Source organism: Anguilla rostrata, chromosome 6 (genome assembly GCF_018555375.3).
Source record: "Anguilla rostrata isolate EN2019 chromosome 6, ASM1855537v3, whole genome shotgun sequence".
Taxonomy (NCBI): Eukaryota; Metazoa; Chordata; class Actinopteri; order Anguilliformes; family Anguillidae; genus Anguilla; species Anguilla rostrata.
Window position 1 is genome coordinate 23732871 of NC_057938.1, and position 140800 is coordinate 23873670.

At 38.5% G+C, this 140800-nt stretch overlaps 3 protein-coding genes and 1 pseudogene across 4 annotated transcripts; 3 read left to right on the forward strand and 1 right to left on the reverse strand.

The window, feature by feature from the left end:
• Window positions 1-347: 347 nt before the first annotated feature.
• On the forward strand, window positions 348-41533 carry LOC135256869 (ubiquitin carboxyl-terminal hydrolase 13-like). Of its 2 annotated transcripts, XM_064339106.1 has the most exons (21): window positions 348-531; window positions 6192-6317; window positions 11531-11591; window positions 15298-15413; window positions 16989-17131; window positions 17522-17706; window positions 18046-18140; window positions 19635-19822; window positions 20625-20696; window positions 21182-21287; window positions 23591-23716; window positions 27097-27250; window positions 28339-28513; window positions 28974-29062; window positions 30302-30424; window positions 32014-32040; window positions 32242-32385; window positions 34594-34754; window positions 36201-36393; window positions 36515-36599; window positions 39220-41533. In XM_064339106.1, the coding sequence occupies exons 1-21, from the start codon at window positions 412-414 to the stop codon at window positions 39314-39316; spliced, it is 2586 nt and encodes an 861-aa protein (XP_064195176.1). In that variant the 5' UTR covers window positions 348-411; the 3' UTR covers window positions 39317-41533. The 2 variants fall into 2 exon arrangements, with proteins under 2 accessions (XP_064195176.1, XP_064195177.1); XM_064339107.1 differs by lacking the exon at window positions 32014-32040.
• Window positions 41534-45225: 3692 nt separating this feature from the next.
• LOC135256870 (PEX5-related protein-like) lies at window positions 45226-101148 on the reverse strand. The gene is made up of 14 exons (XM_064339108.1): window positions 100658-101148; window positions 85031-85135; window positions 78783-78894; window positions 75209-75415; window positions 74287-74410; window positions 73219-73306; window positions 69914-70009; window positions 59531-59650; window positions 59125-59268; window positions 56541-56611; window positions 54257-54466; window positions 53285-53450; window positions 51807-51964; window positions 45226-50998 (listed from the first exon to the last, which is right to left on the reverse strand). Exons 1-14 carry the CDS (start codon window positions 100676-100678, stop codon window positions 50809-50811), a joined length of 1812 nt encoding a protein of 603 aa, XP_064195178.1. The 5' UTR covers window positions 100679-101148; the 3' UTR covers window positions 45226-50808.
• Window positions 100677-105350, forward strand: LOC135257959 (uncharacterized; annotated as a pseudogene).
• A 4286-nt stretch (window positions 105351-109636) lies between these two features.
• On the forward strand, window positions 109637-112301 carry LOC135256871 (potassium voltage-gated channel subfamily F member 1-like). The gene has a single exon (XM_064339109.1). The coding sequence runs from the start codon at window positions 110227-110229 to the stop codon at window positions 111688-111690; it is 1464 nt and encodes a 487-aa protein (XP_064195179.1). The 5' UTR covers window positions 109637-110226; the 3' UTR covers window positions 111691-112301.
• The last annotated feature ends 28499 nt before the right edge of the window (window positions 112302-140800 follow it).

Sequence of the window (140800 nt, forward strand, 5' to 3'; positions counted from 1 at the left end):
GATTAACTTATGCTGTTTCATAGATGTTTTTGTTTCTGCTAGTTTGTTTGTTTAAAGCAAATAGCCCATAAGTTAGTTTGCATCGATAAAGGAGTTCGTTTAAGGCTTTTGGGCAACGAAATGTTGGGAAGTAAGCTCCCACGTTTCAAAAACAACAGCTGTTAGACGGGAAACGGCAAAATAAGATTCCTCTGCTCATCTAATATGGTATTCTAGCAATAATACCAACGGGTACTTCATGAAACATAATGTAAATTGCCCTTCTCAGTGTTGTTTTCAAGGCCCTCTTTCCTGGGGTCCAGTTGGAATGTCTGGGAAGTATGATTTATAAATAGCATCATATGCTTTACTTTCCGCTCCAACAGTCCATGTTGCGCACTGTGGCTGTAGCAGTGTGGGGCTGGAAGTAGGATGGCGAAGATGGCTGCAGACCTAGGAGAGCTGCTGGTCCCTTACATGCCCACCATCAGAGTTCCCAGATCGGGAGACAGGGTTTTCAAGAGTGAATGTGCCTTTTCCTACGATTCTCCTGTAAGTCCTTTGCCGCGCGAGTCTCATGCCCATCAGTGACCTAACACGCATGATATAACAACCTTGAATAAATTTGAACTGAGGTATAAAACCGTTTTTATTGAATAATTTTAGGTTAATGGGCTGACTCAACTTTAATGTGTAAGCGCATGCTTATATCAACTTCTGAACTTCGGAAACGGACGTCGTCGTGGAATCTTACTTTGAAGTTGTCTTGCTTTTACTTCATGATCTATTTTATCAAAAAACATACAGTAGGGTGCCTAGTGTTAATGACAATATTTAACACGACGTGCTTGCAGAGGGATAGCTGTGTAATTCCATGACGAAAAAGCAAACGATGCACATGTAGCTCGGTCTATTTACACCTGCACTCAGTGTCAGTCGTAGGTGAAGTGTGCAATTCATTCGTGCTATTTGAATTTAAATTCGTACTAACAGTGCAGACTTATCTTTCAATTAATAGGGTAGGTCCTTTCATCATTCACTTCAATTGTAAAACGGACCGAAATGTATCTTTAATCAATTTGAAACAAATATAAAAGTGACTCAGCTATGTTAAACTCGTGTCAGACTGAGGACTGGCTATTTTTATCCCCTTGCTGGTAGGCTACAGCTCGTGTGTCGAACTAGCCTACTTGTTGGTTCCCAGATTTGATGACGGCTGCACCAAATCATGTTGAGGTGTTATTTTCTTTTCGTAATTGTGTTGAATGACTGCATCTGGGCATATGTGGATGGCCTTTAGGCTACTACACTTTATGTCGGCATATCTGCTACGTTGATACTGTTTCGTTGTTATGGGGTGTATTTTGTTCAGACACTAAAGAAACTAGGCTGTATGCTAACTCTTAAAAGTACACCTATTGGCATATTCATAACATAACATAATGACGAAAACAGGCCATTCAGCCCAACAATGCTCGCCATTTTCCTGACTGAATTGGTGCTGTGATTAGGCTACCTACAGACTACATTAGTCCAAAGATGTTTTCCAGATGAACTAATTTGAAACTTATTTTGGATAGCTATCCCTCTGTCTAGGGCAATTTTAAAATGAGTAGGCTACATTAAAATACTTAAAATACAATTATCTGTTCAAAAGGATCCTTTTGAGGCACAGCGAGTTCAAAATCTCGAGCAAAATAATGCATATGCATGCTTGATTAATGTCAAAGATTAAGTAGGTCTACGCGTTGAAAAGGTACCTTAGCATAGTTATAAAACGCAATTAAAATTTGTTTTATTTGTATTCTATTTTACAAAACGTTCATTTATGCAGAATAATTACATCGTTATTCAAGTTATAGCGACGTAATTTTACCCGTGTTAACCCTCATCTGCAGCAAAGGTGTAGCAGCCACGTGCTAACGACACTAGAGTGGTTTGGCCAAACAGGGTTTGGGTAAAATAATGGAAACTCGATGTGGAAAAGTACTTTCAATTTGAAGTAAACAGGCTAGTTGCAACAGTTTACTAAATCACAATTACAAAGGGAGCTTCACATGTGAGTAGCTGTCCATTAACTGTTTGTGTCAGCTTTAAAACAGGCCTGAAAATCGGCACTTCCAAAACAAAATGAGGGAACTGAATGAATTACAACGAGGCTAAATAGTCTATGTCCAAACTGAATGTGTATCAGTCGCAATAAATAAATACAATAAACATTTAAACAATCACTGTGACAAGGGGAACAGTGTTGAAAATTCAGTTGCAATGCAGCGGATGGAACATACTTTAATAAAACTGCTGCCTAAAAATGATCCCAGAATTGAATCAAGACCTGTGTCCCAGTCTCAGCAAACACTGCACATTATGAGCTTCATAAAGGTGGCATTTAAGCTCAGGCCACCATTTGGAAACCACTTGTAGCTAATGCTCAAAGGTACAATCTGGTGTTATCAGCACAAAACCTGGAGTCATGGGCAATGGATAAAAGTGATATGATTTTCTCAGATTGTGAGGACAGCAACTCCCAAGAACATTCTTGTGGTAAAAAAATGGTATTTGGATTATTATCATTTTTTTTGGCAAGCACTCCTATCCCAAGGAAAGCCAGATTGTTTGTGTCAGCATATCACTAATAAAGAAGTAATATGGGTTACATGACTTGATTTTTCCTACATTAGAATGAGTTTATGTTTGGAGAAAGCCGTAGGAAGCTTTGTCTTGAAAACTGTTAAACGTGGTGGACCTGTAATGGTATGGGTAGCTATCTCCTGGGAGTACTTTGATCATTATTCAACCATGCATGGGTATTCTGCAAATACAAAGTCAATTTAAAGTACCAGGTGACTTCTCAGGTGCAAACACTGTTCTCTCATGATGTCCCCATATTCCAAGATTATAACGCCCCATTGACATTGCTAAACAATTTTATGACTATCTTCATGAACACCAGGATAACATCAAACTACCATGGCCTCCACAATCAGCATATCTAAACATTATTGAACCTTTATGGGAAGATCTGGTAGAAGAATAGCCCCCCCCAACACCCCATTACATGCAGCTTATAACTTGTATGATAGAATTCCAAGAAGGATTGAAGCTGTTCTGAAGGTGAAGCGTAGCCTTACTCCTTATTAGTTACTTTATATTATGATATTGTTAAGTGTTTAAATTTTTTGTCCATCTCCTATATATTTAAATTTTGGTGCCAGGATGTGATTGGCAGGAGCATTTCTCTCTCCTCCTGATATCTGGTGTCTGTCCATTCAGTGCCTCAGGTGTTTCAGTGGCCTAGGAGAGGTGTAGGAACCTGGCCAGCATCAGCCCCACTCACAGACAAGGTAGCAGCTTTGCCTCTTTGCTAATAAGATCAGCTGATACCAGTTGCCTAATTGTTGGTTTCTATAAAAGGCCTAGAGCTCAGGTCTGGAGAGAGACCTTTTGCCCTACACAATGACAAGCCTTCTGGAATTTTTTATATCTGCTTCCTGATGCTGGTACCTTTTTTGTTTCGATGATCTTATTTTAGTGATTTAATTATTTTATTTAAAATAAATAGTGAATTGAAAGCAGTCACCCAGCTCTCTGCTTCTATCACTGTGACACAGTGACTACCCCCAGCCGTGTTCTACATGTAGTGGAGAATGCGGACATAATGTCCCCTGGAAAACAGAAAATATTTTTTATCTTACACTTTTTTGAGTATTTTCTATGTGTATTTTATTTTCTGTGAGAAGGACCATGTGTAAGCATTGTAACAAGTTAAAGGAAGGAGGAGGGCCATGACCCCAGCCATGGGTCCTCAGAGATTAACAAGCCTAGATTGAGTTAAAGTCCTTCTTATGGTGTGGGGAATATAGCCACCCCTGGCGCAGTGCCTATATCCCTCAGCATTGCCCTGCACCAGTTCCTGCTGAGGATGACTGAGGATGGAAGGCATGTGCGTGGACCAGGCTGTGTATCATTACCCACAAAGGCTCCCCACCCACAGCCATCTCATCTAGGCCCCTAGCATTCTCCAGCCCAAGTTCCCCAGGTCCTCAGCTCCTTACTGCCCAAAACCATGGGTTTTCCAGAGGGCCCACCACTGTGGGCCTGCCAGAGAGCCCTTTCTCTCGGATTACTGCAGGCTTCCCAGAGGGTCCTCCTCTACCCACCCATTAGGCCTTTCACAGGGTCCCATGCTGCCTGCTGCTGTGAATTTTCCAAATGGTCTCCTGCTGCCTTATTCCATTAGGCCAGCCCCAATGTCACAATTCCAACTGCCACTATGGGGCTTACTGAGGCTGGTGCCACCATATGCCCTCCAGAGGTGGCACTGCCCTATCCTGAGGGATGGCTAGTCGCTGCCATTCCACCACCCCCTCCCAAGGACCTGACAGAGGGTGCCACTCTTCCACCCATTCCCGGGGCCCTGCTGGAGGTCATCTCTCCAATCCCCTGTCCCTGGGCCCTAACAGAGGGTTCCTTGCTGCTGCAGACCTTCCGGAGGCTCCCTTGTTGCCTTCCATGGCAGACGTTCCGTAGGGCCCCTTGCTGTTTACCTCCATGGACCTTCTAGCAGTGGGCCCCTACCCCTGCCACTACAGGGCTCCTTCGGGTTGGTGTTCTTGCCTCCCATGAGGGTTTCTACTTGCCTGGCCTGGAGGGCCCTCCAAAGGGAACTGCTGTACACCAAAAGGATGATCCTTTAACACTGTGCCCAGGGGGTCTTACCAAGTCCACATCTGTACCTGCAACAGGGGTTAAACCCCTCAACGTCACACCCTAATGTGTTTCCAAAAGGGAGATCTGGCCTACCCACCATTTCCACCTAGCTCCGGGTTACAAGGGCTATTGGCGGTGTTTGATCCTGTGAGCTGTGGACTCCCTGGCTCTCCTCTTCATCACTTCCTCCCCTGGCTTGAAGCTAAGGGGCAGCTGTGTGGCACTAGGAAGGGTGTGGCAGGATCAGCTCTCTGCTTCCTGTGTATGGTGCGCTGGCCCTTCAGCACTTCAGGTGTTTTGGAGAGCTGTAGGACTCCTGGCAATATCAGCCACACTCACATGATAGCAGCCTTGGCTCATTGTTAAGCAGAGCAGCTGACACCAATTCCCAACTTGTTGGGCTCCATAAAAAGTCTAGCTTGAGACACCTTTTTCCCTATGTGGCAGCTGCAAGAGTTTTCTGCTTTGTTCATCTGGACCCTTTCCATTCTACTTTGTGATACTGGTGCCTTTTTGTTTCTGATATTATTTTTGCCTTTGCTTATTTGTATTTTATTTTAAATAGTGAGTAAATACCACTCTGCTAACTGATCCTGGTCAAAATCGGAATCCATCATTTTTATATCCACAATTATTGACACCCCTGTTTTTAATACTTTATGCACCCTCCCTTTATCAAGATAACATCTCCTAGTGTTTGAGGTGGGGGAACACACACACAGCAAGGTAGCTGAGAACGTTTCTCCATGCAGAATCTCCAGATTTTTCGAAGTCCTTGGACTTGGTGTGTAAACTCTCCTCTTCAGCCCACCCCGCACGTTTTCAGTGGGGTTCAGGCAAGGTGCCCAGGATGGCCATTGCAAAAGTTTGATTCTGTGGTCAGTTAGCTTTTTATTTATTTACTTACTTTTTGTGGATTTGGAGGAATGCTTTGGATCATTGCCCTTCTGGAACATCCAGCCATGACCCAGTTTAGCCTTCTGTCAGAAGCAGGTATATTTTGGTTTTGGTCTAACATTTAGTACCTGTTACGTGACTGAATACAATCTTAACAGGGTTCCCGGGGCCTTTGAAATTAAAATGCATAAAATACATTAGTAAATTTATAAATATATATATATATATTTGGGCTTTTTCAGCTTTATTGGACAGTACAGTGTAGAGAGACAGGAAGAACAGGGGAAGAGAGAGGGAGAGACGTGCGACAAAGGTCGCGCGGTCGGACTCGAGAAACTGACATCACGGCTCGTAATGAGCATGTTGACAGTGTTCTACAGGCTACGCCACGAGACACCCCAATAATAAATCTTAAAAGCAAGAATTTAATATACAAAAAAAAAATGTATATCTTCAAATACTTATATGAAAAACACATAATTCTGGACCCTACTCTGTATTTGATTTATATGTTCCATCAGATTTCATCTTTCCTTCAGAGGCTTCCAAAACACAAATCACTATGCATGCTTGTGTGATCATTTCCATTTTCTTTCTTTTCCCAGGAGTCTGAGGGTGGCCTGTATGTGTGTATGAGCACGTTCCTTGGCTTTGGAAGGGAACATGTGGAGAGACATTTCCGCAAAACTGGACAGAGTGTGTACATGCACTTGAAACGTACAGTTAAAGAGGTAGGGGCCCCACATTTTATTTTTCATTTTCTCTCTATTCTGGGCTTCTCAACTTTGAAAAACGTATAAAACTTGTTTTATGAACAGCTGACCAGCATGACCTTTCAAGTAATTGATTGCTGTGCTCAGTCTTGTCTATTGTCTTGGAAAAAATATAACCAGCATCTTCAAACTGGTATGTCTTGTTAAGGCAGTTGTTCATTCTTTGGCAATGTGCCCTAGGAAAGTCTCACAGAGTGACACATAATTGACCTAAGCATATCCTGAGGAGGGGTGATTTCACTTGGTGGGGTATTTTTAGAAGAGACCAGGATTATGTCTATAGTGAAAAATTTTCAAGAATAGTAACCATTTTATTTTGGGTATGCCATTTTCAGGCTTGTGTTAAAAAGGGGGCAATACAGAAGGGTTTAAAACGTTACTTTTAAAATGTTTTTCGCAATAAATTTTATGTAGGCTAGTAATGAATAAGAGGGCAAGAAATTCAGATATTTCAGGTGGGAATTTCAGATTGATATTTCTGAGTAAAAGCTTTATTTGCTAGATATACAGCAAATATATTGGGACAATGGCACAATTTATGTTTTGGCTCTATACTCTAGAACATTTAGATTTGAAATAAAACAATGAATATGCGGTTAAAGTACAGACTGCCAGCTTTAATCTGTGGGTATTTACATCCATATGAGATGATCTGTGTATGAATTATAACCCTTTTAAATGTAGTCACCCCATTTTAGGTGAAAAATCATGGGACAATTGACTGCTTAGTTGTTTTCTGGCCAACTGTACGTCATTGCCTTTTCATCGTTAGCTCATGCCAAGAAAACTAACAAAAGGTATTCATTCTAAGTGTGTAATTTGCATTTCAAGTCTGTTGCTGCTGCCTCTCAAAATGAGGACCAAAAAGTGTCAATGCCAGTAAAGCAGGCATTGACCTGAAAAAGTAGCATTGGCTAATTCGGCACTCATTGTTTAAGTAAATTCATGGAGCCTATGAATCTCTAGTGAGAATATTGGTTGAGACAATGAACCTACGTTCCTATTAAAGTTTATGTCTGTGTGCAATAGGCCTAATAGTAAGTTAGCTAACATGTATTGAACGAGTTTCCAATTAGTTATATTGTATTTTAGCTGTTTCATTCGGAAGTATAATCCGTTTTGTCAGTCAGATGTTATCGATCGGGAGACGGGCAGGGGGCGGGGGCGGGGGTTTAGGGTTAGGGTTAGATGGGGCAAGATGGTGACAGGGCAAAAGGACTAGTTTTCTGAAATACTGTAATGTTGCTCTGGTGGGTTCACAGAGACAGTACAGGAGGATGTTGTCAGAGAAGAAGGAACAAGTGAGGAAGGAAGGAAGGAGGATGGAATAGTCATGTAAAATTTCATGATTATTTCTTACCATGAAAGACCAAAATAAACTGAAATGTGTGCTATAGACAGTCAAAACGGTAAACAAATTTGCCCTGCTTCTTACAACAAATGTTATCCTTGAATTGCATGGTCAAACAATCTAAATTGGGTATAACATCATTTCACTGAGTCTGATTTTAAAAGGCAACACAGCCAAGGGAGTTACAGAGTCCCTTAGTTATTTTGACAAGTCACAATGATTTTTAATCAGTTTTTCTTTAAATACTGTATAATGTACTGACATTTAATTAAATTAATAATTGAACCATTGGACTCAATATCTAGACTAGCCTTCATATTAAAATACATAGATTTCTCAGGTTAATATGGTCGGAATGTTCCTTTATTGCAGGATAGATAGTACAGAGCGGGCTCATAATTACCAGTAGGCTACCTATATTCTTGTTAATTCTATACTTAGTGTACTATTATTGAACCACTAATTGCTAAGGCTACCATCATATAGTTAACAGCTGAATGTTTTTAAATCTGAAAAAAAAGCTTGGCAATAAAGTATATATACAAATTAGTAGAAGTCCTGAAATAAGTATTTTTATAGATTTACTGTGGACATAAAATCAAATTAAGTAGCAGCAAAATTTTGGTCATTTGACCTTCCACCAGCTGCATAAGATAAGGACTGATATTCTCAATGTTATAAACAGTAGTTAGACTGCCTGACACATGAGTAGTTCTTAAGTAGCAATTTATGTGTCAACCTGAAAAAAATTCAGGATCAATGAGTAACATGTTTTGTATTTCTAAACTTAAGTAGATAATAACATAATTGACAAATGACAGTTATTGTTTAAATCTCTGACATCTGCAACAATAGAAAAGGAAAAGGTAAAATAGATCCAGATGAATCATCTAGAATATTCCAAAATGACATGAAACTTAATTGAACCAATTACATAATTATTAGCTCCATTCTTTCATCTTTCATCAAAATAGCAACTCAAATCATTATCCTCATTGAGACCATTATGGCCTTACAAATTTAATGCATGTATTCAAAACATCTCCCCCAATAAGAGCGAAGTTTGTCGGTCACCACCCCTTGCTGAGCTGTGAACTTCTTCAGTTACCATACATCTCAATATGGCAACAGTATGATTAGCTTGAAGAAAATGTTTGGCTATTGGTTATGTAATATCTGTCCATCTTATAGGATTCTTATGTTCTGAGATTTGTGTTTTGATTTGTCTAGTGGTTTCTCAAATATGAATTAATCATTTTATCATGTTATTACAGTGTACACATTTTACACAAATCCTCTTATCCCCAATTAATCTTGTCAGTTAATCAAATAATTTTGCTTTCACGTTTAGTTCAGAAGGAGGAAGTATATCACCAAGATTTTTACTTTGCATTGACGCTGCAATTCAAGAGTAACCTTTTTACAATTTTCATTCACGATTTTACAATTTGCAAATTGTACCCTGTCTATATTATTTAAAAGTCTGTTCACAATTGATGGGGCAAATATACAGTAAGTTTCCAGCTATGGGTAGTAAATATGACATGTGGAAGTTGTAATCTATATAATTTAACTTCTGTGTCTAACAAGGTATAGAAAATTGTTAGGTGGTATAAGTCCAGTAGATCCCAGTGTTTTTAGAAGTTAGCATATTTCTATTACTGTGGCAAGTCTAATGGATTGTACCCCACTCTTGACCACCGTAAGAAATGACTGATACAAAGAAATGGGATAATTACAACAATATTCAGTCAACCTGCTGCAATAAGAAAAAGCAAGGTTGAAGTCAATTCAATTTATATTCATTGGATAATTCCAGTTCAAATCTTGAGAATCATGGAATTCATAAATTTGAATGAGAATGAGTCTTGTAATTCCACTTGTTCAATTGAAATTCATTCATGTCTGGTGCCCACATACTGTACTTTTGGCCTTGTAGTGTATCTCAGAATTGAGGATAATAAATTCTGAAAATAAGGAAGTGTGGATTAGGGCCATTTAATTCTGTCAAATGAGGTAATAAACTGAAATACAATTAAGAAATTAAAAAATGACCATCACGTTCTAATATTATTATTATTTTTTAAATTAATTCAACTTCATTTCCTGAATTTACTGTATTTAAATGGAATTGACACCACCTCTGAAGTTAATTAAGGCAATATGAGTTGATTTAAGAAAATAATTGAATTGAAGGAATTTGTGTAGGAAGAATATTGAATTTTGAATTGATCTGAGATTAATTGAATTGAGAATGAATTCAGTGAATTGTTTTGGGAAATGAATTGATATCATTTGAAGGGATAAGTGTTTGAACTGGAATTGAATTACTAGAATTCACCCTAATAAATACTGTGTTGCAATGAATATATCCACTGCTCAGTTTTGAGAACTAGCTTGTGCTGTAAATGCACAAGCCGAATCTGAGAAAAATACTGCTGTATGTGAAATGGAGGACCACCTGGGAAGAGCTACCATGGAGAGATGCGTCAATCAAGAGCCGTGTAGAGCAGCTAAATAAGAAGTATCCCCAGAAGGAGCTCTCGAGCCTTGCACTGCTTTGATGGAATGATGCAGTACAGTTTTGATTTTGCTCAGCAACTGAATTTTCCCTCTGATCCCCTAAGGTCTGGTCCCATTTATTTTAAATGTTCTCAGAAATGTACACTCTTGTGGATAGCATGCGAGACTTTCCCAAAACAGATACATTTTCTTACTGATGAGATCTGTCAAACAGAGAAAGAAGCAAATGTGTTTTTGTTTTGTGTTATCCAAGCTTCACCTTTTTTTCACCGTAGCATTTGTATTTACATTAACACTTATGAGAACTTTGCTTGATGTGGCTCTTCATAAGGTGAATTGGGATTGAATGGTACATGCATCACAATGTTCATATGCCTGACTCATTATACTAAGCTCAGCTGTGATTGGTGCCTTGGCCTGGTAAAAAGACTATTTTGAAAAACTAGGATAAACTGTAGGCCTATCAATCATTAACATTGCTGATTTAGTTGTCTTATGTTATTGTAGATCAAATGCAAAGAGAGAGAGAAAATGGAGAGTTTGTTGTTCCAACTTTTGTCTGGTTGAATTTTCTCAGCGCCAAATGGGGAACCTGATGGAAAATTGCCATTTTGAATTGAAGAAGGGAGTAAAGGGAAAACCTAAAGGATTTGAAGGAATTTGAATAATTCTGTATGGAGGAATGTTCAAAGATCCGCCAATATGTCCTCCAATCTTAAATCCAAATCCTAAAAAGCTTAAATAAACTTCAATAGTGTTATCCTTGTGGATATCCATGTGAATGTAGGGTGCACATAGTACTGAAGATGAGTGTTTGAGTATTTGTGACAGACATTTATTTTGGAAATAAATGCAGAGTTTTAGTGTCATTTTTGGTTTCAGTTGACTCATAAAATCAATTAAAGAATAGCTTGGTACTATTATTTGTACTATTAGCACTATTTGTGCTATTTTTTGTCTTTCATTTATCTTTGGGGTGAATAGCTTTGGTGGGCTCTCTTATGTTTCATATGGCTGGGTTATATTTTTTTGCTGAATTTTGATGACTGAAAATGAAGGATGTTTGAAACAGGTGTGCTATTTGTTAGGAAGCAGGATATATAATCTGCAGGCATCTATGTTGCAATCACTGAAAGGACAAATGTATTTTTGTCCTCCAGCAAGGCTCTAGTCTTACAGTGAAATATCCCCCATTGTATATACAATGAAACTCCAGAAACTTTGTGCTGTGTATTGCACTGTTGTTCTCAACTTCTCATCATCTCCTCTCGTGTTCGCTGTTTGTGTTTTATCACAGAAAGCAACGGGAGCTGCAGGGGGTGCTGTGGCCAGGAGAAGAAATGGGAAGGTTTTCTTAGGTAAGATCATATCAAGAATTATGCCTTCAAGTTTTCCTTTTTCTGTGATTACAGGGGACAGTAAAAAGGTATGCTGGGATGCATTTGTGCAGTTTCTGATAATAATAATTTCATTGGAACGGTCCTTGGTGCCTGTTATGTTTCTTTATAGCCCAAACAAGGTCTCTATCTAACACAACCCCTATCAGCTTACACAGCATTCGTTCAGTGGTAACAAAATTTAGTGAAAATTGCAAAAGACACAAAATGCTGATGCATATATTCCACGTTTTCTTTTCTTTTTTACATTTTATGGGATCATGGAAGGGAGATTTAGAGGCGTGTTGTCCACCCCCTTTAATACTTTGATTGTAAATCTTAATTTGAATAAAAAAAGAACATTTGCTTTTATTTCAAGTAGTTTAGTACAGAAGCAATTCTAGTTCTATTTAAGAGACCAAGGGCCTCATTTATAGAATGCTCTTACGATCAAATTGTGTCTTAAATAGTGGCTTACGCAGATAACCATGACTAAATAGTTATTTATAAAATCCTAGTTTGACATGGATATGATCGTGAAGTTTATATTTGACATATTTTAAGCACCTGCTGGTTTTGTGGACGTACTGCACGTTTGATGGCTGCTTGCAAATCCCTGTGGTGGACAGTGTTCGTGCTCGTGAAGAGTGCAAGAAATGTTGAAATGTAACCTTTAGAGGAAAATGGCTGTTATCGTCTGCATTCACAAGATGGAGTAATTGAGTTCAAATTGTTCAAGTTCATTTTAGATTTATAAATCACAGGTGCGTAAGGCTCTTTAAACCAACGTAAACAACTTATTTTCGGTCTAAGTTATTTTTATAAATCCAGCTTAAGTACAACTTTGCAAAATGACCTTAAGATAACATTAAAGTTTAAACCCCAGAACATTTGTATATTTGAAGTCCCAGAAGTTCAGCATGTTGCACCCATTGTTTATTCCTCTTTCTGTGGGATCTGTTGGCTCATTGCCACCCACCCTCACCTGGAAATAGGCTGATGTTCTTAGACAACAGCAATCTTGGTGTCACAGCACTGTTTGTACACAACAGGTGGACACTGGTCACATGGTAACCGCACTCTGTGGCCTGGCTCCCTGTTGCCATAGCGGTTTCCCAGGCCGAGTGGTCACCGTCCTGCCCCTGCCCTGCTAAATTTAGCCCATTTATTTGTATATTGAGTTCTAAATCCAAAGTACCACATGCTCCAGCCATGCTTTCTCCTCTACCGCCCCGGGTTAGCTTACAGTTGGTTAGCCTGTCGCCTCACTTCTGTCAGCTGCCCTGTTCAATCAACAGCCCCACCCCTCCCCCCTCCCCCAGACTGACACACATCTGCTGCTGGTGGGATGACATGTGAGGGCAGACCAGATGGAATTCACCTTTGCTGATGGCGGCTTGCTTGCTATCCCACCCCAGTAAACTAGGAGAAGTGGGGCTTCAGTATCAAGGCAGCTTGCATGCCACTCCATCACACACGTCTGGCCAATGACTTTGCCAGCCCAATGGAGACGGTAACGCAGCACTAAGCCATCAGGACTTGTTGATCCTAGAGGGTCTCTCATGATGGCAGCACCCTCTGCACACAATTCCATGGCTCAGTTCCCACCCGTTTATTATGTTGGTGGCGTCCAAGGCTGAATGCTTCTGACAACTTAACATTTTGGCCAGGGTATAACGTTCCTTTGGTGTCATGGAAATGTTGAGCTTCATTTTGTTTTACTAAACAAATATGTGCACCATTAGGGTAAAAGCATTAAAAAATGTGATCAGATTATTTGCCTGAATTCCCGCTTTTTTTGAGGTCCTTGAAGCTCATTAAAATAGTTTTGCAATTGACAGGTTTTCTTCTACTGTTATTTAATACTTGTTTTGAGTGTCACTCCTGGCACATTACTGGTCAGTAATTTAATTGTGATGTGACTTCTGTTTGTAAGTGGTTTTATTTACATTTTTAAATGGTGTGAAATTCAAAGACCAAATTAAAGACTAATTAATAACAGGTATGACTAGAAGTGAAAAATTAATTAAAATCATGTTATCCCTGCTCGTGTTGTTTTTTTGGCAGTTAAAATTGTAGAGAGAGAGAGAGAGAGAGAGAGAGAGAGAGAGCGCATATATAGGAAGATGGTGACAGGGCAAAAGGAGCAGGTATCAGGGAGTGTGTGTGTGTTTGTGTGTAGAAAGGTAATATGAAAAAATATATATGACAGTAAACTAGGGCTGTCAAAAAATATTCGAGGTTCGAAAACCTTTCCCAATTTTTTTTTTTTTTTTAAAGTTCGAACCTAAATTTGAGCATTCGAATATTAGTTAGATCCCGCGTTTCTGATTCCGCGTTTTGTAATTAACATAAATATACAGGCTTTAATTTCATGCTGCGAATCATGTTCATGCAGGCAAAGTTCATTTCCTGTGCTAACGTTACTGGTCAGCTAACAATTTAGGCTAAATAATGTTCCCATGGCAGGCTGTTGTCTTTCTGTTCTGAAGATTTTGATAAAATTGGATGATAAAAGAAGCTAAACAAACTAAACCGAGTAAGTAACTTATGTTGTTTTAGGCTACAGGTATTAGCCGTTTGAATAGTTTTTGTGTTAAACAGGGATTTCCTATAAACAATCATTTCCCTATTATTGTGAATAATAAATGCCGAGTTGTGGCAAATTACATCCACGAGAAAGTGCTTCATTTGCACATTCATTTGCGCATTAGGCTATAGAAACTGCAGGGGGCTCATCATGCGTGCATACGTCAAGTGAAGTCCTGACGTAGAGTCACATCCATTTCCACGGTCAAATCGAGTCATGTTGAAATTTTATAAATCACTACTTTGACGTGATTTTCTACGTACGCGCCACACAGTTGATCTAAAATACGTTTTATAAATGAGGCCCCAGATGTAGTAACCTAGTTTGACATTTCACCGATATCCTCTATTCTACTGCCCGCAGGTGGAAAATAATGCGAAGGCCAGTTTAGAGGGAGCGTCACGTGCATATTGCGCCCGACTATAAGCAGCTTATTTTTGTTAATTATAGGCAAATGATATTCCAATATATTTGAACGCTAACTAATTACAAAAGCTAATATTCAAACGCAATTTCATGGCAGTTTTGACAGCCTTACAGTAAACTTGCAAATGTTGATATCATGAACCAGAGCTGGGTCAAATACGTATTTGTTTTGGATTCAAATACTTTTCTACGCTTTACTGATCTTGTCTGATGTATTGGAACCAATTAAATACTCTCAAAAAGTGCCAACCCTGCCTTCTGGTCATATTGGCAGGCTCAGTTACACCAGGAAAGATCAGTAGAACACAGAAAGGTATTTGAATCCAAAACAAATACGTATTTGACCCAGGTCTGTTATGGACATATTGCTTTCTTACATTCACAATTTTTTTTTTCAAATTGTTCTGCACATACTGTTTATATTTACAAGTTTGATTTACCTGTACACATTGTTACTTGTGCATAAATTCTGAATTTGCTCTGTATGCATCATGTACAGTGCATTTAAAGGTTCAGCACCAGGGACTGCCTCCCTCAGAAGGTTTGAAATACACCCATGACCAAGTAATTGGTACTGAACCATATTTCCCAAGCCCCTGTTTGATTTCTGTATTGGAGCCTGTAACAGTGTTTTAGTAATGAAATGTCTGCCTTCTTCTTTTGAATATGTAGAGCTTAACCGTGATTTTAACGGAGATGATTATGAATGTGAAGATGAGGCCAAACTTGTCATATTCCCAGAGCACCATGAGATCCCCTTACCAAATATTGAGGAGTTGCCTGCACTGGTCAGTGAGTGTGCTGATGTTTCACGTTCATCATGCATGCTGCTCATTTGTTTGTGGGAATGTCTGTCTTGTGCAGTGCGGCATAGAAGCAGTAGTTACTTAAAAAATAATTTTTCTGTGATTGTTGCAGTGATTGACTTTTACATTTGCTGATACAGTGACACCTGTTTATAAGAGTAGCATCCATTCTGGAACACTAGTATATTCATAGAGGTGGACTGAATTCAGATGGATGGAAAGAGACTGAGCCAGCGCCAACTGCAAGAGCCAGCAGCTGCAAGTTGGAAAATATTTGGCTATAATATTACCTGGGGAGGGGTCTCTGTCAGCAGGATGTCCACGTCTCATTACAGAGTGATCACCGGAGTACTCATCACATACTCTGTGGAGCCCACTGTGTGCCTGTACAGGTCTCACACGAAGTGTCCTCCAGCTGTCTGTTATGTTTCTCTTAAGTGTGAGGGCTTAACTCAGTGGTGTCAAACTCGTTGCCACGGAGGGCCGTGTGTATGCAGGTTTTCATTCCAACCAATTAATGCTGCCTTAATTGAGTCCAATTACTCATTCAGCCATATGCGTTTAACTGCATTGAAGCACAGAATATAAGAAAATTTTTATTTAGACAATGCGGGTCACCATAGACATCGGGTCACCATTGTGCACAAACCTGCATCCCTAATTCAGCAAATAATTTAACTAATTATATAATCAAGGCTGGAATGAAAACCTGCATACACACGGCCCTCCATGGCAACGAGTTTGACACCACTGGCTTAACTGGTCGGCTGCATGTGTAAAAAAGCAGTGCCTTGACATCATGTGTTTTGGACATGATCTGTCTGAATTCTGTCAAATTGACCGAGGAGGTTGGAGTGATGAGCAAATTCGACATTCCATATTAGGGGTAATAGGGATAAAAATGTGCATATAAAGCATAGATAGCATTGCCCATTAGAAAGTACTTCTATATGTTTACAGTGTAGCATAAAATTACAAAATTCAAACTACAGCTTATATCAAATATGATGCATAAAAAGAATGTACCGGATTTGTAACCCTACTTCACAGAATTTACGCACTTGTTACATAGAAACTAACAAACTAAAACTGTTCCAGTTATCTTACAAAACCATTGTAGGTAGTGTTTGTGTTGTGTGTTGTGAGGAAATAAATATTTTCAGTTTTATTTTTATAGTATCCAGTATCCCAGTTTTAGTGTCTCATTTAGTAGACCCACTGACATTGTTATGGACATACCGAAAAGGCCATAGCAGTGAAAATTTAAATTATTGTAACTGCACCAACTGCATAAAGGACTCATTGAGTTCACTGAAGCTGAAGCTGCACAGACTGTGGTACTCGCTAACTTTGATTAACTAGAAGTGGGCTTGCCAGTTGGCAGAAAGAGCTTGTTTTCCAACCATCACGAGTGCCCTGTTTATGCCCTGTTTGGCCTCTGTATGTGTTATCAGAAGTACTGCACTTGGTCTGTCAGACAACCAAGCGTGCTAGAAACAGGGTAGGTGACAGAAAGACCGTTCTAACATGTTTCTTGTCACCCCCTGCCCCCCTCAGGTGACAATAGCATGTGATGCCGTGCTCAATGCAGCATCTCCGTACAAAAAACAGGAGACCCTTGCCTGGGAAGACGAGATTCAGGTGTCACGACATGCCAGGAGTCTCCGACAGGAGGGTAATGGGGTGCAGATCCCTCCCAGGTAAAACAAATTGGTGCAGCTCACTCATAGTGCATATTTGTAGATCTGGAAATATAGATCCCTTCTATGTAATGCCAAATAGATGTAATGTAACCCAACATTTGCTCATCATTGCAATGGAAATTTATACCCTACTAAGCTATAGATCTAGTTTTAGACATATTTAATATAAATGAAACATAAAATTCTAGTGTTTTAATCTGAAAGGGTACCAAAAGCGTGAAAATAATTGACATCACAGCAGCGCCTGTGTCCAGGGAAGCACTGGGCATGACGGTTGTTTCACTGAAGAGTAAACTCGAAAGCTCATCCTGTCATAATGTAGAATGTTGATTGGCTGTTCTATAGTGTTGCAAAGTAAGATTTTGTTTCGATGCTCACACTGCTCAGTGGCTGGAAGTGTTCCAAATGTGAGATGAGAGAGAACCTGTGGTTGAACCTGACGGACGGTGAAGTGCATTGTGGGAAGTGGTTCTGTGATGGTACTGGAGGCAATGGGCATGCACTGGAGCACTACCGGGAAACAAACTTCCCACTGGCAGTCAGACTGGACTCCATCACTGCAGATGGGGCTGGTCAGTATTCCGATTCACACAGTTGTAACAATTAAAGCTATAATAAGTGGTTAACACAGAAATACTTCAGTGTTAACCACTTATTAAAGACAATGACTTTATTTGTGTACTACATAAAAATGCACCTATATGTAGAAATGATACTATATATATATATATATATATATATATATATTCCATTCCTAAACCTTTGTCTATACTTTTCATCCTCAAAATATTTCATGTTTTCCACAAACCGGTACTTCTTTCTGCTCCACGTTGCACAGATTCCTGTATTATTGTTCCAGTTGCTCAGTGCTTTAGTCTCAAGTAACATAATTCTTGTACTTCTCTTTTCAGATGTATATTCATTTGATGAAGAGGAAGCAGTGTTGGACCCATATTTAGCAAATCACTTAGCACACTTTGGAATAGATATATTGCAGGTTCAAAAGGTGAATTTTATTTAAATCTTTCATAAAGACTGCGCTATGGTAAAATAACCCAGAGAAAGCCTTAACAAAATCTTTTCAAGAATTGAGAATTCAAAAGCAGATTGTGTCTTACTTTCTACAATATCTTTGCTTTGGAAATCCACCTTGATTGCCTTGGATCGCAAAAATACCAGCAGGCTTCTGATAATAATTGTCATAATTACATGTACGTTAATAATCCAGGGCCACATTTTGAAATGAAGACCTATTTCTTGTGGTTTTACATTGGTATTTCAGCTATGAGACAAAATATACAAAATATACATTTCATATACAAAACAAAATGAAAACGTTGCTATTCTGGTTTGTCAATGACACACGTAGGTTCACTAAATTAGCTAAAGGATGGCTACAGAGCCAAAGCCTCTTAGTATATTTCATTTATTATCCTTCAGGGGTTGCTATAGGTACTCGCAAGGCACAGTCAAGTAACAAATTGTACAGATGAGCGGATATTGTGGCCTTTCTAAAAGCAATTAGTTGAGCCAACATAAAGTAAAAGCAGGAAAGTGAACATGGTTGGAACATCAAACGCACACACTACGAAAAGCATGTCTTTTATTAACAATAAAGCATGCATAGGATATAACGATTGACTGCCAATTAAAAACAATCATGAATTAAGGTCTACACTTAGAGGGGGAATCATCTGTCAACGGGAAAACACTGCCTTCAGCAGAACTGATAATTGCATTTTATTCAGATTTCTTTTCCTTTCTGATGTTGACCAATAATATTCAGACATTTTTTCATTCATTGTCCTGGAAATCTGGTGTTACCAATGAAAATTACATTGCTGCTGAGCCTCACACACATGCACGCACACACAGGCACACACGTACACATGCACACACACAAACACACAAATTAGATGTTGATAAAACATGTTGAATCCAATTAAAGGTAGGTCTTCTGTCTGCATCAGAGGTTAGCAATGGGTTATTAAGATTGTTGTTATCATATCTTCAGTTTAGAAACAATTGTGTTTTATTTGAACTATTGTAAAGGTATTTTTCTGGGAATTATTTTTGTTGCTCAAAGCTATTCATTTGAAATTGCCAGTAAAATTATAGTTGTGTCATATATAATGGCTAATCATTTAGAACATCAGGGTTAGTACTATTTGTAAAACACAGCTTTAAAAATAGATCATTTATTATGATATTTCAGCATTCATGATATGTCAGTGTTAAATCACAAGTTTGATGCTTTGAAAGCACGGCCATTGCCCTGCCAATGTACATTTTCTCCAACATCCTGCCTAAACCATGCCCACTTCAATTTTTTTTTACCCCAATACATATCGATGCATTTTGTTGGTTACAGTTGCATACACCGACTGATACAGGAACAGGTCCTCCATTTCAAATTCGTAGTGAAATCCACACAAATTCTATAAATGAGCCCCTGGTGAGGAAATGTTGTATTTTGTAAATGAGAGGCATGTTGGTACAGATGCAGAATGGGCACACGGACAAAGAGATGCGACTGCGCGCCAGGGAGTGGGAGGTGATCCAGGAGTCCGGCCACAAGCTGAAGCCCGTGTATGGCTCCGGCTACACCGGCGTTAAGAACCTGGGAAACAGCTGCTACCTGGGAACCATCATGCAGGTCCTCTTCAGTATCCCACAATTCCAGAGGACGTGAGTATGCGCGTGTCCATGTGCCCTCTGATCGCACTAAAGCACGAAGCGGCGATTTAACTGGCCCAAACTCTGCTCTGTGTATCCTGAATCCAGTCACTGGGCTCTGTTATGAGCATATATGCAAAATTGTTTTGAACTTTTAATTACAATTGCAAGTGTAGGTTTATCCCTTGTCCTCAATGACCCCTGTGCATGCACCCTGAAACGCTTTCAGCCAGCTGCTGTTTTTTTCCCACAATCCATCAGAGGACAACACTGCTGAGTGCTGACACAGCATGTGCAGGCAGACTGTAGGTACTTGATCATCAGAGGATTCTTTCAGAATAAAGACAGGGAATACCCTAGCAACCATTGTGCATTGTGCAGTGGCTTTCCTCCTATTTTATTTCAATTTCTAAGCCCTATGTAGTCTGTGTGCTTTTAATGTAGCTAACCGCATTTTCCCATGCATGTTATGCTCATTTGTTGCTCTAGTGATATCATATGTGTCGAAAAATATAAACATTAAACAGAACATGTGAACTGGGATGGAATGAAAGAAGTCCCCGTATAGAAGTTTATGCATGAAATATATGGAAATACATATTAAATATGTAGGAATACATTGATATAAAAATATTTTAAAACTGTCGGGGGGATTCCAGGTGTTTTCATTTTGTGCTCATACATTTATGCCAAATGGATGAACAAGCACACATTCATATATGCATTTAATCTTAAATGTTTTTTTTTTTTTCTAGGCTCAAAGCCCTTTTTAACTTGCTTCTGTGAATTTGCTATTTTATTCCTTTGTTCACAGCTATGTGGGGAATCTTCAGAGGATTTTTGATTACTCGCCCCTTGATCCCACAAAGGACTTTAGCACACAGATGTAAGTTCTTGCAAACCTGATAACCAAGGTGATAGAACATCCATATTAACAACCTGCTCCAAATTACTTTGATAAATACATTTTTATAGTGTATATGACCACTTACCAATGCCTCATATACAATTGCACCTACAAATTTACATAAAATTCACTACTGTGGAATAATTATTCCGCAAATGGCTCATTTGTTATCTGGGATCTTGAATTTTTTGTTTACGAAACCTGTGAAAAAAGAGTAAATGTTTTGGCTGTTTATGTAATGAATAACTGGAGCTGAAGCAAGGGATCAGTGCATAATTTGATGTTTCAGGATTCGAGTCTGGCTTGTTTATCTCATGGAAAATATCACATAAATCAGAGGCTGTATACAGCAAGAGAGAAAGTATTATATGGTGCAAGTGTATAGGGAAGGGATTTCAGACTGTGTTTACTCAATTTTGGAAGGCTTATGGTTGTTTTTTTGTTGTTTGCTTGGTTCATTGTAGGGCAAAGCTTGGCCACGCATTACTCTCAGGCCAGCATTCCAAACCGCCAGTGAAATCCGAGCTCATAGAACAGGTGATGAAAGAAGAACGCAAAGTATTAGACTGGGTATGTCTAGCGTGAATGCCTGCGTATGTGCATGAAAACACTGGCTTCAAAGCTGACACTTTAACTACATTTACATTACATTTATTTGGCAGATGCTTTTATCCAAAGCGATGTACAAAAGTGCATTTCATGGTCATGGACAACTACAAAACACAGGTTCAGTAAGATACAATACTTATTTCATACAGCTATTTCTAGCCAAGAACACAGTGTTCACAGTTCACACAGTGAACACTATTCTGACCTAACCTCTGCCAAGCCAACTAGGCAGAAAAACAAGCTACAATATTAGGACAAATACAAATTACCAAAAAGTGCTGGAATGGGGGTAACGAGTGTAATGAAAGGGGGGGACTAAACTCTTTTATCTTCAGTTAGGTTCATTTGTCTTCACTACACAGTTTGATATGCCCTTTCTGATTTAATGATGCTGCTCATTTTGAAGTTTTACATTTTTATTCTGAACCCAAAAAAGAGGGTGTATGTATGTTTAATATGTGTGCTACATCCAACTATTTTTCATAAATAATGTCAATTTTTTGTTTGCCTACTGCTAGTATTACATACATTTTTAATATAGAAATATTAAGAAACCTAAAATAAACAAATTCACAAAAAATACTGGAACTAGAACTTACTACAGAAAAAAATTTAAATGTGGGGAATGTAGATTGTTCAAAACATGGAAATGTTTGTGACTGTTTGTAAAGTGAAGTTAAAATAGACCCATTTAATTTCAGTCATTTATTTGAATGGTTAATTTATTCAATTATACAGGCTACTTTCCTTTTGTAACCTTAATATGTTGGTTTTCTGAATGATAGTCTGCATTTCCTTTTTAGGAGATGTGATATAGTTAACATACACACTTAACAATGGAATAATCTGCGTGTTGACAAACAGATACAAACAAAAAGAACAGTTGAAATGTCCATTACAGAAAAATTATCTTACGGAGAAATTTGATGACCAAGAAAAACATTAGGTAGAAGGATTCTCAGGCCAGATTGTGAGTTCAAAGCAAGCTTGAGATAATTCTTGCAATGTTGCTTAGACACAGCATCAGTGAGGGAACATTGAAGGGAGGGCAGCTTTTGTTTACTTAGCTCAACTTAAATGGCCTCTAGTTTTGTCTATGAATTATTAGACATGTCAGTATGTAAAATGATGCATTTAAAATGCCATGTTTTATTGCACACAACAAAATACTGTCTTGTTTATTTTATGCTGCTACTTCATAAATGTTCTATCCTTGAAACCAATTTGGGTTTTATGGAGGTTTGATGCGCAGCTTATGCAGTGGAAGATTTCTAGTTTTTTATCAATGGAAAGTGTGACTTTTTTCTATTTAATGCTCGCCTTTTTGCATCAGTGATAGTAGCAAAGTAGCAAAGTGAATTTGTGAATTGGTGCTTTAAAGGTGTTTAAAGTTCTACTGTATGTTTTGTTGTATTTGTTTGAGGTTGCAGACATAGTTATACTAACAGGGTTTTTTTCATTTATTATTTCAGAAATGCCTGTATGATGTCTAGCTGCATACATTTATAACAGTATGTCTGAATGTTGATCATGTATAAATTAGAAATCTGTCAGTGAAATATCATTTAAATGCCTCCCAATCATCATTATTACATTTTTGGCTAGCTGCACCTGCTGCAAGCATGCAGACATTCTCAGTTTCTGATTGCATGGGAATGGTTCATTGGAAAGTTTTTCATTCATTATGCAGAATGCCTCTATGCTTGGTGGTGTATGTAAAGCATATTAAAGATTCTTTGGACCGCATGCACCAAACCATATTTTAGATTGAGAAGATGGGCATGTAAGACATTCGAAAATAAATGTTTTTTCAATTGTTGATCTGTGAAAGTAGTTGTAATTGAGGATACCATTTGCTAGTGTTACTGAGAAAATACTGGCAAAAGTGACTCATAACAGCTGCTGTTGGTCTAGCTGTGTGTCCTAGACATAAAGGTCCTTTTTTGCCAGAATGGGCTATTTATTTTTGACTGACTGTCTTGCCCAGAGCAACATACAAGGTCATCATGGCAAGTACTGAAAATGCATTTCACAGGTCAACAATAACAACAAGGACATAAGGTAGAACAGCCAGTAGAACAGTCGTTGGTCATGAAGCTGAAAATGTAATTATAGTCGTGCTGAAGTAATTATAGAAAGTGCTAAACAATTGTGCTTGACAGCAACACAGAAGTGACACAAGCATTATTGCCTCCTACAGTGGTGCCTTTAATTATGTCTGTGTTTATGTGTTCAGAGTGTCTGATGCCTTCTTGTCATTCCAGCAACAACAGAGAGGGGTCTCCCCCAGGATGCTCAAGGCCTTGATTAGTAAAGACCACCCCGAGTTCTCCTCTATCAGACAACAGGATGCACACGAGTTCTTCCTACACTTACTGAACTTTGTTGAGGTTTGTACACTCATATATGAGAAGTTGTTCAACATTATTCAAGTAAATGACCCTCGTTTGAACTTGGAGAACAATGCAATGCCTTGCAATGTTTGTTTTTAAATTAAGGTCAAAGAAATTGGTGAAAATACAAAATCACACTTTCCAAATTATATATGTGAAAGAAATGCTTACTTATAAGGCAAACTTAAGGACAGATGTTGATTACATATATGAGGTTTTGCAGAAGCACTACAGGAGGGACTTTTTAGCAATCAAAGAACTGCAGGTACTCAAGCCATATTTTTTCTCCCCTTTTCCCTTAGATAACTTTTGACTGGTCTGTGCCATTGTTTACCAAACTTTATTGGCTTGTTTGGATGGCTGGACTCTTTCCTCGGTTAAAATACGACACAGATTTGGCACCTATATTGGCACTATACTGCACATTACAGTCATTTGACACATGAGTCCAACCAGGGTGCAGACCCTGTTTCACAGAGAGTTACACATTTTGGTTCATAGGACCTTCTCCTGAGGGGAAGAATTTCAAACTGAGAGTTGGGGGATGGGAAAAATCACCAATGATAGCATATACCCCATGACAGATGCAAATTTTAAACGGGTTAAGGAGATGGCTTGTTGTCTGCATATGAACTTTCCGGCAGTTAAAACAGGGCATTCTGCCAATTATATCTGCCGGAACTACTTTCCGGTGGTTATATCAGGTTATAACAGGTTATATCAGGTACCCAGTGTACCCACACAGCACCTACCACTTTATTTATCATGAGTAGGTCTCCACAAAATAGTGGATTAACTTCAGCATTACCTGACTTACAAATAATGGCTCTGGTTGGGTCCCATCAAGTGCTGGAGAGTTTGAAGTGTGAATGGAAAGTCTGTTCTGCCTGTCCATTATGAAAGAAAACAATTTTATTGGATTTAGGAATGCATTGTTTAATCAGTATCTGAGTTTTTATTTGTTTTTGACAATTCAAATAATTTTTTTTAAAGACTTATTCGTTGTTACAGGCCACTGTATGATGTCTTTAGTTAGATGATTCCTGAAGAAAATCAGATTTGTAGGAACATTTCTGCACACTGCACCATGAGGTAGCTATAAATATATTGTGTGCACCATGACCCCTGGAATTTTAAAAAAGTTTTAAAAGTGAATGTGGTCTGAGGCGAAAGTGAACATGGTCTGAATCTGAAGCAGGTTCTCTGAAGCAGCTTTTCCCCATGGGTTAAATTTAGCACCGCCTATCTGTTACCCATGGCACTTAATGTTTCATCGTCACCCTGTCCTCTAAAACATGTCCAGACTGGAAACTGCTGTTGCCTTTGCTGATTGCCCCTGGAATGAGCTAGCACTGCATACGCATAATTGCAGTTTAAATTGGTTTCTTTTGTATGATGGCTTTAATCCTATAAACAACATATTTGATTTCAGGCTCATGTATCCCTCAAGACTATGTGCCCTTGGTTTTGGCCAGCTCATTACTTGCTTTTACAATCAGAATCAAGACAGTGCATAACAGTTCTCCAGAATTTTGTGTGGTCAGTTTGTGAATGCAGAGAAACAATATCTAAATTAACTGGGATGGGTGAAGGCATGAGGTTACCTTGAAGGAATAAAAGCTTAACTGGATTAAACCTATACTTTTAATTTCTTACTGGTCCAATACGTCAATTTAATCAAAGTTGGCAGCGCCATATTCTTATCTGCATTCATTCAACTTACTTGTGTAACTCACATTCTTATTACTGGTATTATCAGTTCACTCACTGCTTTTCAGTTTATGTGTCGGAGGGGAAGGGGAGGGGTGGAAGTGTGGGAACGGGTGTAATAATTTCGATTTGGTACCATAGAAGTGTGATGCTCCTGTAGTGGAAACGTACCAACATGACGAGGCCCCGGAGAGCCTGCCTGCAGGAAGTCTGTATGGTGGGCTCTAGGCAGAGGTGGTCTGTGTGTCTATGGTTCCTCCTTGGTCTTTGCCAGTTGATTGTTGAATCTTGCTCATGAGTTTGAGTTGATTTTACTCTGTTACTGATGTCATCTTTTTGCTCTAAAGGTCAGGAATGGTAAAACAGCTTAAGATATTAAACATAGGTGCCTGGGAGCAAGATTCCCGGCACAATTTTTTCACTCCTCTTAGGGGATCTTTAGACTGTGATAAATATGGCTAAAGGCACATCCCGCAGAAGATTTTTATGATCTACCCAGGGTCCTCATTCTTCAAATGAGCGATCTGGGACTCTTACACGCAGGCGGTGTTTGACAGTAACGTAACAAAAAATCTCTCTTGAAATCTGGCTTCTTGTCATCTGATCTGATGCGGTAGGAGGTTGCATGGGTGTTCCTGACAGCTGGCATTGCTAACATTCTGGTGTTTACTTTACATCACAATTTTGTGCGCCATTTTTTATATCTACAGATTATTTTCAACTTGTCTGAATCTAAAAGTTTATAACTTTTGAACTTGGCTACTCTTCAGTACCTGTGATGAAATTCAAAGCACAGTGTGCTAGCGCTGTTATACCATCAACCTCATCTACTGCCAGCAATACTTGATGTAAAAACATCCTCCCATACTAGGGAACAATAGTATTTCTATTGAAAGCTCTCTGTCATGGAAAAAATTATGCAAAGGCAATTCATTTCTTTTTTAATTCCTTGCCCTGTAAAGTAAATATTTTCCAAATTGTAATCTGCCCAGTCCTGATAGTCTATCTGAGCAGAAAACCACATTCCCAGATGGATCCACCAATTGACAATTGGCCCACAATGTCTAGACACCAGATTATTTATTTTTTCTCCAAAAAATGGTTGCCTGGTGACAATTTTCATCAGGGGGATAGTAAATGTTATGGGACAAACAGTAAAGATTAACAAATGTATTTGTAAATCACAGGGATGGTGAATAGTGGGAAATGCAAGATTTGATTCTGCATAAACATAGAGAAGTACATCTTTCATATTCCTTAAATCCTAAAATATTCATTAAATTCCTAAAATAGAGAAACGCAGTACTTCATGCTGCAAAGTCAAGAGGCAGTAGGGTTCGCGTGGGCACAGGGTACAGAGTGGAATATCGAGAGCAAACAGTGGTTGGAGGGAAGTCATAGCTGTTTACACCTTGGACTATTATAGCTTCTCAAATTGTATCTTAATCAAAAATAATTGCATCTTTTTTGAACCCATAACAATCCATCAATGGGATACATTTCTGAATTTTTTTAGTTTGAGATATTGTTTGGTTTGAGATAATGTAGTGGCTTTTCCAGAGTGCACTGTCTTTGTAAATTCACAGCTGTAGAAGGGAAAACCCACATGCATGGCAGACCACCGTGTGTAGCCAATTCCATCCTGACAGACTTGTGTATGTCTACAGAGGAGCAGCCCGGGATCAGAGAATCCTAGCGACGTGTTCCGCTTCCTGGTGGAGGAGAGGGTCCAATGTTGCCAGTCCCGGAAGGTGCGCTACAGTCAGAGATTGGACTACTGCATGCGGCTTCCAGCCCCCATAGAGGCTGCCACAAACAAAGGTGAATGAAGCTTAGGGGAACAGTTAGAGTGAACTCTCTGATTTCTGCCCAGTATTCAGGTATAAAAGGCATGTGCATTATTATATCATGGCCCTTATTAGTTCAGTTATTAAATGTGACTAAATGATGTGATTTTAGAGGTGGTGAAAGTGCTTTGGGAATTGAGGTCGTCTGGTACTCTGACATGTTCATAACGTAAAAAGTAACTGAAAAATACTCTAATCGTTCTTGCATATATTCTGCTACTTTAGTCTTTTTATATAGGCTACTCACATATTCAGCTATTAAAACAGTTTATTTTAATAATGAGTGATAAAACCAATGGTAATTATGATCTCAATAGATCATAATTTTTTCCACTTCAACTCTTCAAATGACACACCTCTTTTCCACTCTGCATTGCTTTGTATCTTCCATTGACCTGGTGGCTTTTGTACCCATAATTGTTTATATTGTTTTGACCCTTCTTTGTCAAGTACAGTTCTACGTTGTATTATTTAGCAATAATTTCATTTTTCATATCCTGTTCTGTTCACATGTCTTTAGATCACTCTGAGGTTCTGTGGCATTGATACATCAAATTATATAGGTAACATTGCACACAACAATTTTAGCTGACTTATGCATACTTTCCACAACTTAATATTCAAAATCATTAAAAAAAGTTCAATGTTAATGCAATTTTGTAAAATGTACAAAACACCTTAGTCTTTTTTCAAAATTCATAGGCTAACCATTCTGTGTTCTGTTGATAAATTCTGAAATAAATTGTTAAAACTGAAAATATTTTGTTTTTTACGAGATGTATAAAGTAGAATATATCTGTTTGATCACAAACAAACCAAAAATGTCCATAGAGGCTGGATTTATAAATTCCTGGAAATGTCCAGTTAGGTTTTGCTTGTTCCCTAGACCATATATAAACAAACACATTTCCTAGTATTATAACACATAACACCCACTTACACTTGTCCTCTTTTTTGACATCCAGTATATGGTCACCCCAGTATAACGGAATGAACTGAACACAAATTATTGATCAGGAATACACAATGCTGGGATGCTGAAGTCTTGTGTTTTGATTGCAGAGGAGTTGATAGCCTATGAAACCCAGAGAAGGGAGGCAGAGGAGAACTTGACACCACCGCCGGTGCCAGTGAGGGCGAGAATCCCCTTCACCGCCTGTTTACAGGCCTTCACCGAACCTGATAATGTGCCTGACTTCTGGAGCTCTGAGCTGCAGGCCAAGTCAGCCGGAGTCAAGTAAGTAAGACCCTGCTCTGAGGTCTGCAAAGGGACTTGGGTTAGTGAAGGAGTATTGTGGCATCGAGTACTTTTCTCTAGCTAAATGTATATGTAAATGTCCTCCTACAGTGTGGCCATTTCAGTGTAGTACTCTCCCTGTCCAACATTTTTGTTACAGAAATTCTCCTCTCTCAGAAGGGGATATAATTTGTATTCTTCTGATTATCTCATCTTTCACACTAAGCCCAGTATTCACATTCAGATATCAAACAATTAAAATGTTGATTGATTGCTTGATTGCTGAATCATGTAATTATAACAGGAGTAGTAGCCTCTCAGATGAAATGTGGTTGTTTATTTTTCAATGATGCCTCCATCCTTGAATGTAAAAGAGTTTTTTGCTCAGAACAAGTGATGTACAACCCAACTGGGGGAAAAAAATGGAATAGTGATTTCATCATTTATCATTATTTCCCAGGACGTGTCGATTTGCTTCTTTTCCTGAGTATATGGTCGTGCAAATTAAGAAATTCACTTTTGGAATGGATTGGATCCCCAAGAAATTAGGTAAGTGCTATTAATCCATACATTACTTTAAGAATATATTATATATTTTTATAAATATTTATCTTCTGTAAATGTTTATGAAAATCTGTTTAAATCAGTAATTGTGGTAAATCCAAACTTATTATTTATTCATATAAAATTTCATCCAGACAGCACAATTTGACAAGCCAAAGGCTATCTAACAGGGCAACACTTCAGCTGAGATTCTGATAAGCACTATTTTTATACTATGTGTGCAATTTGCCTCAACTGAACAGATGCCAAAGTGGTGCCTTGATATAAAATAAGGAAAGTTCATTCTTGAGAGTGGGTAAAGTGATGAAAGTTTCAAAATTTGGATTGGTTTGCCTTTTAATCTCTTAAAGGGTAGTTAAAAGGTAGCTTTTCAACAACAAAAAATAAAGTTATACCATACAACATTTGGGCAGCACAGAGCTGCCCCTTATTGCTATAGTGTTGCCTAGGGAGAACATGCCTTTGTACAAATAAATGCTCAATAGAAAAGTTAAACTAGTTAAAAACGTATTTTCTTTGCTTACGTTTGACAGTGTATTTCATATGATCAGGTAAATGCCTGCTTTAATGTTTACTGGTGCATCATAGCTACTGCACTCCATGAGAGGGTGCTGATTCTGCCTAATTAATTTGTGTATTTGTCAAACAACATAAGATAACGTGAAGCCTGCTTAACGGCTTTAGCGAATCATCGCAATCTAGTCTTTTGGTGCTTTTCATCAAAAGATCTGTACCATTATTGAAATGTTGGCTGTAATAAAATATAAACAGAACAAAGAAATATTAGCATTAGAAAGTTTCCCTTTGGTAAATGGATAAGTAGCTGATATGTCCCTTCAAAAAGAGACTTACTGATGATGACTGTAATAAGAAGAAAAATCTTACGGTTTTCTGTCTGGCTGCTTTGAACACTTTATCCATACTATGCTTCATTGATAAAGCTTTAAATTCTGTTAATTTGATTATGCTTTCTGTGATTAATTGCCTGTTAATTGCAGAAATTTTGTCCTTTCATTTAGCTTTTAGGTATTAAAAACGTGGCCACTGTCAGCAGTTTAACTAGTAATTATCAAATATTTTTTATTAATAAACATGAAATCAGTTAGGGTTGCGAAAAGCATGGATTTATATCGCTGAAAAGGTTTATGTGCCCCTGTTTTAGACATCGGGTTCTGTTTCCAGAGGCCTTTCTTTCAGTTGATGGCTGTTTATTTTTATCTGCAGATGTCTCCATAGACATGCCAGACTTTCTGGATCTTTCTCGGCTGAGAGCCACAGGGCTGCAGGCGGGAGAGATGGAGCTGCCTGACCTCACGCCACCCATTGTCATTCCTGAGAACAGCAGAGGTACGATTCTGTTCTGGCTCCACCATCGCAGTCTCAGCTGCAGTACACCTGTCCCACTCAATTATGCATTATGTTAACTAGACCTAGACCTAGAGTGGGGCCTCTTTCTCAGCCTATCTCTGGCAAACTGCTGTCCTCAATGAAGAAAATGAGGCTGATAATGGACTTATTCAAGTATTAGAGGAATACGAAAATGCAGAATTCCTCATCTACCCTGGACATGGCTGTTATAATACATATGTTTGGAATAACGATGACTCAGCGTTGTTGTTATTTGTTATCAGAGGCTGCCAAAGACTGCTTAGACCATTACCCTTATGAGGAGTAATGGTATAAGCAGTGATGGTCGAATAGTCTAATTTCTGAGGCAGTATATTGCTCAATAAAATGTGATAAAAAGCTTGAATTCTTAAAAAAAATAATGAATTAGTTCATAGGTACACCATTAAAAAAAATCTACAGTATCTACAATTCAATACAATCTAGATTCACTTGTCTTTTCTGTCAGGTTTTGCTTTTGATTAATTATAAAGCTGCTTTCTATTTTACCCACATCATATTTATTTAGGATTATAGTCATAAATAAAAAACATAATTAACTTATTCAAATTCCTATTAAGCAAGTTAAACTATCCTTTTACTGAACATAATTGATATGTAGCAGTGAAGGCACTCGATCATTTCTGCACCATTAACTCATATTTTTTCCTGGAACTTACAGAGAGTTTGGTGCACTGTGTTAAAACTGATGACGTGTACCCTTTCAGGTCCCTATTATAGACCGCTGCGGTCAGGGTGTGCAGGGAAGATGCATTCTTTTGTAACATGACCACCGAAACAGTACCTGACTGACCCTTGGCCCATTTCATTGCTAGCACACACAATTTCACCCATTATCATGCACTGTTAGTGCTGCTTGAATATAATAATAATATATTGTTAGAATGAATTATTTTTTCGAAACAAGTGGGCGCTTGCTCGTTTTTCCGTCCCTTTCCCTCGCGTGTCGTGCAAGGCGGTGCACCGGTGATTGATCGCCCTGTCGAGGAGATCACTGTCAAAGTGACACAGTGCACTGGAAACCAAGTAAACAGAGAAAGCAAGGGGCCAGATGCCACTTAAAATCAGGACTGTTTAATTCTGTAAACAGATGGCAAATGATTTATGCATAAGTTTTGTACTCTTTTTTGTGATGTCTGAAAATATAGTGCTAATATCATTAGTTTTGTCTTGTCAGAAAAGAGGGTGCATACAGTAAATATACTTTGCTAGCCATTGCAGATGTGGTAATCCTTTGCCAAACAAATGAAAATGCTTTTTGCGCTGTAAGTTATTATTCTTTTGCTACAGATGTGTTTAACGACATGCATTTTGTACACTTTTACAACATTCTCAGTTATCAATATCATGATATTCTGTAACTATTAAAAAGAAATGCTTGATTTGAATGTGTTCATTAACAATTGCTTAAATGTATTATTTAAATGGACATTGAGTGAAATGCTTTTCAAAGCAGTTACTGAAGATAATAATCAAGGCCCTACAGTATGTGTAGGTTTAATCTCTTTCCATGTATGTTTTGTTCACAGGTAACTTGCTGAATAGCTTTCTGGATTGTAAGTAAAATATTTTTATTTTGTAATTCTGCACCAAGTCACTTTTAGAGAAATCTTTCTATTGAGTTAGCAGGAGAGAGAAAACCTCCATTATGCACAACACATGTGGACTAATTGAATGTAGTATCATGTCTTTGTGTAGTTCTTGGGTCACATGCCTGAGCCTCACGTGCTCCGTTTGTGCTTTGCCATACCTTTCAGCTTCAGATATAGATGAGTCCTCAGTGCTGCAGCTGGCAGAGATGGGCTTCCCCATGGAGGCCTGTCGGAAGGCAGTATACTACACAGGAAATATGGGGGCAGAGATGGCTTTCAGCTGGATTATAGCCCACATGGAGGAGCCTGGTAAGATGGCAGTAAAACTTTATGTGACTGTACAAAGCACAGCAAGTTCAGCCCTCCTTCAGGAAAGACTGAGATGACTGTGTGTGTGTGTGTGTGGGGCGGGGGGGGGGGAGGCAGGGGGGTTGGGGCTCAAGCCAATTGCACAGAATTTTCTTGAATTATAAATATGGGTGAAAAATATTATTTTGTCATATACAAACCAAGGTCCAAATGTCATAAATTATTTTGAAGAAATTAGGAAAGTGCCATTGATTTCTCCCATAGGCTGTCTATTTTTTTGATCCGGAAGTCTCGAAAATGTTAACAAATCTGAAAGGAATGAAAACACGACGTCTGAGGGAAATACGATCTAAAGAATCCTAGTTTTCTCTATGATGAAACTGAGAAAAACATTTTCTTTACAATCTGGTGATTTAGCTTGTTAGCTTTATTCAGACTTGGTAGTTAGCTCGCTTGATTACTTTTTCCTTTGTTCTGCAGGTATTTGTACAGGTCACAGCCTTGCAGGCACTGCATGTGTCTGTACAGAATTTGTTCAGCCAGCTGATTTAAGCCTGCGTGAGGGAAATAACAACATGAAAAGCTAAAGGCACCTCCCAATGTGCTGACAGCCTGCACTCATGCAGGGTCTGACATCACTAACACATCAACATATCGATGTGAAGGTTGCTTTCTCCAGTTTGAAAGATTTTCTGACTGCTAATATTCACAAATTGCCCACTCCCCCCACCCCCCCAAAGAAAGAAATTATTTAAAAATGTTGATAACTCTACTGTAATGAAATTTGGACTGTAAAGGTCAGCTTTGACACTAAATTGACACTTTTGAAGTTTAAATGTCAGCTGTATCATCATCTTGGCCTCATGGTCTTTGGGTTGACGTCTGACCATAGAGATGCTAGGGAATGAGACCAGGTTGCGCTCTTGTACTCCAGTGTGGTCAGCTACCATAACATAAACAGGATGGTTGTGTGCCTGTTTGTTCGCTGCAGTCAGTTACATTGGCACGGCTCCTAACAGGACAGTGTAATAAGGAGTCACATTGGCTTGAGGAACCAAGGAATTGGCCTTGCAAACACTGGCTTTTCCCATTAGGAAGGAGCCACTCTCGGGTGCCTCAGACTGCTGTAGTATCCCTCTGTTTGACCTTCTTCATGCATGGCAAGAGTCTCATTTCAGACTCCTGCTACTCTGGGTTTGTGGTCTCATCAATATCTCTCTTACAACTGTCATTTTAAGCTCTACATATAAGAAAGGCAGCCTAGCTTCCTTATATGCCAGGCTGAGGAGCTTATATAACATTATCATGGAAATATAAGATACAATTTACCCCTGAAATTGGTTTTTGTTTGTTGCTCTGACAATAATGTGGTGCCATGTGATGGGAGAATATAAGGTTTCAGCCTTTACTGAATAAAGGTGTTAGTTTAACACCTACTGGACTAAGGCTGAAGTGAGAATTGTCATTGGCAATTTAGACAATACCAGATTTCTCCAGGTTTACTGGTAGTTCTGCATTCATGTTAAGAACTGTTATCAAGGTAAATATCTAAATATATTTGTAATAAAACTAGAAAAATAGAAAATGTATGGGATCAATGTGTAATAGCATGGTAAAGCTGTGGAAACAAGTTGTAACGACCCTGTGCATGTAAAATATATTTTCTAAAATAAGGGGCCCCACTAAACATGAGCATCTACAAATATGTTTTAGATGTGTTTTTATAATTGTAACTAAATGGAGTTTAATAGTTTTATTCTTTGGTTTAAAAAAAGCCAAAAGTATGGGGCTGCGGCTAGAATCACCCCTGACCTTTGGTAGTGATCTTCAGAGAAATTTGGTAACCCATTAGCCTATGCTACTGGGCCATTCACATTTCACCCGCAGCCACTGGTCAAATTGTTGATGACTGAGCAATAAATGAATGGTTAAAATCAATATAAGTAAAACCACAGGGTTCTAACACCTATGATGTGAGGCACCCTAAATATAGCTAGATATAGCTAGAAGTTTCTTCATGCCATGATCTCTTGCACCCCCTATTGACAAAGATTTGTTTGACAGGGTCTTCTTGTCCAACCTTAAAATCCTTCCCTCCCAGCCTGTCTGTATTGGCCCCGTTTGCAGCAAAAAACAATTTTAGCAATACCATTAAGAGTTATGCTATGCTATGTGCTTCTAATGTGCAGTTTTACTCTCTTTCCCCAGACTTTGCGGAGCCCCTGGCAGTGCATTCCTTTGCCGAGGCTGGTCCTTCCTTTCCAACCTTGTCATCCTTCATGGGCAGCCAGCCACCGGAGGAGAGTGTGGCTATCCTCACCTCGATGGGTTTCCCCAGACACCAGTCCATCCATGCTCTTAAAGTCTCAGTGAGTTTTCAGAATCCCATAGGGCTGCACCATAATGGGCAAAATGTGTGACAAGTGATGATATGAAATGCGATGAGACACATATTTAAGTATACCATTTCAATGTGCCACAAATATAAACTCTGATAATATAACTCAAATATTCATAAGTCTGATATCGCAGCCCTTTGCGATGTGTTTATTGTGGAATTCACATTGCAATGAAAATGCAAAAACGTTACATTGTGGACCCCTACCTACCTACTCTCAGTGCTGCGTAGTGGGTCTGGGTGGTCCGGGTGCTATGTAAACCAACAACTATTTTAAACTATAATGCAGCATGTTTAGTCCCACGTAGACCAAATTGTCGATAAAAATTATTAATTTAACACTATTACTGTGTTTGACTGTTCTTCTGCTCTGTTAATGTACTTGCACTTGCAAAAGGTGACATCACAAGGATTGAGCTTGGCAGCAGCCAGCCACTGCCTGCTGAATGGTTATTTATGTTATTTACCTTTGTTTCCTCCATAGCAAACAGAAAGGGTTAGCCCTGGTTCCGCTTGCACCTTGTTGATTACCTTGGGGATATGAGTGGGTTCTTTACATGTATCTTATAAATTACTGTAATACCTACTGCATCCTCTTTTCATAGACTTTCTGTCATTTGTTTTACTCTGGACAATAGTGTCTGTGAGCGAAGTCGGAGTCCTCACCAATGACTGTGTGTGTAATATAAAATCTCACGTGCTGCGCTGGCTGTCTGTAGTCATGCTTCAGTGTTCAACCCACCTGTACTATAAATAGCTTGGTTGACCTATAGGTATGCCTGATTTACTGCTGTGTGGATAGTCCCTCCATACATTTCAGTGGCTAGAAACTGTTGTTTACTTTTGGCTTAGATGAACATTATTTGATATTACTCAGCATCTTACGTGCGTTCACCCCAGTGGCAATAGATGCAAATTGCTTCTACATCCAAATGAGAAACAGAACTGATGTTTTGAAAAAAACGCACACAGAGCAGGTCCTGGTAGAGAAACTGAGTAATAGCAGCACAGTAACCTCACAGCCTGCATCTTGTACATGACAAGATTAGGTGCTGAATGTTATCCACCAAATCTCATTTTCCAATAGATTTACTGATTTTATCATGGTTATTTAGCTATATTTAATTGACCTTTAAGGACATGTTGGTCCAATGCAGTCATGAATTGTTCCTTTACAGTAATTTGAAAACTAAATTATTTCTCTACCGCATTCTCAGAAAAAAAGGTTATTTGGCTTGTCTCAATAGGAAACCCTCTTTAGTTCTTTATGGTAACTAACTGGTATGGATTGGTAGGTGTGAAAGTGTGGAAGCTTCCAGATTGAACCATTTTGCCCGACAAGGAACCCTTGAACATGACTAGGTTCCCAGCAGGGAAACTTGAAAGAAATCAATGTTCATTCTGGACTGTCTTTCAGAACAACAATCTTGAGCATGCTCTGGACTGGATATTTACCCACCCAGACTACGAGGAAGAGAGTGAGGCTGCGTCTGACACGGCCGACGAAGAGGTTGACGAGGGCGCCCTCTCCGGCGCCAACGGACACGGCGACGCATCTCCGCCCCCAAACCAGGAGCGCTTGAGCCCCATGGTCAGAGATGGCCCAGGCCGTGAGTGTCCCGGTCGTGCATTTTAAGAATCAGACGTGTGCATGTCAAGATAGCGGTTGCTACAATCAAAGAGATCATTAAAAGAGATATCATTTCATTAAATGTTCTTGTCTTTGTTCAGGATACGAGCTCTTTGCCTTTATCAGCCACATGGGGTCATCGGTAAAGTCCGGCCACTACGTATGTCACGTTAAAAAGGAGGGAAGGTGGGTATTATATATTTATAATATTTTATATGTACATTGGCAAACTGTTTATTGCAGGAGTGGGCAAGGAGGGTCATGTCTGTTTTTATTACTGTTTATTACTGTTTTTGTGCCCGTATATGTTGTTTTACTGTAATATAATTTACAGGTGAATCAATGTGGGTTTATGGAGTTAGCTGGCCAAATAAGCCAGGGTTAGTGATAGAAACAAGAACCTGTGAAATTAGAACAAGAATGAAATGTAACTTTATTATTTGTATTTTTTACAATTGTAATGTGTAGTACTAAATCTTACTTACAGACTGTATTGTTTTTATTTATTTATTTATTTTATTTAACAGATTATTTCAGCAACATAATACATATTATACACTTAAATTATGTTTCATTAATGCACTTGTCATGCCTGACAGCAAACTGGTCCATCCCAGTCAACTGAACCTGTAAGAAACTTGAAATAGCATGTGCAGTTATGCAGTATCAAACTCTGACAAAAAAGCCCTAGCATTAAACTAAAACAAATCACTCTCTGTTGATAATAAATATAATTACTATGGAAATTTAATTAAAAAAAAAAAAAAACATAGTATCAACACTATTGCTAAAGAATACAATTTAGAACAATGAAGTGTTTGATTGGGAATATCTCAATTATTGAGTTGTAATGAACCGGATGATGCATTCAAAAAAGCCAGAAAGAAAGAAAATATGTGCTCAGAAAGAATATGTGAACATGGTTACACAACCTAATGCCGGCAACAGAAAAAAAAAACATGTATTTCTGCAGATTCTTATGAATACAAAAATAGAACAGAGGAAATGTGTTTTGACCATTGCAGGTTTTCTGGAGGGTGGGTCAGTTATGGTCAAAACTCTGTTTTACTGTATGTGATTGCATGTTTGATATTGGTTGATAAGGTTTATGGATACAAAGTGAAAGTAGTGTTACAAGTACATTAGACATTCACACACATACACACACCTATAATCTTTCCATTTCTTTCATGATTGGTTGCTGGCGTGAAGTGATGTGAACCAGGTGGTCCTGGGGGTGGGGCTATGCCCATGTGATTTTTTTATGAGCAGGGAAATGCACATGGACCTGTGGAAGACAGGTGTAATGGTGGGCCAATGCGAAAGGGTACTCAAAACTTGTGCAAGATCTGCTGGAAGTGTGAGTGAGGAATTTCGGAGACCAAACGCAACTGAGCAGGGATTCTTTAAGCTATCCACCTGGGCGGAATAACCACTAAGTCTCTTGAGAGACAAACGGATAGGGGAAAAATACACGAAAAGAAAAAACAATACTCCTAGGGGAGACTGTCCCAAAGAAAAAGCTTTAGTGACCCGAGTACAGGGTGAAGAAACTAAGGCTTAAGGAGTAGTGAGAAATGACAACCAAAACAAGTCTGCATAGTTTGGTGAACGTGAGAACTTTGAGAGAGCAGCCCTCGCACAGAGGATGGAAAAGAAATGGTGTAAGCACCCAAAACCATGACAGGAAGATGCAGTGTCGGTGGCGTTTTGTTGAGTTTGCCTCGTTTAGAGGATTCCCGGAGTCAAGCAGAGCACCGATGTGGGCTGAAGAGGGAAACGGCCGTTTTTGAGTCACAGTATCGTCATGCCCGTAACCACGCCACATAGCCTCCTGCCGAAACGCCTGCAGCCATCCGTGGGATTTTTTGGGATCTTTTGGATGTTGGGACTGACTTGGTCTTATAAAAATAAAAATAAAAAAGAGAAACAAAACCGAACTAATCCGTACCAGGTTTGACGCCAGCACCAGTTATTCATTTTCTTTCCAGCTAAAACCCTGCAGCATACTTCGTTTTACATTGCAACTGTTTCTCACACGTTAATCCTAGCATACATAATGGACCAGTGGGGAGATATAGTTTGTTTAACAAATAAGGCACAGCAATTTAAGAAACTATTCCAGTGATTCACATTGTAGAAAATGTGAAATTACCATAGAAACATTTCAGTTCTGAACAACATTCTCTCCCTTTGCTTATAGATTCTACTGTACATGCATACATTTATTCATCAAACACAATACGACCTGTATCGAAATGGTCTCTGTCAACACCCACCCCACAGTCTTGTGTGATGGGTTGTCTGCCCCATATATTCCGTTCATATGTTTGGATTGGTAAGCCACCAGTATACAGTAGCACAAATCATGTGAGTTCAAAGGTGGTCTCGGTGGTTTAAAATGCTAATAATATCTGCCATCAAATTTGCACACCGCCAGTGTTTTTCATTTACACATACTCTCAATTTCACCAGCCAACCCATGCTGATGCAGTCACCTTGCAAACCACAAAACTACCAAACCAGACGGAGGCTAAGGAGATGCTGTGTTTGCACACTACAAAATTAGGGCACAATATGTTTACTGTATATTATTATTATTGTCAAATCTTAATGTAGAAATTGTGGTCACACGTAAAGGTAAAAGGTCTATGAAGTGTTTGGCTTGAAAAATAAAACCTCAAATATTCTTCAGTGTTAATATTGTTAATTAAGACAAGTAACTTTGAGCAATGGATTTCATGGCCATTTTGTCTTTTATGTCCTGGCCTTCCCACCCTCCCCTCCCCACCCTCCCCCCCCCCAGATGGATTATCTACAATGACCACAAAGTCTGCCTGTCAGAGAAGCCTCCAAAGGACTGGGGCTACCTGTACTTTTACCATCGACTCTCTGGGAGCTAAGCTGAACCATCACATATGGACCTAGGGATACCACAGGGGTTGAACCGCGAAGAAAGCAGAGGTGTCAGTTTTAATACAAGTGCCCACACCAGACATGCTAATGGAGCCCGAAGTGGTGGAACAAGAAAGACACGAAAATAACAAAACCCCCCCCCCCCCCACACACACACACACACACAAAAGATAAGCATTGAAATACTGTTTAAACACTGGCGTGGCCAAGCAGATAGAAGTGTTTCTGCTCACTGCTTTGTTCAATTATTTTGATGTTTTTTTTTTTCCTCAGGGGAGGTGGGTCCTGAGCCTGGTAGCTTAACATCACATATCAAGTTTAGTCTCGATCACATACTTTGGTATTAGATAGTTTTCTTATGGGAAAGAGAAGAAAATGTCCAACAAGGCCAAATAGTAAAACCTTACCCAGCACATTATTTCACTTATTCTCTGAGTTTGACAATTAAATATATTCCTCAGACATACCACCAGGGGCAAAGTATTGTTTTTGAATGAGATATGATATTAGGGTGATGTTGAAACGTACACAGATGCAATCAGGGATGGTCAAGAATACACTGTCATGCCACATTTTACAAAATACAAAAACACCTCCCATAATACGTATTTAGAAATTGCAATCAAAAGCAGGGGCCTCATTTATTAAAATGTTCTTAGATTTATACTTTTTTTTCTTAAGATCATTTCCGACGGTGTGCTTACGTTCGATTCATAAAAGATACTGAGCAAAAAAAAATTTACTTACGCAGGTTCTAAGAAGCCCATTTGTAACTTATGCACCTGTGATTTATAAATCTCAAATTAACTTAAAATTTACAGCACCTGAACTGCCTTACAATCAGCGATTTCCCCTTATATAATGCTAGCACAAATGAGGGTTTAGTCAGGAATAACCATGGACCAAAAGAGAAAAGCAAATTTTTTGGAAGATCATCATGCGCAAAAAAGTCATTCCGGTCTCTGAAAACTCTCTCCCTTCTAAAAGCACGGTTTTCAATGTCTTCCAATTACGCAAGAACAGCCATGGTTACTTTTTTCTAATTTGACACATTATATATAGAACATCGCATCCTGTTTTTAATTCAAAACACATTGCGTCTGCCAATTAATTCCTCACACCTTTAATTGATAATTCCTATCAGATTGTTCATAAAGCTAATGCAAAGTTCACCACAGGCTTGGACGCATATGCGTCCCAAACTGCAATACCCCTACATAACCAGCAGGAAAATCACTTACATCAAGTCTAGACTTTGGGTAGAGATAAGATCATTTCCACGTCAAAGTAAGGTTTTATAAATAACTACTTATACGTGGTTTTCTGCGTAAGTCATACTTAAGATCAAAATTGATCATAAGTACGTTTTATAAATGAGGCCCCAGGTGAGCAACCCATATTACGCAAGAAATATATACTGAATCAAAGAGATGGGAATTTTCTGGACACTTAAATGGCTTGAATTTAAATATGAATTACATTGATCTTTGAGGGAAAACTTTAGAAATCGTTAGTTACGCAATATGTGACATCAACCAGTCTGATTTAAGGACTGAGGATTAAAGTTAGATTAATATTTTGAGATTAATGTCTCCTTGAAGCTATGATTCTGGTGTTTTCATTTTTAGACAAAAGCACTTTATAACAAGATCTTTGGTACGAGATAAAAATTGACAATGTATTTTGTTCTTGAAAGATATTTAGTAGCTTAAAGCCACAGCTTTTTCATTTGCCTGGATGGAAGTGTATAATTTCTATATGCATTGCATTACTGTTTATTTAAGCAATCTTTTTAATTCCCAGTTTGTAAGCAATTATTTACGCCCCTTTGTTACCTAAATCTTCATCTACAGTGACAAAGTGAAGTAGAATTACTTCTAGAACATATTCTCACATATTACAATGTGGCATTTTCATGTTTTTTTCTTTATTTTTCTTTTGCTGAAAGTGATATTGGAGATTTCAGAGTCATTGCTGCATATTTCATTATTTTACAGTTGACTGCAATAATGTACATCTCTTTCACTTTGTGTAACCTAGAGTCAGCAGGTAGCACAATGCTACTATGTGCAATTCTCCACATTTCTGGTAGACAGCCAAGGAATGTCAGAACACTGAAAACTTGAATACTTGCAGAAACAAAGTGGAAAATTTACATGAACATATCATTTATTTAGCACATTAAAAAAAAAACTTACAGCCTTTTCTGTGTTCACGGCTTTGTGTTGGTGAAAAACCACTTGCGTGCGTGTGTGGGGGTGCGTGTGTGAATCCCCCCAGTTACCCAAAGTAATTGAGCAGTTGGCTGATCAACTGTATCTTGGCCTACTGTGTGTTGTTACCTCATTAGTTCATGCACAAGAAAGCTAACAAGAAGTCTTGAGGTTGTGTGCATTTGCATTTGGAGACTGTTGCTGCCAGATCTCAACATAAGGATCCAATGTCCAATCCAAAGTGCCAATGCCACTGAGATCTGAGACATACCCGAAACACTGTGTGTGTGTGTGTGTGTGTGTGTGTGAGAAAATCAACTGTTTGATTCATTTTTAGGAAGCAAGAATGCACTGGTGAGCTCCCCAGTAGTAAACAACCTAGTAGACCACAGAAGACCATTGTAGTAGATGACAGAAGAATACTTTCAATTGTGAAAAAAAACTCCTTTTCAACTGTTGAACAGAGAAAGAACACTCTCCCGGATGTAGGAATGGAGGCGTCAAGGACTACTGCCAGGGAATGTTCAGCCATCTGATAACCGAACACAAGTTCATCAGCAGTTAAAACCCCTCATTTATCCAACACGTAAAACAAATTTAATTTGTAACATTTTGATAAAGGTTGCTCTGCCTATCAGTGAATTTTGCAATTAAATTATCAAAGATGTTAATTATTAATTAAATTGCAAAATTAATTGATAGGCGGAGCAACCTTTTTCAAAATGTACAACTCACAACCTGATTAAAATTAGGAGATTTCTTAAATTACAGTAATCAACGTCTAATCTAATGATGAAGGTCGAACTACCTTAAACAATGAATGTAACTGACATAAAAAAAATAAATTACTTAAAAAAACCACTCAGCTTGTCTCTCCGAAGATAAACCCAAGAATGTGCCAAGATCAAAGTTAAATTACCAAAAGACCAGAATATTCAGAAAAGACCAGGGATGAAAAGTAGTATGCCTGACCTACAAGAGATGCAAGATTCAGATGGAAACATCAAATTTAAAAACTATAAGAAAAGCCCTCATTTTTAAGGTTATAGGGAAATGAATCTCCTAGTGGCCATTATGATGGCATTTAATATGAGATATTAATATTTAATATTAAGATTTTCAGATCTTTTTGGGAACCTTTGGGAAAGGTTTTGCTGTTATGGAAATTTTTGTGAGCTACTGGAGAGAGACTAGATGAAGCAATAATTAAACTAAGTTGCCAAGTCAGCAGTAAAGCCTGATTTATACTTCACCACAAAGACAAGGCTAGACCAGCATAACCTCAGAGGGTTCACCACAAGATGCAAACTATGGTTAACATAAAGGCTAGAATGGCCAGATCAGAGATTGCTAAAAAAAAAAAAAAGTTAATTAAAAAAACTGTGGAGTTCTGGAATAAAAGTGATGGAAAGAGGAAAGTGTGGATAAAGAAAGATACTGCTCATGATCCAAAGCACCCCCTCTGATCTGTGAAACATGATGGAGGTAGTGTTATGGGTTGGGCATGTATGGCTGCCACTGAAACCATGAGAATTTGGTAAAATAGTTTGCCTAGCCATTTATTTGTACTGCTTGCACATGCACTGAAAGTCCACATTTGAATATTTAGAATGTACGATTAAACAGTATTTTTTTTTTCTAACAGAATTCAGAAGGGTAAATTCAATTGTTTTCATTGTCCTTGTCCCAAATTTTTACTTACATACCTTATTTTTTCTTCAGCAAATATTTACTGTTGACTTTTTTAGTAAGTTTTCTCCTGATATACCTGGTAAACGCAACTACTGCATGTACTTTCATATCCTAAGTGTGCTGTAATCTGCAGCCATTCCTGTATGCTTCTGTTCAATAAAATGGGAATACCTTGAAACATTCACGACACATATTGTATCCATTTGTACTGCTAACTATCATGTAGGTGGTTTAACAGTAAACCTTGTTGATATTTTATTGTTCAATTTCTGCGGTCCTGTCAGAATTCTGATCAGTGGATTTCATAGCTAGGAACTCATGCCTACAAATCTAATGAATGGAGAACTTCACAGAAGTTCACTCCACCAAAAATGATTAGTAATCTCAGGAAATCAGATCCCAGTATGTGTTATTCATTTTTAATGAAATAATTATTTGTAATATCAGTTCTGTGTTTATTCAGACAACATAATGTGCCAGCATCCTGACTACCAATTTGTCAATCCCCCTGAATACTGTTCTTCTTGACTTTTTAACACATAGCTTTGAACAAACATTTTGTATTCCTTGACAGTACTTACTGCTGCTACAAATAATACTTTCAATATTTCTAAAGTACTTACTACATTTACTGTAAGTAGTTATATGCTAGTTTTATGTATACCACTTCAGCAAGCAGAATTTCCTGAAACTCAGTATCCAGGTTCTTCTGTAGTCCACGTATATATTGAAAGTATAATGAAAGCATTTGATAGGCTTCAACTAAAATACTTAAATATTTAGTTGAAAATACTTAAATTACTTCAACTAAACATGTGTTATTATTTACCTCATGTATTATGTAGTTTCGCATATTACCACATGTACCTTATGTATTGTTTACCACAGAGAAAGCAACATTTAGTAGGGGAGAGCAGGGAAATATCTAATGATTTTTGTATTTGGCTCAATTCTGAAAATTGAGCCAAATTAACCATTTTAAATACAAACAACCTATATCCATTGGCTATAATTACACACCACAGTGAAATTTTGGGGACACACCTTTCACTAGCAATCTGACCAAAAGTACAGAGGGTGAAATGTTACCTGTAACCCTGAGGTTGGGGTAAAAAATATTGTGTACACCTAACAGTCTTAATAGCTTTAAAAGTTGACACAAAGTTAGGCAATTCAATACAATTCTATGTTATATGATAAAGTCTTTCATTTATTTTTTGATTACATGTATATGTTTTTCGTGGCCTACCTATATTGGTGAAAATATATCACAAGACTGTACATTATTCTCCGCTTCCTGTCTAATGTCTCCTTGATCCGAACAGTTGTATCAGTTGGTGTCACATGTCACCACGTAGCCTAAAGTTAAAGTTGAGTTAAATATATTTATGAAGATCCGGTCTGAGTTGAACAAATCCAATCAATTGGTTAATAAATAGTCTTTTGACAGCAGGCTAACAACCCCGTTTGCTTTAACCCCACAGGATGGGGTTTCTGTACTTTTGCCAGGCTAGCTATCCCACCAAGCTAGCATGCTATGTGCAAGTCGCTAAAGAGACTGTTTATGACTACATACATTTGGATTCCTTGACGTACACACACAATACAGTAGACAAAAACATTTCCAATTCACTTGAATATAGCCAAAACAGACTTTTGGCAATATCTCTTCAAATATTTATTGAACTCTCCCACCGTTCATTGGAGATGAAGAAAGGATAATGCGTGTTTAACCTGAAATATATTGTTCAAACTTGATGCATCTACCTAAAAAGTTTGTGTTACATTTTACCCCATGTTATATTTTGCCCCGCTCTCCCCTAAATACCATGTCAGCTATACCAGTTTTAATCTTCACACCCACTACCATGTGCAAATTCTTTTTCTGAATGATGGATTGAATTGCCAGTACAGAAGTTCATTGCAGTGCTAGGATGATCAATCAGGATACAAGAATAAACAAACTGAGACTGTCTGGATATATAACAACCTTTATTTTAAAATAATTATTTCATAGATGCCTGAAACCTTTATAAATTGATTCCACTTTGCAAATGGCCCATAACTGTATAATTACATTGCATTTACATTGGCACTGTGTAATGCCACAGATATACACATGCTTTCAGAATTACTACTAGGGCTCAATTGTTACATTATTTCCTGCTTTTCCAATAGAATTATGATTATTTAATAGTTCAAGAATATATGGTACTTTAAAGCTATGAGGATCTGTAATTAGTGTATTTACAGTGTACATTGTATGGGACTGCCTGTTTATGTAAAATGTGACTCTATTGTCAACAGTATGCATTTAATACAGTCTAAGTGTATGATATTGTTACGTAGTTACTACTGTATATTAAGACCAATCTATTATCCTCTAATTGTTTTCAAGTATAATATACTTTTATTTGTAAATAAAGGTCAGAAAGTACTATGAGATATGTTTGCTTAATTATATTTTTCTTGTATTCAAGTAGAAATTAAATAAAGTTAGCTTAGTAATCTTGTGCATACAAAATTACATCGACTTTCAAAAATAAATGTAAAGTTTGTGCATGCAGCATCACTTTCAGGTTATTATTTAAAAACATTAGGAAACATGCATTAAACTTATTCACCTGAGATGGTAAAAAAGTTTCTCCTAAAAAAATTTGACATCCCAGATCAACTCATTGCTTTGTATTCTACTCTACAATGTCCTGTACATTCTAACAGAATATATATGCAATTGGTTGAACATATAATCTTGTTTTATCTGCCTATTTTGATATTGACTAAGCTGTGGTTTCAGCTTGATACAGGGAAATGGAAACACATGATGTGGCACTGATCTTAACAGTGTAAACATCTACACGGTTTGACAACAAATTTACAGAAGGACTTAGTACAATGTAGCACATTATGAATTTTTGTCCTTGTATCTGGTGCCATGGCAGCTACTGATCAGAGCAAAGGATAGGCAGGTAACTGATTTTTACATTTATTCTGAACCTGATTTAGATTTTTTTTTTTTTTTCAGATATAGAAAAACACTCATTTAAATATGTGTTGAAAGAAACCTCTTTACTTGGCTGCATCTGTGATGGCATTACCTTGTTGCTGTTCACAATAAATTATTTTGGCTATGACATAAAAGTATAACCTGATTTAACCTATCATAAAATTATCTTATATAACACGATCCACTTCATTATATTTTTAACAGTTTCACGTGGTATATAAAGATATTTTTTATAATCCATTATGTTTTGTTACAAATAGCTTTATGATAGCCGATGCTAGAGCATCAGTCTGGCTTCCACTGGTCACATTCCAGTTGCTATACCCATAGTTCATAGCGATCTAACATCCCGTAGATCTGCACAGAAAGGCTGCAGTTTATAAACATTCTGCGTGCAGCTATTCGGAGGTGTCCTAAACACAAGTCAAGTGGAAACTTTTCAAGATGGCTGTTATTCAAGAGGAAGAAAAATCACCTTTTTGGTATCATTTTTTACATACATTTGACTTACAATATAAGTGGAATGCATACATATAAGTCACTGATTTGTAAATTAATCCACAAACCATATTCACACTTTCTGACCTCAGTGGCTGAATATGATTTAGGTTCCAGTATACAAACATTGTTGACCAGCGAGCACCACCAATATCCAAACCAATGCAGTCAGACATATGTGCTTTATTACACTGTTTTTAAACAGTATATGAATGAATATTAGGTGTGCTTTATTTTTGTTAATACATGAATAGGCTGATAAACTTGTAAGGGAGATTTTTTTTTTCATTTATACTGTTTAGAATAAATAAAAACAAATAATAATCACATATTTGCTACCGGCTAACACCTTTAGGTCCATGTCTTCATGAATGTAGTGTCTGTTATGAATTATTAAGTATTCAGGATCGGCCCCAGAGTACAAGAAACACTGAAGTCAAAGAATCATGACTTCTCTGGTGTTTAAAACCTAGTATAAGGGCTGCAGAAAATGTTTTTTTTTTTTTTTTTTTAACATAAATAAATAAATAAATTAATTAATTAATTAATAAATAAATTTATTAATTACTTAATAATAAAAACTGTGCTTTTGGTCTTTTGTCTAAAATAGGAAAAAAATAAAAGACATTTATTACATTTGACTAGAATAAACTAATTGCCAACATCATTTGTGCTAAAAAAGAAAAGTATGTGAATGTTGCATTGGTCATTTCATTGTAACAGCAGGGTGTCCCAGGGTGATTTCACACTGACTTTGTGCCAGAGCTCTTCCAGTGGCACTGTTTTACAGCAGTGAACTGTCACTGAGAACTGGGGAGTTTGTGTTAATTATATCCATATCCTCAGGGCTGTTGAGCCAATTTAAAGGTGTGCTAGTTCCTGTAAATAATTACTTTACGTTTTTAAGCATACAGAGAGGTATGTTCTACATCATTCATGAGGGTTGAATATTTAAAATGCTCACTGTTCACTCAACAGACTGCAGACGGTCTATGGTCTTTCACAGAATATATTTCACCTTTATGTTTTAAAACTGCCACTTTCTGAGTAACTTTCTTGGAATTTATTCCACATTGGTTGTGTGCTTTAAGTGAGCTTTGAAAAACACAGAATTAAGAGATTTATTTAACTGAACAAAAATAAACCAGTTATTGGTTAATAAACCAGAATTATTATTATTCTTTTTTTAAACAAATACCGAGGACTAGGTATTTATTGGGAGCCTCCAATGGATTATGAACTCAGTGAGAATTATTACATAAGCCAACACATCTAATGGAATGTTTACTACCAGCTTCATCTTTCTTTTAAAGAAAGAACTACTGATGCAGGGCACTACTTAGATATGCCCTTCATGTGATACAAATATGAATATGCTCATGCAAATCAGTGACTGTTAGCAATACAGCCCTAGATACAAAGAACCAAAGGAGAGATCCCAGAGTGAGACTAAGATTCCAAAGGGCATTTATTCACTGTATTTGTAAACAAAGATGTCAGCTTTTTAAAATGCAAATATCAAAAAGTTAGGTTTGATCTGGAAACCAAATTAAAGATATTCTTAATTACCTTGCATTTTAAGCTTGCTTTTTTCCCCAGTGGAGGTTCCCTTTACGGAAGTTTTTAAGTGCAATACTGCATATATTAAAGGCCAGTTTGTAGTCCAGCGACAGTGTTGCTGCGACCGACGACATATGATGGATGTCACTGGTTTTAGCAACATTTGGTTTATACTTTGGGCGACTGTCGCCCTTAGGTTGCTGCGAAGGTCACTGAGAATGTTGCCCAGACAGAAAACACATTGAACTCTGACCCCTTTGTTGCCTCTGGGGCTAGCTAGCACATTAGCTAACTAATACACTGGATGCTGACAGACTATTGTGAAAAAAATGTCTAAGAGCGGTCATGGGGTAGCCTACCCATGTGGTCTATATGCATAGCCTATGACTGCACTGTACACAAGGATTATTTTAAGAAAGAGAACGCCTGGTCACAGATTGTTATTGATTAAGCACGTCTTTACAAAGTAATGTTAGCTATTTTGAACATCTTGTTTGGGTAACAAGTTAGGGCAGGTGTTCATTATACGATTTTCTCACGGGTTACAACATTGTGAGATCAGATACCCTCTCACACTTAACAAGGTTCCGATTGTGACAACCGGTCAGATGATTGAATAGACTATACGAGCTCCCGACCAGATCAGATGACGTTACAGTTGGCAAAACAGAGTGGGCAAAACCTCATACACAGAGCAACCTCCTGATTGGTCAACAGGAATTGAAACACAGAATCGGCTCGCATGACCACTCACACCTGATGAATTCAAGCCGACTGTCCCCAAATTTTTTTGACATCTAAAAAAACAATGGGCCCGTAAACCAGTTGAATCCCAATTAGAAAAATCAGGAGCTCGCAACTTGTATAATGTAAGGCAGCCCCTTAGCAGACTATCAGGTTAGATAACTGTCCTGCCTAGCAAGCATGTGAATAGCATTACAAATCGGCACAATTTACAATTATTATTGATAACAATGTAATTTCAATGATTGCTTAGCTAGACTGTTGATAATGAGATGCTCGGCTACAATCCAACACAGGAAGCAGCTGCAGCCATGTTACAGTACAAATTACCAATGTTAATATTTGGTGTTGTGAATAGGCTAGTTACAATGACACATTTGTGGTGAGCAATCTAGATAGCAAGCGTTTACGTAGGCTACTCCTGTGAATGTACTGAAGTTATTTGCTTTAACAGCAACTTATGTTATTAACAAATCCAATGTTATTAACAGTAGCCTACGTACATTATCGTATAGGGTTAAGGTTAATCTTTCAGTGGGCGATATTGGCTTGTGAGTTAGCCTGTGTTGCAGATTTGTTACAACAAGTGACATAATCTGATCAAATAAGCTCAGTGGCATTCTGGTGAAATCCACATCTTTGAACCTCAAGCATTCTCTAACTAGAGAATTGTACTCCTCCGAATGCTCCCTTGTACTTAGGCTATATCACAAAAATATGCCTTCAGTGTATGCTTTCTCCTTTTGAGGAGCAACAGACATAATCACATGTATTAAAGCTGCTTCTTCCTCCATTATCCTCTCAGTGTCAGCTGTTGCTGGAATGTTGCTGTAGTGTGTTTATACTTTTTACCAACGACAACAGCCTCTGTCAATGTAGGGCGACGATAGAACATTCATGAATATTCCACTAATTAATTTGAGCGACACTGTTGCTAGACTATAAACTGGCCTTAAGTGGGTTACAGAGGGAGAGCAACCAAAATAAAAATAAATTCATAAATAAAAAACCTGAGTCATTATTGAACATTGAGAACACTCTTGTAGAGACTTACGTAGGAGCAGTCACGTGTAAAGGTGGACATGGCTTTCAGTATTAAATTAAATGTGCCAGAGGGGTCTCATGTTCAGTGTTTAGCGTAGCTTGTAAAAAAGGAAAATCTGAATGATTGGCATGCATTTTAAGTAAGGCTTTCTGCTTGTAGATCCCTGGAAGGTAGAATGAGATGATTCATTGAATTATCATTTGGAAATAGTTTCCATGCAGTCTATTTTCCTTCATAACTTATTGAAGAGAAACAGTAATATAAAGTCAATGAATACAATAATCTCCAAAGAAAATTCCCATGAATTGAAACAGGTAATCTGTTGCTGCACAGAAGCTGAGCTTTGCATTCAATCGATTCAGTGTCTGGACCACTCTGACCATCATGAAATATATGACCTGGGAAGCCCATGTGGGCCTTAGCGGCATTAGCCTCAGTTTTCTACATTCCACTGAATTTGTACACAACCATTTAGGTGGAACGCTGTAAGGCATACTTGTACTATCTTCATAAATCCTTATGCTCTTCAGGGAAGTCCCTAATCGCAGTGCAAAAACATTGCAATAGTGTCTTCAAGCACTCAACCTATGCTTGCAAATGTGCTTTTCAAAATGGCTACTTCTGTACCATGTAAAGGAAAGGGGAAAAGGCAGTTAGATTTCTTTGAATATGTACACAACTTTGGATTCCTGGCTTATTACATGTGACAGGCGCTCAAGGTCATATGTCCACATTGAAGGCCTTCATGAGTAGGTCCAAGTCCCCAATGTTGGCAGCCTGGAAGAGTTCCGGTCGGTCTATCATGGAGAGTGCAATCCTCAGGGCTGCCCAGATGTTGCTGGACATGACCTGGTGACTCCTGCTCCTTCTCTGTTGGTTCAGGGCTGTCAGGAAGTTGCTCACTGCCTCCCTGTCATGTTGTAAGAGATTATCAGTTATTCACACTTAATTCTTTCTTCAATAGATTCACACTTCAGCCCATAATCACAAAACTCACATTGTACAGCAAACTTCTGGGGCCTCATTTATAAAACTGTCCTTGGATTTAAACTTAAATGTAATATTGAGATTGTGCTTTTGCTTGATTTATAAAAATAACCAAAAAAAAAAAGGTTGCTTACGCTGGTTTAAAGTGACATATTATGCACCTGTGGAATATAAATGTCAAATAAACTTCAATTCGAACAATAATGTGACTGCACCAACAGGGTATTATATTTTTATCATGATATCTTTATCATGTAATACATTGTACCGTAAGACATTCTATCACATTTTAAATACAACTCATCTGGAGCCTCATTCATAAAATGGTCTTACACTCAATTTGTATCTTAAACTGTGCTGTAGGAGATGCCGTCTGTTAGATGAAATGATAAACTGAGGTCCTGATTCACTGTGATCACTAAAGTGGTGAGCATTCAAGCACAAAATGGTTGCCATGCATCACCCAGGTGGGGGCCACACATTGGTGGTAGCTGAGGAGAGTTCTCCCCTCATCACTGTAGAGTACTTTTAGTATACAAAAAGCACTGTATAAATGCAAGTCATTATTATTATTATTATCAGTGAATGTACCAGTGCTGTATACGGTAGGTTAGCACTCAAAGGGTACCCTTCAGAGCAACAGCATCGTGGGAATTAACACAAAGTGTAGTCACATTGGGAGACAGATGACAGGTGTCGGCCCTGCTGAGTCACAGTGCTTTGGCCCTGACCTGTGAGCGCCCAGGTTGATGCAGCTGATGCCCAGGTTGTAGCGGGACCTGATGAAGCCGGGCTGCAACTCCAGTGCCTTGGTGTAGGCCTCCACCGCCTCCTCGCTGCGATCCCCATTCGCCAGTGTCGCCCCGAGGCGGTTCCACAGCAGGTAGTCCTAGAGACAAAATCACAGCTCGAGATACAGCGTGTAGTAACCCAACGACTGGGTTAAAGGTATTGAGTAATTCTGTTGGGTTTTTGGTTTTTAACCCAACAGTGGGTAGTTCCACACATTTAGCCACTGAGTGAAATTAATAACTTTTCATCATGCTATATTGTCAGGGAAAATGAACTGAAAATTAAAAGATGGGAAGCATATTTTTAATTGATGTAACATGAATTCCATACAAAATATTTTTTTACAGTGTGTATTGGGCTGTTCCATTCGCAAAATGAGCTAATTATATCAGTATACTATACATTAGGCCAAATAAGACTGGAATATCTAAGACCACTGCTGCTTTAAATGGAACAAGGCTATACTTAAGTATATTATTGAATTCAGTGCTGTCCCATTATATAAGCTATCCTCACCCATATTGCAAAGTCTCTTCTGGATTTGACTTGGTAATTATTCCACCTGCTGGGGAGTGGAACACACAGTACTCACAGTACTTTTTGACCTTTTGATGACTACAGGTAATAATTCATCATTTGTAATTAGGTTGCATCTACTGCTTCTAAACAACCTTTTTAGGTTTTAAAATTTAAATACTCTATTCACCAAATGGGAAAAAAAGACATGACAACAATACATATTGCTGAAGTGTTACTGTCCATGATGATTAAATATGGATAAGGCAGCCATCATGCTACTGTAGTGGTTAAAAACACAGGAGGTCCACCAATCACATATCATGTTGGTAACACTACAAAGAAGAGTGTGGGCAGTGATTGGTAAATACTTTTTAGCAACATGTTTATACGCATAGTAGGGATTCTAGATGGTTGAATGTGCAACAAGTTGAAGGGTGTGACAGCCCACTCAGTTTTGTTCGATGAATTGATACCAACAGATGAAATTTTGTTGATTTTAGTTAATCTTGTCAGTTTATTTGTGCACTATCTGCACTGAAGGAAAAGGCACTAAGCTTCACTAATTACAGAGTGACCAAATCACGGTCCGGTAAAATTATATCAATAATTTATAGATATTATGTAATCTATAAGTCTATGTCTAAAAATACAACAGTCACTTTTCTATAAAACTGTTTTGTTGTCAAATTACTGGTTTCTTCTAATAAAACTCAGGGTGTGGCTATGTTGTACAGGTTTGTAGACACTACAGCATAGACTTCACACTAACATCCACTTTTCCAAAAGTTTTTAATTGTCATGATGAATAAAATTAACAATGTTCATTTTGTGCACTCAGTAGTACATTTAAAATGGATTTGCTGGGTGATGTGTGTGTCCATAGGCCTGAGTGTATTACCTCTGGTCGCACGGAAAGGGCTGCATTAAAGGCTTCCACAGCTTTGTTGAACTCAGAGCTGAGGTTGAAAAGCACACCAAGGCCTGTCTGCAGGTCAGGATCGATTACATCTGGGTTCAGCTGAGCAGCCTCTAGGAATACTTCTTTCACCTCCACCAAAAGGGAGCTGAGTCACAACAGGCAGAAACAGGACTCAGAACCATATTACTCCACATTATGACTCTCAGTCATCTTACTCCACATATGATGACCATCTCAACCATCTAACTCCTTATAATTCCTTATGGTGAGTGGTACTTGGGAGGCCATCAGGGGGTCCATATTAAAGAGGTCTACACCAGTCATGTGGCAAGGGGCTACTGTAGATCAATTAACAGTCCAGCTCAGGTGCAGTACCTCTTGACCATCAGTTCCCCACAGGTGATTGTGGTGAGATGAATGCCTAATCAGGAATCATGTGGCATGTGAGTAATTGAGCTTAGTTCTCCCACATTCAGTTTTTTGCCAAAATAATATAATGCAATTTAACATGTAAGTTTATAATTTTCTTCAGGGTAAAGCCTACCTTCTAAGAACAGCAGGGAGATGTGTAAGAACCTGAATTGTAAAAGCTGGACTGAGTAGTCTTTTTACAATCAAAAGTTTATTTAATTCTGTGAAGCACATTTCATCTGGGGTTTGGGACCTTTAAATAATACACAATATTATTTTTTTTCTGTTTCACAGGCTGATTTCCTCTATATTGAATGACATAGGGTGCTCAAATAACCAGATATAAGATGACTATGCTATGTCAGCAGTACACAAATAAAACTGGAGGAATGATTACAAAATGCTTCTCTGCAGTATTCATATTTTGGTTGTATTAAATGATCAGGAGCTCAGGAGATGAATCAGCACAATTCACATCTTAAATAAAATATCATTAAGAGAATTCTCTCATAAGAGAAGATAAGGAAGGGAGGGGCATACCTTCCCTGGGCAGAGGTATGGGGCATCCTTTGTTGGTTTGTGGGTGAGCTGCTTAGTTGGTTGTTGGTCTTGAGCAGGTGCTTGTAACAGGGGTTATGTTGGATCCAGGAATGCAGGGCTTCACAAGCGCTCTGCTGCATGCCTATATTGGTCAGGCTCACGGCCAGAGCCATTAGAGCCTGCAGGTTATTTGGATTGAGCTCCAGACACCTGCATGCGGAAAAAACGGAGAAGGAGGGAGAGAGGGAGGGAGGGACAGACAGTGAGAAATATCGCTATCCTGTCATTAGACAAAGCATCACAAGCAACTACTGTAGTTACCTGCTGCCGAGTACATGAGTGTGCATCGTTTTACTTCAAAAATATTACCTAGCATTACTCGTATTGTATTGGTTTCCATGGGAATGGCAAACCAATACAATCAAATACATACAAAAATGTGTACATTGTTTAAAGTGAAGATCATATCCAGAGTGACTTAGATTGGACAAAAACATAAATACACACATTGTGAGCTACCAATATTCCCAGACCAGTGAGTGAAAATGCATCATCACTAGAGCATGAATTCAAGTTAAATATGCCAAACAAGAACCAAAATTAGAGACAGCAAGAGTGAAGGAGAGGAATTGAGTGGGGGAGGGGAGGGAGGCAAGGGAAAGGGAGAAAGAGAGAGAAGGGAAAAGAGTGAGGAAGGACAGGGGAGAACAGAATGCGAGACAAATGGGGAGACATGTCTGTTCTGTAGGACCTATGAACTGCTGTTCCAGGTAATCTTCTATCTAATTCAATATTTTTATTCAATTAGATTACTATTTCAATATTACTTTTATTCACAGTTTTGATGGGTTTTTCCCCCAGCCACTTCTAAATTATAATACAGTCTCTATTTAAATTAGTATTTCCTGATGTCAACTGTTTCCTTCCATTCACAATTACAATAGCTAAGCCAATTCTCTGGAGAGGAGCAGACGCATTTTCAGAGTTAATAATGTTGGAGTGTTGGTCTTCTCTCTTGCTATATTCCACTCCAGAACTTCAGCTGTACATGAATAGCACATGCTTTGCTGGGCCAGCATGCAATGGTGGGTCACCATGGTGCTAAACAGACATATCTGCGTAGCCTGTTTTAAAATAGAGCTGGGCAAATATTTTCACAAATGACCAACATTGCATGTATTTGGTAAAAGTTGATAATGGAGGGGGAGATGGAGATGTGTGGGAGATCACAACAATCACAATTTTTCAGTCATAAATGTGAAGAAATTATGTTAGTAAACTACAATTTTTACACGAGAGAAAACTGTCACAGCACATCCTCATGTAAATTTCTCAAATACCCTTTAATTGCAAATCATGCATGACATCATCCCATCTCTATTCATGTAATAATTCATTCACATGTTTCCTTTGGGAATTCCAGCATGTGGCAGTGGCCAATCGGAAGCGCTATTTTCAGGGAGGTTTAAGTGCTTTTCATTTCGTTCAAATGTGTTAGCGACAACAAACCTGTGCTGCAAGTGGGACAGCAGCCTTGCTGCTTGTGGCAACAATACACCATGAGACATGGGACTGATTCCCAGCATTGGTAAAACTATGAGGGGAAAGCCGTTACAGCGCATCAATCTTCATGAAAATCACTCAAACACTGTTTCAGTGGCAAAAGCCTACTTTAGATGCTTGCAAGACAGCAAGCGCCACAGAATAAAATAAGGATCCTTGCAGGACAGTAACCTACTAGAAATCCATTGAGATTCAGTTTGGGTAGCCAAGCATTTTAACCCCCCTGCCCCTCAAGCAATCCAGTGCTTGAGTGATCTATTTGAAATTCCCCTGGATACTCGAGCACAGAAGATCATCCAAATGCTCATATTAAGCTAAATTTATTTACAGTAAAGTAAATAAAACAGAACTAAATAAAACTGAATTTTATTTTGACTAAATTCAGGTTGTGCCCTGCTTGGTAAATATAGACAGATGATTTATTGCATGCGATGGTGGTTTTGGGTTAATTTTACCACCCATAAATGCTGATCAAAGGCATTTTCAATAAGATATTTTCACAGCATCTAGCTAAAATCCCAGAATTCCAACATCACATTAAAAAAAGCTTGTCAGAGGCAAACATTACAGCCATACAAGTGGCAATAAAGTTGACTTGTCTTTCTATCCCTGATCTTATTACGATGATAAAACCAGAATTCAGACAGCTGTTCAAAAAACCACAGCTATACTGACATGAAAAAATTCCCATCATAGAATCCCCTGTGTTCCCATTCCTTACCGCTGGAGAGACACAATGGCTGCTTGTTCATTCTCATTCTCCGCTTGTGTGGTCCCCAGCACTAACCAGGCCTGGGGAGACAGGGACATGTAAGACATAACAAAAGGTACATTCTCCAGACTGAAAAAGAGTACAAATTGATGATGATTTTCACACACTGACATAGGGCACTGCACAGTATAGCATGATGGGATGATGAGCGGAGATAATTACAAGTCTTGGGTTCTTTAAAGGATATGAATATAGAAGACAGTATGAATGCTCTTACTTTTATGTTTTTTATGACCTTCCGTACCTATGTGACCTTCTATATCTGGGTGCCACTCAAGAGTCACAAGAGCTAGCAATTTTGAATCTCTCAGACCTTGTTTTATGTTTGTGACGTCCTTGGACTGTGGGAGAAAACAGTAGTACCTGGAGGAAACCCAAGTGGACGTGGGAACAACATGCAAACTCCACACAGAAAGCCCCTGGCCAGGATTCAAACCTTGGACATTCTTGCTGTGAGGCAACAGTGCTACCCACCACCATGCCACCATTTGCTTAACTTGCTTGATTTTTTTGAACACATACAGTATGTTGAGGAATCCACTATGGAAGAACAGTTGATTTAATGATGTACCTGCTAATGATCTTAATGTCCGCCATCTTGGTGTGACTAACCGCAGGAACCAACAGGAATCTTTTCTTTGCATTACCTCCCATTTACAGTGGCTTAAGCTTCTATGAATTGGTTGATCTCTAAAATGACAGTCTTGGGTCTAATCTGAAAATATGTGCCCCTGAAAACCATGTCATGTGATCTTCCAGAAATTAATTGATGGTTCACAGAAACGCTGCACTGTTCAAAGGCTCTTGGCTCTGAGACTGAGTGACCTGCTCTAAAAGAAAGCCAAGACTCCCCCCCCCCCCCCCTTAGGGTAGGTAGGTGTAAATTATACAAGTAATAGGCTCCCAATTGTTTTTGTTTTTTGTTTTTTTCCAGATCGGGACCAAATTGTTGAAAATATATTCGGTCTTAATGTTGCAACTGACAAGGTATGAGATATCCTTCTGAACCAATCCGACTGGTCTGTGGGTTCCCAATTTTTTTTTTTGCAAGGCAAAACAATTTGGGCACTGTCGACTTGAACTTGTCAGGTGCGAGAGGTCATGCATGGAGAGTCTGTGTTACTTCCCATTCACCAATCAAGAGGAGGCTACAAGTATGCCATTTCGCTCGTGGTGCTTTGCCAATTGTATTTGACCTGTAATATTACTGTACAAATATGGCTTCAAAACATTTATGTAAAAAAGAGAAACAAGACAAACTTGTTGAGTTGTGGCAAAGAATTAGAAATACATTTATTTTGCTGTTCTTAATTTGTGTGGTGACCAAACCTTTGACTTCAGTAAAGCACAGTGAAATTACCATTCATCCCTTTTAACTGTCCATTTTTAATTCAATTTACCCTCACAGCATGGTGCAGTAATGAAATGTCTGGCACTATGATCTTTACTTCACTCTAGTGTGTTTTTCTGCACCTCTGCACTTTGAACTGATGCACTTGTTGTACGTCGCTCTGGATAAGAGCGTCTGCTAAATGCCTGTAATGTAATGTAATGTAATGTAATGTAACACAATGTTACAATTGATGGTGAATATCCCCCAACTAGTTGGAAGGACTGATCTGGACTGGGGCCTGTATAATCTATGCCATCATCAATTGGGAGCCCATAAACTAATCGCATTGTTACAGTCTGACTTTGCTCAGTGTGAGAGGGCATCCATACACCCAACATCATGACCTATGGGAAAAACTTTAATTAAAGTTTTTAAATAATTTACACCTGCCTTTACTGTCACTGCCCGCGACTGTCCTCAGTATTCTACTCATTGTGAAGCACCTTGACATCGCCATATGATGAGAAGTGCTATGTTAATAAAGTGTATGGCTATTTGAAAATATTGTCATGTTGTAAATCGGATGTCTTTTGAAGATTCTGGCAGAGTCCCAAATTCATTCCGAAGGCAAACTTGTCTGTCTTAATTAAAAGTGAGCATAAATCTGTCATTTGTGATGGATATTGATGTATTTGAATTTTGTCACTAGCTCATTCAGGAGACATACATTATTTGTTTGGCACTACTGAACTTCACAAGAGATGCAGACATAATAATAAATTATAATTTCATAATAACTTGCTACCATGTTGACAGTATACAGTTCAGGGATATGTTCGTTTTTCATTCAGTCTTACTTGATTGATCTGTCCATGAAGATGGGAATGGTATTTGCATTTACATGTGTAATAATGTGGAAAGTTTTTTGTCCGCAGTAAGATAGGCTAAGAATTGTTGTGTTACATGTAAGATGAAGTATGGTTCGGCAAAAAAAAAAAAAAAAAACAGCCCCCAATTTTCACACCTCTTCCTGCTTCTTGGATTTTCAGGTTTTATGAGTGTAAGGTTTATCTTCATGAGCATGATGCAGATCTTTAGGAATATGAGGATGGCTTGACTGAATGTGAAAACTCTGATCTTGGTTGAAGGAATTGCATTTGACTAACCACAGCTGATTACATCTACGGGAGAGCCTCTCACCTCAGAATCTTGTGGGTCCTGCAGGACAGCCGCCTCCAGCAGCAGGACAGCATTTAGTAGATCCCCCTCTCGGGATTTCTGTTGCCCCTCTTCAAAGGCATTGGGCCAGTCTTTATATGGATTTTCCGTGTGAAAATAGTAACCCTAAAGAAAATGGAAGGGGAGAGATAGTGCCTTCTACAATGCACAGTATGACTAAATCAGATTTCCCTTACTATGAAACAATGATAAAAAATAACAAACTTTCTAGATGTCTATAAAGCACAAATTTTGAAGCACTATTGGTCCAAATTTGTGAACAAATATCATGTTTTCACCCTGGTCTTGTAGTTACTTCATGCTATGACCATGTACAAGCACAGTACTCCACAGCACATTTCACACATGCAAAACAGTGGTCTGATACCTTCTCATGTGGCGAGATGTTGGGTAGATTCTGGCCTTCCGCCTCCATGTCTTCAAGCCAGTTTCTTTTTGCAAGCTCCTCCCACTCAGACTGCATTTTATCCCAAAATTCAGTATCGGACTGGTGAAGACAGACAGTAGAAACAGCACAAAATTTGACATACCTTTCTGATTTAGTAATATGCTTAGTCTTTTGACTTTTAATTTAATTTTGAATTTTATTATGCTTTGTCACAAAATTCTGCTGAGTTAAAATAAATCAGCAAACTCAACCAATAAATTAATCCTTTGTATTGTATAATGGCTTTTAAAATCAAGTGACAAAGTTTCAGTTGGCTTAGTGATTATAGTAGTTTTCAGGCAGTAACTGGAAACAATGCAAGCAATCCAACTCTAGTACTTATGGTACACATATTGATTATAAAAAGAATATTTAGTCTGTATTTAAATATGTATGATCTGTCTAAGTTAATTTCAAAGTTTGCAAGCCCTGAAGCTAAAAGCTCTTCCAGCAGTTTTAAACATTGAAAATATGGGCCCAGTGAGACAATCAGCTTTCTGCAATTTAAGTTCCACATTTTAATTCACATTTTGGGCATGTAAAACAAAAGAAGCTATATTTAACAAATCAAGGACATACAGATCATTGAACAACACATTAGATAATATAAAATGGTACATTAATCATTGTAAAGATTAATGGTAATTAATAATATTCAAATATGAACACTATCAGCTAAGGTAATCATTGGTAAAACTCATTACTGAAAAGAGTAGGTTAATCCCACATTGAGTAAAAGTTTTTTGATGTTCATAACATAAACAGTAAAGTGCAATTACACAGCCAACTGTGAAAACACAAGCAGCTTATTAAATAGTTGCAGGTAAATGTGGTTCTCTATCATATCATCACTATCTCTCCACCCAGACACATATTTCATGATCATGCGATTAAATAGTCATTTCTGAAATGAGCAAGAGCATGTTGATGTCATTTAGGTAATATCCATAAAATAGACAAATTTCATTGCTTCATGGCAACCATGGTTCTTATCATAGAATCTTGAAATTTGGATACATTTGAATGTGCATTGCCAACATACCCAACAGCGACCACTTTTTAACCTAATTTGCATATTGTGGGAGAACTGTCAGTTGCAGTGGGAGGGAGGCTGCTTTTCACACTCCAATCTGACTTTAGGTTCTAAATAGAAGTTGCTCAGGGGGAGACGCTGGTGGCCTTTTGGCATGCATAATCCAAACGCTGTGCCGTGCCCCTCTACCTGTGAAATGAATGCCCATGTGTGACAGTTATTCAAATGGCTTCCCAAAGCCAAGCTCTGGCTGTGCACAACAGCAGTGTCCATTAAACCTGACCTTGCTGAATTTATAGAAGTCCTCTGGCCTCTTTCATGCATGAGTGTGGATTACTGATGGACTAATTGCAGAGCAGCGAAAAAAGCTCCCAGTTTCAAAGTAAAAACATTAGTCAAGATCTGGAGATGTGCTCATTCACGAAGGAAATACAACACTTTATTATGAGGTCAAAATAGGTAATAGGTTTTATGAGAAACACATCATAAGTTATTATTGTGGATAAATGAATTTTGTGTAATTTCATCAAGTGTGACCTCATTTCCAGGGACAATTTACAGGAAAATGCATTGAGTGTGGCATAGAATCAGCGCAGGTAATGGAAAAGCCCTGGGCAGCTCCACACGCAACCAGCTCTGGAGATTAATTTCTCAAACCAGGGAAGTTGAATAATGTCGTGAAGGAGTCTTGCAACAGTAATTAAATGAAAACAGCACATACTGTATGTCAAATCATACAGAATCCCTTGAGTTCTGTTATTTTGGAGGAACAAACTGATACAGTCATGTAATTGCAACAAATGAATTGTACAATCAGCCAGAATGTCCAAAACTGTGGTAGATGGGTTTGTATGTAAATGTAAACTATACACACATCTTATTTTGGATTTCATTTTATTTAACCCGTGTTCTGCTTACTGATTAGCACATATGCAACTGTTAGCCTGGGGTAAACTGTTATCCTTTTTGCAACAATACTGAATATATACCACATATCTTTTTCTCAATTCTAAATAATATAAACTATATACAGTGAACTCCATAATGATTGGGACATATTTTCTTTTTTAATTGGCTGTATACCCAATTTCGGATTTGTAATCTAACAATCCACGTGGTTAAAGTGCAGATGTTCAGCTTTTATTTAAGGGTATTCTTTTAATTCTATAAATTTTGGTTTCATCATGTAGAAATTACAGTACTTTTTTCACAAATGCCCTCATTTCAGGTTAATGGCTGCCATTTACCTCTGCAAAAAAATATAAAAAATTGCTGTGCTCAGACTTAAACTGGGTGCATAAATGCCAGAAAAGTAATGAATCAAAGAAGAAAGAATGGTGTGCAGACCTTTGTTACTTCTCCGCCATTTACCTCTGCAAGAACACATTCAACAATGAAAGTGTCATTCGTTTGTGATAAATGTGAATTATATATTTTTAAATCCACTATAATTAAGCCATGGGTGCACGGATTACAGGCATTTAGTGGATGGTCTAATCCACAGCAATTTACACAATTATAAAAAAATATTTTTAAACATTGCATCCATTTATACAACTAGATATATACTGAAGCAATGGAGGTTAAGTACCTTGCTCAAGGGTACAACAGCTACCTACGGTGTCCTACCTGAGAACAGAACCTCTGACATTTAAGTTACCCATTATACTACACTGCGGCCAAATAAATCATGTTTATCTGTGAAAAAATGAAATAAAACAAGGTTTCCATGCAGTAGAATACTGATATTCATTGTTTTGACATTCTCTAATATTTTTCATCTTTTCTTATTATATGTAAAGAAACCACAAAGGTAAAAATACATAAAGTAAATCCAGATGATGAACAACAAATAGAAACACAAAACAAGAACCAAATTCTGAATTGGTTCAGACACTGGTCATGAAGTTTTCGTTTTTTATTCTACCTACTGTATAGAACAATTTTGAAAAGCAGTGTGTGGTTGTTAAGCAATTATATCTTCAGTATCCACAGCATCTAATTATAAAGGGGGAAATAAACTCATGATGTTGACACTGATGTTGTCGTCACTGTGAGGTCATCCACGAAGGCCCTTGAAGGTTGTCCTTTGCAAGTCTTGCCCAGAGGGTCTCTGCACTCTGTTTCAGACGACTCGGCTGACATGTGCATGACAAGTGTGAAGAGGATCACTGAGATTGTAATAGCAGTGATAATTCCTTTTCTCGAAATGAAACCAATCACGTTCTGTTGTCCCAGATGTGACTCTAAAAATGAAATTGCTGTAATAGTCCAGGATGAGATCCTTGATCTTCTCTGGGACGTGAGGTCGAATACAGTCTTCACAAGCTGGTGTGGTATCAGTCCATATTAATTAGCAATGCATAACACAACCAGATGTGCCCCCATGTGCTTCTCTGACCAGCTGTGTGACCACTCTCCTGTGTGCTCCAAGTACCCTGGCGATTTCAGCTTTCTGCAATGAGGTTAGTTCTTGTGGAGGAATGGTCAGTCATTGGGCTAAGATACTGAAGGATATCTTTCCATCATCTAAGAGCAGTGAAATGGTGCTGATCGGCACAGTGTTTTTCCTCTTTGGAAATCCAGACCCCCTGTGCAGCCCTCTACTGAAAGGCAACCTTACCCCTTTGCCAGATCACCTTCAAGATCTTTCAGACATGATGGAGGAGTTCTGGGCAGTGTTTGTATACCTTATAAGAGACTCCATTTGGTCTTGAGGCTGAGCTAGCTTAGGCACCCTTCACAACCTCCTGGACCTCACACCACCTGGCTCCCTCACATCAATTGCCACTGAGGCATCTGACAGATTCACCAAAGCCTCGTACACTCCCAGTACTTGTTCCCTTGCTGCATCAATACAGGTCTTGTGGAGGTAGCCTCTTTCGAACAGAAAAGATTTCCACTACACTTCTGATCAAACAGCTTTTTTTATTAAACTCAAGGGGTAGCTTTGAAGGCAGCTCACTAATTGGCTCTCTCCCTCCCCTGTTGCCTGTGCCATTCTGATTTTTGCGGTGACAAATGTTTATTCTTGAGGATTTTCTTTGAAGCTGTGGTCTTTCTTCATTGCTGTTTATTTGAACTGCAACCTCAGGATTCTCATCCTTTGTCTCAGATATACTGTATCTTGGTGGTTCAGAGTATATGGTGTCTTGCACACTCTTATTTTGACTGTGGTAAACCTCTTGGCAGCAAAGCTGACAATGATTGCTGATGTTGTCTATAGCTATCAGTTATGCGAAGGATCCTGAACACATCCCCCTCAAACTGGAGCCAATCCGTTTGTTCGCGTTTGTTCGTTCAGCTGGTGGCCACTTGACCGATCCATCTATGTTCTATTACTCTGATAGAAGCTGAAGCTTCTAGTGCTTGGAGGCTCTGGGCACTGTGGGGTAACTCAGAGACAGGTTCCTCCTCCATATAACCAGGTATAGTTCCTGTGTTCTACATTGTTCTCTCCAGCTCCAAGAATTTAATTCTGCCCTGGTGGATCTGAATGTTCTGAAGTTCTTGCAGACCTTGCCACAAACACAACTAATACTCGTAATTTGTTTGGTACAGCCATCAACATTTAGTCTGTCTGACTGAGGTGTTGATTCTCATCCTGTTTTGGGTTTTTCTGGGGATATATCTCTCTAGGATAATCTGTAGCTTATTTTAATATCTTCCTCTAGAAAGTTGCAGGTTAGGCTGCTACCCCTTACTGACCCAGTTGCTGTCTCTCAGAGCTGTCTCCTGTCTTTCTCATTATCAGTCCATTTCTGGATGCCCATTGGCAAGGCCATAAATAATATTTGTACAGAAACATTTAGAGATGCATTTGGACTCTATGACAGCCCCTAAAACCACTAGGTGGATTTTTGTGAAATTTGGCACACTGCTAAAGGACAGTCCAAGGTATTACCACAACATAATAATTTGGGGTCATTACATTAGCCACTCTAGTGCCACCAACAGGCCAAATTTTGACTTAAACTTTTGTCTGTAACTTTTTAACCGTTTGGCCTAGAGTCATGACATTGTTTCTCTGGATTCCTTTTGTCCTGCTGAGTTCAACATATGCATCTTAATGGGTATATATATATATATATATATATATATATATATATATATATATATATATATTGTAAAAAAGGCTTAAAAGCAACTGAGTAAAACAAGACTTGTAAAAAGGACTAATAATTTATTTTAAAAACACCAACAGTACAAATGTTAATGGCTCACCGTCCTTCCCCGTCCCTACTGACACTCTTAAATAGTTGAGCCAATCAGTTGCACCTGGTTACAATCACAAATTAAATTAAATAATTAAATAATCAATTAAACAATGAATACAAAATCCATTAAAATTAAATTGAATCAATTAAACAATTAACAAACTAGTGAAGGACCACTCCTTCACAATATATATATATATATATATAGGGTGTGATGCCAGATAGTTGAAATCTCAATTTTTAGAACCAATTCCAGTTTCAAGCGGAAACCAATGTGGTACGATTTGGTTTTGTTATATGGAAAACATTTTGACAGAAAGTGGAGGTTACAACTGGCTGGTCTTATAACATAAAGATCATAATTTCGATTCCCAGATAGGACACTGCCATTGTAGCCTTGAGCAAGGTCCTTAACGTGCATTGCTTCAGTATATATCCAGGTGTATAAATGGATACAAAAAATTTAAAAAAAGTTGTGTAAGTTGCTCTGGATAAGAGTGTCTGCTAAATGCCTGTAATGTAATGTAATCTTTGATTATCATTGTGTGACACTTAACAAGTATACTGTCTACAGGGCAAGACTACATATACTGTGGTTGTTAAATTTTAATGCATTATATTTGCATACATTGTTGGATAATTATTATAGGTCATTAGTGTAATATTCATTCCTCACTGTTCCTCACTGAATGTCGAACAGGAGACATAAATGTATAATGTTTCTTAACTAAGATAATGTTCCATCATTTTGTTCTCTTTATCACTTTATCAGTGTGTTGACCAAGGAAATTGCTTCTGCATTCATTTTTTTTCTCAGAATGTGAATGTAATTCAGACTCACAGTATGTAATTCCACTCCCTCTGTGATTAGTCCATATATAGCATTTGCATTTCAGACATTTCTAAAATGATGTTTAACCAGTCTTTCTTCTAAAAAAAAAAAGACTCATTTTGACACAGCAGTGTCCTTTCACCAATCAGCAATCAGTTTGAGTGTTGCATTAAATTATGAATGTACCAATTTCTGAGAAAGTATAAGTTTTACTATTTGACTCAATACCCCCAGTTCAGTTTAGAACATCACATTCAGCATTACATTCAACTTCCAACTGATGATTGAATCCTGTGCATTAAACTAAGCACAAAATAAGCTGGATTGCATCACTGGTAGTAAAGCTTATATAGAGCTTTTACAAACTCTCAAAAATTGAACCAACAGCCAGGGCTGGCCCAAGGTTTTTGGGTGCCCTAAACAAAAAGTCTATATGGGGCCGTCTGTTTCGGTCGAAAACCACCCCCCAAGCCCAAGCCAGCAAGATTTGGCACCAATAGAAATATATTTAGATTAATAAAAAAACCATTGTCTTAGGGAACACAATTATTTATTAAAAATATACTGTATATTTACATATATCTTGGAGGGAGGGGGCCCTGAACCAATTGCGGGACCCTAAACAAATATTTACTTTGTTTATTAGGTCGGGCCGGCCCTGCCAACAACTGCTGTTCAGTTATCTTGTCCTCTTTACATTCCATTCCATTATACATACTTATTAGAATAATTCTTCCTGGGCATGTCAGAATTTCCCAACGGACACATTTGCTATTTGTACAGATATAGAAGTACACTTAAGATTCAAGTACATTCAAATATGCAGAATCACAAATTCAGTGTACAGTTTCCAAATCCTCAACCATTTGACTAATCATTGACTGCAGCACCAGTAAAAAAGAGATGCCAAATTATGTCTAAAACCTCACATCTGGCATCACCTTTCTGCATTCTCAAATATACAATGTTTTAACAATAAATCCACAGGAAATGCAGAGTGCCTTTTTTGGCTTAAAATTAGTTTTTTTTAGATGGATGAGTCCAATCTAAATGTGCAGAGCCTTGCTGGGTCAGCAGAATCCAATTAGTCTTAAAACTGTACAATGTCAAAGTGGCTTTGGGAGCTTTTGTGACGTTGCATTGAGATCGCAGTCATTGGGGGTCCTCGATGTGTTGCTCTCCATAGACCCACATGGTCAGCTCATAGCTGCAACAGTTGCTGGAACCTCTGCATGCTAACCACAGTGCACTTGAAATTCTCTCACAGGCTGTATTTAAAGGTTTGCTGTGCAAGTCTATGCTTATGCTTTCTGCTGTTTGGAGCTGGCAGCATCCTGATTTATTGCAAAGTTCAGAAGGCGTTGGCAGCACTAATTGGGAAGCTGCCCGCCATTGAGGGAACGGGCAGGGCTGTCAACACTCAGACTCAAGCGATTTGCGAGCTCAATCGCAAACTGGATGCGATTGGATCGCAAATTCGCATGACGGATACCAACTTGGAGAAGTTGTCGGTTCGGCTCACTGAAATGGGCCACCAAATTCGGATGATTGGAACAACGCTGAGAGAACCACAGGACTAAAGGTAGACGAAAAATGCAGAAGTCTGCCTGAACCCAAAACAATCCTTATCCTCATTGGCTCCCCCACATCGGCCTTGGAAGGCTGATATCTCTCCACTCTCCTGGATTGTATGCAGACAGATGCTTGGCCCTACCCCCACCTCCCTGCTCCTATGGAACTTTGTCTCTGGATCAGGACTCTTCGAGGTCGTCTCCACGGCAACGGCCGTGTCCTCGTCATCAGTATCAGACGGCAGAGACAATGTTGAGACTGTGGTGGAGATGAAGTCCATGGACTTACACACACACGCACATGAAGATAACACACACACCACCTCCTACTCAACGCCTTCTTGGCTCCCACCCCTCCTCCCTCCCCCGTTACAGTGCAGTCTGTTGAGGGTTGCTGCGATGCGCCTGAGCGGCTGCGCGCTCCCCCCAGTGTCTGTGCTGCGACACTTCCCCTCCCCGACACCCTACCCCCTACCACATGTGCAAGTCTTCGAGTTTTGTTGTAATGTTTGTAATGTTTTTATGATGTTGCTATGTGCTGAGGTTATTCTTCGTTTCAATGAAACGAGTGCCCTCTCGTTTCATTGAAAGGACTGTTTTTTTTCCTCCTCCTTTCTCTCATTTCTCATCTAATAAGTTGGCGCCGCAGATGGCTGCCTCGGTGTGTTGACCAAAACAAATTACTCGTATGTGTAAACGTACTTGGCAATAAAATACGATTCTGATTCTGATTCTGATTCTAATGAATTGGTCATGTAGTTGTTCTTCCAGTGTGTTGCCAGATGGTGGCTAATGCTTTCAATGCAGCAATGTACTCTACAAGCATTTTGCCCACTAGATATGGTTTTTGAAAGTATCCCATTCAGCCAGTACATTGGAGGAATTCAATCTCACACAGTTTTTAAGTTTAAGTTAAGTTTTTACCAAGTCTTATAATAAAGCAAAAGTCATTGATCAGACTACTGAGAGAAAAACTGATAATTTATTTTTTTCTTCAATGCTGTTTGATTATAAAAAAATGGCTGACGCCGTTCTTCATAGGTTTCAAAATCCTTTACCATTTCGTTAAAAACTAGGCCTGGCTATACAGTGCCATTTTTGATATTGGTCATTAGCTTGTTAGCTAGTGACTTGCCCTCGCTAGCAACAGGAGCTACCCATTGGTGATTCATAAAAATAGGGATTTTATGAATCCATGTCACCAATTGTCATGTGATCTTATTTTTGTAAATAAGAAAAATGGCAAAGTAAATGTTTTTTTCATTTATTTAGCACAGTTAGCAAGGAAATATAGCTTTTGCGCCGTTATTCGCTGGGAACAGTGGCTGGCTGTCTGCCATTATGTGTTACATGCACTCAGGTGCATTAATGCAATTTATATTAACCAATCAGGTGTATTTGCATGACATTACTTGTATATAACAGAAAAACCAACTGTCTGTCAAGCTGACCTCCAATAAAAATGTGCATTATAGCAATAAATGTGTAACTACACACTATGCAGTGTAAGTATTTTTTATTGGTTTGCTGTGGGATCACTCAGTAAGAACCTCCTCTTGTGTCTTGGAGTTATTTGATTTTACTTTATCAGAGTTTGGCAGTATTCTAAATCTAGCCCATCTTTAAAACATTTAGCACTTTGGTTTGAAAATGCTCTCAATTTGAGATGTTCTGGCTTACCTGCTAATGAGATTCTAGCAAGAAATGACAAATTCAGATGGGCCGAAAATGCAATCATGTTCATATGTTATACGTTATTATCAATCATGAAAGTCAACTGAAGTATTTGAATGCAAATAGAGTGCCTGTCAGGTTTTATTGGAATGCGTGACTAAATGTTACAAGGAGAAATGTTTTACATCAGAAACTACACCTTGACCCTCCAATAATCCTTCTCAGTAAGACACTCCTGGCAACCAAGCTCTGACATTAACACTCCAATCATGGTTGTTCATATTGAGTTCATGACAAAACATGTTTTTTACAGCCAGGTGTTATATGTAAGGACATAAATAGCTTTGCTTGCAAATCTAAATACAATAAAATAATTCAGCGTCATCCATCTCCCCCAACATTGAATGCTTTCATATAAAATAAACTTTAGTTATAACTGTTTGTGACTGCTCCGTTTATACATTATGGATGAGAAATGCACTTACACCTTTAAATGCATACATGCACTTGGCTATCACAAACTCATCTCTGAATGTGCAGTCCTAACAGTATCTCCAATAGCCTGTCCATCAAACTAAAGATACTGACTGATGGACACTTGCTGGAACCCCAGTCTTGAGGCTAGGGCGTGTGATCTCTGCATCTGTAATTGCAGTCCAGCAAACTTTCTTTTAAGTTTCAAATGCATTGATGATAACTCACCCAAACAGAAACTTTTTTAATTGACCAAATATTGTATTAGTACACACATGATGTTCGTAATATCCCAACAAATTTTGTTGTGATATGGTTGAAGAGCATAATGTCCTCATAAAGAAACAGGAATCTTATTTCATGTTATTACCTTCAATCCCAAACATTTTAACATCACGAATCATAACCACAAAATCTTTGATTAGTCTAAAAGCACCATGTACCACATCAGAGGAGTCATAAATAGTGTGAATTTTGCACAAATCAGATTTTTTCAGCGCTAAGCTGTTGTTTTTTACTCACCTCAACTGCTGCCTTAGCTCGCTCAAACTCCTCCTCCAAGGAGTGGTTTCGGGATAGGAAGGGACCCCGCCACCTTTGCTCCTTTGTCATGTGACACTGACACATACAGATACAAGATCAGCTAACTATCCATCCCCTGGTGACCACAGTCCCTGACTGTTCCACGCTGTGACACCACAAGGACACTGAGGGCTGCGAGTACAGTCACAACACATTTTCAGCTGTGCAAAAGTAAGTCAAGAGATGAACTCTATAGTCAATCAAATAAAGTATAATATTTGGTTGCATAGCCCTTAAATGCAAAAAAACTACATGACGTCATCTACCCATTGACATCACCAATAATTTGGCATTTTCTATGGAAATGGCTTTCCAGGCCTGCACTGCAGCTGCTATCAGTTGAATTTTTGTTTCAGGGGATTTCTGTCTTCATTCTCCTCTTCAGAAAGTGATATGCATGCTCAGTTAGATTTAAATTAGGCAATTGACTCAGCCAGTCCATAAGCTTCCATTGCATAGGCAGCGTGTTTTTTTCCATTGTGTTGCTGCAGGGTGAAGTCCTGGCCAATGCGGTTAGATTAATTTCTTTGCACATCAAAATCTGCCTGCACACTTCTGATTTCATCCTACCACTGCCATCCCCCATTATATCATCAATAAAAATGAGTAAGCCTGTTCCAGAAGCAGTCATGTATTCCCAAGACATGGCACTGCCTCCTCCATATTTCACAGATGAGGGGCTTCGGATCATGGACTGGCTGTTCCTTCCTTTCCACACACTTTCAGTTTCCATAGATTTGGTAAAGGTTTATTTTGGCCTCATCTGTTCATAAAACTTTGTTCCAGAACTTTTCTGACTAATTTCTGTATTTTTAGGTGAATTTGAATCAGGCCCTTTGATCCTTGCTGCTGCTGTGAGGTTTGCATCTGGCAGTGTAGCCTCAATAATTCTGCTTTCTAGGTTTTCAGTGTGATGTTTTCACATCTTCCCTCTATTGATTGTTGCTGTTGTTTCAGGGTTTTTCTTCACATCTCCTCAAATTTGTCATCAACTGCAGTTGTCCTTCTTGTCCAACCTGTACAGTGTTTATTTCTGAATCCGCCTGTGCTTTCATTCTTTTGAAAGACTTTCCAAACTGCTGTATTTGATATAACCATTTTCTGTGCTATTCTTCTTAATACATTTTTTAAGTCCTCTCAGCTTAAAAATGTTCAGCCATACTTAGTTCTCTGGTCTTCATGATGGTGTATGCCTGCTGACTCTAAATGCACAGATGAATACAAAGCCAAGACTCGAAACTTACTGCTCTTTTATGTGTGAACAATTCATGCAAAAGGAAACACCTTAACACCAGTCAGTCATTCGTTAACTTACTTTTGCACAGCTAGCAATGGGAGAAATGGTAACACGTATATGCATGAAAATATCATGAAATAAAATCTGTGTATTTGTATCATTATTCATCTTTTCATGTCAAATCCAAATGTCTACAGTATATAGCAAAAAGAACAAATTTCACTCAACCATTCCCATACTTTTGGAGGACACTGTATGTCCTTACATGGTATACAATGTCTTGGTGAGCTATTATTGACATTTTCGTGGCATTGTATATTGTTCAGTAAAAGCTTTATTAAATATGTGACATTTAAAAATGTTTTTTGTCTTGCATCATAAGAACTAAGCAAAAGAACTAAGCATGTTGTACAAACACTTAATTTTGGTTTACATTCAAAATTTAAATAATATTAAAATGATAAAAACAAGGCACATATGACTAAAAGACAAAAGAGACCGCCCAACTTCATTCTCCCATGTTCCTTGCATTTAGTGTTTTTTGTACTTACCTGAAAGCCCAGTAATAAAAGACATGCATATTATGATATGTTATTACCATCTGAAAAGCAGATATATAGTGTTCTTATTTTCAGACATTATTCTACCCCTAATCTCAAAATTCCACCAAAAGACACCTAGTCTTGCAGATGCAACCATACAAGAATGACTGATAGGGGCCATTATGAGAAAAATATAGCTTTGTTTATAATGTGGTTAACCCTCCTGTTATGTTGCGGGTCAAATTGACCCTTTTTAAAGTTTGAAAATCTAGGAAAAATACTTAAAATTATTTTTTCAGTATGAAACTTCTTCTACTGGCCTTAATTAGTGTAATCAACATTTTAAATGAAAATGGTTAATGTCATGTATTTGCAAACCCCCCCTGTATGGGGATTGACCCGGGAACATTTTTGCTGTACCTAAAAAATGAACAGAACAGGAGGGTTAAGGTATTCACACATACTGTAGTTTCTACTGCAGTAAGAGTATCCTATTTAAATCCATCATAGCAAAATACATAACATTTAATCTATAAACATTTTTTATATTACATTTGCAAAGAAAATGTATATTGCTAAACGTGATTCAAAATACAGGATACTAACAATGAATCAAGTATATGTTACATATCATCCATTCAATCATGTCTATGCAGTCCAGAAGGTCATGCAAGAACATTATTTATTGTATATATGCAGAGCATGCCCCATTAGGTAAAATTCTGAAATATTCGGTATGGTCACATGAAAGTAAATTATTCTGTAATATTTGAAAATTCTTCACTCTTAATAAACCAGGTAACCACATCCTCCACAAGCGTTAGTGTTGTTAAAATACCAAAACTGATTTGGAGATTCAATCTTGTAATCTCATGCAATCATATAGAATATAACATATAATATTGTTGCTGTAGTAGTTTGAAGATTTCTCCATACAATGGTAAATACATTTTTAAATATATTTTAAAAAAATTATTCTGACATTTATTATTGTGGCTTAGTAGAAGAGAGGAACTCTACAAAATGTTGGAATCCTTGCAAAGAGTGGGTGCACAATGTACTGAAAACAGCAGTGAGAATAATTTTGACACAACTCTTTGAATTAAAAATATTTTTAAAATCAACTTTTTCACTGAGCAACTGTATCATCTAAATTTCCCATTTTTTAGCATGCAATATAGTTCTTTTTTATTTTATACAACCTTCTTTGCTCATCTTTATAAAATAAGTGAATAATTTTGGATGGCACCGAACATGCATTATAGGTTATATCATTGCATTATGCATTGTAATGTATGAATATGTATAGTGAATGTGTCAAAATGCTGAGAGGCACCATAAAGTTTGTTTCTATTGCAGATATCTGCTTTGGTCAATGTTAGCCCACGTGCTATGGAGCTAACATTTCATTAGTGGAACACCATTTTGCAGGAATTATAACATCAAGGAGTTCAAAGATATTTTACCTGAGACACAGGACTGGTTTCCACTTCTTCATGTGTAATGACTTCCAAAGAGTTTTTTGAGACTGAATCAGACTTGTACTCTGTGGACCTAAAGAAAGTGAGAAAACGTACAAATAAAAATGAGTGTTAGATTTCACAACATGAATCCCAAAGAAGCCATTTGAAAATAAATATGAATTTGTGTCACTGTACTTTTATTTATTTATTTATTCATTTTTGTTCTTGGCACACTTTTAATACTTTTCTTAAAATAACCTTTTCTTAAAATTATAAGAGGTTGAATATCTAAAATGCATCAGCATCACCATTCTAGTACATTCTAGAAAGCAATAGGACTTTTGTCAGTTTATCGATATGTGACCATTGAACCACTCGATTCAATCACACACACTTGAAGGGCATATGAAATTCACACAAAATATATATTGATGCTCATAAGGATCTGCCCTCACAGAGTTATTATCATACTCCTTGTTTACACAGACTGATTGTCTGCAGTCTTGTAATGTTGTAATGGTTCATTTACATATATCTTGATGGATATCTACAGTAGGTTTTAGATTATTCTCTTTGAGAGACAGGTATATAATTTCATCTGGTTTCTTATAGTCCACACAGTCATCTGGGATTGAGTAGTGTGCTCTGTTTGACCATAGGGATGCTTTCTCTCCATCTATACCCCATCCCTTACTCAAACATCAAAGCAACATCCTTGGGGCAATTAAGAGTCTCACTGAGAGCCTGCTTGTGTCCCCATGCCCTGAACAGGCATAAAAACGTGTCATGGTTTCTCATTTCTCTGAGCATCTAAACTGTTGATGAGACCCAGAACACAAAGCAATTACAAATATTTACTGTAAACAGCACATTAAATGGGTGAAAGTTTATCTGAGACATGTGAAACTTTGACACGGAATGGATTACTACCTTTGATAGAAGCATCTCTCACTGTACCATGGTGTGATACCTTAAGGGACAGGCACTTTAGGAAGAGAATGGTGTCTTTTCATGGCAGGATGTTCACAATATCTTATTCAGACATGAACAGCAGGAAGGGAAATTACACACCAGAGGAATTCGCTAGAAGAATGTTTTGAGGAACACTTTCTCTCCCACTTCCACTTCCTGCTGCCACTTCTCTCGGGATGAAGGTTCAATTCTTCCCATTTCTCCAAGGAGGTAGGGATACTGGCTGAAGAAAATAGGGGAGGGGTAATGGAAGGTTTGTTTATTTCTCAGTGCTGAACTGGTAGCAGGTACATGAAAAGTCATTGACTCAAGATGAAAAATTAGGCCTTGTGGGAACTCAGCAGAGCAAGGCTTCGGATACAAAGCAACTGGCACAAGTAATTGGCTTTGCGTCGTTTCTGTAAAGAATTAGTCAAATGCAAATACCTATGGGAAAAATATAATAATGGGTTGTAATGCACTTGTTTTCAAACTTTAAATGAAGTTGTCCTTTATTGAAATCCTTTACGAGTGGAACATAATAAAGGAATTATTGTACGAAGAAACACTTGGTATCCTGTAACAAGATCCCATACATTAAGAGGTAAAATATACCAAAACTTATCTTAAAATCTTTTTATAGCTTATGGTTTCAGTTATCAGGTTGAATGACCACAAGGTGACCCCATGTTTTATATCCAGTGATTAAAGAATAACACACCTGGAATAATGACAGAGGTGCAGTATGGCTATTTGGGGAAGTATATTCCTATTTACTGAGCATAACACTATCTACAGATTTCCAAGAATGAGTAATAAAGTTGAGACAGTCATATTACTGAAACAGGATTACACAAATAAATGACTCTGATATAAAACACAGGCTTTGGTTAAAAAAAAAAAAAAACTTTCAAAGATAAATGATTACATTTGTAATCACTCAAAGATTCTTTAAAATCTTCCCCAATGGTCCTTAGTTCATATATACATTTTGTCTGTTGCTTTTTATGAATATAACCTCTGCAAGCAGCTGCTCTCTTACTTGTATCCACTGATATCTGGAGGGGCTGCAAGTTGGGAGTGGCATGCTTGACGTCCACCTGGACTCGATCCGTCTCCTCTGATTTGTTCTTGTGGTGTGCGCACTTCGGGCTCTCCCCTCGGGACATCAGTGGACTCTTTTTACCCTTGCTTTTCCTCTTCTCGCTTGGCTCACTGAGATCCACCAAATCCAGGGCTGTGGACAAAACTGCACGGGAAACAATGCCTTCTCTAGTGTTTCCCAGAATTCTGATTCTGTTCCCTTCTCAATCCTTCCTTTAAACACTGAACGTGTCCTGTCTGCATGATTAATGAATCTGGCGACCTTCTCAGAAATAATTTGTCGAAGGATTAAATACGACGACCTTATTATCGCCACGCACTTACACTTCAACACCTCTATACTTGTATTTACTGTCTGGCAGGGCAGGAATTGTGTATTGGCTCATTACGTCATAAGCCACAAGAGAGCTGGAGAGTCAGAGGATGTCCATGTGTCCACTTCAAGCCTAGAGATGAATTGTTGCTGAAATTAACTAATGATCTGTGTGCAGGCATCCATCTTTTTTGCAATGATTTTTCTGGAGGTTCAAGTTCACATCTAACACCAAAATACTGTGTATCACCTTCATAGTTTTTGTTTATTATCAGTTTTATTCTCATATGAAAAAGGTCTGTAGTTTAGGCTATGGGTTGTATGGACAACTCTAAATATTGCAGCTCATGCTTTAACAATGAAGGAGATCGTGCTCTGGGACTGTCCTGCCCCTTTGTTCTGTATTCATGAGGGATGAGGTCCATTCTACCCCTGCATAAAGGACACAGAAAAAAGTCCTTCCAATGGGCTATTAATGGAAAGGTCTTTGCACCTCATCCCTCATCTGAGAGAATACATAGACATGTTGCTCCCAGTCAATTTAATTTATGCTACTGATGACAAACAATAACCAGGAACAATTGTTTTAAAAGCATGTACAGATATCTGAATAAATTACAACACCAATCTTCAGTTCTCTATGATGCATGCATGGTGTTTCTGAAACAATACTGACGACTCCAAAGGGGCTATGTCTTTAATATACGCTACATGGCCAACAGTATGTGGACATAGCTTCTAATTAGTGTGTTCGGCTACTTCAGCCACACCCACTGCTAACAGGTGCATAAAATGAAGCATACAGCCATGCAATCTCCATAGACATATATTAGCAGTAGAATGGGTCGTACTGAAGCGCTCAGTGACTTTCAATATAGCATTGTCATAGGATGCCACCTTTCTAACAAGTCAGTTAGTCAAATTTCTAACCTGCTCTAGAGCTGCCCTGATCAACAGTAAGTGCTGTTATTGTGAAGTGGAAATGTCTAGGAGCAACAACAGCTCAGCTGCGAAGCAAAAGGCCACACAAGCTCACAGAATGGGATAGCTAAATGCTGAAGCAGTCCCATTCTGTGGAAAAGCATTTGTCCACAGTTGCAACAAGACCTGTTCATCGGGAGCTTCATGAAATGGATTTCCATGGCCAAGCAGCCACACAAAAGCCTAAGATCACCATGCGCACTGCCAAGCATCGGCTGGTGTGGTTTAAAGCAGACCGCCATTGGACTCTGGAGCACTGGACATGCGCTCTCAGGAGTGATGAATCACTATCTGGCAGTCTGATTAATGAATCTGGGTTTAGCGAATGCCAGGAGAACATGTACAAACAGTTGTAGTGTGTTCTAGTAAAATTGTAAACAAAAAAAATGCTGCTTCAGTAAGGGGCTAAGAAACTAAATATTTCTCAAACAGTAGCAAAATCTCCATTTGCTACACGTATGGTAAAATGAAAACAGTGCTTGTAAAGAAACTGTCAGTGAACTGCCAAGCCCTTTTCAGTGGCATCTGTTTGCACTTATTGACAATCCTACTGACTCCTACCTAGGAGGCTAAGGTCCTGCACCTGAGCATTTTAAAATGCAGACATCTGTGAAGTTCCCATCATTCTTGATTAACATTTCCCAGGAGGATACAGTGCTGACTAAAGAAGATATTTTTTGGTGTTGCCCTTCACAGTGATCTAGGTGCGTGATATGGGATTTTCCCTTTTGAAAAATAAGATGACTGAGCAAAGCATCTGGTTGAACTCTCCCTGTGATATGTGCTTTGCCCTCTCATCCTGAGGACCACACACTGCTAGAGCCAAGCAGACTCATCTGTCACATTAAGTGAGTGAATGTGGTGCACAGCCATCTGTGGAGAGGGGAGCTCAGGACATGACTCAGCCCCCACGGAGGCAGAGAGAACGCAAAAGCACTGAAAGGCAAGCTGGCTCAAAGTTGTTTTCCAGATTGAAAGTTAATTGTTTTATTTATTATTTTAGTTTATGGTAAGTTAAGGACTGTTCTCTCCACTTCATTAAATTAACTGTGGTCTGGAGACTACAGTTTAAGAGACTCCTTTAAATTCACACTGGTCTGTAAATTGGAGAACTACCCATCCTGCCTCCACCCAAGATGCTATACATCAGTGTTATTCCAACCATACTAACAAGCTCTGCATTGTAATAAGCTGTAAATTGTTCTTAATCACTTTTACAGTCTATTGAAGGATGATTAACCTCTTAGAGCTACATTGTGCCAGTTGCAAACTGAAAGGTGAAATCAGTTGGATCCTATTTGCAGAGAGTGTGGAAAAGCATCTAAAATTATTGGAGTTTACTGGCAGCAAATGGCAACAAGATAAACCTACATTGTGTTAAAACACGTTTAACCTCACAAATATGATAGAGGGTGGCACGGTGGGGCAGTGGGTAGCACTGTCGCCTCACAGCAAGGTCCTGGGTGCAAATCCAGCCTTCCAGTACTCTAGTTTGCTACCGCGGTCCAAAAACATTCAGGTAGGTTAACTGAAGACTCTAAATTAGGTATAGGTATGAGTGAGTGAGTGAATGGTGTGTGTCCCCTGTGATAGATTGGTGGTCTGTCCAGGGTATATTCCGGCCTCTCACCCAATGCATGCTGGACCCTGCCCCAATCATAATTGATAATGAAAAAACCAGCACACACAGTGCTTCGCCAGGACCGAGGTTGAGAACCACTGGATTAAACCGTCCACGCAACCACAGAGAAATATACATGGACCATCTTTTAGAATTTAACCAATGTGGTTTAAAGAGTATAATGTATCTGTTAATGCACCTTGTGTATTGAAGATGATACTGTTGTACTGTTACATTGACTGTCTTAAGAGAGCAAGTAAGGTCTTAAGAGAGCAAGTATTGTAGCCTCCTCACTACATGCCCATAAAAGCTAACTAGGCTAGCTAGGGTTGTCAATCAATATAATATTTGGCTGCAATATGCACTGACTATTAACCTGTGTCAAAAATACCTAAATGGGATAGTTTCCAAGAGCTCATAATATTATTTCCTTCAACTATGGTACCAGGTCGCACCCAGATGGCTGCCCTGTCAGTTCTGTGATTGTGTCAAGTTCACCCTTATTGTGTTCAGTGACACCAGTCTGCAGAAAACTATTAAACCTGGAGGGATGGATACAGTAATAGCAGTAAATGAAGCTGGGAACAGAAGAGGTACCTGCTGTGTTGGAGGTCACTGGGTGGGCGGTGGCATCACACCTGCTTTCTGACAGGAAGTCATCGATGGAAGGGCTCAGGAGGGGGCGACTTTCTTGCTGCTCACTCACCAGCTGAAATAATAATAATAATAACAACAACAACAAAAACAACAACAACAATAATAATAATACAACATAGGCTGTTGGGTGGCTCATCCTTTTAAGGAACTGTTCCCATGTGAGAATGGGCCCCATGGCAATCAGGTATCAAATCTGGACCATGCCAGTGATGACTGTGGCTGGTATCCCAGAACCAGCATAACAGTATTGGCCAGTGAGAAAGGGATTCAGTTGGCAGGGAAGTCCTTGAATCATCACACACTAGTGAACCTTGCTCATCTAGTGGATGCCTACAGTCTGCTTTCCCAAGTTCAACATTATGTGTCTTCCACTGACTCACGACGGTGCAAGATCAAATGGACTGCAGTGTGAAAGAAGCCGTTGCTGATGTCATGTGTTTTATAGAAGAGCAAATGTCTTCTGTGCTCTCCCGAATGGTTAATGGAGATTACAGTGATGAGTACAGCTAATGAATATATGCATTGCAAACTGGGAGAAAAAATGGAAACGTATTTCAAGATAACAACAGCTGCAGGAAATGATTAAGGGGGGCAAGCATAGTAACAATAAGGAAAAAATAAGGATCCACCGAGAAATTTCAGAACTGTAATTACATGGAAATTTTAACAGTTTCATTGTTGATATTATCATGCCATGTGCCTCAAGTCATTTTATATGAGCACATGCAGGCACAATTTGTCCTGACAAACCCCGGTATGGGTGGAAATGTTGAACATGCTGTTTGTGGTGAGTAATAACTAAATCAATATGTTGTTTTTCTGTCCTACACCGGCATAAACAATTGGAAGTTAAAGGGATAGTTCACATTTATTTTCAGGCTCAAGCCCCCCTGCCTTGAGTACGTGTAACTCACTCTCTGTTAGCCATTAGCTCTGTAAGCCAATAACCAGTAGCAGACCATGGGGTTACAGAGAGTGCCTTAAACAACCCCCCACCAACCGACCCACGCATGCACACACAACCAACTTCATCTATTGTCTGCCTATTACACACACACACTTTGCACAATGAGTAATCAGGGTAGATCCCCATACAAGAAGGCTTATTCGTATGGCATGCCAAAACACTACAGTGGTCATGCTAGTCCTTGGAATTCTGCATCTTTGGAATGCAGGACATTTAAAAATATGCATTTTTACACTAATTCACTTGCCATGGTTTGCCTATTCAAAATGATATCACAATAAATGTATGTTGTTATTTATTTTATTATGACACGTAACAGAAGTGGGATGAAATAGCAGCATTAGTGGGATGAAATAAGCTACAAATAATGCTTGGGCATTCTGATCAAAACAAATTTTTGCTACACAGGCTAATAATATAAAAACACCCTAGGAAAATTTCCTCATGATGAGCAAGCTAGCTATCTCATTTTAGACTTTTCATTCAAATGAAGGCCTTTCTCTTTGTATCTCGCGAAACTACCATTGGCTGTAAAAATATTTATGATCAATAGGCTAAACAACACAAATGTTAGACACTGAAAGCTCAAAGAAACATAATTATTTTGTTGTGGTTCATGTCTGGGTCATTGCTGTCATCATCTTTGAGAACTGTGGCCACACAGACACCTGTCTGAACAACAGTTACTGGTGCAAATGTAATGGCATGAAACAGTGGCAGCTGGCTGACACAGCAGGTGACTCCACATTCAAATTTGATTGGCTGGTACTTTGTCACTCATTGTCTGAATCCAGTATGAAATTATAGAGCAGAATCCAGCAGTCAAACAATTGCTAGCCCTTAAGGGGTGGGAACAGCAGGAATCACTGCATTGGACTCGGAAATCACTGGGTCATGATTGAGTTCACCATCTTTATATATCAACATTGTGGTTCACAGAATACATGTAGGCTCTTCCTGGATGATTAGTACAATGCTGCCCCTGACTGCTTGGGCCTGCCAATAACAAAGGTGCAGGTCACCTGTGAGTCATATATTGTAACATCTCCCTTCAAATAACAACACAAATGACACACAGCTAAACAGATGCTCAGTGCCAAATGACATAACTTGACTGAGTGTAAAATAACATACACTTGACTGTGACAAGTAGAAAGGTCTGTTAAGTGTATGAGATAACAGGTTCAAGTGACATAGTCAGTCCTGTAACAAATAGGGGAGTTCATGTTAGCCCTTGTTCTGGTATGCTGTGGAAACATTCCTCCTGGAAACAGGGCATTTCCTGTGTGGTCAGTTTCCTGAAATGCTGTATCCATTGGGACCATATCAGAGATGTCCAGTGGTCCCCAATCATCATCCTGACACAATGTTTCAACTGGTAAGGAAGGTCTGATCTGTTCATTGACTGGACGGATGTCTATCTTTCTGTACTTTTTCCTTCCACCAGCACTTTATATGATCTGTTGTCCGTCAGTGCAGATTCCAAGGCTGGTTATTGGGGTTGAGAAGCACGTGGACAGTCTGGCCCTGAATGGTGTCTGGCAAGGTCCATGTCCATATGTTGTAGTGATGTTTCGACAGAAGAGTCATTGATTTTTTGTAATCCCTGACATTCTTGACCACGCGTGGATGAAGAAGATGCTTTATGATGGGCAGTGTTGTGTCTAGTCATCTGGACATCAGCCGCTGTGTTGGTGAGCTGTGTAGCCCTTCTCTCTGTGTGTTACTCCATGCTAGAACAGCTTTCCAGGGGTCTTCACCATCTATCTTTGCTTTTTTTCAGGAGTGTTCTAGCTATCTTGTCTGCAGATTCTGCTTTGCCATTACTCTGGCTGTGGTATGGCGATGAGGTAATATGTTTTAAGTCCCAATCCTAGGCGAATGGTTGAAAATCAATGTTTGAAAATCAATTGTCAGTTATGACAGTGATAGACAGGCCCTTTGTTAAGCCTAACAATTAGGTAATGGCCCACAGCTGTGGTGATTACAATGCCTCACAGCTGTGGCCATGCCTATATATATATATATATATATATATATATATATATATATAGGACCAGTGCTGCCCCATGGTGGGCAGCACCACAACTCACTTCCTGGCACACTGTAAATTGGGTTTTGGTCAGTATATTGTATTTATTCACCATTATTTAAAGTTTTATAAAACTGTGGGTCAGATCAATATTGTAGTTGTTTTGTTTAGCCTTATTTTAAGTTTACAACAAACAAGTAACACCTCTCCCCCATGCCTTGTGACCAAAGGTTGGCAAGATGTACACATGCAAATGACCTGTAACAGCTTATATAAACATGCCAGAAGTCTTAAAGAATTCACACACATCCATGTGCATACTAATACAGAGGTATTATATGCACATGACCACACATTCACTTGCATTACATTACAAAATGCACAGTATACCCAGATGTGTATTTCCTATATGGCAACAAAGTAGTGTTGCAGAATAAAATATAATCTTCCTATAGCAGCATGGTTAAACCACAAAACATCTGTCTACGAACATTCACCCAGAGTTGATTGTCCTTTGTCATAACACTCAATGTAAGTCCAAAATATGGCAACAAGTCATGTGTTTGTGTGTGTGTTTCCTACCAACCGAAAATCATATTTAACACTCAGTCACACTTTACCAAATTAAATTCTGTGTAGTGACAGTATGTTTTTTAAGCAGCTTTATGTTATCAGGCTTTCATCAATGAAGTGTATTCAGCTCCCTTGATGTTCCCTTCAGTATGAAAATGAAATTGGTTTTTCATCACATCATGTAATCCACACTTAGCAATGTTCAAGAAAAAAAAAAAAAAAAGACCTGTCAGATTACTATTTTTTTTTTTATATTGCAGCATATGAAGAAGAACTGGTATATCAGAAATATTTGTTCATGGTCCATATAGTATTGCACAGGATAACCAGTTAGCATTGTACATGCAGTACATCATAAAGCAAATCGGCATCTTAGGAAACAAACCTAGATTTGCAGTTTAGTGCTGAAACACTATATATAATAATATGTAATATAAATAATATTTATATTACAGATGATAGAAAAATTATAACTTTTTTTCCCTTAAATGTGCAGTTATACAGTATATTGTCTGAAGCTGCCTTTTTGGCCAGCTAAAATTTCATGATTGTCCTTTTAAATTTGACAATTAAAGTTTTATTCTGCTAAGACTGTGTAGTGTGGTGTCATATTCTAAAGCTGCATCATTTTGGAGGGGGTTTTGGCTATTTTTCAGTACATCAGAACTCAGTACATGTTCCTTATAACATCTCAGTAAGTTTTCTGCTCGCACATAATTGGACATTGAAGAAAGTGATGGAGTGTTAAAGTGTTTTGAGTTAAATTGAACTTCTGGTACCAATACAATTCCCACAAAAGATTTTGAACTTTACAATGTTGTCCATTTTCCATAGCAAAAAGAGAAAGAGGTGGGATTCTTTTCTGACTTGGTGGCGCAGCAGATGTAAAACTAAGTCAGTGCTGTGAGAGTTGTTTTAGTCTGGAATCCATCATTATGTGATCACACAAACTCCAGTCAGTGATGGAAATCGCTGTCTAATCACTGCGTGCCATTAGCTCTTAGTGTGCAATATTCATCTACAAAACACTAGTGCTCATAGATTAATGTCACACTCAAAATTGCAATGCATAATTAAATAATGAATTCATAAAAAATAAAAATGAATTGATGTCGATGTGAATGAAATTAGACGTGAGCTATGTTTCCCCGTGTTCCCTCTCATCAGTTGAATGTCAGCAGGAAGCTTCTTTGCTGATCAGTTGTAAGCTTCATTTGATATGTTTCCATAAATGATGCTGAAAGAGAAAACCTATTTAGTCTAATTATAATTTTATGGCTCTAATAGCCAAGATACTTTTTGACAGGGGAACAAATTGCAAATTTTTGTTTTCAATTAACCTAAAGTATAGGTTAACTTAACCTTCTTATCTATATTATTGGTAGTAATTAGAATTAGCTAATGAGGTGACATCAGCCATCTTTCTTGTCTCCATCAATTAATTAGGTCTTATTTTCCATTCATTTAATTAAAAGACTTCTGAGCTTTTAGCACAATTATAAAAGGTTTTCTGACATTCATGGTAGTTATTATATGAAGGTCACCGGCCTGTTAATTAGAAAATGAGTTCTCTAAGTAAGACCACATGAAGGCTCTCATTACTGCGAACAGAGTGAAAGAAAACAAGATTTGTTTTTATTTATTCACTGCAGTGACCGCCTGCTTAAATATGAAAATAATCTTTAGACAGTTAACTTGAAATTCATTGGGAGTATTTGCCAGTGTTTTTTTGGAAACACAATTCCCCCAAGCACAACCCCAGCCTCCTCAACCACTGAATGTAGCTAGTGTAAATACAACACGTAACACTGGACTCTCCAATGGCGAACATTACTAAACTGTTATGTAGAGACAGTAGATGTTATCATGATACGCACATACAACTAAACTGAAAACCAACATTCCTGTTTGTGAATTGGCTGAAATTGTTACAACTAAACACAGGTATGAATTTAATGGTTAAAGTAAGCTGGTTACAATTGCAGACTTAAAACCAAGCACACTTTTAATTATTTTGAATTTTCAAGTCACTGACATTTTAAGTCGCAGAACAAGCAGTTTGCCTGAACGTATGCAAATCAACCCCTTAGAGAGAGGAAATTGTAGTGCACTGTACAGTAAGCCTACAGCTTAAGAAACACACCTATATTTTCATCGTATTGCTAATAAGCAATCAAACATATAAATACATAATATGTGACTTACATCTGTAAGGTGCAAGAGGTTATTGGATGAATTTACAATGTAATTCCATTCGGTAAGGAAAAATAAAGGAGTTTAGTTGTTTGTGATTCATAAAAGTACTCAGGAATTTCTGTTCTTCTTTTATAATGTCATAGGGGTGGTGCAGGCCAGTGGGCCTGCAGAGTGACAAAAAAAACTTGCGATGCCACAATTGTGTTTCAAAATTGCACTCATACCACACATCAATATTTTATACCCCATGAAGTAGCCTGCAAAAAAAAAGGCCTAAAATATTTTAAAGCGTTTCATTGAATGTGGTGTTAATGGAAAGAAAATCATAGGTATTGAATGTTCATAGTCTTTTTTAAACTTGATCTTTTTGGCACCAACGAGGAAGTACTTCCTGTTGGGTCCAGCAGTGGTTCTGCCCACCTTGGTTGTCACGGTGAGGAGGGGGTTTCCTTCAGAAGACGCTTTACTGGGAATCTCCTTCAGCACCATGGCAACAGTCTTATCTGCAGCCCTAGAGTCTTTCCCCTACAACAGGGAGATCAACAATGACTGATGTCAGGACAATTTGTTCAATTATTTAAAATGCTCTTCCCCAAGGCCAACCTTAAAAGCCTTAATTTAATTTAGAATTATTACTATGGTTATAGTGGTATACAGAAAAAATAAACCAATCAATCTTTATATTTTTAAATCACCATTTACAAACAGGTTGGCATACTTCACCATGGACATTCTCCAGAAGGAAACAAAACTTTAGAAAAAACCCAATTGAGCCAATCTTGAAAAACAAGAAAATTATAATCTGGCTGAACTCCCTGAAAATGGAAGGGTGTAGAAAAGAATAACTCAATTAACACAAACATATTGGAGAAAGATATCAGCACTTTTATAGGTGACAAGTCAACTCAGGTCCTGTGACGGCCATGATGCGTATGAAGCTATGAATAATTATTCTATTTGAGGATCTGTTGGGGCTCCCAAAAATAGTACAGGCATCAGATATTTTTTCTTTTTTTCTGGCTGCCATGGACAGCACAGTAATCCAATGTCCGTGCTTGTGTGTACAACGTGAGTCATAAAAACTATGAGAATTCATCAAAGCTGAAAAACCGGAATAACACATTTATAATGATATAACTTGAGTGTGTTAAAATGATTGATGGTTAAAGGCAGACTAGACCGTTATATACAAGTCAAGGGTGTATGGAGTCATTTAGTCAGAACCAACCAAATTTTTTACATTAGCATGACAAGAGCATGACTGTGAAGACGCTATAAAGATGCTTGTTCAAAAGCAAAATGCATGCGCCTTATGACTGGGTATTCAAGCCCTGGTCACACCACTGTCAGGTATGGCCTCGCCGTGGAATGAAAAAGTATAAATCGGCTAGTTCTGTCGGTCAGACCAGGCACTTTCCAGACCAGGCGTTATTCCTCCAAAGACATGGGCAGTATATGGTTGGTGGTATGTCTGCAGTGTAGAAAATAGCGAGAATAGGTGTCACATGAATAGGAGGAGTCACGTATCTGCCATCTCTCCTAACTTCAGCAGGAAGGGTTGCTGGTGGGAGATCAACAAGTTCGGTTGAGTTTGGGGTTGGGAAAAATGGATTCACAATCTGGGATAAGATATAAATTTTAAAAGAAAAGCAAGAGCACTTGAGGGTTATTTTATTGTTCTCGGGTTTCTTTAGGGTCAGAGAATGTGCTGCCAAAGGGGGATTATTACTAAAACCTCAAAGAGAATCGCTGGATTTAAATGTTTCAAAAAGGACTTCTAGGATTTTACACCACTGGAGTTAAACACTTCAGATGGCTGACTGGATTACAGGACATCTACAGCAGTCAAACTTTTAAGCTTGTGTTCTAACCCTCAATATATTTTCCATTCAATGCTCAGGCCCCTTTATCATTTTTTACTCCCACGACTACTATAGGGAACACAAGGAAAGTTTTGGCTCTCTGGATGAATGAGACAGGAGATAATGTATTTTCACTTTACAGTGACTAGTGCTTGGATTAATCATTTCATTATTCAGTGAATTCATTCTGACTGTATTTTGTTCCTAATTATAAACCTTCTGTGAACGTGCATCCTACCAGAGCATGGATGGCCATGTCATGTGATCAGAAGGCACATTAAAGAAGGTCACTATAGTAACTCCCTTGATTATGCTAAAAGCACCTTTCAACATTGCTATTGATGTAGCAATTTGGAAAATGGGAAATTGGATAGTTATTAAACACAAGCTAAGGACCGCTTCAGCTGAATAAGCATTAGGTAATGCTGCTCATTAACTGTGAACATATAATGTAGTTTTAACTTAATCAAGAAATCGTATTTAACAATTAGTGAGTTTGTTTGCAGAATATATCATGCATTAAAAAAGTGTTCTCCCCCTTCCAAACATGTACCTTCTGTTGAATATTTGTGAATGAAAACTTTCGTGCAGCGGTTTCCATCTATTTTGGTCATTTTGCTTTGCAGAAACCAGCGTAACATCAGCTTGAGCTGACTTCATAAGTAACGTTTGCTAATTTTATCCTAGTCTTTCATTTTCATGGTTACCTGCCATTTATTTTGCCGCAATGGCTGTACAGTGTACTGTGAAAAAGTGATCACAAATATGGATAATGAGGAGACCTCTACTGTATCTCAGCAAGATGATGTCACTCATGGTCTCGCCAAGATCATTACCTATCACTGCGGGACTATGTATAACTGTACTATATTCAGTACCACCAGCCCGAAGGAAGGTACTGTTAATGCGACAGTCAAAGTTACTTCGGTATGTCATGGCCAGTAAATGTCAATAAATGAATTAAATTGGTGGCAGAAATGTTTTATTAATATCCAAAACTGGAATACTTTTTTGTGTTTTGCCATAGTTTTTATATGCTTCACTGTCTACTCATTGCCAACTCAACCTTATATGGAATTTTGTGTATTACAGTCTTGATCAGGACATGAGCCAACCTGACAGTTTCAGTGGACATATTTATAAACTGTGATGCGATGCTGTTCAGGGCTCACATGGCCAGGATGCTCTATTATTAGATCAGATGTGTTGAGCATTCTGGGTGAATACCCTCCCTCAACCCGTTCTTTCTCAGCTCATGGGTTGAGCGGAGTCATACCTCTTCCTTCCTTTTGATTTTAGAAGTGCCTTTCTCTTCTCTTTGCTATCTTTATTTCTCCCTCTCTCTGTAAAGGTTGTTAGTGATATCTTAAAGACTTTAAATACTTTTTAAATACCTTTATCAGGCCATGTACTGCAGTATGTCAGCATGGCAAACTGTTAGGCCTACTTCATGCTAGAGAAATTCAAAATTAGAGAATATCTCAGTTGAAGGATATGATATTTTATTTATTTTGTGTCAGGTAGAGACAAGTTTTAAAATATTTTCCCCATCACCAGGGTACAGCCAACATTGTGACCAAGCAGTGACATCTGAGAAACCCAAAATATCATGAACCTACAGGGCATTGTGCCGAAGGTGATCACAAAGGTTAAGCAGTGTCCCGTTAATGTCTGTCAAGCTAAAGCTGACTGATTGTTATGATTCTGCCGGCTAACCTTTATGGCAAGCAGAAAATGGCTGTGTCATTCCCCAAGGCTATAGGCCCAGGCTAGCAGTGCTTTTAACAGTCTGCACACACCGAGTAGTTCAGTACTGAGGGGTGGTGTGTCTATCATCGAGAGACTTGCAATAAAAATATCTCAGATGAAAGCAATTCACAGATCACCGCTGATATTGCAAGTCAAACCAAACAAAAGCTGCTGTACTGTGTTGCACATGAACAATAAATATATGAATAAATAACCCTTACTATGTTTTAGATATGCTAAACCTTTAATTTAGTTATTTTTATTTACTGATGTTATGCTGCCAAAGGGGGATGATTACCAAAATGTTATGTTATTATTAATGAAAATTAACAAAGGTTTTACTGTAGGAAAAAAAAAAACTTTTTTCCACTCTAAATTATTTAATTTATTTAGGTAAACATGTGCTGTCAGTAGCAAACTAAAATGTCAAATAATGGAAATGATGGTGATACATTTACATGGTCTGACATTTTAGTTCGCAACGCATGTTTTTGTTTTATTTCTATTTTTGTTATGAATGTTTTACTATGATCTAATCTATGAGCGACCCATCAGTGCATGCAACTAATTAGCTCATTGAATCAGGGTGATTACAGGAACAAAAACCAGCATAAACACTGGCTCTTTTCTTCTTGGATAGAAACTTGAAAGTTAATCTTCTGAAAAGCAAATTATTTTCAATAATTTCATCTTAATCATCGTCCCTTGTCATAAGACCACATTCCAGAGCTCTGGCTGATACATTTCCCATATTACTTTTATTCATTTTATTAAATTAGATTTTACATCTTTTTTCAGATTTATTCATTTGATGTGCGTAATATCAGATGATTAAAATTCGGTTTTATGTTCACTAACCAGCTTAAACGTTTAAGAAATGATCCAAGCAAAGTTTTTCAGAATAGCTTTCTTTACTATCAGACTCTAGTATTGGCTAATAATTGACTTTTTTCATGATCAGGAAATCATACATTTGCAGAGGCTCAAATACACTGACAGTAATGGAAAAATTAGAGCTTACAACAGGCTATGGAAAGCGAGCTGTGGTTTTAAGGGATTCAAATATTTAATAATCCAAACATCCTTGGATTTTTTTTCAAAATACTAGGTCAAAATACTAAATTGATTTTATATAACATTACATTACATGTTCTTTACTGGCTTACAAGCTTTATTGTTTAAGGTACATACTTGGAAAGGCAGCTAAACCCTAGCTGTTTTACCATTTGTCTTATTGTATCTTTTTAAAAATTGCATGAGATTCAATCAAACACCTTAAGTCAATTTAAGGGAAAATGCAATTTGATCAAAATTTGATTGACTCAGATTTCACCAACCTTTTCACCAGGACTAAAAATCCAGAACCAGGAAAATGTGACTAAATTGCGTTGTGATGCGGCTAAACTTGAGAAAAATTATTATTTTTTAAAGATCAAGTGTGTTTTGTCCAAATAATCTGTTTGTGTTTATAAACTTCATAATTCCCACTGTTTTAATAAAAATGCTAACATATAACATTTTCAAAGAAAATACTCTATGAAAGTTAATGATTTATTTTCATATTTAATTTATTCAATATTAAAGGGATCAAACAGTTCAGTAATGGGTTCCTGGGTTTGCATTATATTTAGGTGTTATGATATGTAAAACTTATATCACATATCATTGTTCTTGGATGCCAAGACTACCAGGCTACACCACCCACTGCTAGATATTAGCTTGAATGAATTAAGAGGGTATTCTCTGACTTGTCAAGTGGACATGACAAGGAGACAAAAGGCGGATGTACTGCATAGTAACTCAGTCCTTCCGGGATCCTCCTGAAACAGACCCTCAGGGCCACATTCCACATGATCTTCCAGTTGTCCGGTGGTCAAGAGACCTACATCAGGAAGGGACACTGCACCCAGTTACTGCTCCTCTACCTCTTCCTCTTCAGATCAGGAAAAAGCCTTCGGCAGGTCCAGTTTTGCTGGGTGAGCCACTCATACAATAAACCTGGATCTTTCGATGTTCAGGTGGAGCTCGTATATCAATGGGCTCATTTTCTGGTCTTACGTAGCCCCTGTCTTCTCAGTTGGTGGCTATACAGATGGTTGAAATCTGAATGACCCATTTAGACTCATGGAACTTCTCTGTAGGCAAAAAGGAGATTGGGGAGCCATAGTTCTCAATCCTGTTCTGAATAAAAAAATTTTTTTAAATCTAACAAGGAAAACTTTTTTTTTTAAATGTCTAAGCTGAAAAGAATTCCACAGTATTCCATTAAATACATCAAAGCAAACTTACTGTAGAAATAAACACAAGTGTATATTAAATGCTGCATTCACTATAAACATGCGTTCACTTTAAATATTTGTAAAAATGCTCATTAGTGGGTGAATTTTCACTCTTGTTCTGCTGTTGTAACTTTGGAATACAGATGCTAGGCAGTAAGAATTAATGTTACCATAAATTAATAATGCATAGACAGAGTATGAATTAAAATGCTGAATGAAATGTCTTATTTAATATAAATAAATATGATAAATACTACACACACACCTGCCTTGGTGCTATAACTTTGGAATGCAAAGCACCATAGTTACCATTCAAAGACAATAATAATCACCATGAAAGACTCAGGGGCACTTTGAAAAAAGAAGTTCGCTTGTGGCAATGCAGAGCTATAGAATATATCAGGCTGACCATGTGGTGACTATATAATGTTAGTGTTAAGCCTTAACTTTTTAATTGGTTTTACAGGCTTTTCCAAATATGGATACAAAACAATTATTAATACACCAAGTACATGAGAAAACATAAAATAGAAGAAGAAAATTGCACCTAAGAAATAATTTTAAAAAATGTATGAAAAGAGAGGTATAACAAAAAACACTTTTAGACCATCCACACCACCCCACCTCTCCTCCCCCCAAAACTCCCAAGTCATCACCCTCAATAACACCAGATCACGGGCCAACCATTAAAAACCGCATAGCTTATGTCATCATACCTCCTGCCCTAACCAATATCAGTTTGAGCATAGCCAATGTCCCTCCCCCCAAGTGTTTCCATTCTGTGCTTTTAACAATGCGTCATAAATCTCTGCTGGAAGATTGTTCAGAAGCACCCTGTCAAGCTTCAAAAATGATCGTTTCTTACTGTAAATCTTTCATGTGGAAGTACATTAAAAATCTCTCTATAGCACAACGTAAGAGTAGGATCTCCTTGATTCATTTTACACATTTCCTTGCCTGAAGCAGTAATTTATTTAACAACATATATCAGAGAGGGAAGTGACACATCTTCGGAAGGCAGAGCCAGCACGAACCACCCAGGATCTTTCTGAATCATAACTTTTAAAATGCTGCTGAACTCTAATAACTTTAAAAATGCTGCAAGGCAGTTCCAAAATCATAGGATGTACCTACATTCCCCCAAAAAGATGAAAATAGTTCCCTTGTTCTTCAAGACATTTTATACACAATGCTGAAATGCTACAGTCCATCTAGGCTTCTTGCCATGCCAAAAAAAAACCTAGTGAACACCCTTTTCAATGCCCATAGCGACCTTCCCAGATACCCAAAGGAGACGCATCTGCAGGAAATCCAGAAGCCGTGGAGCGCATTCATTTTAATTAAACTGATCCTGCCCATAGGAGACAGGGGCAGATCATAGCAAGTTTTTTTAATAACTATAATTACTGCAGGAAGGTTCAACTTCCAAAGGTCTTTCAAATTAGAACACATCTTAATCCGCAGGTGGATGAATCCAGAATTAGTCCACATAAATGGGAAGCCTTCTACAGAATCAAAATTACCAAAGCTGCCTAATAGCATGGCCTCAGATTTACCTAAATGTATTTTATGTCTAGATATGAGATTAAATTATTCCAAAACTGATAAAGTAACTTGGAAGGATAATACAGGGATGACATAAGCAAAAGGTTGTCACCTGCATAAAGGACAATTTTATGCACAATGTCCCCTATTGTAATTCCTTTAACATCCATGTGAAGTTTAATAGCCACTGCCAGTGGCTCCAGAGCAATCCCAAAGAGCAATGGACTGAGCAGGCAGCCCTGTTTAGTGCCCCTAGGGAAATGGAAGGGCTCAGAGCTAAAGTCATTGCTGGGAACAGTGGCCATAGGGGAATGGTAAATAGTTTGCATTCACCCCAGGCCAAACCTCTTTAATACCTCAAACCAATAACACCAGTAAAACTTATCAAAAGCCTTCTCCACATCCAAGGGCACGACAAGAATCCTACAAACAAACTGGTTCACATTCTGAACGATATTTAAAAGCCTTCTGACATTGGATTCTGAGACACGGTCCCAAATAAAGCCAGTCTAGTCTGAGTTTGTAAGATTTGATAAGAATCCGTCTAGTCTCCTTGCCAGTAATTTAGAAAGCAACTTACTTTCAACCACAATCAAGCTAATAGGGTGATATGATCCACAGTCATCAGGTCCTTCTTTGGAATGAGAGATATATCCCTTACAAAAAATGATATGTGGAATTTACCTTTTCAAAAGTTGAAATCACAATTTAACATGTGAAAATAAAAAAAGTACCACACAGTTGCCAGAATCTTTAGCATTATAGTAATTTTTTTAACCTTGGTTGATATTCAGGTTCTTAGACCTCTACCCAAAAAACCAGAACTAATGTCCCTTGGAAACAGTAAGAGAGATGCCCCTATTGACTACCTCTTTCTGGTTCTTACGTTATTTCTTCTGGTTTACTGTGTGTATGACTAAGGATAACCTCAACATCCACAATGAATTGGTAAATTACGTATTTCTTGAGGCAGAATACAAATCTAGCATTTTCCTATTCATTGTTTCTACCTTTGATAATGAATATAATGCAATGAAGGTAACAGTTACAGTATCTACTCCAGTCTAATCAATGGACATATCCAACTAATATCATGTGGAAGTTCCAAGCTGCTAAAGTATGAAATGTGGTACCGTGTTGCAGTGAGAACCTGTTTAGCTGTCATTTAGCTATTAAATATGAAGTGCAGTATGCCCAAGGGGTGCAATGCATGTTGAGCAGGAGTGACTTTATCTCTGCAGATGGACACTCACTCTGAGGTAGATACAATTTAATAAATCACCTAAGAGGAAAAGAGAGGAAAACTTGAGATACATGTAGACATATTCCTACAAAAAGGGAACTCTACTGAAAATCTACCGAAACCTGCTGAAAATCAGGCTAGATGTTACTGGGAAGAATCAAGTGTACATTTCCATACGTATAGCAACTCTTTAAAATGTTACACTTTAAAGCAAAGTAATCATGGGAGAAAATAATCCATCCATCCATCCATTATCTATACCCGCTTATCCTGAGCAGGGTCGCGGGGGGTGCTGGAGCCTAGTGTATTGGGTGAGAGGCTGGAATACACCCTGGACAGGCCGCCAATCTATCGCAGGGCACATTCACTCACACACTGGCGAAAATAATAAAATGCCAAATTACATTACATTACATTACAGGCATTTGGCAGACACTCTTATCCAGAGCGACGTACAACAAAGTGTATAACCATAACCAGGAACAAGTATGACGAAAACCCTAGAGAGAAGTACCGGTCCAAGTGCAGGGAACAACCGCATAGTTCAACTTGGACCCTGAAGGTTAAACTGATTAACACTAACACAACGAGAACGGCAACAACGCAGTCTATGGAAAAAATACAAGTAGTATTAATTTTCAGTAGCAAATTAAGCAGGGAAAACATATTCTTGGAGTGCTCTCCATTTAAGTATTTTCTGACCCAGAAAAATAAATGTGCCCAAGGATGTTTCAAGCAGATGAATGACTAATCATTATTACATTCATTGCTTTCTCAATCAGATGACCCTTTTTAAAACATGGAATCCTGGTGGAAATTTGCTGTGGTATGTAACTTGCTGTTTTTTTTGTTGCACTAGAAAGGCCCTCTAATTTGTATACCTATCAACATGGTTCATACTGTATGTTGCACATCATAAAAGACACTTTTGAATGGATTTGATTATTTCTCTTTCATATCTTTTAAGATTTCATCCATGAAAGAAAGCTCATTGCTGGAAGCTCATTCAGAGTGTCTAAATATGGACACACATGTATTTGTTTTAATTCGGTGTTACAGACCAGTGCGACCTTACTAGACAGTGCTCGGAATCACAACTTTTAGGAGACATAAGCGCAGCATTTCCCCTGTAATATTTTTTTCCTGTGTATGTTTTGAGGGGAAAGTCACAGGGAAACCGGAAAGCACATTATAGCTCTTCTGGGCCGTCATGGTGTAGTGTAGAGGTATAAGCACTCGCCTACCACTGCAGAGACCCTGGTTCAATCCCCAGCAGCGGTACTTCCGGCTTGGTCAGACGTTCCTACAAACATAATTAGCAGTGTTCGCGGGTGGGAAGCTGGTGAGGGTATGAGTCCTGAGCGTTGCATTAGCGACTCCTACTGTTCTGTTCTGTACTGCTCCCCTCCGCCTGTTCAACAGCGAGGGGATCTGGGGGAGATAGCGTGAACCTCTGCACGCGTTACGCTCTCCCAGTGAAACTCCTCGCTGTCAGGTGAAAAGAAACAGCTGGTGACTCCACATCGGAGGCTGGCATGTGGTAGTCTACACCCTCCCCAGACCGACAGAGGATAGCGCATCAACCAGGACTGTGATACATACGGGGAATTGGTATAATGACGAAAATGGCCCCCCAAAGTGCCCTATATTGATGGTGTTCAGGGTATTGCTTTAGTGGAAACAGAGTTATCAACAAGCTAAATGGCAGGGAAACTGTCCACAGGGAGTGCAATCCGAGTTATTGAAGCTCAACTTCTGTGGCAGTCGCTAGAGAAGTTATTGATGGCGCTATTAGAGAGTCTCAAAAAATATATGAATGAATGCACAAATAAATAAATAAATAAATAAATAAATAAATACCAGCTAAGACTACATTTGTATCCTTGGAATACTACCACTGTGACCTCCTAAGTGCTGAGCATCTGAAAGGAAGCCACATGCAGCATAGCACCGTTTTGAAAAGCAGTGTGCGTTGGAGAACACTTGCATGGCATACAGGTGAAATAAGAATTCAGTGGTGCGCTCTGTAGATTCTCCCAATGTTTTCAGCATTGCATGCACAGTAATTACAGCAAAATGTCTCTGCATTAAAAATAAATGTTGTTTGCAGAAACAATCAGCGAATTAAAGAGTTCATGAAAATATTCTCATTACCCTTCAGATAAATTCTTTTCTCCTTTTGTTTATTACTGTGGAAGTGATGTGAATGCATTTTCACAAGACCATTATCATGCTTATTTTCTATTATTTTCTGACATGCTTATTTTCATGCCCAAGTCCTGGGCACAATAAATAACAAGCACATATATTACAGAATGGCCACTCATTATAAAACATGTAATCAATTTTCTTCTGTTGTGTTTGGCAAATATGATCCACTATGTGAAAGAAACATGGACCCTATTAGATTTCCACATAATTGAAAATAGTAAGTGTTACATGTTCATTTGGGCAGTGTATGTTGAGTTCTTTCAGTAAATGACATTGCAGGGAATCCTTAGCCTCAGCATTATATCTGAATAAAGAATTGATTCTCTGTCTACTGTTCTTGTTTATTTCTCTACTTCTTGGTCATACCAACCAACACGATGGCCTTGTCACGGTTCCTGGAGTTGTTTGCAGTTGAGCTTTTTTTTCTGCTTGTCAGTTATCCTTCGTTGTCACTGTTAAGTGGTTCATTATATTGTTATTGTCTGTTAGTGGGCCATGTTTAACAGGCCATTTCAACTGTCTCTAATCATTATTGTATTAGTGTCTTCTTTACCGTGTTCACTATAGAGTTTTGGTTTGTTCATTCATTACACCTGTGTTTTTGCGCATTTAGGTTACGTGTGTATTTTCTATTTACTGAGGTGGGGGTGGAGATACAATTTTGTGAGGGACGTACTATAACTACCAAATTCCTTGCCATAATAGACTGCACGTCCAACCAGCATTTAAAATAATGAATTCTATTGAGTAGTAAATACAAGACCAGACCTGCACAAGAGGATGGGGGTGGGGGTGGGGGTGGTGGTGGTGAGTGGGGGTTGGGAAAGCTTTCAGGGGCCCTGTCACTAGATAGGACAACAACAGTGCTGCCTCATCCTATACAGTACTAGGGATGTCAACAGTGGCCAAAAATTCAGTTTGAATATTCCTTCAAAAAAACAAATACATACGAATATATTGAAATATATATTACGATTTTACATGTTGAATAACATGCTAGAATTTGACCAACCCTAGAGCTGTATTAATTGTGTGTTATGTCCACGAGACAGAAAATCAATACAAAGACAGACATACAGTATCAAGCATAGATACATTTTATCTGAACATAAATATGAATGCAGTCAAGTTGAGAAAAGACATTAACAAACATTTGAGATGGCTTTTACGATCAAGTTACATACAGTAAACTTGTATAATCATTTTGTTTAAATAAATTTAAGGTGCATAATTTTGAGAAATGTTACTGATCAGGGGTCGTCGTAAGTAGCATGCAAGTATGCATGCAAGGCAAAAATAATTAAATGCGAGGCAATTTTGTCTTCACGAAAAGTGTACATTAAAAGAGATAGATGCCATGTCTGTCCATCAAGTCACAGTATAGCAACTATCCATATGACCCAGCTACTTCCGTTTTCAAGAGAGGAGAAACTAAAATGCAAGATTTATTTCTGGTTTAACACAACCCAAATTGAGAGGAAGAGAGCTGCAATAAAGACACTCTGCATTTTTTTTCTTTCAGATTCTAATGTTAAATTTCACGTTCAAATGTCATTTTTTTACTGTTTGAATAGCATTCAAATACCGTACTGTCAAACAGTTTAGCCTTTAGTAAAGGCTAACACCTCTGCTGGCTGTGCAAGGGCCATTTAATGTACTGGGAGGACAGATATGGTCCTAGTTCACAACTCATTTTCAACAGAACAACACACATCTTTATGACTTTTCAGAAGTGCTATAGACAAAATCAGCCTTTTGAAAAAGTGCAGGGAGATGTCTCTGGTGTCTTTGGAAATTACACCTACAATCAAAAAAAGGTTCATATATTAATGGTAGGTACCCCAATGGCAATCCATTAAATATTTCATGTTTCCAGGATGCACCATGCATGTATCACAGAAATAGGAAATAATTCTTGCTCATCATTCAGCAGGTTTTATGGTGACAAGGTCTTTTCAAATGACACTCAGAGAAACACGTGATTAAGGTTTTCAGGATCTGACAAACACAAATGCTCTTTCTACAACCTGCACTTTATCATACTGTATCTCTACAATAAGGGAAAGGAATCTTGACATCACTACCAGGAGTTCTGCCTGACATCCCTTTACTGTGGAGTGTGGTAGCACACACGGAACCATACTATTAGTAGCAATGTTTCAATATAGAACTGGAACCAGGCTGACAAAATACGTTGATGTATTTTTCCACAATGTTTCTCATTGAGTCTGACAACAAATAACTGTTTCAAATGAATTTAACAAGTGATCTTGCACTGGCCTGACTGCAGGCTGTCCAGGGAGGGGTGTTAGTGTCAGACATTGATTTACATTTGTCACACAAAGCTTTGCTAGCTTATATAAATCATATCTTATATAAATCAAGAACTTAAATAGAAAATAGATGATGATGCTGATGAATCTGTGCTTGACAACTCTATAAACATACATTTTCAGGGGCATGTTTGGCATACCCTGTATTTTTTAAAGGATAGTGTACAGTACACCCTCCTAATGTACAATTTCACTTTATTCCGACAGTGGAGCAGAGAGGGTTTCATAGATCACTCAAGCATCAATACACAGGATAGCACTAACACATGCACACCGACACTACCTAACAAATCACTGAGAACGTCCGCTTCGTTACAAGGACAAATCAGAAATCTTATCAGCAGGATGTTATGATATAAGAATGTGAAAGGCACAGTCGTGGGGAAGTATTCCTTAAAAATGAGAACGAGTTTGAATAATGGCTGCAGGTTTTATTTGATCGCCAATGATACCCATAAACTGATAGCTGATACTGTGAAGGCAATGCACAGAACATCACAGGGACTGTTGGCTTTCACAGATGTAGCAGAATTGAATACCCTGGCTAGGTCTACAGGCACTGTCTGAATATCAATAGAAGTAACGCACACCAAATCCATAGGGATTCCAAATGTACAGTTCAAGGATGATCACAAAAGGAGGGTAAAGTAGCTTAATGTAAGGGTTATGTAAGACTAGTCACACACATATTGTAAATACACTTAAATGTAAGTGTACACACAGTCACACAAATGGATATACTTTTTGCTTAGCATAGGGACTAGTTATAGTCTCAGAACTAGAAAAACAGTAATGCATAAAGAATATATCAAAATCAAAGATTGCATACTGTAAACGATGCGCTCACATTGTAAGGTGTATGTTAATTTATCTAGAATTTAATTTGAATGTAATATCTGTATAAATTGTACAGATGCATTGCTCTACAATACAAGTGAACTTTGGGGCTTTTGGTGAGTTTACAACACTTTGTCCTTCATTAGAACTCAATGAACTTGAACTGGTGTCAAAAAAATGGCATAATTAGTTGGTTCTAAGAAAATATTTGACTCCAATGGAGTCAAACATTCTTCCATTCTGTTATAGTTTTACATATTTAGTGACATCCCAGTTTTCCAACCCATAAACAGACTCTAAAGGTGCAATAACACGGTGCTGTGGTAGAGTGGGTTGGTGCGAGGTTACAGTTGGACGGGTACAGAGCATATTTCGGGGGGGGGGGGGGGGGTTGGTATTTGACTTTGGGGCAGCTTCACCTTGTAAATGCATTGTGGATGCATTATATTTGAAGTGCAAGTAAGTTAAATAGATACAATTTTACTGCACAGATACTATTTTATCTAGCTTTTCACGCCATTTAAATTGTATGCGTCACATATCGCTTAACAAATATACTGCCTTGATACCATTTCATGTTTGTAACAGTCAATGGAAGCATTAAACACAATATGTGACGATATCCAGAGATAAGATTTAATCTTGAACAAAACACACATGGTTAGTTTTTTGAAGGAGAGAGAACTAAGTTTCTCTTTATATTTCCAAAGAAAACATATCAAGCTTTTTCCCAAACAAGCTACCCATTTAGGAAGTGTTGGCTCATTGTATTTGATATAATTTCAGACTGTTGATGAATCACTCAAAACTGTCCAAACAAGCTGTTTTGTGCTTCTTCTACTATTAGACTAATGCAAATGGACCCACATATGCAATTCAAACACCAATAAGTGAACACAGCAGACCTTTTTTCCACCAAAACAACATATAACAATACTTGGCACAGAAGAAACTACCTCTGTTGGCTTTATCATCTGCCTGAAGACCTAATTTGATCCCTACATTAAGAATATTTTGCTTCTGTTCTTATCAGGTTATATGTGATACAGTCAGTTACATATCATAGGCTACTTTCTATGCACTACGTGTAGAGCTCTCTCATAATTATTGTAATATATAATATGATAATGTAATTATAATAAATCGAATATTGAATCACGTCAGTCACCTACGACATGTAGGCTGAGCTGATATGGATCGACAGTTTGTCTTTGTGAAGAAACAGAACTGGTGTAGGATAGACTATTTGAGGGTATAATCGTGGTTACGGCGAACTATTATAAAATGTTCAGTTTCAGATAACATTTGCCATTTTTGATCATACTTTTCACTGCTGGTGGCGGCGCTGCTAGCTTTTAGATATTAAAGTAACCAATCAATTGTATTATTATCATGTTGAAGAGTTAGGCTAAACGTGATAACAAATTAGGGTGCGTAGGCGACTGAATTTTGGAGATAGACAGAATGAATTCCCTAAAAATGTAATTGCATTTCCGGACTCCCGCAACTCAATAAAGACAGCACGTTTATTTCTTGCCTTGATTGGTCTTCAAGGTTGAACTGCATGCTGTGCTGTTCACATTCAGTAACATGGATTTGATGTCGTGGTGCAATACGAAAAATGTCAGTTTTATTTATCTCCTTCATATTTTGATGCAGCACACCACACTTCCCTCACAAAAATGTAAACATGTAAAATACACTATCAATAGAGATCCGTATTCACTGCTGGAGTAACGCAGAATAGCCCAACTATTATTTTATTTTACTGTAGGCTATTACTGCTTGCTGGTCATTCAGTTTGTTTGAACAGGATAGTTTCCATCAGAATGCAATTACTTTCACATAGAAATGTCCTGTAGCGCACATCATTTCAATCATTTGGACATATAATGTACATTCTAGGTAATCCCTGCAACCAACCGCCCACTTTAAAGTAAACAGCTACTATAATTGATTTTTTGAGTAAGAGAAAACGGAGACTTTACCTGCGAATGCCCCTGGTACATGTCGAGAAGAAAGTACGATCGCGGCTTTCTCAACGGTATGTCTCTTATTCTTCTTCCTCTTCTTCTTCTTCTTCTTCAATAAAAATGAAAATGAATTTCTGATGAACGCTGGTCAGAGCTGTTCCATAAGAACGTCCGTCGTACACATTTACAAGCCAGTCTGCGGTGTGTGCGGAGCTGTCCTTGCACCGAGTGCTGAAAGTACTACTTTTCTGTTTTATAGCTGTATTCCATACGATGGAGATGCAAGCACACGACGGACGAAAGCCGAAAACACTGGTCCTCAGACGCAGAGCTATAGAAATTGTCAGATATTCTCCGGTATAACTTCTGATTACTTCGAGTGCAGAGGCCCGCCCAGATAACGTATTTGACGTTGTTGTATGTCTCTCCTGCTTTTGAGAGCTTGCAATGATCCTCGCCTTTTTTATTTTTCCCCGACTTTTCCCTGACTGGCCTCTTTCTCTCACTTTCATCCCATCGCAGAACCACTGGGGCCGCCCCTTAACTCACGTGTTCTCTCACAGAGCACACCTTAAGGGAGAGCCGTGGTGTATAAAAAACTGCAGCATTTCAACAAAAGCATTTTCAGTATAAAGATTCCAGGTTACTCATATATGAAAAGCATGTTGCCTAATCTATACATCTGTAAATATTATTATTATTATTATTATTATTATTATTATCAATAATAATAATAATAATAGAAAATGCTATTTGATATATTTATTGCAATTGATAAATGCATTTGATTTAAAGTCATCAGAAACAAAAATAAATAAAATTTATCCTCTAATCCACTTCTGAGCTGATCTAAGGGCTACTTTTTGATCTTAGGGCCATTGGAAATGTAACAAAGTAGGCTACATCCCCAAAGTTGGGAAGTTATGTCAAATTATTCTGAGAAAGTTAGTCGGGCTCATATATTGTCCTACGAGCTAGGCCAAGGGTGAAGTTACCCCTTGGCAAGGCAGCATGCCCCATACCGATATAACACCGATAGTGTCAGGGTTTTGGCGGGTTGGACCCAAGCGCAGAGAAAAAAAAAGAAAAGAGACTCAAAAGGTATATAAAACAAAGACTTTACTACTTATAACAATAAACAAAACAGGGAGCCAAAAAGAGGCCACGACTGGCAAAATCAAAAAACTCAAACACTAGAAAAAACTTGGAACAAGAAAACAAACGACGAGGACAGAAACAGTGAACAGAAACAGGCAGGCAGAATACAAGCAGGTCAGAACACAGGCAGGCAGAAACACAAGCAGAACACACAGGCAGAAATACAAAGGCAGAAAGACATCAAGAAACACAGGCAGAAACAAAGTCATAAACACCAACCAAACGCAGGCAGAAACAAAGTCAGAAACACAAGGAACCAGCACCCGAGTCAGGGAGACAAAGGACTTAAATAGACTCAAAACCAACAAGACACAGGAGGGCACAATTAATAATCAAACCAGGACAGGGTGGGAACAACGAGACACAATCAGAAAAATAATAAAATGAAAGCAATAATACAATTAACAGGGGAACGAGCAGGACACAAAACAGAAGTGCCGCCATCTGGAGGCCCAACAAGGAAAAACAGAGACAGAAACACAGAACCATGACAGATAGTTTGGCATTTCCTGCCTGTTTTCATCATCACAAATGCTCCAAGCCCAATATGTCTCCCCATTGGACATTTAAAGTACTTCAGCCAATAAAAACATTGGATGCACATGCAAAATGACATATATAGAAGTGTACTTGTTTAAAAGAGCAATACTTTGAAATTAATATGTCTCCTGCACAAGTAGCTCACTGGATAGTGTGTCTGTCTGTGACACTTTTGGATGACTGACAGGCTAGGTTTGTGCCCCCCTCAGACTCTTTGCATCTGTATAATCTTTGTGGGGAAACCCATTTATTTTTCCATATTTATACAACTACAAATAAAATATACACAGTTAGCGAGCTTGCTAACCAGATGACAGACCGACTGTATAACAGTACAGATGGCTGTCAAATTAAACTCAATAATCAGCGTTGCCCTTCAGTTCAGTAGATAATGTTACCGGTCATATAGAAACTGATGCAAGATAATGACTTCTTCACAGCATGTATAACCATTTTCTTAAAAAGTGTCAAATACACCGCTCTGCCATTTCTACTGTTCAGTACTTTTTATCTAGGCTACCATGGCTATACAGTGCAATGTCACATTTCCACATTTTCATGTTAGCTAGCCCCATCCTCTGCCAAATTACAAACAATTCGTAGGTCTGCCCTGTACAATCGTCCATTAAAACGCTTACATTTAAAAATATGAAATACACTTTCATTTATTTGTCATTCATGGTAAAGGAAAAATGATTATATCAATGTGTTTTTTTTCAGCAAGAATGTGTGTTTGCATGTATGTATGTGTATGCATGTCTCTCAGCCTACATTTATATGAATTACTATTATCACTAACTCATTACAAACACAAAGAAAGGATATCTGATGATATCTGATGTTTCATGTAAGAACAATATTGTTGTTACATGAAACAATATTGCCTATCTTAGCTCAGACAAATTAAAGCTGTATTCCAAAGCAATGCTACTGAATGTGCATGTGCACAGGGTAAGGAACTGCATGTAACGAAGTTGGTCGATTCGGTAAGACACTCCGTTGCCTGAGCAAGTATTAACTCATTGTTCAGTATATATCAGCTGTAATGGATACAATAAAATCTGTAATTTGGTAAGTCGCTCTGGATAGAGCGCGCTAATCCGTAGTAATGTAATGTAAAGTTCAATCTTCAAGCACTTGAACTACAATCGCATGGCACGGTGAAGGGGATAATCACTGGATGTACCATTTCAGTGATCCTGTTTGCCTTAGCTATGAACATGCTGGTTAAGTCGGCAGAAGTGGAGTGTAGAGTCCCCCTGACTAAGTCTGGTGTCTGACAGTCCCCCATTAGAGCCTTCATGGATGACCTGATGGTGACAACTACATCGGTGCCTGGATACAGGATGAGGCCTTGAGGGACTCATTACCTGGGCACGGATTGGCATCAAGTCAGCAAAGTCCAGGTCACTGGTTGTAAAGTGAGGGAAGGTAACAGACAAGTTCCGCTTCTCCCTAGGTATCCAGATCCCATCTGTCATGAGAAGCCAGTCAAGAGCCTAGGCAAGGTATTTGACTGCACTCTGAAGGACACCACATCACCTCAGACAACCAGCAAGGAGTTGGATTCATGGCTGATGGCAGTGGACAAATCAGGGCTGCCAGGGAGATCAATGCCTGGATATACCAGCAAGGCATCCTCACTTGTCTCCTGTAGCCCTTGCTAGTTTATGAGCTCCCACTGACAACTGTCAAGAGCTTTGTAAGGAACGTCAGCCAATTCCTCCACAGATGGCTGGGCCTGCCACGAAGCCTGAGCAGCATCACCTTGTATGAGCAGAAGAACAAGCTACGGCTCCCATTCAGCAGCCTGACTGAGGAGTTCATGGTCACCCATGCAAGAGAGGTGCTGCAATACAGAGACTCCACCGACACCAGAGTCTCTACAGCCGGCATTGAAGTGAGGACTGGGAGGAAGTGGAGGGCGCAGGAGGCAGTGGAACAGGCTGAGTCACGACTGCGGCACAGCGTGCTGGTGGGATCAGTGGCCTCTGGATATGCAGGGCTTTGTAGTGTCCCAAGACCTTGTTATGACAAGGCCCAAGGCAAAGAGAGGCGTCATCTGGTTCAGGAAGGGGTGCAAGCATGGGTGGAGGACATTCGCTCCAGTAGGATGGCGGAGATGCGGCAGCAGGGCGCATGGACCATATGGGAGCAAGTGACAGAGCAGAAGATCTTTTGGTAGGAGCTTTGGAAGGCTGAGCCACTCTGGATCAAGTTCATGATCCAGTCGGTCTATGACGTTCTCCCCAGCCCAGCTAACCTTTACTGCTTAGGTATGGTTGAGACACCAACATGCACACTATGCCAGAGAAGAGGATCACTTGAGCACATCCTCAGCTGTTGCCTGAAGGCCCTGTGAGAGGGACGTTGTCGCTGGCATCACGACCAGGTCCTGAAGGTGATAGCAGATACCATCTGCACTGGCTTCAGCCAGGCCAAGCGACACCGCCCAGAAAAATGGGCCATTATGTTTGTTAAGGCAGGGGAGAAGCCCCAGGCTCAGTCAAGAGTACAGGGTGGGCTCCTTGTCACAGCAATGGACTGGCAGCTGAAAGTTGATCTGGGGAACCAGCTCAAGTTCTCAGACACCATCGCAATGACCACGCTCAGGCCAGACATGGTCCTGATGTCTGAAATATCAAGACAGATGGTCCTGCTGGAGCTGACTGTTCCCTGGGAAGACCGAATGGGGGAGGCCTTTGAGAGGAAGAGGGCCAAGTATGAGGACCTGGTTAGCGAGTGCCGGAGGCAGGGATGAAGGGCACAATGTCTTCCTACGGAGGTGGGCTGCAGAGGCTTTACAGGCCAGTCTTTCCACAGGGCCCTCAAGCTCCTTGGCATTATAGGACTGCACAGCAGAAAAGCCATGAAGAACACCACTGAGGCCATAGAGAGGGTGTCAAGATGGCTGTGGATCAAGAGGAGGGATCCGTGGACAACACATGCTACATGGACACAAGCTAGGGCCTGTAAACCCTGGCTGGGTTGCCTGGGTGATGGTGTATGATTGTTGAAAGACCCGAAACACTCCATGGCCCCAGGTTACATCACTGATGATGTGTCCAAGTGGAACGCAAGATGTGTGAAATAAATATCAACAGTTAAAACACCTCACTTGTAAAATATGTAAAATATATTTATCTGATTTAATTTGGTAATTATTATCAAATGCATAAATTATCAATTAAATCAGCAAATTCATTAATAGGAAGAGTAAACTGTTGGATCAAAGTGTACAGCTTTTAATGAACGTATTAAGTTACAACAAATATTCACATCTAATCTAAAGACAAGGTTGAACTAGCTTAAAACAATTAACAAAGGTTACAGACATGGATAGTCAAACAAGAATGAAAGAAGATATCAATCCACAGCTTATGACCCATAATCACCCTAGAATGTGCAAAGATGAAAATTCAAATACCAAAAGACAGCAGAGTATTCCAAAAGACCAGAGATGAAGTGTACAATAGAATGCCAGACAAACGTGTAGGACTCAGATGGCCACTTCTAACCTACAAACCTACAGTTATCCCAAAAACTGACTGCAAACTAAATGGAGGCCGCATATTTTATGTAGACATACACTGGCACACATCCTCTGCTGTGACACACACACACACACACAGACCCACACTCACATACAGACACGCACATTCACACCTCCAGTGGTAACCCCCCCCCCCCCCCATCCCCGCCGCCAAATCGCCAGGCTATGCTGGCTGAGCACTTTGAAGTTCACTATGGCTGAGAACAGCCAAATGTAGAATTAGATGTCAGACAATATTTATTGTTTTAAACTGACATTCTCAATTTTTTTTTTTCATTTTTATCTTATTAAATTCAAAGAAACCACATAGAAAAAAGCAGAAAGCAAATACAGATGACCAATAACAAACAGAAACAAAACAAAAACCAAATGTACACTGGCGTAATCACTGGTTACAAAATACATCTCTCAAAAGTGTCATTCCTCTTTCATTAAAAGTTAAAAGTGGGTAAATTTGACCCAAACTGAACACGAAGGTTAAACAAAAATGAATATGATAATTACTGAAAAGGACAGAATGAGACCATTCTAGATGTTCAGATGTGCAGAAAGTGTGTTGACTTTATCTGTACTAGCATAAAGAAAACAACAATGGCATCAATGACAATTCTGAAATATAAATTGAAAAATTTATTTCAGAGTGCTCTAAAACTGCTTATACTGCGTCACATTAGAAAGCCACTTTTGCTAAAAACGTGTGTCATATGATTAATTTGTAAACTGTAAGATTGCTTAACTTTGTTACAAGCAAGGGAAGGGCGGTTAAGAGCTTCAGAATTAATGACCAGTTCCCAAAGGAAATCTGTGAAAGATGTAAAAAGCATTTCCCTGTGCTCAAAGAAAACAGACACTTGGCAAATGCATCTCGTTGTTCTGTATATTGGCAGGCAAACTTTGATAATGAATAAATGATAATAAAAATGTTATACCATGCCCATCCTAGAAATGCTGCTATTATTTTGTAAAACCTTTTATATACAGCATTTTAATGGAAGATAAGTAGTATGTCACCTTACAGATATTTGCTCGCTTTGCGTGTGTTGTCAACCACTGTTCTTTTCAAGAGTTTTTATAAAACAATGCAATGCTACTCTCTCCTGTCAGAGGTCTGCTTGTATTACAGTACTGGGAATTTACTATCTGGTCATATGACCATGCGTTTGGCTATTTTTAGCCTTTCTTCATGCTAAATGAGTAATCAGGTGGTGTTGGCTTGCCAGTGTACTTAAAATATGTATTTCTTTGTGTTTTATTGACTTCTTTTTTATGATCTTACCATAAAAGAAGACCTATTAGGCTAATTATTACTACATCTGCAATTATTTATTAACAAACTATTCCTTGTGTTCAGATCTCCCTCCTGTTCTTGGCATTCACTGAGGAAGTGATGCGGTCAATCACCCATCAGGGGGCGCAACAGCATTATATGCAAACTTGAACTCCACTCCTGCATTAACACTCAACAAAATGGTACAACTTTTTTCTTTCTCATCTTTTGTCAGATCTGGTCTGTGGTCACCAGGGTTGGTCATATGCTACACTTCTAAAGATGTCTCTGCTGGAATGATTATGCAACTGGCAGCCACTTTAGTCATATAATAACTTTAGTTAGCCAGCCATTTCAAATGTGCATTTTTGTGCCTACAGCAGACACCATCAGGAAAGTGACATTCTGTACATATTTTGTGTATTTCTGCATAGAAGAATTTACATTTTGCCAGTACATCAAGTAATTGTAATTCTAAGCCAAGTTCAGATCAAAATGAGAATGTGGGGAAGTTTCCTATTGGATGCCCCTCCAGTGGAGAAAATGTGATGTGGTGCCAAATAGGTGCCCTTACAATGGGATAAACTTGAGGTTCCCTACAGGTGCCTTTCTGATGAGAAAAAAACTCATGAAGTGCCCTGCCAAGTGAGAAAACATGTTGCATCATAATCATATTTTTTGTGGCTTTTTCAGCTTTATTTGGATAGAACAGTGTAGAGAGACAGGAAGAATTAGGAAGAGAGAGGCGTGCGACAAAGGTTGGCGGTCGGATTTGAACCACCGACGCCATGGCTCGCATTGAGCATATGAATAGCGCTCTATGGACTGGGCCTCTAGAGGCCCAGTCCATAGCTTTTTGCTTGTTGGGGAGGCCCCAGTTTATGCATTAGATGCCTTTTTATTTTTTCGCCCCTGCCCTTCAAACAGCCTGAGTCCGCTACTGCCTGGGTTATATCAATCAAGAATAAAAATAAATTGTATGCTAAATTTTAGGCTTCAGAATTGGTCAGGGCGCATAAGTCAATTGAACACTTCTCCAAAATCTGAATATGTCTTTACCAGCCGATTTACAAGCAGGTCCTTAAGGAGTCTATTACCTCAAAGAGAGGAAGGAGGGAACCATTTTGACTAAAAATGTAGAATAGGCTTCTTCCTCACATTTGAAAATTTTTATATAGCTTATTACAATTACTTTATTTTATTTATTTATTTTTTGAATAAAGAGAGTGAATCATTCTGGAGAACACTGTACAAGTGTACAGAAACAGATTATCATGCTCTATAATCCTTTGAGAAGTGTTCAAATGTTGTTTAACCCATTCATACAGCTTTAAAAGTATCATTTAGATTACTGATATTGGCCAATTGGATTAATGACTTTCAGTTCATTAAGCCCTTTGTATCATCTGTTTTTTATTCTTTTTTTTTCTCTCTTTCAAACTTTCTTGATCTCCAGACTGAAATCCTAAACTAAGTTATGCTAAGTGTGGGACCAGTTACGTTTATATGTACACATTTAATATTACACAAGTGCTGGTCTAATCTAATCTTCACCCTGTGCTTGGTTCCCCCACAAATTAAAAAGTGGCATTGCTTACAGGTAATAGAATAAACTACACTGAGGGTGTTGATTGCAATCCTTGAGTTCAGTGATAGCTGTGTGTTGTAAAAAGTGAAACTTTCACTATGCTTTTCTTTGACTTACCCTTATGTAAGTATACACGGGTATCTGTCACTATAAATGTAGCTACCTTGGTGAAAAGGCTTTTACTACTGTTCAGGCCAATGTAAAGAATACAGGGGCGTCCAGTCCAGACTCTGATTATTGCCATACCTACTGAGTGCCTGTAGAGGGAGTCAGCTCCTAAGTGTACTGAACTGCTGTGTCTATGTTGCGCAAATACTCACGGCTTTTACTCGTATATAGCGACAGTATACAGGACACCCCACAAAAGACAGCATACAGTTATGCATTATAAAAAAGTGCAGCTTAGCGGAAAATATTTTCGGCAGAGATGCTTTACGTTAATGCGTATTCATCAATTTATTGTTTTAGCGTGCTTCGTTATTAGATTTTAAAGTGAACAGTGTTATACATAACAGTAATGACATCCTTGTAATTGATAATAAATAATAACACATTCATTTATTCAGTGCAGTAGGCAAATACAATTCAGAAAAAAAGAATGAATTGCATTAAAAAGTAAAAATCCATAAACTACATTTTTTTTTACAATAAATATTAAATCAAACGCATGCATTTTGCTGTTAATCGCTTTAAGAATATCCAATAACCGTGTGAAATATAATAGCAGTAAATTATCAATAGGTAATATTGAATTTGATAGCGCCGATGAAGCAGTTTGAATGGTTATGCCTTATTATATTCCCTCAGCCTTTAGTATTTCGCCTTGTATATAGGCTACAGTACGCGCGACCTTTAATAGGAGAAGCACAGATCAGAACAAAGGGTGTTATAATTAGTCTAATGTAATATGATTCCATGTTTCTCTTACACGATAATTATGCATCACATTCTACACTGTATCAAGATGTTATCTGATTTCCAAATGATCCCCATCTCTTCTGATCCCGCCCACCCGCCTTCCGTCGTCTTTCCAACTACATCGGGCCCTCACATCACTTTTAGTCGGACGAATTTCAGCTGCGAAGCATACTTCGAAGTTGGATATCCCACGGGTGGGTAGAGGAGTGCTTGACTTAACTTTCCTTGCTTGCAAAGAAGTGAGCGCTGCTCTGAGATAGGATATATTGACAGTGAACGGTCACATTCTCTAGGTGGCATTCTATGAGCGCACCGTTTTCATCAACATTTGCAAAATGTAATATCTGATGTTCTTCACAGCTGCGCACTTTTATTTAGCGGTGGACTAAGGACTCTTCGTGTGTTTTCTACTTCTCTCTGCAACAATAGGGTGGATTTACAGCGAACAACCTGTATAGCAACACAGACTGACAACAAACAACTGAAATGTAATTTCACACAATCTATCTTAGGAACATTTCACATTTTCGGAAATAGCTGCTAACTGTACATAGTGGAAGATGTGGGGATTACCCAGAACGCGATATGCCGACAGCAATATCTCGGAATCCAGCGAAGAAACCGAAATTGCGGTGAACATTGGAGGTGTGAAACACGTTCTGACCGGGGACTTGTTGAACCGCTACCCTGAGACTTTCCTGGCGGAGCTGGTGAATAATTCATCGGAAAGTTTCGATACAGTAGCCTCACTTTGCGACGATTACGACACTGGAAAAGGAGAGATATATTTTGACAGAGACCCAGAAATGTTTAAATGTATCATGGAATTGTATTACTATGGAGAGATCCATATCAAACGAGGAATCTGTCCCATTTGTTTCTTGAAAGAGATGGAGTTCTGGAAAATCGACCCAGATTTCCTGGACGAGTGCTGTAAGGGATGTCTGAAAGAGGCAGAGGAAGAATTGTCTGAAATCGCCGACAAAGTGAAATTGATTCTGGACGATATGGAAAGGGAGCCTGACGCCCGCCGCTGGCAAAGGTGCCAAGCGTTCTTGTGGAAGTTGATGGAGAAGCCAGAGTGCTCACTACCTGCCCGCATCATCGCAATCTTGTCTTTCATCTTCATCCTCCTCTCCTCCGTGGTGATGTGCGTGGGGACCATCCCTGACCTGCAGATGCAGGATGCCGAGGGGAACAATGTGGAACACCCTACCTTAGAGGCCATTGAGACTGCCTGCATTGTTTGGTTTACTGTTGAGTACATTTTACGCCTGGTCTCCTCCCCTAATAAAGTGGACTTTCTCTTCTCTATCATGAATATGATTGACTTCCTGGCCATTATACCCTTCTACGTGGTGCTAACCCTGACCTACCTGGGCAATGTAGTAATGGGACTGTCAAACGTTCAACAGGCTGTACAGGCGCTGCGCATCATGCGCATTGCCCGCATCTTCAAGCTGGCACGCCACTCCTCAGGGCTACAGACGCTCACCTACGCGCTCAAGCAGAGCTTAAAAGAGCTGGGACTCTTGCTTATGTACATGGGCATAGGGATATTCCTTTTCTCGGCGATGGGCTACACTTTGGAGCAAAGTCACCCGGAAACCATGTTCTCGAGTATCCCTCAGTCGTTCTGGTGGGCAATTATCACAATGACAACTGTGGGTTACGGCGACATATACCCGAAGACAACACTAGGCCGTTGCAACGCTGCCGTTAGTTTCCTTTGTGGTGTGATCGCTATCGCGCTGCCGATCCACCCCATCATCAACAACTTTGTCATTTTTTACAATAAGCAAAGGATGCTGGAAAATGCTGCAAAACACGAACTAGAGCTTATGGCGCTGCAATCCGGGGTGGGCCGTCTAGAGGAGACGTCTCCGAAGTCGCTGAAATCTCATGGTGCAGTGAATTTGTGGGACAGCACCATGCGCACCTGTCAGAGCGATGCTTACATCCCGCTCCTGGAGGACTCTTCACAAAGAACGCCACTGTCGACCAGTAAAGATAAAGATGATTAGACTCAGACGAAAAATTAGACTATGGCGACTTTAAAGCAGACCATTGACCTCACGAGGGAAACAGCGATTGGTTTGCGTTAAGTTGTATTTTATGATTTATAGACGCATCTTGAATGAGAAACCGGAGAGCTTAATATATAAACTACTGTGCTTCTTTGGCCAAAGAAAACGCGTGCCCAGCTGAGGAAAAGGGCTGTGGCAAGTCGTTACTTTCTTACCAGGTATTCATTACATATTTTATCAAAAAAATGAAATGACATCGTGATTAATACTCAGACTGCGTGAAATAGATGGAAAACGTTATTAAGATATTGGTTATTAAGTTATTCAATGCGAAAGGTTATCCATGTATATATTTATGTATTTATTAATTTTGCAACAACACATATTAATTAGGACATTCAATAATCGCAGTGCTACCATGTCCATTTTACACGCTTGGCGTCTACTGGATTACTATTTAGAAACTTATCTTATTGCGTAAGAAAGGGTTCCCTTGTGATGAGCATCTTACAAATCATGATAGTAAACAAGATGAAAGGCGTCCTCATTTTTTGTCTAAAAGCCGGTGAATTCTGTTGATAATTACAGCTTAGAAAATAAATAAATTAAGATTTGGCAGAGATGTCTGGGTTGACCATATGAGTAATTCGTCTTGAATAAGGTGTGCGCAAAATCCTACCAATGGGGCTATATATTGTGTAGGCCTATCTACAGATTGGTGATATTGGTTTTAATTTAAGGACTGTTAATAAATTCTAGAAGCAAACGTAAAATACTTTATAAAGGATCTGCTTGCGTTAAGAAGAGTTTTACGTGTATTTTACTCTTTGAAAAGTGTTCCCATATCGTTTAATTTCTATTGAATCGGATGTCGACAAATGTATTCAAGGCCTTGTATGTTTTAGTTTGCTATATGACTCTTCCTTGAATTAAAGTAAAATTGTCTTCTACTGTTGTTATTTTTTAAGCATGGACTCATCCTTCAAACTTGTAAAGTTTAATCTATTTTATAAATCATTTGTAAAATAATAATAATCGCTTAGAAGACACATTTGTCTATTTTTACAAATCACAATAATCATATCACAAATACATATGTGCCACTTTGCTGTTTGGTGATACCTTAATTTATTTTATTTAGATTTTCCATTATACTTTCCATTACATATACATGTAAGTAAACTTTGTCAAAGCTTAAGGACGGGTAATGTGTAAATAATGTAGTTGACCTTGAGAATTTTTATGATTTGGTTTGTACTATGTTTCCAGCATTGTAGACTGAATCTAAAAATAGTTCATAAATAAATATTATTGTTGGTAGTTTTAATGTCATGTGCTGTGTGTGAGGTGTCAAATTAGAAACGTATTTTAAGTGGTATTGTACATTGAAAGCCTTACACTATTTTGCAAAGGAAATGTATAGATCAGGACATTAATTTTCTTAAAATATTGAGTCAAAAACAGAAATGAGGTCATGCTGATATATTATTCAAGGTGGAATATATATATATATATATATATATATATATATATATATATTTTACATATATCTTTTTTTTACTGTGTCTGTCTACATTACCACTGAGAAACACAAATAAGTGAATGTGTCATTCCAGGTCTTATGTAGGCTATTTGGTTTAGCAGCTTTTTCATATTAAATGGATAAATATATTATTTCACATGTATTCCTGACCTTATATTTTTTATAGAAAATAAAATACTGTCCTATTGCAGAGTTTGGTTAGTATCTTGGGAGGGACTGGATGCAAACTCAATTTATTGCATTTAAATAGCGCAGAAAAACTTGAATAAATGAGTGGAGAAACTTAACGACAGTGACAAAAGTGACATTTAGATCTATGGGAAACACATCAGTAAATAGTCAAAAGTGCACATTCAATAACCATGGTGCTCGTGCATTAGTACCATATGTAAAGGATTACAGAAGAGCAACTCTTCCTCAGGTGTCTGAGAATGTCAATGCAAGACATGATCAGACTGTCAGGAAGAACGGTCTGTCGACAACTACACAAAGAGGGATATTATAGTTGGGTTGCAGTGCATGAACCCCTCATTACAAATACAAAAGCACATTTGAGTTCAGTGGTGCAAAAACCATATGCATTGGTCTACAGAGATGTGGAAAAAGTGATATGGTGAGGGGAGTCATCCTTCATCATATTCTCGGCAAGATAATGTGTGGCATACACCAAGAGAACGGTACAGGCCTGAATGCCTGACCCCTACAATGAGGGGGTCTGGTGGATCTGTTATGCTGTGGGGGGGGGGGTTATTGGAGTTAAACAACACCAAGTAATTGTCTGATAATGTAGCAAGTTAATAAAAAATGTTATAAATGTTTTTATTATTTCTTAATGCGCATACAAATTAGGTCTAAATAACACCATATTTACTGCTTCTAGAAAATGTTTAATCCCCACAATCAAGGTTTTGACCTGCACTCGGTCTTCAACAGGACAAAAGTGTGTTTGACTGAACATGTACAACTTGTGGATGAACTGGGAGATGTACTTGTACTTAGGATAAAAATACATCAAACACCTCTCATAAGCCTCACATAAAGTAGAAGTTTGTCCTGGGAGGCAGACACCCTAAACACCCTGACTGGCCTTCAAGTCAACTAGGAACCTCATAAACAGACATGTCTCCAGTGTTGAGTGCATCTGTCCATTGACATGTGAGGTATTTCCAGGGCTTGGCGTCCTGGAGATTAATGGTATGCTGGCCTTTGTTATATACCCATACAACTATAGCTTTGCAGCATCTAAAGATTTCCAGACACTAGCGCCCGTCATTGCGCCTGTGTGGGTTTTTATATTCCCTGACAGATTGACTGATTTACAGTTTTCATATTATGAGATTGCTCAATGCCTCAGCCATGGCCTCTCAGAACAAACAGATGTACATTCAACTGGCTTCTAGTTTATAAATGACTGAGTTTAACAACACTCAGAATTGACAGTTCAGAGTTGGCTCTCAGTCAGTGTGGAAAAGCAGTGTGACAATCTCAGTGCAAAAATGGTCTAGTGAGCACTGAACTCAGAGAAGGAGATTCACTAAAACAGAATTGGTACCCCTAGCTACCAATTTTCCATGGGTAAAATGCAGTTACTGTCTGCAAATCTGCAAAAGCATTATGAGCAAGGCCATAAGTTTCATCCATATATGTCTGTGTGTGTATGCTAACGGTGGATGCTAACTGTGACCGTCCATTCAATTAAAAAAACCCTTTGTGTGTATGCTAAATTGCCATGAACAACCTCTCTCTTGACATAATCTGATTGACTGGCTAGTAATGTATCATTTTGATATACCGCATTTGTTGGCACATCACAATGCCCTCGCTTTGTTGATCAAAAATAACTGTGCTTATCTGACAGGCATTTCTTCCCACAACTCTCTTTTCCTATCTCTTGTTGTTTTTCCCTGCCTGGTTCCTTCAACCAAAAAAAAAAAAAAAATTAAAAATTAATAAAACTGTTGAAAAGCATGTAGTAATAATTTCATATACAATTTTAAAACCAATAGTAAATCTATGTGCCTCAAAGCACCTCCTGGAGCTTTTCAATGTAATTTGAGGTGCTATAAGGTCCTGTCTAAATTAATGATTTAATAAAATTTGCAAAAATATTCATTCGAGCAGGACCTCACAGCCCCTCAAATTCCTTTAAAAAACTACATGAGACACAAAGATTTGCCATTTTTTCCAAATTGCAGTTGAGGATACTGGCAGACCAAATGATCTTGCAACTTCTAGATGTCTGAGAGAGTCACAGTTTTGTGAACTACTTGATGGAGGACTTGCAAATCAATTTTGCGAGAAAACATGGAGCTACATGATGAATCATATTTGTTTTAAAAGGTTAAGCCTGTCCTCAGTCTTGATTGATTCTCAGTCTTGGTGAAAACGCTAAAAACCAGACAAACAACCAGAGATTTTTTAAAAAATGCATGGGAAACCGGACCTTGATTTCATGAAACAAATGAAAATCTGATCCAAGACACTTTGCTGTTATGGAAAAGTTGATAGACAGCCATTGATATCCAAAGCATTTGAATTCCATACAGATTTTTAATGACATGAACAGGCCAGCATGGTTTGTTATGCTGGTTAGAAAGAAAAGAAAGACAATGTCATTAGGAGGTGCTAACTATGAAATTCCAATAAGAAAGATGAGTGTTTTTGTTTTAATGAACTATTGGGTTTTTAAAGTTTGGTGCGACGGAAATTGATGTCTTTTTATTGCATATGTAAACTGGAAGGTTTGATTACACACATGTATACACTATATATAACGGGTCCCCAGGACCAATTTTGGGAATCGCATACATACATATTCCATTCTTAATAAATAAAATGAAAGCCAATGTACCAAAAAATCCTCGTCTCTCCTAAGAAATTATCATAGTTGCACTTCCTATTGATAACATGCAGACATGTAAGCTGATTTAATAAGACTTTATTTAGAATTGCAGGCTATAATTTTCTCTGATCGTGTTAAACTTAGTTTTACTTTAACTGCATGACACAATCTGCTATGCCTGGAATCCAACCCATAACCATATTGTTATTGGCACAGTGGACTTACATTGCTTGCAACACCGGGTGCTTAGCAACAGAGTCTAAATGACTTACAAGGACTAGATTTTGAGCATGGCAACAATACTGCAGATGAACAATACAGATAAAACAATTCAACATTAAATATGTTATACGTCAGTGAGAACTCATATTTAACACTTGTGAGAAATTTGCGCTTCATTAGAAGATATCTAGCTGAAATGGGACACAGTGCTGACCTTTCAAATTAATTGAATTAATTTGGTTGTTATCGTGCTACCATGTATCTGAAAGAGATCATGTACATTTGGTTTGTACTTTCGATACATCATTTCTGGCCTGCATGTCTTCATGAGATTTCATAGTACAGCCTAGAGTGTATACAATTTTAAAAAAGGAAAAAATCTAAAAAAGAAACACTACAAAAGCAAAACGCTTGAAGTAGCTTTGGCTAGGTTTGGGAGGCTATGGAAAATAGGTATCCTTGTATGTAAAAGCTTCTCAGGATCAGTGTAATTCACATATTGCCCAGCCCCATGGGACCCCCTTCATGTTCCCCATGGGTTATGAGCAGGTGTTCACTGCTATCATGACCTTAGATTACACTCCTCCTGTCTATTTGACATCCACAATTGATCTATAATTCCCCACTGCGTAGTTTCTCAGTAAACTATTGATTATTGAATTTCTTAATTGGAACACACAGACATGCACACACGCACACACATACAAACACACACACGCAAACACAGTACATTTTTGGTAAGGCTAATTATCCTTAATGGTCAAGTAGGAAAAGTAGTTTACAGGTCGGGCCGTTCTGTAGAAAATATAACTGTCCCAGAAGAAGAGCATGCATTGTACTGGCATGGAGAACATTATATTACTGGAAGATGCATTCAGGTTAAATAGGTCAGTGAATTCTGGTTTGAACTACGTTATTTCTTTCTTATTTATTGCGATCAGATCTTTTCAATGTGTATCCTTCCGAGCGGCCATGATACACAGAGTAGATCTGAGAATGTCGGGGCGTCTGCATGACTCACTGGAACAGAATGTTTCCTTGTGACTCAATTACATGCAGAGTGTTGGATTACACATAAAACAGAACCCCCCACCACCTGCCTTTCCCCTCTTTGACTGAGCATTTGATCCTTGCGATTAACTGTAAATAGAAGCACCTCCCTCTTGTCCCGGCATCTTGGAAAGAAAGAGCTTGGGTAAACACTGGACCTTTCCCAACGCTTGTAAAACATTTTTATTGTGTTCTACTGTAACCCAACAAGCCGCAAGTGGCCAGGACTAGCCATCCCTTAGGGTTAATTATCATTTTTCACTCTAAAAGATGCAAAGGGCACACAGTATAATAGTTCTTTCCTGAATGTTCTGAAGGCGAGCACTCAGGGTGAGAAATCATCACAACCAAGGGTAAATAAGAAAGTGAATTTAATAAAACAAAATTAAATAAACTAAATTTCATCCAAACTTCATACTCTAAAACCAAGTGATTAGAGGAAATAGAATAGGCTTCGGACAAAGTGATTCTAGAGATATTTTCACATTTAGCACCGGTAGAAGTCCATTTAAGTGCATCATTTTAAATACCAACCCAGAGATCTCTACCATTTCTTATATTTAAGCCCCTGCAAAGTTTTAATATTCCCCTGTATGCTGTGAATAGAGTCCTCTTCCTTTTCTTTTAATAATACCTTTCCTATAGAAACTAAGACAGTTCATGGATTCCACCTCTGATCTGAAGCAGTATTTCACCACCAAACAGAGTAAAATCCACAACTGACACACTGCCACAGACTGCCAGTTTAAGACCAACTGGCATAGCAGACTGGGTGAATTTCTGAGCTGACTTGCCTATAGAATCCTGTAAAATTCAGCAAAATTACATAATTTCAGACTAGACAGAAATGTCAAATGATTGTTTCCATGAATAAAACAAGGCATCTTTAGTAAGACATTTTTAGTATGCTTTTTATTTCTTTTATAATGTACGTAATGTTTTGATGGCAGTTCTGCCGACAGGCTTCCTATTGCACAATGGAATAAAACTATTACAGGTGCCATTTGCAATGTCTAACTATCACTATGTCCCTACCAGCTGTGCTACAGTTTGAACTGCACATTTGTAAGTCACTATGACTACAAGCGTCTGCCAGATGACTGAATTATAATTTCTGAGGTTAAATATCACTCTTGCTTCAGTGCAGTCTGTCACATACCCAGCCACACTAATTGATCATATGATTGTTATCATTTAATGACTGCATATAGGCTATTAAAAGTCTAATCAGACTTACAGTAGTAAGGAAATTAATTCAATTAGTTATCAGTCAGTTACCAAAGCTTTAAAGCCAATCCCAGGGCTGGCCCATGGCATAAACGCTCTATGTGGGTGTTTAGGGCCACAACCGCTGGGGGGCCCACACGACCACGAGGGGGGGACCACACAATCCAATATTGATCTAATGTTATTTTCGTAATTACGTTATTCATCCCCTATTGAGGAACTAGCAGTATAAATCTTACATGGAATGGCAACAGAACATTTCATAACAATGTAATGTAAGAAGAATTTTACCAAGTGACCCCCCCCCCCCCCCAGCTTGGCAGAATCCAACAGCACCCCCCATGCTCAAACAAATTTGTTTAGAGCCACCAAGATCCTAGGGCCGGCCCTGACCATCTAACTGGTAAAACATTTTCTACTGCCTTTCTCCCTTCTTGAAAAGACATAGGGGTCTGTGACATTAGCCATCAAATGTCTCATTGAGCAGACTCATGAGAATGCAAAGGCGAATATTACTAAAATGGCCGTGGCACTTATCCTGTTGTCAGTAGGCACTCAGCCACCAAGCAGCTGATATGATTTATCATACATTTCTGGGATATATGTAGGTGACTCTGAATACGGGGAGCTTGGATGCCAAAGAAAAAGCCATCCATCAGTGGTTTCAGTGTTGGTATTCAGCTGAAAACTGTCATGGTTCTGTGTTCCGGTCTGTGTTTCCCTTGTTGGGCCGCCAGATGGCGGCACTTCTGTTTTGTGTCCTGCTCCCCCTGTCTAATTGTATTATTGGTTTCAATTGTTCAATTATTGGTTTTTGGTTGTCTCGTTTTCCCTTCCCTCTCTGTGGCTTGATTGTGCATTGTGCCCTGCTGTGTCTCGTCAGTGTCTTGTCTATTTAAGTCTTCTTCTTCCCTGACTCGGGTGCTGGTTCCTTGTGTTTTCACTTGTGTTTCCACATGTGTCTTGCCTAAGTGTTTGCCCGTGTTTCCCCGTGCCTGTTTTTGTCCATCTGTTTCTGCCCTGCCCGTTTAGCTTCTCTTTGGATTTTCTGTTTTCTGTTTTTGAGTTTTTGTCATTAAAGTCTGTATTCCCCTTTTGGAGTTCTTGGGTTTTTTTTAAACTCATTGCATTTGGGTCCATTCCCTCGACAACCCGTGACAAAAACACTTCCCACTCCATTTGCACATTTTCACACATGGCAATATCAAAGTTTCCTTCCTGATAATATATCCTGGTTTCATTAAAATGTCATGGTTTTAAATCTTCACTCACTCCGCCTCCTGCATATATTATCTTTGTTTTTGGATTGAGTTGGTCCATGCCCTTCCCTGACGTGTGTTAAAGTAGAATGGTTTACTGAGGTCGTATTTTTCTCTGCCTGTTATTTGCTATTTGCTCTCTTGGAAGAGAGATAATAAATCTTGTGGAGTTTAATTAACAAAATTGGTCTTGAGACACTAACTACATAGAGGTTGTATAGTGAATATGTAAGCATTCTGAATATGTACATATGAAATTCAAAATAAGTAGTTTATTTAATACACAAAAGAATCCATTGATGATAAACAATAATCTACTCACACATAGGTAGGTGTAATTTATGAAAACATGAGTGGATGTGCAGACTCAAGTTTTTGGACATTCTAGTAGTCATTTATGGAGACAATGATATCAGATTTTATGTTGAATTATGAGTCATTTCAATTTCAGTAGTTCAGTAATTTAAGTATCTTGACCATGTTAATCATATTAACACCAATAATAATAAGAGATTTACATTTGTGGTTAGAATGACACACTGCACACCATAAGACTCTTAAGGTATTAGTTCTATATCAGTGTTTCTCAACGCCTGGGGACCCATTGAGTATGCTTGATTTGGTTCCAACCATAATCATAAACTTTGTATTGTAATGGGCTGCTAATTGTTCATAATTAGACACTTTAATGGTCTGTTGAAGGATTATTTACCCTCCTTAAGTCACATTATGTTAGACATTGGTATGCATGCCCTTCATTAATTCATGACACTGTAGCCAATAAGGCATCATCTAGATGAAGGCATGGCACTGGCTTGGCGCTCGTTAGGTATTTGCATTCCCTAAAAATAAGTGTTCACATCCCGGGAATTTCAATTGGTCAGACCAACTTATAAGTTAATTTACTGAAAAAAATGATTTATTCACATCCTTCTGTTCTGGGAAAACTTTGATCAGCTCATACTGGCACTCATTGTATGAAACATGCAATGCAGGTGAAAATATTTGCGTGATGCAACCATTATCTGTTTTATAGAATAACACATAATTTCATGAATGCTTTTAAATAAAACCGGTGCTCAGAACTTGCTAGAGAAATCTGCCACTCTCAAATAATGGTCATTCTCCTGCCTCTCATTTTTCATTGGCAACATGTGTGCTAATGGACACTTGAACAGTCTGTGTATAGAGCAATTTTTGGTGAAAATACAGTCAAGTGGAGAATTGTTGGCACCGTTGTAAAAGATAACTGAAGGTCATGTAAAATAAAGAAAGCAGGTAATTTGTTATACTTCAAAAATGGGAAAACAATATTATTGATACAATTACAATTACAATTACTATAAAAAAAGTAGCATTTTTAGCAAGTAAAAGCTGTTTTCAATACTTTGGTGCCACATTCTGTCACAAAGATAACACGACTGAGTGATTTTCAATAATATTCTGGCTTTTTAAAAATGATTACATACATGCATAAAAATTTGCAAACTCCCAGTTGCCAATCACTTTAGTGAAACAAGGCCCAGGTTACTTTGCCTCCTAACCCAGAATCACTATTCCATTCACCTTATCAATCATGCTGTTCTTACCACCCCTCCAATATCAGTGCAAACATTCATTTTAGAATGGAAACCTACCAAATATGGGGCTAGAATGAAACTACTGTATTTTAGGAAGCCAAACAAAATTATTAATAAAACTGAGGTTTGTTTTGCCTTGCTTCACCCAATAGCCTGACTGGTTTGAAAAGATGGTGAGGTGAGGATTTTCTGTGGTTTCTGCTACAACTCTTTAGTCTTTAGCCTAAGAAAAATACCCTCTAAGAAGGCAGCTAGTGTGACCCCATTACTGTGGTACATGCTTAGAGAGTGGTCATATACCAGGCATGCTGCTAATGGCATAACATGAGCACATTTGAAGAGTCAGACCGGGAAACTCAAATCTTGGAGGGCTGCTGTATCTGCTTGTTTTTGATGTGTTTCTGCTCTTACAGTAAGTGCTTCATTTAAGTCACTGATTGACTAAAGAGTCTGAGCATCTTGTTTTCAAGGCCTAAAGTGGAGGCTGATTGAAAGGAAAGCACAAAAACTGGCCTTGCAGTACTGCAGTTTGAGACCTCTGAGTTAGAACTTGGTCACTGCACATGTTTCATTCTGTTGGGCAGAGAAAATTCCATCCGTTGGATAACCAGGCACGACGAGATGTATCATACAATAAATAAGATTTATTGCACCTACACACAACATGATAAGGCCAAACTCCCCAGTTTGGGTTTCTAGAATGGCATAAAAAGGCAGAGAGAAGCACACGCACATGCATAGACTCACTTATAGGCTATAGGCTTATAGGCTATATTTCAAACTTGTTGTTGTCCTTGCGAGGTTCGTGGCCTGGAGACAGAGGGGCCCTGCTGCAAGGCTTAGGAATTTAGAGTACCACTTAAAGTTGTACCATACTTTTAGTTATGCTAGAGAAAACTCAATTCAATTCATGTGATTGAAGCAGGACAGGAGGCTAAGCTCTGGGCGATATGTGTTTCAAAGCAGTTTGACTTAAAACTGTTCACAGCTACAGTTGTCAGGAATTCTCTCATTTTTAAGTTTTTTTTTACAGTTCACAGTGCTGAAAGCTGCAGCTCTACGGTCTTTACATGCAGATAAGATGTCCCTAATGGTGACAGCATGCCCTTATCCTTTTTGCATTGGCCTTTGTCAATTTGGGTGGGTGCATTACAACACATGCATCGTCAGAAAGGATCACAGAACTTACAGTGTGAGCTGCAGCTGAACATGTGGCCCAGTGGCTGCTTTCAAATGCAGGCACACTGTATCTTAGAGAAACTGCACAGAGCCATGCTCTTCTGAAAATCAGATCAGGGTTGTAGATGAGATATGCATTAATGGGATATGGGATATGAGAAGGGAAATTGTTTGTACTCCCTGAGAGACACTCTGCAGGGAGTGGTGGGGGAGTGTGCCCTGACATGAAGGAGGGCTTGACGGTGTGTGGGCAGGGTCTCACACACACCGCTGTTAAACACACAGCAGCAGGCAAATTATTCCACTGTGGAATTACAGGAAGCACCATTTCACCATGGTGACTTGTGTACAATGCTGAATGCTGTTCCTTCTAAATTGTTTGTGTAACCGCTTCGAGCAAGCCTGGGGGAAACCAGAGACCCTGACGCAGGCAGCATCAGTGAGTAGCGTATCAAACAGCAGCAACTGAGAGCCAGTCCCAGGACCCAGAATGGATCCCAATGGGACTGACAGAGCCAGCTAACAGCTAGCAGCTAACAGAAGTGGCCTTCTAGCCTTTCAGCTGCCATCTACTCACAAATATTCCAAGTGGGATTTCTCACCCAGTGTAATGTGTTTCTGCATTCCGCTGTTCACAGAGAATACATTGCTAGGCAGATGCAGGAACAGACATATCCAATCACTGCAGCAACCTTCCCTCCCCTATTTTAACCCTCTGTATGCAGCATGCTCCAAACGACGTGAGAACCTTTTGCAAAACAAACCACCGCCTAACACGTCCGCGTACACCATGTTCAATGTACTCAAAACAAATTTTGTGTACGGTACTTTGTTTTATGTCACTCCAAGCCGCTTACTTCCTTACTGTACAGCATCGATTTCGGCACCCACAATGACCAAATTTAATTATACTATGAAATCAAATGTTGCAAAACTATTTTGTTGAAATTTGTTGAACGACACAACTGAATCAAATTCAACAGACGTATTTCTGCATTATAGTGGTTGAGAGAGGCTCTCTGTGAAATTGAGAACATGCTTCCTAGAACTCAGCATATCACCTACAAGTTCAGAGGAAATGCAGAGGAGATGGCAGCCAGGAGTCTTGAATACAGCTCAGGCAGATGCTAGTGCAAACCTACAATCATTCATCCGCTCTCATCAGCTGATAGTTTTGGCTCAGCTTAGCTCTGAAAGGACATTTCACTGGAGGTCAGACAGACTGCACTGTCATCAACACTTCTCCAAAATGGAACCAGGCTGCAATAAATCTTCCCTGACATTTCTACGCCTACCCCACTGGTCCATATCAATGTCGTCAAGCTCAGAAGGCAAATGCAGCCACTATGTTAGTCCTTCTCATATTTCATTCTGTTTTTTATTGATTTGCTTTGTGTCTTTGCCAAAGGGACCAACAGGTGTTGTTGGGGAAGGTTGAATGTTCAAAATGCCCCACTCCATTTGAGGCTGATCCATGCATAAGTGGGCTCAACAGTGGGGTTACCGAGTAGTGAACCACGACAACAGCAGTCACAAAAGTGCGCAATGCTGGTGAATGTCCTGAAGGGTTCAGTCTTGAAATAATCTATTCTTAGAAAGCACAAAGTAGTTCTGAGTGTTGCTGGCAAGTGGAGAGTTCCGCAATATTTACATTACCGCCAACTGTGGGCAAACAATATGCTACATTGCCACAGCACAGAGGAATTAACTGATTCTGTAGACCATACTGACTGTACATACTGTAAGCAGCCCTACAGTTATAAATAATTTCTCTACATGGAAAAACAAGTGAAGCAAAAATAAACGATAATTTGAACAATATACTGTTTGAACAATATGTACACAGTGCATTATGTAAGTTTCTGGAGAGTGAACCATTTTTTGTTGTCTTGGCTCTGTTTGTTATTATTTGGAATGAAATAATGATTACAAATATTAAAGAGCAGACTGTAATTTGAAGGTATTTACATCTGAATCGAGTGGTCCACGTAGCATTTACAATCCTTTTTATGCATATGTTTTTTATTTTTATATTTTTTTATTTTTACATTTCTGCAAGTGTTTCAGATCTTAAGCAGTGCACGGATAAAATTATGCATTTTTGGTGATTTTCTATTTGTCTGTCTGCTGTTTGCACACAGTTACAAAAATGCAAATAATTCTTAAATTGATTTTAATCTTAATTTTCTAATTGGCTACAATATCATATGAGAAATGTTGAGTTCAGCATAGAATTGTTAAACTGTATATAGGATCCTGTATTTCTCTTTAGCCATGAGCTTTTTTTCAGAAAGAGGGAGTTTTTGTCTTTAGGGAATATCATTGTTTTAGATCAGAAAATAAGACTCACACACATGCGTGATGCTTAAACAAATAATATTATTTCTTTTACAATGCGGACATTTAAAATAAAACATTATCATAGGTATTCCTTCATATTATTACGGTGGTGTTGAAGCGGCAAACACTTTCTGTCTGCTGTTTTGCTTGCTGCAGCCGCCATTGTTAAAGCTTCTCCCAACCATCATATCGTCATATGGTCAGTTAATCCCCCATAGTGAATTCTGAAAATTATCAAGAAATGATCTTAAGAAAAACAAACAAAAAAAAAACAAACAATGGTGGCTCAGAACCCTATGAAATTACATTACATCAGTGTTTCCATTGAAAATGAATTGATTATCTTGAATCCCTTTTTAGTGCTAAAGCTGTGTAGAATGTGTTTGGGGGAGGGTGGGGAGTTGTGCTTCAGCAACACAGATATCCCTAATTCATTTTAATCAGCCCATTTTTCCTTTTTAATTCAGGCCTTCTTCCTTTGTGTGGCTTTTAATGTTCTCTGCTGTTGGTTCATTTTTTTAAGCTTCTGTTTTGTTTTACTCTGTAGCACTTTGGGATTTATTTCTAATGAAAAGTGCATTACAAATTAAATGCATTATTATTATTTATTATTATTAATTTCACAAGATGATGGAAGGAGCAATGGGAAAGTCCATGCTAACTCGCTAAGGATGACACATGGGAAACTCTGCCCCCTGCTGGATTATTGACCACTGGCACCTTGAAAACATTGTAAGCTTACTGTATTGAGTCCGTCTATTGACCTGATCTCTTTGTTAAGGGACTTGGCTGGAATAAAATCTACTGTCCACCTCTGATCCTGCCCATTGTTCATTATCTTTGGTCATGGAGCGGGAAATTCCATTAATCTGTACCCTAAGAACACAGCTGCTTTAAACTTCCTCCGTTCCACATCCCTGCTGCTTCCTAACCTACACACAAGATTTTTGGTGTTCATAACATCATGTTCATTTCTTTCTTTAACTGATTTTTCACTGTGTTCATCTCAAACTTTTGATCTTGGTTTATACACTATGCAGTTGCTTGGTTACGGACCAGACTAGCAAAGGCACTCATGCACTCTGAGCTGATGTAAAATAAAGGTTATGTAATAGTACAGTAAATGCTGCTATATTTTTTCCTCTGCTGCTCGTGTGCTGTTTGCAGCATTGCTTGTATTCTATTAGTGTCCATTAAACAGCATGAGCTAATAAAACGTACAATAAATTAAAATGTACAATTGTAAAAATGTAGATTGGCATAAAATGTAAATTGACAAAAAGAAGCAATATTGCTATTTGAAGGACATTGCATTTGATAAAATGTAATTTAATTAGGCCAAATACAAAATTAATGCTTTCTCAAATTGATGGCATAAGGAGGCATGGCATGGGCCAAGATCATGCTAACAATAAGCACAAAAAAAGAAAATTCTGACTGGACTGTTGCCCTTGTAACATGGTACCCTTATCGCCTCGCCTAGCCTCCCAACGCAGTAGTATAGTCAGAATTTAATTAATAACTAACCTGTCACTCCCAAACCCCCAACCTAGTAATGTTTGGAGAGGATTATTTCTACCATGACCTTGAAAAGCCAAACCCAAAATATAAAAACTCTGAACCTCCTCTAACAATTAATTAATAATAAATTATACATTAATTGAACAGGAATAAAAAGAGATCCTCCCCCCTTTGAACACATAAAATATTGGTGTGCTGAGCATATTGTCTGTTGTCTTGGCTCTGAGTCACACTTCAGTCTTTTTTTATATCAGTCTTGGATCGCTTGGATTTTGTCTGGCTTGTTGGCGCATCTTGTGCAACAGTGGGAGAGAAAAGCTGTGGTAGAGTTCTCTCTTATATCTTGTTTAACCCTTTTGTAATTTTCATGGCAGTAGAATTCAGTGTTTAAGTAGTTAAATGTTATCAGATCCTGAGTTTTACTAAAGATTGATCAAGCAGATTGCTCTATCAAATACATTTGCTAATGGTTACCAAAAGTTAACTGAATAAAACATTCCTGCCCTTCTGCGGGGAGGTGAAAAAGCCATATGTAACATACAAAAGTAAGACCTTGTTGGTTTACTCCCGCTAAATCTGTCATGTTCCTGTGTTCCTGTCTGCGTTTTCCCTGTTGGGCCGCCAGATGGCGGCACTTCTGTTTTGTGTCCTGCTCCCCCTGTGTTAATTGTATGATTGTTTTCAATTGTCCTATTATTGGTTGATGCTTGTCTCGTTTTCCCTTCCCTCTCTGTGGCCTGATTGTTCATGGTGCCCTCCTGTGTCTCGTCAGTGTCTGTTCTATTTAAGTTTCCCCCTCGCTTGACTCAGGTGCTGGATTCTTGTGGTTATGTCTGATTGTTTGTTCGTAAGCCATGTGTTCCTGCCTATGCCCTGGTTTTCTGGTGTTTTTGGATTTTTGCATTTTCTTGTTCCTGCGTTTGTAGTTTCCCTTGGTTGTTTGAAGGTCGCCCTGTGAGGCTTTGTGTTCCCTTTTGTTCCCCCCTATCAAGTAAAGTCTTTTTGTTCTTTCAATTGGAGTTGTATTTTTTTTCCACCCTCTGCGTTTGGGTCCCAACCCCCCACGCAATCGCAACAAAATCAGCCACAAAACTCCTTTTTCTACATGCTATTCCTGTATTTATATATCAATTCCATAACAATAAGATATCAATTATTTATCAGTTTATACATTTTCTCTACTGACACGGTAGGTTCCTGACACCTCCTGGACATATGCTGGTGGTTAACGCCTCATTGAATGTTCCTTTAGTCATACTGCTCTGATATGGCCCAATTCACGTGTGGAATATTTATGTACCTACTTACATGTAAGGGTTTTTGTATAAGCTAACGTTGTTCTAAGAAGGCATTCAGATCCACCTTGCATACCTGCTATTCTTTTCCATTTGGAGGCATTTCCAGTATGCACCAGAAAATGTCAATTTGCCAGGTTATGCACACACCCACGGGTGGACAAAAATACAAACAGTGGAATTTCACTTACACTGCCTTCCTAGTATCTCCGACTCCTCTAAATGCTGATGAAACTTTCATTATGAAAAGCTATGAAATTAAAGCACTCGTGAAATCACACAATTGTGTACAAATTTCTGCACATTCACAGAAAAATATCACCATACGTATTTACGGTGAAGCCCCAGCTATTGATTTACAGCCAATATTTTCTTTCTGTTTGCCCAAGGTGATGAGAAGGTGTCCTTATTACATTTCTCGGGGAAGGCTTGTGTATTGGAATTAGGGGAAAACTCATCAATTAAATTAAGGTGTTTATCTTTTGAATACACAAATGGGTGAGATAGGTCTTAATAGGCCCCATGTAGCATTACTGTTAGGCAGGCTCCACACACCTGCCTTCCCCAGGTAGACAAACTGGATCTTCCACATGGCAGTTGCAGAATATGTTTTGGAAAGGTGTCTGTATGAATAACTTGTGTCTGAAAGCATTTGAAAAGAAACAGGTTTCTCTAGACCAGGTTCCACGCATACCACGATCCTGACAGAAACTTACTGGCGTTATTTCCTGTATTAAAATACTACTAGTAGTTTCTTCTGGCTTATCTGCAGTATAACACATAGCCAGAGTCTGTAAGTAATCACACTATGCAGACCAGCAAAGTGATATTTGAGTGCATGAAAAGCCTAGTCAATGTTCTTTTTGTCAAAATCAGTTCATATTTTGAGCAAGCAATGGGTCCAGGACTATCACACAATGCTGTGCATTCTGAGAAGAGATGTTTAAAGCTGAGGTGGGTGGGTTGGACTCAGGGTACAGGAATGCTGCTTGGGCTGTTGTACAGTTTGAGCATTTGACTATCCCTATCTTCGCTGAAAGCATTATTAATGAGGTGTAATTTTCTACCCTACCAATCCATAGTCATGAACTTACATTATGTGAAATGACAGAGAATGGATTTCAGAAATATAAATGAGTTTCCATAAAGATTACTGTATACACTTGCAAAAGCAATCATTTTAAGCAATTATTAGTTAGCAAACAAGCTTGCATAACGAGTTAGAGGACATTTCTGTAGGAAACCCTGAAAAGTGGCAAACTCTCAGTGCTGTAATAGGTATGGGGCAAGGTGTAACTTGGTGGGATGGCATACCTGACAGTTTATATAGTTGGGCACTGATTGGGCGATCAGGCCTGGCTTTCCATTTCCATTTTTTTCCATGTCATCTCAAAGGTGTTGGATGGGGTTGAGATCAGGGCTCTGTGCAGGCCAGTCAAGTTGTTCCATACCATTCTCTACAAAACCATTTCCATTTGGACCTTGCAGTGTGCCCAGGTCATGCTGAAACAGGAATGAGCCTTTCACAAACTGTTGGGGAAGCACAGATCTCCTCTAGAATGTGATTGTATGCATTAAGTATGTAGTACGTGTATGTAGCATTAAGATTTGCCTTCAGTGGAACTAAGGCGCCCAGTCCAAACCATGAACAATAACCCCAGATCAAGGAGTTTACAGATACTTTTAGTAGTGTATATAATTTGAAATCTCCAAATTTGTTGATACATTTGTTAACATATTTCATAAACTGGCAGTTGACCCAGACTGCATATTGGATTGGTTGCTACAGAATTAACCTTACAACTACAGTGACACCTAAATAAAAATAATACAAAGGTAGAAAATCAGTAATGGATCAAGCACACAACTGAGGTACCAGGAAAAAAATATATATAGTAAAATGAAAGTGATTCCTGTCTGCTGCAAAATGTTACTCAAAGGATAAACTAAGACCAAACTAATCTTCTATTTAGTCATAAATGCTTATATATACTCAACTAGGACTGAAAATACTGACCCTGTTTGGGTGATTCCAAGCTGAAGCTTGGAAAGGGGGGTTAGCTTAATTCATGGCAAGAACTTTGTTAACCCTCCTGTTATGTTGCGGGTCAAATGGACCCTTTTTAAAGTTTGAAAATCTAGGAAAAATACTTAAAAGTATTTTTTCAGTATGAAACTTCTTCTACTGGCCTTAACTAGTGTAATCAACATTTGAAATGAAAATGGTTCATTTCATGTATTTGCAAAACCCCCCTGCATTTGACCCGACAGTGAAAGTGGAGGCTAAAAGGGGTCAGAAGTGTCAAATTTAGACCATTTCTTTCTTTGCAGATGTGAGACATAAGGTATTTCCTACTACCTCCCACCATATTTCACCCCAATCACACACACACACACACACCCGCATGCACACATGCACACACAGACACACACATACATGTTTGTATTGCTATACTTGTGAGGACTTCCCATTGACTTACATTCATTCCGTAACCTCTAACCCTAACCTAACCCTAAGTCCTAACCCTAAAACAGCCTCTTGAACTTGTGGGGACCAGCAAAAGGTCCCCACCTTGCGTAATTTTCCTCATCCTTCTATCCTTGTGGGGACATTTGGTTCTCACAAAGATAGTAATACATGCCGATACACACACACACACACACACACACACACACACATTTCACCCCAGTCTAACACACACAAATACACACATACATACAAACACTCTTTCTCCTTATTATCCATTATCCCTACCTCACCTGTAAAGTGCGAGAAAGTGCAGATATGCCGAACTGTTGGTGATCAAGTATAGCGCCCTTCAATTGTCCAAGTTCGTCTTCACAGACACCACAGCCCTAGTGTCTCATGAGCACTCTCCATAAAAATGCTGAAATCAGCACCAGAGAGGACCAGAAACCAAGCATGACCCTAGATTACAATGCCACCGAAGGGGGGGTGGAACAACTTGGACAAAGTAACGGGTTCCTACAGCACCAAGCGAATGACTGCGCGCTGGCCTTTAGGCATCTTTTATAACATAATTGATGTATCGGCCTACAATGCGTTCATCATCTGGACGGAGATTTTTCCTGAGTGGAATGTGTCAAAGCTGTACAAGAGGCGCATCTTCCGCGAGAAGCTGGGGAAGGCACTCGTGGTACCGTATATACAACGGAGGCAGCACAAGGACCCCAGCCACTGCAGCCACAGTGAGGGAGATCCAGGAGAGGGCTGTGCCTAGTACACCAGTGCCTGAGGTAAGTAAGTGTGTGTGTGTGTGTGTGTGTGTGTGTGCACGCGTGCATGTGTGCGTGTCAGGGGATCGGGATCATCAAAAAGACATAGTAATCATCTCCCTCATCTTTCTAGGTTGCTGCTGGGGGAAGAAGGAAGTGGAAAAGGTGCCAGGTCTGCATGACGTCAATATGAGCACGACATATGCAATGTGCAAAATTCATTTGCACAAAGCATACCGTGATGACTGGTCGCTCATGTGCTGTGTAGATACACAGATACACACGCACACACACACTAGTATGCCTGCGTGCAATAAAGAAAACCCCAGCAGACTAAGGCTATGGCAGCATAACTAAGGGAAACAGAGGCAGGGGCCAACGCAGCCATGAGGGCAGGCTTGAGATAGTCATCACCAGACCATGAGCGGTTCACCTTAACAAAGCACTACCAATGATGATCCAGTGACAGCACTAGCCGCTCAGTCCACCAGAGACTCTATAGCTATGCCCGCCACCCACTCCTGCCCTTCAAATATAGGAGAGACTAAAAAGGAACTGGAAGCAGTTGTCTATGTTAAAATTATATTTCCGAAAAAGTAGTCTCAGATTTTTTTTTGTACAATATTACTCCTACCTAAAAAGTACACTCTTCTTTTCATCATGTTTTTATACTTGAGATCAGTGTGTAGCGAAGATGTTTTTATTAAAATGTAGTCTGACTGGGTAACAAGAGGTGGAAAGGGAAAGTTTAATTTTCCTGAAACTCCACTTACAATGTCTCCACCCCATGCTAACAATACTCTTTTCAAAGGTAATGTATTTTATGGGTGTGTGCGTGTGTGCGTTCGTGTGTGTGCGCATGCATGCGAAAAAATGGAAATTTCCTGTTCTTACTGCAGGAATTTCCAAACATGGTAGTGTCAGCTAGTATAATTTAAGATGAACGTTATTTTACAATCCTTATAAGTTAAACAAACAAGGACATGCCGAGAGAGCAGTCTGTTGGGGAATTATCTGACATAATCTTTTATGTTGACTACAAAGCAATGGCCTGTGAAATTTTTTTTTAAATGACCAGTGTGACACAGAAAAATATGTACAGTGCAGTGTGTAAGTATTTGGACAGCGACACAGTTTTTGTTGTTTTGGCTCTGTGCTCCAGCAATGAACGTTAGGTCAACATGCAGACTGCCACTTTACATTGAGGGTATTTACATCAATATTGGGTGAACTTTGTATGAATGACAGCCCCTTTTATAGATTATTTATGTGTACATGTATGTGTATGTGTGTTTTTTTAGCATATAAGAACCCCGTTTTACAAATAGTTCACTCATCTCTTCCATCTCTTTATGAGATTATATCACTGTATCCCAGATAGCTTTCTTCCAGATCAACAGACTGAATATGTTCCAGGTCCTGAAGCTCCCAGTGTTCACAAACCCACCACAAGATCTCCTCAGTTCTGTGTCTCAATGAGGTGCACCTTTCAAACTACATTTGGAGGCATTTTCAGATGAAATATGTTGTTTTATATTTCTTGTCAAAACAAGTGTAGCTTCTTTAAATTTTGAGTAAGCATGATAGAAATGTCTTGTGTAAAAAATGTTCCTTTACATTTTGACCTACAAAGCATGCATATACAATAAAGCATAAATCTCACCTTAAGAAAAATGCAAGTTAGCTTCTGCAGATCTGTCAATAGAAAACAATTTTATCCTCATTTTGTCCCAGGTAAACATAGAACAAATTTCTTAGGAGTCCGTGTTTGAAAAACTGTGAGGCCAATCCCCCATAATGATGAAGAGGGTTTGTAGCAGCCAATAATGTAATAACTACCGTTAATGTAATTATTACCTTTTTGCCATTTAGTAAATTAAGTGAGAGCACGATGTATGCAAAACGACAATAATGTATAAAGTTGAATCTAATATGTAAGATACTGTTTTCACATAAGTACCACATTCTTTCAGAATATACTGGTTATTACGTGTATTAACTTTAATAAAATTCTAAAATGTAAAATAGAGCAATACATGTAATAATAACTTTGTAATCACATTTTAAGTTTTATCTTATAATCAAGTAGACAGACTTCCATTACATTAGACATACCATTGTCCAGCATTGTTTGTCTCAAATAGCATTTATCAACAAACCAGGCCAATCCTGACCCCTGAATCTTAGTCCTAACTCTGAGAAAACACACACACACACACACCTACTCTCTCTCTCTCTCTAGGAATTAATTGTTTGTGTAACTTTATGGTTAGACTTATCTCCAGCCCTGCCTTATACTCCTTTGCCATTTGAGTACCAAATTAAGTGGGAGCACGCATGTTTGCAAACACAGACAATTACTCTTATGTTGTATAATATGAAATCTATACCTCTTTGAAGATGCTGTGTTCTCAAATAAAAAAGACCACCACTTCTTTCCATGAAAAATATAATCTTTAATCAAGTGTATTTAAATAACTTCTTCAACCAAACTGGCCCTTGTGCTCAACTTTCAACCTCTTAATACAAAATTCTAAACTGTAAAATATAGTATATAACATGACCTACAAAGATAACTTTGGTAACACATCTTTCAGTTTTATCATAATAATAAAGAACTAAACATTGTCTTGATACACATTACATTTACAGTATCTATACCATTGGTCCCAGCATCATGTTTTGTCTCAGAAAACAATATGTTTCATTTTATCAACAACTACTTTGTTAAATATTTTTTGCCCAAACTAATATAAAAGTAGTACTGATAATTCTTTTAAAAACATGTATTTTGCACCCCAAATTAGGAAGTATCGATAAGAATCGAATAAGAGTATCGATAAGTATTGGTATTGATAAGCAGTATCAATAGTGGTATTGGTATTGATAAAATCCGAACCATGCCCATCCCTAGTTGTAGAAACTAACTAACTCACGAACAGGTGCAGTCTTCTTATGACATAGCTTGCCATTGTGTCACTTTCTCTCTTGTTTTAAGCACTTCTTTCATGGTGACTCGACTTGACTTGCTTGAGTCTAAACACAGTGACATGGGACTTGCTTGAGACTTGAAGGTTAAGACTTGAGACTTGCTTGTGACTTGCACAAGTGAGACTTACTCCCACCTCTGCCTCACTGTCAGGTGAAAAGAAGCAGTTGGCGACTCTACATGTATCAGAGGCATGTGGTAGTCTACACCCTCCCCAGACCAACAGAGGATAGCGCATCGACCAGGACCGTGATACACACAGAGAATTGGTATAACGACTAAAATTGGAGAAAATGGCAAAAATAAAAAAGAATGAACTATAGATATCATTTGCTTGGGTTTTAGACTCTTTGTTGAGCTTGTCATGACTGTATTCAAATAGCCAGGGATGTCAATAGGGCAAGGATTCTGATTTGGTAATACATTTTCATGTAACCTTTCAGGAGTCAGGTTTGGTATATATACATAGAGAGAGAGTGCTGAATAGCTATAATAGTGTGGTTGAAACAGTTTGCTTGAAAAAGTTATTTAAATACATTTAATTAAAGATGACATTTTTCATGAAAAGAAATGGCTTTGTATTCGTGGACAAAGCATCTTCAAAGAGGTATAGATTTCATATTATATGACATAAGAGTAATTGTCTGTGTTTGCAAACATATGTGCTCGCACTTCATTTGGTACTCAAATGGTTAAGGAGTAGAAGGCAGGGCTGGAGATAAGTCTAACCAAGCACCACAAACAAATAAATAGTCATAATTCCTAGAGAGAGAGTAGGTGTGTGTGTGTGCGTGTGCGCACGCGCGTGTGGTCAGGTTTTTGAGCAGCTATTTGAAAGAGGAAGCAAGGGTAAGTGTCATAGAAGTGTGACACTTTATAGCCAATAAATAAAACTTAAAGCAATATAAGTATATTATTACATTATCGGCTCCTGTTATTACATTTTTAATGATTTATTTAAAAACCCAGCTAATAATGCAATAACCAGCCAATAATGTAATAACTTATTACATTATATGGAAAAAGTTATTACGTTATTGGTTCAGAAAATGTATTACATTATTGGCAGTTATTACATTAACGGTAGTTATTACATTATTGGCTGCTACAGGGTTGTCTTTATGTTTTATTGACTTGTTTCGCTTTGTAAGTTTCAGGAGAACTGAGAAATACAATTATAAGATCTAAGAAATTGTAAAGTTAGTTATTCAAGCCTCAATGTGAAGTCATATTTGATATTTCAATGTTTTTTTTTCTATGCACGGATACAGCAGCAACCCTGTCACACATGTTTCTTATGTTGATTACAATGACCAAATTACGATGTGACATTGGCCATAAGGAACTGGAACCAGTTGTCTATTTTAGTATAAACTTTTAGCACAATATTACTCAGTGTGCAGAACAACATCAGGTAATTTCCAGGTAATAAAGGCTTCTGGCCTGAAAGGCCAAAAATAGAAAACACCATGTAAAAAGATTCTCCTTACAACACACATGATATATTAATATTAATATTAATAATATTGATATATCAATAATGTTGGAGTTTGCTGCTTTTCACCCACCACCTTCTCCTCTCAAGAGGATCAAAGGCTGCATATGCTATGTCCTGTGCGTGTTCTCCACATGCATATGACAAGGACTAAGGCTTTCAGAAAGAGCAACCAGCTCTTTGTCGCCTGGGGCCCGATCTGCAAAGGGAAAGCCATCTCTAAGCAGTGGCTGTCTCATTAGCTTGTGGAAACTATTGCTATGGCATATGATTCAAAGGGGATAACACCCCCCTCAGGCCTGAGGGCTCATTCTACGAGGGGTATGGCTGCATCATGGACCCTATTCCGTGGGGTCTTCTTGCAGTAGATTTGTTCAGCTGCAGGCTGGGCTTCTCCACATAGCTTTGCTAGGTTCTACCGCCTGAACGTTACCAGGACTCCGGTAGTCCACACAGTTCTGGGGGTGATCTCCCTGTGAAGCTCATGCATCTCCCCTCACCCGCTATGTGTTTAGTACTTCCTTACATGGGATGTGCTAGACATGGGATGTGCTCAAGGGGGAGAGGCTGCCCTTGCAGGCCTAACAGTGTCTCAGCTGTGAGCATAGGGCTATCTGGGAGTCGTCTATATCTCCCCATAGGTGGATCTCCAACACGAGATGATGAAAGAGAAATTTAGGTTACTGTCATAACCCCAGTTCTCTGGAACTTCGAGTGGAGAGATCCACCAAGACTGCCCTGTTTGCCACGCACGAGAAGCGAGTATGTTCACTGAGGAGTAGTAGTGCTGTGGCATCCAATATGCTCTTACAGGAGGGCGGTGCCTCCTGTAGCACTGGATGTGCTACTGTTGGATGTCATTCTCCATAGGTGGATCTCTCCACTCGATGTTTCAGAGAACCGGGGTTACGGCAGTAACCTAAACTTTTTGTATATAAGAACCCCATCTTCCAAATAGTTCACTCTTCTCTTTATAAGCCCACCACATATTTTCAGTTCTGTGTCTCAAATGATCAACCTTTCAAACTACATTTGCAGGCATTTTCCAATGAAATATGTAGTTTTAGTATAGTATATGAGTATTTTTAGCATGGGGTGGAGACAGGAAAATGAAATTTAACATTAGTTTCCCTTTCTCCCTCTTGTTACCCAGTCAGACTACATTTTAATAAAAAGTATTTGCATAGAAAAAGAATGAAATGATAAATATGATTTTATATTGAAGATTAAATAACTAACTTTACAATTATTATATCTTATAACTGTATTTCTCAGTTCTCCCGCGACTTACATAGAGAAACAAGTCATTCATACATTCATGCCTTCCAGTGGTGCCTTTGTTTACGACCCCATCTTTGAGCAAACTTTCACTTAATAAGAATGAATATGAAGCCTGAAATTGAATTGAAATCTGCCTTTTCCAGCTCTTCAAATACTTCTGTCACTGCTTAAAATATTGTTTCTTTGATCTGACTTAATTATAAATATGTTTTATAGCACAATGGCAAGTTGTTAGGAGAACTAGCTGGCTGTTTGACTGCGCTTATTCACTCACTATCAGCACAATCTTCATGACGCAGAGCCCCCCTAGCAGTATGCAGTTAGATTACTTGGGAATGGCTGGACACATTGACACCAATTAGGGCTCATTTGAATGGTTACAGTTTAGTTTAATTAATTTGGTATTATTCTGCCAGTATTTTATATAGCAAAGGTGAATGCAATGTAAGTACATTACATATGGACATATAAACTTTTTCTGAATGTTTTATTTGGCGATCTGAGGTACTTCTCTGAAAGCTGAAATGGTATGATTTTTTCATGTAAAAATAAATAAGACTGAGTAACTAGAAAATACAAAAAAGGTTTTTACAATGTTGGTTACTGTGTGTTAAGTGATTGGGGGATGAGGAGGCTCCATTTATTTTACTGCCATTTATTGCCCTGAGTTGATAAGGGAACAAGTGGCGTTGCTGGCCAGAGAGGAGCCTGCTGCAGGTGCTGATCTCAATATTGCGGCAGGAATATTGTGGCCCATTCTTAAATAAATTGTGGACACTTGTTATATTACCTTCTGTGGGGCACCGGTGCCCATGCCACTAGAAGTAGGAAGGATAGGACTATGAAAAAGGGAGAATGGAAGAAGCAAGTCTGCAGTGGTTTCTATGATTAGATTAGAATCACTATATTTTTCCAGTTAGGAAAACAATCATTGCAAAAAAGACCTTGAAATGTGACCTCATGGGTACCTCACAACGTTCAGTTTAATGTTGTTAAAATTAAATCCTATGGCTGGACCTTTACTGGCAAAGGTGTGGTTAACTCTCATTTGAATAGAGAGGCTCTGTGATGTTGTTCTAATGTCGGTATGGAAGTAATATGGAAAATCTGAATGCATGTAGAGAGCACTGAGGTGGAATTATAAGGAATCTTCCCCCTTTGGCATTTGTGTATATTCATTTTTTAAAAGGACAGGGGAGTGATTAAGTATTATATTTGTATTGTTTTCTTGTTATCTTGAGAATCAGTTCACAGCCCTTATTGACAGCAAAGTCACATAGAGGAGATAGTATACAACCAGGATATATAGGATATATCTTGATTCATATGTGATATCTGCTTGATTCAGATTCTAAAACAGACAAAATGATAATTCTAGAGTAAATTTATTTTTACAGACTTGTGATAGTTCAGCATATTTTATTATACATTCTATTGAAGATAATCTGAAAGTACCTTGAAAACAGGCGGAACATTGAGCCTTGAGAGGAATCTTAAAGAGAAACATTTGTTTAGATTGACGGAGCATTACCTGTAATGAAGGTCAATATGATACAAAATCATAACAGGAAAAATCAGTGCTGGCCAGTCAATGCAGCACAAACATCATTCTAAATAAAGATAATTTAATAGTTTTGTGAGAGAAAAGAGCAGGTCATTTGTTCGAGATACCGTTGTCTCTTCCCTAAATGATTTTGGTGCTTTTTCATTGTGTTGTCAAATACAAACGCTGGCTTTTCCAACCAACACATTACACATAAATTCTATAAATTAATTTGATTTCTGATGACATTTAAAAAAAATTATAATAATTTGAATAGTTCAAAAGAGGTAAACATCTCAAGCAACCCACAAATGCATGTTATGTAAATATGTGCAATCAACTGGGTACATTCGGAAATTAAAAAAAAAAAGTAAAATAAATGCGAACAAATGTGTGTCCTTTAAATAAAAAATACAATTTATATTTCAAAAACTGCATTTTTTGGTGGTTTGTTTTTACATAATGGCACACCAACTTGACTCAGCACTACTTGGATTTGGATAGATTGCGTTTATAACTGTGATACGTTTAGGGTCCCAGACGCAGTCTTCTTCAAGGCCACTTTTCACCATCCCACATTCAGGAGGGCACCAGGCCGTGTCATAACCATGTTCAGTGTGCCAGGTCTTCTGCATGGGGTGCTCTTGATAGTCGATTTTCTTCACTCTGCCAACTTTAACCCAGAGCTTCAGCACGACTCGTTCATGCTCAGGGAGATCCAAGGGGTACCTGCTGGCCTTCTGAAGGTCACGGCTGACATAAACACCCCGTCCAATCATGCCATCTTCAGACTGACCAAACCCATTGGCCATAATTTGAGCAGCAGCCTCCTTAGATGTTCCATGGTACATGATGTATGAGTGATCACTTTGGGGTTCTACGTTGCTTTGCAGACATGGGACCATTGAAGGCTCAAAATCCTCTTCTACCCACATGGTACAGTTGGGTTTCTGAAATATGACTGGAGTGAGTTCAAATCTTTAGTACATGCCCCAATATAAAAGTGATATACATTGTCAATTTTAACAGGACATTATAGATATATTCTAAATTACTAACTTGATTTTTTTAAAATTCCGTGAGAGATGCGGAAGTTCCGGGTAACACAATTTACCGCATGGACAGAGAGAGCACACCCACACAAACACGAAATCAAACAAACACCCCTTCACCCTTTCCCCCTCACGAGTTACGGGCAAAAGCAATTGAAATAACAAATACAAAATACAGTAAAACCTATCAGTTCCCTGCTCATAGCCAGCCTGCTTTCCAGCGGATCAGCTCCTCCTACTTTTCAGTGGCGGTTCACTTTCTTTGGCTCAGATAAACGAAAGTGAAACCAAAATAAAATCAAAATCATAAACGCCCTCTCGGTGCGAGCTCCCGGTCTCAGCCCCGAACCGTGGAGAGAAACACACCTTCAAGCACCTGGGCTGATTAGTTAACGCAACCCAGGTGCGTGTGCTCCCTCCACCAGCCGAGACCAAGACCAATCCTCTACTCAGGCAGACATAATGCTGCAGACTGATTCCTGCAATACTCCACTACTTAAATAGAGATGTTGCAGGGTAACTGTGTTTTAATTTGCATTTGAATTTACATTAGCACATTGTCTTTAAAAAACAAAATCACCACAACAAACCAACCATACCAAATTTGTTTGTAACAGCTCAATGGTATATTTCAATGCACAGAGACATATGTCAATTTTTTTTATTTATTTAAATCTGGTGTAAAATCCTCAATTAAAAAAATATTTTTTCAGCCAGGTAACACACAAATACACACACCTCTATTATTATCTTAACCCTTGTGTTAAAAGATACGAAACATGCAAAAAAGATGTTCCTTTACATTTTGACCTACAAAACATTCATATATAATGAAGCATAAAAATCTGTCTGCAGATCTGTCAATAGAAAGCAGTTTTCACTTTATTTTGTCAGTTAAATAGAGAATATGTTTCCTAGGAGTCTTTGTTTTATAAACTCTGAGACCACACCCCCATAATGATGAAGAGGGCTGTCTTTATGTTTTATCGACTTGTTTCTCTATGTAAGTTTCAGGAGAACTGAGAAATACAGTTGTAAGACTGAAGAAGTTGTGAAGTTAGTTATTTAAGCTTCAATGTAAAGTCATATTTGATATTTATTTATTTATTTTCTATGCACAGATAATAGCAGCAACACTGTCACACATTTATATTGTACTGCTAGTTTCTTATGTTGATTACAATGTGTAAATTACAATGTGACATAGGCCATAAGGAACTGGAATCAATTGTTAATGTTAAAATTAACACAATGGAAATTAAAAGGACCACAATGGAAATAAGCCTTTGGGCTTTATTGTGCTTTTATCCTTTTGATGATTTCTGTATCTGGGGCATCTCTGGCTAGAGGGGCCACTTGTATTTTAATGCTCAATAAAGAATTTCAAACAATCAATCAAAATAAAATTTAATATGTATGCTTATTCACAATGTACAATATCACTTACAAAAT

Excerpts from the sequence above, each read along its gene's own strand:
- LOC135256869 (XM_064339106.1), top strand. The coding sequence starts at position 412 with ATGGCGAAGATGGCTGCAGACCTAGGAGAGCTGCTGGTCCCTTACATG. Across the intron at positions 18,141-19,634 it reads ATATATTGCAGGTTCAAAAG|ATGCAGAATGGGCACACGGA; the intron begins GTGAATTTTATT and ends ATGTTGGTACAG. Across the intron at positions 21,288-23,590 it reads AACGCAAAGTATTAGACTGG|CAACAACAGAGAGGGGTCTC; the intron begins GTATGTCTAGCG and ends TTGTCATTCCAG.
- LOC135256870 (XM_064339108.1), bottom strand. The coding sequence starts at position 100,678 with ATGTACCAGGGGCATTCGCAG. Across the intron at positions 78,895-85,030 it reads TCCTCACCGTGACAACCAAG|CTGGTGAGTGAGCAGCAAGA; the intron begins GTGGGCAGAACC and ends TTATTATTTCAG. Across the intron at positions 51,965-53,284 it reads CCCTTTCCGTGCGACCAGAG|GACTACCTGCTGTGGAACCG; the intron begins GTAATACACTCA and ends TTTTGTCTCTAG.
- LOC135256871 (XM_064339109.1), top strand. The coding sequence starts at position 110,227 with ATGTGGGGATTACCCAGAACGCGATATGCCGACAGCAATATCTCGGAA.